Here is a 139,167-nt window from a genome sequence, read left to right as displayed (position 1 = left end):
GACATCTTGACATTTGTTTAAAAAATTCAAAGCTGGTAAAAAAATTACTACTACTACTAATGCTCATAATAAAGTGTTGCTTCCCATTGTGTTAATATTGAATTTGATTAATTAATTGAATCAGCAGGAGACATCATAACCTTTACATGAGCTTTTTTGTTTTAGAAATATTCCCGTGTGAACAAGGACGAACTCAGACATTGGCTCAGTCTGCTCACTTCTTTTATTGAAAATAATGCTGTAACAACCTCAGCTAATAAAAGCTTCTGTTGCCTGCAACAGGCACTGTCTGCTAACACCTGACACCCGCCCTCTAACTTGTCCTTTTGCAATAATTATTGTAAGTATACAGTCGAAAAATTCAGATCTGTGCATCAAAACTCGGATTATGTGGCTGCCAGATCAATCTTTCTTGATTGGTGTCAAATTTAAAATGTAAAAAATGTAATCTTTATGTTAACATTTAACGGATGCACCAATACCTTTGGCCTTTATTGTTGGGGGGAAAAAGTATTTTTCTTATTTGGGGGAATGTGGTAGGTTAGCTGCTGGAAATGTAGATCTCGAGGGGGAAAGGGAGTTTGGGCACCTCATGTCCTTGTATGGTACATGTTTAAACTTTCTTTGATTGACGGAATCGAATGGGTTGCAAACATTTATCAGTGCCCAGAACATTCACGTCAGTTCCAAGATTAGATTCGATGAGTTGACGCTCTGTCATTGAAAGCATTGATTGCATTCACATTCAAATTCCATTTATTTCACCTGTGTTTAAATCTGAACATTGTTTCTTTCATTTTTCTTTACATAGTCAATACAGCTTGAGCCAAATGTTGTTGCTACATTAAGATACAGTATATCCATTCATCCATCCATTTACTATAGCCGCTTATCTTCACAAGGGTCGCAGGCTTGCTGGTGCCTATCCCAGCTGGTTGCGGGCAGTAGGCAGGGGACACCCTGAACTGGTTGCCAGCCAATTGCAGGGCACACAGAGACGAACAATCATTCACGCACCCGATTACACCTTCCAATCCAATTGAATATGTCCAATACGGTTGCCATGCATGTTCTTGGAGTGTGGGAGGAACCCGGTTGCCCGGAGAGAGCCCACGCGGGCTTGGGGAGAACATGCAAACTCCACACAGGAAGGCCGAAGCGATAGCGTCAGAAAGTAACAGATCTCAGTATGACACGATATATCACAATAATAAACATATGGTTAGTGTAATGCTTGTCTTACTGTGGTAATAACAACTGAGCATTATTGTATTATATAATAATTGTAAATGCCGAATATGTGTTACAGCTTCTGTATTGTATATTTCAAGGAATTATAATGTTATGGCTTGTCGGTGTATAACACTCCCAAGTCATTCCAAGTGCCGCATATATTAACCGAGCAAGTAAGACATCTGTATGCAAATATCATTGGCTGTTTGGGGGAGGGGTGGGGGCTGAAAGTGGGTGACTGATGTTATGATAGTGAAGGCAATCTGAAAGAGGTCAGGCTGAAGGAGTGCATGTGTCAAGAGCTAGTGCATATATGTAACGTAGCCATAGCAACTAAGTAACCCAACTCAGTGATTCTGTCACCTTGTGTCTTTTTCTCCAGCGTTTTGCTTGTTTTATCCAATCACAAAGATGGTGACAAATTCAAGAAAAACACACCGAAGCCTTCAAAAACGAACAAATGGTTTCCGTGGACTCCATTCATTAAGGTTCGAGTATACCTTCTTGTTGATTGGGAACTAAGATTCGGAAATATACTGCTGCTATATCCCTATTGATAATTCTCCTATTGAGTGATTGAAAGCTTCAATGTACAGTGGTAAATTTCAATGACATATTTGGCTTGCAGTGCTCTGCCATTATACAAATGCTGCCTCTATGTCTACAAATACATTTCAAGGGCCTATATCAAACTTCTCTCCCTCGCACGCTCTCTCGTTCTACACACACATGCACACACATACTGTACATACACAGATGTGGGGGCACCCCCCCCCCCAAAAAAAAAAAAAAAAAACAACCCATAAACCTCAGTCATTCACTTAAAAAATATACTATTATACTATACTATTAAACAATAATCTCTACATCTTGGCCTTAAACAAAAAGCAAAAGCGAATCTTTAGTCTCCACTTTAACACTCAAATTTGACAATGATTTGGGTGTGGTCTTTAGGCACTAGACTGCAATAAGCAATCATGTCCACTAAGAAACATACCCATCAAACAGTATGTATGATCAATGTGTGCCATCAAGACCAGAACTGCGATAAGCAAGTCAAGTCGGCGAGAGAGTTGTTGTGCTTCAAATAGTTTTGGACCTCTGCAGTGCGTCCAGCCAACCACCCATTTTAACCACTTCAAAAATATTTTCTGTGAAGGTCACATGAAACAAAATCCACATTTGATGACATGTCACCTGTCACAGTCACTATGAGTATAAAGCAAGTGTTTGCTGACCTTAATTTACTAGATAATGCCTTTTGGGGGATTTTAAAAACTTCCAAAGTATCTTACATTTTCTGGCTAAGAGGCAATCAGAGTGAGATTGTCACTTTGTGATGTGCCCATTGGTTAAATGAATGAAAAGACATCTCAGACATCCCACCAAAAAAATATTTTTTTTTTTGACATAGCTAAAGATTATAAAGGTCATCATCGTTATCTGACGTGCCATATAGCTTCTCCCATTTCTCTCAACTCAGGGACATGATTTGTTCAAAAATCCTCGTTACTATTTTATGGGTAGTCATCTTCTGACTCGTCCAGAGATCTAGGGAAATTATTTGCTGGTCATCTTACATGGGATATTATCCCAAGCTTTATTCATTCAAGTGGCGACTGTTGTGAGATCAGAGCGTTATTGATACGTTGTCCTTTGCTGTTTCTCCCCACCCCTTATTGGCGCAAACGTCCAAGGGCTGACGAGGACAAGTCAAGCCGTATTTTCCTTTGTATCATGCGTCAAAGTCCGCAGAAAAAATTATCCAAGCAGCCTCCTTGTTGACAACAAAAAGGCAATAATTTTTGTGATGTTCTGTGCAAACACACTCAAACGGATGCATACTATATCGAATTAGAGGTGTACATAATCATTTTAAATGTACATGTAAATGACATGATATTCATTATTTTGCGTTCAAATGATGTCATTCAAACAAAGATATGTGTAAAAATTGGTCTGTTTTCACTTATGCAGTTATAAGTTGACTCCCGTAATATGGAGTTGAAAATGAGGGGAAAAAACCTCGAACTGTACTCGTAGAAAAACGGTAATCATTTTCCATTCACAGTTTACTGCATGCCCAAACATGTCACTTGTTTACACGCGCCCTCTCTTTTAATCAGATTGTTCCGAATTTTGCGCCTATCTTTTTAGTCCCCGAGCTTAACTGATTTTTACACCTCATCTTTCTTCCTACACCCTTCTTCCACTCATCTTGTTTGTCCTCCAACTCAAATTCAGCAGCTTCAAATCTCATGCGGCACTACTTTGCTCCTACCCGTTTCCATTTTCTTTATGCCCCCCGTTCCTCACTTTTCGGGCCTAAAGCAAATGGGCTTTACTCGGGCGCAAAGCAGGAGTCTTTTCAGCTCCCGCGCGCCCCAGCTTTCCTGGCTATCTTCCCATTGAAACAGAAGGTTGTACTGGGGATGAGAGCGGGCCACATGGAGAGGCCAGTTACTTGCGTGAGTCCTGAAGGATTCATGTTGCCCTGTAATAAAGCCTGTTTACTTTTTTAACGGATTGATGTGTAATGGAGTTTCAGAGTCAGACCTGTCATTTTCTCCTAATAGTGCTTTTTGTTTTTTTTTTAAATGCCATGACCCTGCTCTCCAAACCCCCCACCGCATGTAACCCTACTGTGGTAACTGCGCATTACCAGGCAGGCACAATACATACAAGCAGTGATTACCGGCAGCTGCAAGAGTTTCTGAACAGCAAAAGTGGCCAATTTTCCCTGCCTTCCATTTAAACAACAAGCGGGGCATCATGTTAAAATTGGCCGAAGGGAAAGAAAAGGGAAATCAGGATGATAAGCCTTATTGTGAGTCAGGAAGAGTTAGAGAAGTAGCAGACTGCTGGAAGCAGTGTTTTTGATTGTTTCTGGAGGAATACTTTGAGTGATAGCACTAACATTAAAAGAACAAACAAAAATAATAATGATCCGCAGACTTTTTCCCCTCTAACTTCGCAAATGAACGCTATTGAATGTGTGCATTCATTTTGTGCTTTTAACCCTAATTAAAACTTTATGATTCATGTAATGATGGATGTGACCATGTGTGTGTGTGTGTGTGTGTAGGTGTGCGTGTGTGTGTGTGTCAGTGTGTGTGTGTGTGAAGGGACAGTTTTTACTGGAGCAGATTGTAGAGTGTGTGTACAGACCAGACCTGAGATTACTGAACAGATTGCACAGCTGGCAGGCAGCCCTCTCTTCACACATAAACAGATGCACACACAGTGGCACATGTACACACATTCATAAACACAAATGCAAGGAGGAAAAACAAATATTGACAAAGTATTGATCTTTGATGTATTAGTCCATTTTGACAAGGTACTAATGCCAATAATATCATTCTGGTCCATGTGCTAAATGACAAGTGGGGATTTTTTTTTTTTTTTCTGTAATTAGCCAAGGAGTAGCAACTAAACATGATGACAAGAGTTTAAACCCTATTACAGAGACAAGGGTACCTTTTGTCTGTGTTGGAGGCATGATATTGCCTTACCCAGGCAATTGGGAAATAAAAAAATTCATGGGTTTAATAACAACAAAAATGTACTAAACGTCCATGTACCAATTTTCTGCAAAAATATCTGGCATTACAATTTGCGGCTTACAGTTCGGTGTGTAAATAAATACATAAATAAAATAAAAAATTAAAAAAAAAGGTTTTCTGTGAAATATTTGTCAGTGCATTTTATAATCTGGTAAAGCTTATAGTTCAAAACATAGGGTATACACATGTACTTTATATACACAGTATGCACCTTTTAAATGTGTCTAAATGGGCTATAATATCCAAATGTTGTCTGTTTTTTTACACGCTGAAATGTGAAATGAAAAGATTTACACAAAATATGTGTCCAGAGTTGCACGCATTTTTACTGAACATAAGACACAATGATTTATTTGCAAACCACTAAATGGATTATCACACACATGTTGATTGTAAGGTAACTTTGCTCTCATTACAAAGCACTGGCTTGCCAACAGCCACAAAAATGAAAGTTCGGAAGCACATCTGTGCTTGACTGAAAATACCGCTCTCAGGTAGGTGCTTTTATATTCTGATTTTGATTGATAAGTTAATGTAAGTTAATGTAAATAAGTAATAAAAATATTTAGCAAAATTGTAGCAGCTGCTATTTCCATAAATAGAGGTTTTTCCAATCTTTAGCATCAGGCCTGAAACCTCATCAATCAGATTGGTGAATTTCATTTTTTTTCAACATTCTATACTTTTGGTCATTCCATATGCGTGGTTATTTTTTTTACAATTTTTTTGACCAATCGAAACTGTTGAGGATGGCTTCCTCTCTTTTACGGTAAGAGTTAAACACACTTTGAAGTGTGATCATTTTGGAACTACAAGGATTTTGCCAGTGATATTTGTTAAGCATTGTCAAAGTAGTGTGTAGCTGATCATGATCATTATGTTCATTTGAAGACTGTTTCAGAGAGATGAAAACACAACATGGGACATAACAAAATTTTGCAGTGTTATCAAGTTCTGCCACAGGAAATAAAGTTACTTCAGTATTCACGGTACACACCCACACGTGCACTATGGGGCATAGTCTGTGGGGGCTCCAGAACAAGTCATTATTTGGAAAAACAATCTGGTCGGATGTATACGTAACTGGACAGACAGTTTGAAAAAGCATGGTGATGAACTTATCACACACACGCACACACACGGCTGGGGCGCCCCCGAGCAAAGCCGTGCTCAACTTCAGCTCAAATTTTCTGTCTGTCTACTTCAATGGAGAGGAAAAGTTGGCTTTATGTTATACCATCCATGGAACACCTGCCCTTTCTATGCCAGATTGCAGTGGCGGCACAGTTTTTGTGCATTATGCTCTTTGTTTCCCGCTGGGGGCCGAAAGAAAGGACACATTGCCATGTATGGAACAAATAAACAGCACATAGTGGGGAAGACAAAGACAGGGAGAGAGCACCTGCTAAAGACTTTGGGTCACTTTGTAAGGCATCCTACAACCCCAGATACACTTCTACTGTTTGTGCATGTGTGTGTTCATGTCTAAAAGTTTGGCAACTAAAAGGTCTCAATGTGTCCTTGTCCTCGACAAGCGTCGTATACATTTTTATTCATAATTTTGTAAGTATCTTCACTAAAGGCTCAGTTTTCCTAGACACTGCGCACGTGCTTCCATTTAAAAACTGGTATATTTTGATGTTAAAGTAAAAGTAGATGGTGGCTCAGGTTGTCACGTGATTTGGGCAAATTTGAACAAGGTCCAGGCAAAAGACTTTTGAACTTTACTAATCCCGACTGTTGATCGGTTACTGCTTTCTCTGTGTTTACTGTACCTCTCCTCTGCTGAATTTAAATGGTAAGTGCAGAGAACTTGTTCTACGCTTTCTACACCGTATGGTGCTTAAAGCGCTTCACAAAAGCACACTCTCACCCATCAATGGAGACTGCTACCGGGTCCACTGGGAGCATGCTTGGGTTCAGTGTCTTGCTCAAGGACGCCTCAGCATGGTTGCCAGGGTGGGACCCACGGCCTTACGGTTAGGAGGAGACCACTCTACAGATGACCCATGCAACTTCATTGGCCTTGTATAAAAGAATACAATGAAAAAAAATGGTTGAGGACAGTTTTTTTTTTTTTTGTTACTGTTAAAGACAGAGTGTTCTCTTTGTGAAGATCTAACATATATATATATATATATATATATATATATATATATATATATATATATATATATATATATATATATATATATATATATATATACACACACACACACACACACACACACACACACACACACACTGGAAGGAAGAAACCTTAATATCTCACTCTTTACACATATGAGGGTAGTTTTATGGTTAAACAGGACTGACAGTCATAAAAGTGTGACAGCACTCACGTGAGGCACATAACTCGAGACATTTCTGTGACACCTTCTTTATAGAGGCCCCTGAGTGGCTAGGCTGCACGCAAATGGCTTTCTTTATATAATTCATTCAAACGTCAGAAAAAGAATTTGAAGGAAGGAATTAAATGTTGAAAGACACGCACGCACACACACAGAATGACACACACACACACACAAAAGCCCGAAACAACAGAGCACAGTGCAGTTTTTGTTGAGGACCAATTACAGATGAGAGGGAAGAAAGGATGTTTCAGGCTTTATGCACCTGCGATGCAATTTCAGAGGAAACTTTTGCAATCTTGCCTATTTTACACAGTAAGGTATCTCTCACAAAGTGCAATGACTCAAATCAGAGGTTTTGCCAATACTCAGTTTGATGTAACAAATCGTCATTCAATGTCTTTGTGACAATTCAAATATGTATCGTGATCGTTACATTGATTCAATTCAATGTCTTTCATAATACATTTAAAAAATCCCTAATTATCAATGTTGACTGGTAAGAAATAATTACAGTTGCCCATGTTGCCCAGCCTTGTCATTCTTTTGTTTTTGTTTTTTTGAGTGATATAATTGTCATCACAAAAAAAAACCACCAGCTGCATTTCTATTTTCCTGCACAACAGCCCTTTCTCCTCATATCTTCACATGATTTGCACCTCACGGCAACATGCACTTGTAGAAAGTGAGAGTAAACATCATTTTAAGAGAAAAGACACATCAACACTTTGTCACAATGTTATTATTACAGTGCTACAAAAAAAAAAAAAAAAAAACACGTATCAAGTAACACCGGTGCTGCAAGGTGGGATAAAAAAAAAAAAAACAGTCTACTATTTGCATCTGGTTACCTTGATGGGATTCTTCATCTCTAAAAAAATGTTTTTGTTGTGGGTCAAGGTCAAACAAAGAACCATTAAGCCAATCAAACCAAAATATGGTATTAGGCCCATCATAACTGTCTGCAAGAAAGTAGACCTTCTTTCACCTGCAACATTTCCGGGGTGGTAGCTCTGGTTTATTTTTTATTTATTTTTATTTTTTTCACTGTGCCCAACATGGTTAGTTTCCTACTTCAAAGTTCTTCTCTAAGGTCGTACCTTGATAGAAAAAAAAATGTCACGAGTGATGTTGTGATCCTCTCGTCATATCGAGGGCCACACATTTTCCATTTTTTTTTTTTTTTCTCAGAAACCGCACTTGCAGATTTGCCTGTGCAAATCTGAAGATTCCATGCATGGCTCGTTTTTGCATCACAAGATACCCAGATTTAATGCCACATTTAGCTGGCTTACTGGGCATGGACTGCCTGAAGGAGCATTTTCCACGAAAGGGAAGAAAACGTTCATCTACAGTTACCTCTGGCCCTGGGTTGAACATGAGTGGATGCTTCTCATCTCTCCCAGAGATCCCGGATAGGAGCAAGCTTGTAATATTTTGCTCTGCTATCTCTGTTATCGAATCTAAGTACTGTTGGTATTTGAAATTCCTGAAGGGACATTGTTGCCCGGAAAATATTCCTGCCCGTCGATGCATCCCAAAGACTATCAGTGCCCTCATTGTTTTATCTGTGCAGTCCTGAAAGAAGAAGAAGACCAATGTAGACATCCAGGCATTCCTCATCATTGTTAGTCCGTATGTTTACGTGGACTTTTTTTTTTCCCCCTCAAGGTTTGTCATAGCAATGGTGACCTTTTTTAGTGACAATTGGAAAAGCAAATCAAAAGATGTCTTGATGTCACGGAAAACCTTGTTATCCCAGTTTTTTGTTTTTTAAATTACATTTGCAGCATCAGGAGGTGTTACCATTTTTTTTTTTTAATCTAAAGCATAGGTCTCAAACTCCAGTCCTAAAGAGCCCCAATCCTGCATGTTTTCGATTCCTCTTTCTCAAGCGCACCCGATTCAAATGATTTCCTCCTTAGCAAGCTCTACAGGATCTTGAAAATCATCTTAATCATTTGAATTAGGTGTGTTTGACATGTAGGATTGTGACCCTCGAGGGCTAGAGTTTGAGACCTATGATCTAAAGGTTTCAGGAGAACCAGGATCAACACCAGCGCAGGTGACCTCATCAGATTCAGATGTGTCTGTGTCTGGATGATACTCCATATCATCTTCCTCAGAAATGTTCTCATCCATGTCACTGCTGCTGTGTGTCCTCAGCTTCATTTTCTACAAAGATACCCTGATCCAGAGCTCGACTTCGAAAGATTTAGGAGACTTAGATAATAGAATACAACAAAGAGTCTCATGCTATTACCACCAACCAGGTCAAAACTGACCCGAACAACACAAACGTTATCAGTTTCATAAGACCATTTGATTTCAAGCATTACTCCTGGTATTGCCTGTAAAAAGCTTCCTTTTTCTTTGCAATTGAAGTGAACCCGAACCCTCGCTCCATGCTGGACCTTTTCCCTTTCCCAAAGAAAATGTCCAAGGACGTCTTATTCATTTTGCTATACTCTTTAGGTGACATTTTGGCTGTCAAGTGACTGAAACAAATTGAAGAAAACATGGTCAGTTTTCAAAATAAAAGTTCATTCAAAATAAAGTATCTTTCAGACTCAGATAATACAAACGGAAATCATTAATTCGGTTGCAGGCCATTGACCGGTGGTTGGGACCCGTGCCGTACAGTTCATCACTTCCTATTTTTGCTCCGTGCATTGATACAGCCGATCAGAAGGATCCAAAGTCGACGCTGATTCAACATGCTAACTCCACCCAAAATGTTTCATGACGCTCCGCCAACAGCTAGGACATAACGACATTGTTTTTTTAGCTAATCAGACGCCGAATACCAAATGCACGGACTCTTCCCGTGGATGATCCCAGGGAAAAGGCTGTGTTTTTGTGTTTTTGTCATGTGATGTGTAATTGCAATAAGTACGTTTTCATCTTTTTTTTTTTTAAGTTTCAGGCAGTTTTATGTACGTTATTTTTTTTCTGTTTTAGACTAAGCTGTAACCTGTATGTAACCTGTAAAAATATAATTAACCGTAGTTGAATGTTGATTTATATTCCTTGTTTCTTTTGTTAATGTTACAAAGCATAAAGGTTTGGATATACTTATACAATTAGTAAAGATAATAATCTCATTTATTGTCAGCGCATCGATGGGGGCGTCGCTAAATGTTTTCTCTTTTCTAGGGATAGTTTGGCAAAATATAATTGAGAAGCACTATGTTAGTGTGTTTGCGTCCACCTGTCCTCGTTAATCTGCTTTCCATGTGTGCGTCATCAACTCCTTGCACCAATCGCCACTGTAACCAGCCCTATGTTTATGACTAAAATGCTGCTACTGCTACCACAAGTACCAGTAGCGCTAATAGTACCACTACTACTACTACGGCCAACACTATTAGTACTACTATGATTCGTTGCAGTGATAAAATTATCGTTTCGTGAATCTTTACACACACATGTGCGTGTGCACACATACATACACACACTCGCACACACACGATGCATGAAGTCTCAGATAAATAATGTAATTTTCTATCTAAATTCTTATTTATGTGAAGCAAAAAGTTCCCCTGAGATTGTTATATTATTCATATGCATCAGTAAGGAGGAGGAAGTAAATCATTTAGCAAAATGCATGTCTGTTGGCATGCGTTTGTTTGAACACCCGATACAAAAACATGCGAAAGGCACAGTGTGAGTCCGAGATTAGCACAAATATGTGCATTTCTATGTATCTATAGGATTTGTTCTTCTTTTTTCATGTTTAAATAGGTAATGTTTATGATATCTATATGCCTTTGTGAGATTGAAGGGGGAATTTGCATCTATTTATATGTGAAAGCATGTATGTTTGTGCATTCAAGTGATTATCTGAGAGGGGAGCTCAGTGTGAGCATGAATGATAATGTGTGTTTGTGAGTGACAACTGTTTGGGTAATGAATGTATGTGTGGAGAAGTGTGTGATTGGGCGTAAGTGGTGAGAGCTTGTAGATGATTTGCGTTTGTGTGTCTGTATGGGCATGTGTGCGCATGCACGTGTCTATACATTGGCTATACAATGCGTGCTAATATGAACATGCGTACCTACTTGGTATTCCACGCAGCTTGTCTCTTGTCTGTCAAGTATGAGCATGGGGATCGCAACTGGAGAGATTGAAAGTTTAAGGGGCTGAGAAGCCTGCATACTAATGACAAAAAAGCACGGGACCTAATCTTCTCTCTTTCTGCGCGAACCATAGTTTTCACGTGATCTTATATTTTGAATCACTTATGTTTAACAGCTTTTAAAATTGAACCAGTAAAATTGACAAAAATAAATAAATAAATAACCTCCAATCCCACCTTTGTCTGTGGTCTTTGCTGTGCGATATCTTAAGCCCTGACAAAAATATTGTTTTGCAAAATATTAGAATTTTGAATAGTTGTTTTGCTCTTCTTCACTTGCACGCATGAGGAAAAACACTGAAAAAGCACAATTAAGGTCTTTTATTTATTTATGATTTCTTAATTGTTTATTTTCATTTATTGAACAGTCCAATATTACATGCACTGTGTTCACCCCACTGGAAAAGTTTCCATTATATGAAATGGAATGAAAACCTTGAAACTGCAAAATTACACAAATATTTGCTAAGCTCAAAAGGAAATTTTACATAAAGCCTTGGTCAAACGAAGCGCAAGCAGATTTATATTTTGTACAAACATGCGTGAATAATATGGGGTGGGGGGGCGGTTATTGGGAAACCTAATAACTGTATTGCACAGTACAGTACATGCATGCAAAATTGACACTATTGCTTCACAATCTCGTATGCTTACATACTGAGAGTAAACATACCGTGGATGCCATTTCACACTAACAGGCAAGAAATGGCAGCAAAAAATTACTTTAAAATAGCACACTTGGTTTGTGAGCAAAAGGGACAAATGGATTGGGTTAATTTGGCAATTACGACAGTTGTTTTGGTTCATGTTGAGAGTCCTCAACTTTTGTTAAACTTCTGAAGATATTTTTTGTTTGGTTGTGAGTTTGATAGCTGCCGTTTACTGGTGTTACGTGAATGCAACACACGCACTACGGTGTCTGAGAAGTCAAGTCTATGCCAATCAAGCGCGGCAGTGAACGAATATGAATAGATTTACGCCATTGATATCAGTGCACAATAGTGCAGAAACTACAAAACCTGGGCATATATATGTCAACATCATTTAGTGGCCCCGCGTTTCCACGGACATAAGGATGTCACAGGAAGCCACAACCGCTCCTCTTTCCAGGCTGGTTTGTCCAAGGTAAATTCTTGTATCAAGTTGGTATTTTTTTTTTTTTTTGCGTTTGGTGGGGGAATTCAAAGTGCAGTAATCCAAACCCCCAAGCCGATCTGGATATTTTCTTGCTTGCTGCATAGAATGTAACACTCTGCGCCCGCCTTCCTCCTCTTCCCTTTTCTATTAGTTACGATTGGCATACAAAACTTCTTTCTCCTCTTTTTTCCTTTTTTATTTGTGATTGGCATCCAAACAAAGAAACTCGCTTGGCTCCAACAAGACACAAAGTGACACCCAAAAGGTTATTTGAATTATGTTTGCAAAAGTTATCCTTCTTTGCTTAACGTAGCTAAAAGCAACATGTCGGCCACCATTTGCGCGGCGCTCCCCATGTAATATAATTAGCAATTACTAAACCAACGATTATATTTAAAGAAAAATGTCGATGTGATAGAACACATTTATTTTTGTCTTATTGAAATTAATAGTGGGATTTTCAAATGAAAAAATGAAATCAAAGGAATATTACACACTTTAAATAAAAAGCTAGTAGCTTCCCATCAAAAGAATGCAAGTACTGGACTGGTCTGGTCTGCCAGGAAACAACCTGCAGTACGGATGGTGTATGATTGGTTTGGAGAAAGCTAAAGGAGGTTGAAGGATTAGTCAAAGTGGCATCAGACCGATGATGGCTGCATGATCTCTTTGTGCAATGTTCATCTTCAAGAATCTCTTTTCATGCATAATTCATACATGCAACAACATCAAGGTTGGAGCCGTCGAAACATACTCAACACAAATGTGCGTGCCGTATGAGCTCCCTGTACACTAGCAGTACGCTCATTGGAATTTATTCACTGTTGCCTCCTCCCCTCCAGGTTTAGCATTTGTTGCTCAAGAGATCACAAGAAAATTCTAGCAATTTTGCATCGAGCGAAATGTCAGTCACGCTGAGGCTTATATCTCTTTACTCTGAAGTCAGGAAAAACTGACTGAGTAAAGACTGAGAGGATAAAAGAGAACAAGTGCACAATCTGTTACATTTTGAACTAAAGTTTACAACCCAATGATTGAGGCAACCACTTTTGTTCCAGCCAGAATCAAAACTACCAAATCAGGCCTGCCTGTATTTTGTTGTGAGTCCCAGTCTGCACTGTACAACACTGTATGCTCCAGTTGTGCCATAGAACATATGGGGAAAAAAAAATATGCCCACCTGAGGACAGAGAGCTAATGAGAGCGTATGGACCCCATTTTTAGACAAATGGACATCAAAATGAAACATGTTTTGGTAATACTGTGTGTTTGCACTATATTACTGATTAATCCAATGTTACACATTAAATTGTGAATATGGGTACCTATGTCTTTTTAGAGGTGTGCCCAAAAAATGAATTCACAAAACAATCAGCGTTCTTATTCAATCCAATTCAGAACCCGTATAAGGAAGGGACAACAACATCACGTCATATGCCAATGGCGTGCTGTGAAGGCCGACTTATTATAAACACACCAAACAATGTATAGAAGTCAAAGCAATGGCTGTAGTTTACTTTAACGTTGAAGAATGCTTATTAAAAAAAAAGACATTGCGACATAACCATCTACTTAGCATCCCGGGCTGATTTTAGGGTTCTTCTCCAAACTTTGTGTTCCATGTTACAAAGTGTTACATGGTCTGGCACCAGCATATCTGTCTGATGTCTAAAAAGAGCCTCTACTAAATTAATCAAGAATTTAAGTAATACATTGCTTTATTACTAAACTAATCAATACATTTAGGTAATTGACTACTTTATGTATGTAGTACTTACTGTAATTGAATAAACCCAAATAATAAATCCAAATATTTGAATCTTTCCTTCTTCTATTCTGTATTTTTAAGTAAAATAACACACACACACACACACACACACCAATTGGATCAAATTGAATCCCTCAAAAATTTTGACTGAGTAAAGGTGACTATCGAGCTTTTTCAGGCTTTGCACTGCAGCGAATTAAACAGCAGATGCAACATTGTGGCAGCAAAGCATGGCGCTGTGACATGACATCACACCCCTGCTAAGCGTGTGGCAGAAGAACAACCAGTCAACTGCCAACCCGCGAAAGCAACATGGCACTAACACACAATCTAAGTCAGAAGTGTGCCAGAAGGTGGGTGGATCCAAGATTTTCATCGTTTCAACAGAGACTTGACTTCGAACCCTTTCGATGCAATTGTCTTAAAATGAAAAGAGTTGAAAGTGCTGGCAGGCTGTTGAGATACACCTGCACAAGTAAGACATTTGCAAATACTTGTATATATTGACAACTTGTTTGATTACAATACTTTTGGTCGTTGACATTTGAATGATTATGGTTGTGTAGGAACAGTTTGGGGAAGTTTTGTTTTCTAATGAAGACATGACAAAGCCAGGTTTATGAAGGCATGCTTGGATGGGTTTTATGTGGACTAGCATACACCAGGCCCTGATCTAAACCCCATCAAACACCTTTTGAATGAACTTATGAGGGTTTCTTAAGTTAATCACCCTACAAACGTTTCGCTTCCTGTAGATTTGTCCGCAATATTCTGACTGATTCAGCTCTGCCCAGAAACGCACAGGATGTTCTTTTCGCCTTCCATGGATGAAATTGTCAGGTCTCGTTACCCGAGAAGAGTGAGGAACATTGTCAGGGACACAACCCATCCCCGTCATCAATCTTTCAAACTGTTGCCGTCTGTTCAGAACTAAATGGCTCAAAAAAGTTGTGGGAGGAAACCAGAGCACCTGGAGAAAACCCACGCAGCCACGGGGGAGAACATGCAAACTTCAGGCCAGAGCTGGAATCCAACCCCGGATCTTTGAATCGTGAGGCGGATGTGCTAACCAGTCTTCCTCCTTGCCACCCTTTATTCAACAGAATATGCTCTATGTATTGCTGATATTTATTTAATGTGCAATAATCGGAGTAGCGCTCCCAATTTCATTGTATAGCAGCATAGAATGACAACAAAGGTATTCTATTCTAGTCTTTTCTGTTCTATTTTTTAAATACCTAGGTGAGTTTAAGAGAGTTCAAATTAGTTCCTTGTGTCCTGATCAGAACAGAATGACCCACTAGTATATCACAGCATCTTAGAGTCTTTTGTCCCCGTTGCTTCCCTCACTCATCCCCCACACAGGCTCATTATGTGGGGCAGCTGGTTTGGGGGCCAGCTGGCTCAAAAGGACGCTAAAGTGGAGTTTAATTCACTTATTGATCCCTGTACTGTGTTGCAGGAAACTTCACATCTTTAATCAGTGGGGGGATTAGGGCTGCATGCAGGGTTGAAAACAAGGGTACTGGGTCACTAGATGCATGTTGCAGGTGGTCCACATCAGTGGTCCCCAACCTTTTGATCACCGCGGCCCGGTCAACGCCTTAAACTTAGACTGCGGACCGGGGGGCCTGGCTGCTTTAAAAACCACATCACAAATGTATGGACAGGGTATGGTATGGACTTTCTGTCCACTTTCTTTTTAATCACGAGAGGGGAGGGGAGGGGAGGGGGGCGAGCTTGCTGTGCACTTCACGGTAGATCCGGAAAAAAAGAGCATTGCTGAGAACTTTCACTTTTCTGGGATGTGACAGAGCCAATATTTTCACGGACAGCACCTTTATTCTTTGCGGCAATTCTCGCCTGCCAAAAAATAAAAGTTTCAATGTCGCAATGGAGTGGCCGAGACCGTGCTAAATATTGTGCTGACAATGCTGCGCTATCGTTAGCTTAGCACAGTAACTACGGTTCAACAGTTGTTAAGTGAAGCAAACGCTGCACATACCAATTGTCCCAAGTTCTCGCTTTGGCCTTTCGACAAGCCAGGTGAGGGCTCTTGCTTGGTTTTTTTTCGTATTGAAAGCTCAGCTGGCTGTGTTGGATCGCTCCCGGTGACCGCAAAGCGGCCGCCATGATTCATTCCTGCCCCCTGCGTGAGCAATTGAATGTTCCCGAAGTTGATTGGCTGTGGCGACTCAAAACGCGGAAAAAGTAAATAAAAAATAACTTCACTCAAAAGGCGCTTCTTGTGACCGCGCGCGGCCTTTTGCGTCGCTCCATTCGCGTCGCCCGACGTGCATTTGCGCCCAGTCACGCGAACTCCATAGACTACAATACAAAACGCTCCGCTTATTCGCCTCGTTCGCGTTCGGTGCACGCGCACCATTAAACTAAATCATCTCCAAAACATTATTTCGTGTGCAGCCCACGCGGCCCGGTACCAGTTGATCCACGGACCGGTACCGGTCCGCGGACCGGGGGTTGGGGACCACTGGTCCACATGATTCATGTGAATGTCTCAACAGCACCTGCCTAATCTATCCAATATGCTATTTGGTATGAGATAACTGACAAAGGCAAGGCAAACAATAAAAACATAACAGCAAATTAGCAGGGTTGCTATTTTTAAATCTTTCTTATTTATCTTCAGTAGTTCATTCCAATCAAATAGAGTGATCCAGAAAGAGCAGCATTGCCACCCTGCAGGTTGGTAATCCATGTTAAAAATTACACGTTAACATTAATGCAACATAAATTACTAGGGATGGGACAAGATTGACAAATACGTATGTAACAACGGCTTTCCGGATGACTGCCAGAGGTCTTAGTGCACGGAATAAACCTCTGTGCAAGCGCAGAACGAGAATGCATACTAACAAAATGTCAACAATGACACTGGATGACCATATAAAAGGGAGTGTCATTTAGAAGTCTTGTCTCTCAGAACATACTCGCACGAATGAGAAGATACTCCGACGGTCATCTGGGGCTCATACAACCGCAGTTACATTAAGTATGTGACTGTCATTGTATTTTGTCCCTCCAGACTAGGAGCCCAGGACCATCGCTAAAGGATGGGAGGCAGCAACATCAACACGATAGAAGCTGGCAAAAGTTCCAGGAGACCACCAGGAAGCAGCGGCACAAATATGATCCCCTTGCACAGCCCAAGTTTTCACAACACTCCTGGTAGGGTGGCAGCAAACTCCAAGGCAAGGGGCTGCAAGAAGTCCCGAAAGCATGTCTAATGACATCAACAATCCAGTGAGACATCCCCTCCAATTGAGAACGCAAAAGACCAACCACAGCCTATAGCTTTGAGGCCCACTGCTGGCTGGTAGGGCAACCCCTTTTGGAGGAGGAAGCAGGAGAACCCACAAGGGTCAAAGAGCGGTTAGCTACCCAGTGGCAAAAGGGGGGCAGAGGTGACTGCCACATCACCACGAGGGGGCATGGACGGATTCGGAACAGAGTCCAGAGAGCCCTTCCTATCATCCGCAGCAACTCCGACATGCTGGAAAGAGGCTGTGTCCGTGCACACCAAGTCACAACAATATATCATATAACTTTATTTGATTTTATTTATTTATTTATTTTTAATTTTAACTTATAAATTATGGTAAAAATCTATCCATCAAGCAAGCAAGCACATCGTCTACATACGTTGTTGAGAATAAGTTGGGGATATTGTGAGTGACTCAGTGAATCATGGTTATTGTTCATTTGAGACTTTAGGGATAGGGAGGCAATTGTTGTGGGGTTATAGGCACATTTTATTTTGAGTTTTCCACAAAGTGGTCTCACTGCATACAGTTTGCCAACACTTACGCAAATAACAATATCCCTACTTATTTTATATGGTGTAATGTGATTGATTAAAAACATGTGCAATGTCAACTTTTTCTGTTAAAGGTGATCAGGCAAATTAGGATTTTTTTTCACAATTCTCTGCCTATCATCAAACTTTTTTAAATATTTATTCCCATGCCAAAATACATTTTTTTTATATGCTGCAGGCTGTTAAATTGTGGATGGTGGGCCGCAAATGTCTACCGGGCACCAGTGAGTTAAAGTATGCACCAAGTTCAGCTGCATATAACTGATTTGGTAATATGGATCTGAATACATTGAGATTTTATCCTGCCACTATTTTTATCCCTTTTTTTTTTTTTTTATGGTGAAATAAGGGCTCTTTTAAACTTAGAAAATTTCGTTTGGCCAAGGGATGGGCAATGGTTTTAACATACTGTAGTGTTACAGCTTTTTCTTTTATTTGAAAATGACTTGGAGTGTTGTGCAGTGTTAGGTAGCCGATTCAAAAGTGTACCTTGCACAATTTCAACCGAATTGATTTGTGTAATAAAACTTCCATTTTCTAGAGCAGCTTATCCTCACAAGGGTTGCAGGCTCGCTGGTGCCTATCTCAGCTGACTTTGGGGAGTAGGCGGGGGAAACGTTGAAGTGGTTGCCAGCCAATTTCGGGGCACACAGAGACGAATAACCATTCATGCACCCAATCACACCTAAGGACAATTTAGTATGTCCAATACACCTGCCATGTGGTTTTTGGAGTGTGGGAGGAAGCCCAGTTCAGAGAGAACCCATGCGGGCTCAGGGAGAACTTGCAAACTCCACACGGGAAGGCCACTCAGGTCCCTCTCACTGTGAGGCGGACGAGCGAACCACTGCTCCACCGAGCCAATAAAGGACTGAAACATATTCCCAGCCTCAGTCAGTTTAGTCCAGTGCTTCTCACTTATATTTTGGAACCCACTCCCCCATGAAAGATAAAGCATTTCACGCCCCCCCACTTGCCACACCGACTATTAATAAGATTATATCCATGAAAATTGTATAAGCATACCAAAAACGGTTTCCTTCTTAACATTGTCATAAGGAGAAAGCAATGTAAACCAACTTTCAACAACTATTAACTACTTTTTTTGTGCATCAAAGTGCCTGTAAAAACCGACGCCAATCCTTCTTTTATCACAACACACTTCACAAGAACAAATCCTTTTGCCTGGGGGCCCACCCTACTATTTGAGACGAACTGGTTTATTCTGACACCTGCATCCACCTATGGTAGGCAAAACATACTACACAACTTTATTTAAAAAAAAAAAAAAAATGCAATTAATAATATCACAATTAGCAACAAACAAAGGATTAAGAAAAGTCTAAGGAACAAAGAGGAACTCTGGCTGAGAAATAAAGAAGCAGAGGCACATTTTATACTTCCCCAGCTACGACCATAATCTCATCCAACGAGGAGCTGTGTGATTTTGCATCATATGCAGAGCAGGTGAGCAGTACAGCCACAGATGTTGAGGTATGTGTGTAAGTGATGTAAAGGGCGATGACATAAAACCCCATTTATGACTTATGCCAATGTGGATCTGGAGAATTTGGAAAAAGCTTCAATTTGGCACCTAATTTTTCATGAAAAAAAAAAATCACATACAGGTAATTTTACCGTTTTAACCTTTGTTTTTTGTTTTTGCAGTGGTATATATTTAAATCGATAAAAATTGGATTGGATAAAATTCCGATCATAATTCTAGTGTCGTCAGGTTCCCCAAAATCTGCCAGAGCTTTCAGAATCAAAAGAGTGAATGGACACAGCCCATTCTTTTACAGTGCTCGGACCAACCATGTGACTTCCAGGGTAGCTAGCTGGCCCAATACACAAATCAACATGTAGTCCTGTGATTGGTTAAGCTCTCACGACAGTCAATGACATTTTTCCGTAAAATGCTGTGAATTCGAACCGGGAGATTTGTTTGCAACAGACACATTGTTTCTATTTTTTTTTTTTTTTTTTTTTTAAACCCCAGATGGCAGGAGGAGAAGAGGTGGATCTGGTTGCATTTATACTTGGCACAACATTTTCACGACAGACCTTCCAGGACAAACTGGATATTGTGAGCAGAGGTCGGCCAACTTTCTTGCTAGCTTGTTGTCTGTTCTTGCAAGGAAAAGGTTTTGTGTGTCATTTTCACAAAGGCAACTGTGAATGTCATCCGCATTTACCAGCTTCTGAAAAAGAGTGCAAATTATATTGCTGGGAATGCCGGTTGTTTGCATTTGATCAGTTTGGTGTTTGAAGCCAAATCGGGTTTGTCAACTTGAATTGTTTCACAAAAGCAGCAATGAACTGCGGTACTTTCAAAAAATGTTTGCGGACACATGTTGGATGCTCATTCTCGGCATAGAAGTATCTTTAAATCTTATTCAAGAAGCAAAGCGGACAGATGCGGCTTTAAACATTTGCACCCATGTCCATATAAAAAGATTTGCTGTTAAACGCACAAATAAATTGCTCAACATACCCACTGAAATCTTCTTGAGGAATGAAACTAAGAAGGATGAATTTTATTTTCAAATAACAAGGCGCTGTGCCTCACTTTGGTGAGGACAAAAGTATTTGTGTTTTTCATGTTTATTCGTTATCAAATCAATGGTAGCAAAATTAAATGACAAAAATACCCCAAATATTTGATTTTAAGTGCTTTGGAAATTAAGTGTTGCTTGATTAGCTTATGTGGTAATGTAATTTAATGTATGTGTGGATTTTCAAAACCTGGTGTCATATTGAAGTTATTATGAGACATGTTTGGATGTGGTAATGTACTTCAATGTATGTGTGGATTTTCAAAACCTGGTGTCATATTGAAGTTATTATGAGACATGTTAGGAAAGAATAAATATGTCCCAGGGTTGAAACGCACGGCTTGCCAATGTCGTGCATTGACTCCTGTTGAAATAATCATTTGCAACTTATGAAACATTATAATCATGAATAAGAATTTGTGAATATTAACTAATGACCAACTAATGCTTGATATAAACTAATCTTTGTGATTTATTATTAAAGGTGAAGTTATGATGAACAGTTATGAATAAATTTCAAAGAATTTCACTATTGAAGGATGAAGATTTCATCATTTGGGAGAAGTGTGTGACCATGCGACATGATCAGGTTCAAAATACTATTAAAAACATAATTTGTAGATACGTTCTTTCTGCATAAACTCATGAGGATCAAACGAGCGGTGGGCTTCTTGTACTTCAGCCTGAATTCGGATGAGGGTGAAAGTATTTTACCGTTATTCATAGTAAAAAAATAATTGATGATGCCCGAACGGCCACACGCATACATCATTTGGAGAGAGCCTGGAGAAGCTTCAAAGAAACTACTGTATATAGAGGCTCTGGGGCAACATTCCCCCGTGGTACACGTTCCATTGAGCAAGAGGCAGGAGTAGTTAGTCAAACAACATCATAACGGGATCCTTGGTTGTCTTATTCACACCATTGGGAGAACATACTTTTGACGCAATAGCGAGCCGCCCGGAAGAAGCATGGACGAAGGAAGAACGTGCGCGCGTGGCACGTAGCTTCTCTCACTGCCGAATCTGCGGCACGGTTGCGCGGCAGCTATACCACCCTCTAGCCACGTCTCTTGGTTGGCTCTGCCTAAGATATGTGAACAAGGACATAAGTTGCAATTGATATTAACAGTTCTTAAATGTTGGCAAAATCACCCTTATTGAACTTTGGAGTGGATACACAAAAAAATTCCTATTAAACACCACAGATGATAATGCCCCAACAATCATTCTTTAAAATGATTAACTCCTGATCTTTCAATAGTCAACAAATAATACAACATGAAATCAATTGCTCATCATGACTTCATTTTGAATTAATGCATTACAAATGATAAGCTAATAATTGTTATTAAAAAGTGTCAGCTTTAGCAGTTCAGCAAAACTGAACTGAATGAAGCTTTGGGTTTAACTTACGTTCTAACGAAGAACTTCTATTTTCTTTACTGAGCAGGTTGGGAAGAAAATGACAGCTACGACAACATGACAACACAAATGCTTGAAGCCTTTGCACTCACACGGTTATTGTAAATTGATCGTGAGAGCTAAAGAACTGGACACTCCGTGCCAAGATTACACCTCAATTCATCCTCTTTTCAGGGAGAAATGAATTGCACCCTAACAAGGAGAGAACAAGCAGAAACAGAAATGAACATGCTGTGCAGTTCCTGGAGGCACAGCTGGAAAAATCACCTGGGAATGTCATCACAACATAATGCCGCCATCTGATTTTTCATGTCGCACTCCACATTCAAAGACTATGCATGCCGATTGCAGCCCTGATATCGGGAAGCAAGTCAAAACAGAACCTGTGAAATTGTTGATATTTGATATTTTCACTGAAAAAATACTCCCTGTTGACTATTCTGACAGTTTAGTCTGGTTCCATCTGGTATCCAGATGGTATTATTTTATCTGTTTTCAAATATCTTTGAAAAACATTTCTGTGTGCACACAACATGCATCTAAATTCAGGTCACTGAACAAAACAGGACTGGACATATGTATTATTCATACGTACTCTGACATTTTCCACAAGAACCCTTCCTACTTTTTAAAACAATTCCAGATTAGGTGTCCCTTCACAGTCTACATTATCGCAACAAAAGAGAATTAGAAGTTAAAAGTACATACATTTTGCTCCTATACACAACAATTCATCTACCCCAAAAAGTAATGAAAGTATTTCAGAGTGATTGCGATTTTATGGGCTGCTCAGTGGCCACACCAATAGCTCTCTTTGATTCCCATGCATTCACACAGGGTGGCTGGGTCAATGAAAGGATAGTGCCAGGGTGAAAGATTTGTTGGAGGAAAGAATGCGTCCTATGACCAAATTCAGTACATTTCAATGTTCTTCACAAATTTATACTAGTGGTCAGTCATCAGATTGTTACTTTAAAAAATTGTGACTAATTAAAATTAAACATTTAAATTATATATATTTATAAAGTGTGTGTGTGCATGTGTGTGTGTGTGTGTGTGTGTGTGTGTGCACGTGTACGCACGCATGTTTGTGTGTGTGAGACGTTTTTTCAAGAAAACAGGAGTATGTCGGGATAGTAGTTTTGCTATGTATACTTGTTGTAGACATTTCTTAACCAGAACAGCCCTAAAATATCCAGAACCTTTAGAAACTCCTGGCGGATCTCATCCACACCTAGGGCTTTGCCAACAGGGAATTTTTTGACAACCTTCATAACTCCAGCCCCAGAGATAGAAGATCCCTCCTTCAAATGTCCAGATTCTACTTTCGCAGAAGAAGACGTGTAGGATTAATGAGGTCTTCGAAGTTTTCTCCCCACTGGCTCACGATGTCACGAGGCATGGTCTGCTACTCCCCTTCTCCACTGTACTCAGTGTTAATGGTACACTGCTTCCCCCTCCCATGATGCCGTATGGTGGACCACAATTTCCTTGAAAACGTCCATGAAAGTTGTTTTCCTTGGCCACACCGAACTCCCACACTTGAATTTTTGCCTTGGTGACCGCCGAAGCCGCACTCCGTTTGCCCAGTTTGAACCTGTCAGCTACCTCCGGAGTCCCACAGACCAAAAAGGCCTGATAGGACACCTTCTTAAGCTTGACAGCATCCCTTACCACTGGTGATCACCAGCGGGTCCTTACGGCCACAACTCCAATCAGCCACCCCCACAATGGAGATGCGAAACATTCTCCATTCTGACTCAAGGCTGGCCTCCCCTGGGACGTGGGAGGAATTCTGCCAGAGATGGTGATTAAAACTACTTCTGAGAGGGGATTCTAGCTAGACCACAAAAGTCAAACTCAAGGCCCCGGGCCAGATCCGGGCCGCCACATCATTTAATGTGGCTGGCGAGATGCTGATTTGACTCCAGGTTTCTGGCTAAAATACCGAACTTGCAAGTTGTCCTCAATTTTTAAATGTATTCTCAGGAAAAAAACAAACAAAACAAAAAAATATTGTTTTGTTCCCAATCTCTCTTTTGAACAGTTTTTACCCGCCTCTGACTTTAAAACTAGCAGAAGTGTGTGATGAACTTGAAATGTTATTTGACTTAGCAACTACAATGTGGCCCATGATAGAAACGAATTTGAAACCCCCGTACTAGATGTTCTCACGATCTTTTGCAAAAGAGGGAGAGCACCAGGGACTTCCGGAGTTCTCGGGATCTCCTCCTCGTTTCATTACAAAGATTACAAAGAAGTCGTTTCAAAATAATACCATATAAGGAATTATTTATGTCTGTAGTGTGAGTGTGTGTATGTGTATAGGAGTGTGAGTGTGTATGTGTGTATATGAGAGTGAGTGGGTTAAGAGTTGTGCAAGCAATGTGTTTTTATATGATAACATATATACATATATACAATTATTCCATCACCCGTCATACTGGATCCATGCAATGTGTCACTACAATGCTGGTCTGCAATTAGTCAGCGTCTTCTTTAACATCACTAGCAATATTGGGACCCATGGCTAACCCAGTCAAGTTTGAAGCAGTAAAATGCACTTTCAATTCGGATTTGTAGCCACCCACGATAGAACAAAGTTTTATTGTTCCGCCATTTTGAAACAAGTGAGGCCGACCAACAGCAGACCAGCACCTCTGTGAGGAGACGTCGACCAATAGCAGACCAGCATTGTAGTGCGGAGACGCTGATCAGTTGACGCATTGCAGGAACACAATTTGACGACAACAGAAAATAAGTGCAATTACCGAAAAATGCCTGCAGATCAAGACAAAACAACACAAATGCAGCCAACCCTCTAGGGTCATGACAGTTGTTTTTGTCACAAAGCGGGGAAAATACCTTAAAGAGGGGACGAAAAAACTCAGTATTCCACATTGTAACATGAAAAAAACGTAAAAAACGTAAGCCAGGGATGCTGTAACATTATATATATATATATATATATATATATATATATATATATATATATATATATATATATATATATATATATATATATATATATATATATATATATACAGTGATCCCTCCCACTTTGCGGTTAATAGGGGGTGTCAGTTCCTGGATTTCTATGTACGCCCCAATATAGCCGCAGTAACCATAAACAATCCTTTTTTTTTTTGTATTTTATTTCCTTTCTTCTATTATTTAACATTGCATTATCCTTATTAACATTATTGTATATTCATTAAATAACTAATAATACTTGTTGAGAATTTGTTCTCAGGATTGGTTATCTGCACCAAGACTCCGGTGAAAGAGTACGCAAGTCATCACGTTGAACTTCACATTTATTTTGGCTCATGTATGGTGTATCATCATGGTGTAGTATCTGTTGAATAATAAATCAACAACAATGTTAAAGTCAGTAAACTAACATATAAACACTTAATCTATGAAGTTACTGTATTTTTAGCCGACATTAGCGGGTTAGCAACAACTAACAACAACTACTAACCATAAAGTGCAACCTCTACACAAACGAACACATAAACAGAATAAACACTCATCGCTTACTAAACATAGGCAGTAGCGTGCGTTATCAACATAAATGATAATAAACTACAAATATGAGCTTACGCTGTCATTCACTACGTCACCGCAACGAGCCGAATGACTTAAAGAGAACGTAAAACAGAAAACGGAAATGCAACGCAACCGGACAAATTAAAAGCACAAATTTCAAAATAAGATAGCAAATGTCATGAACTCTAACGCTTGACGAATTCTTAACATAGTTATTAACTAATTACTTAGTTATTTGATGAATACTGTACTGTATAATGTACTTTTTTGCTTTTTCCAATTTTTTTCCGTCTTTGCGCATTTTTAAAAAATTAAAAATATTTCAAAATAAAAAGTATTTATTTTGAAATATTTTTAATTTTTCCTGGAAAAATGTATGTATGTATGTATGTATGTATGTATGTATGTATGTATGTCTTAGCTCTTCACAAAGAGAACACTCAGTATTTAACAGTAACAAACAAAAAAAAACTGTCCTCTACCATTTTTCTGAAGGCAACTCCTGCCCACCGTGTTGCTCGACTACAGCCAAGCAATGGAACTGGGAAGGAATAAGAATACAGTTACCGTATAAGGTTTGATAATTAAGATTTAGGGTAAATATGTGTACTGCAGTAGGTTGACGTCCAAAGAGTGCCAGAGGCATGTGCATTTACAGTTAACTTGTCTGTTTGGCATTCAGGGAACCTTCGCAGCGTGTATCTCCATCCCTCTAGCTTTTTTTTTTTTTTAACTGATTAACAAAAATAAAGCAAAGCACTGAGGGTGCAAAACATGAAATAGCGAGGGAACACTGTATATATGTATACTTAAAAGTCTGTCACACTTGTAAACATTTAAGATACATCAGGTATTGAACTGAGGTTATACCTTGCCTTGTGTGTTGTTTTATCATCTCCTTTCATCATCTCCCTCCCATTCTGCTCAGTGACAGGGGGGTATGGGAACCCTCTGTTGCCATGGATACTACAAACACCCCGCATAGAAAATTCCAGGCAGAATAATAAGTGGCCAATTGTGTCTGTTTACTATCCAACAACCCTTAGGATTAGAGACATTTTCTTGTCAGCGGCATAAACTATTTTTATGTTTGCGAGAGAAGGGAAAACGGAGAAAGAGATGGGGAAGGAAGAAAGTGGGGGAACGCCACAAGAGGCACAGATATGAAAAGAGCATACTAATGTTGTATGGTGACAGGTTTCTCCTGACTTACTGAGATGAGAGACGAAGAGCGGGAAGAAACAAAACACTGGAAAAAAAAAAAAAACTCAGGTGCTCAGGGCTACTATACCACTGCAAATGAAGGAGAGCATGATAGAAAGAAGACCATTTCAAGTCCAGCTACCGGGGAGCAGTGACATTTGTTAAGAGGCAGCTTGGCGTTTAGTAAGTCACTCTGGAGCTAAATGTTTTAAAAAAGCTCTCTGGGTTCTCAGAATGTGCATGCGTGTGTGTTGTGTAGATTAATTGACAAACACTCGTGTAATGCCTCTTCCTCATTTCTTTTTCCTGCTACGAGCCTTAGAGAACATAACCCCAGTGTGCAATGATGTCATTATGATACCATCTGTTTGCGGCGATAGCAGACGCAGTACACACTTCAACAGAGGAGTGTGCATCTGATAGTGGGATCAGATAACATATAGAGGGAGGCAACCTATGCCATTTCTACACGATGGTTCCAGCATACACTTGGCCATGCAATCCCTGCCCATGTGAAATGTAGATTAAAGGTGACTATTACGCCGTAGGCGTCTTTGCCTCTCTGAATCAAAAGCAGGCTCTGAATGAGTCTTTACTGTTCAAAAACTACACTACTGCACCTTAGTTTGATGAGTAATATGACTGTCAAGGTCAAAAGAGAAGATGCTTGATGCAGATGTCTGCCAATCCCTGTAGCTCCCTCCCCCAACAAGACAAGGACAGAGCATGATGCTAACACTATTTTTACACCTTTGTCATCTCCTCTTGTGGCCTGTACTTGAGTCATCAATGACATGACAAACATAGGATGAAGGTCTGCATCCAAGCTGCACTTAAGAGCCACACAAAGTAAACAATCATACATACTCTGAGATTACGTTTGTGGCCTGCTGGACAGAAAACTACTCGACTACTCACTAGTAGGTGGAACAGATCTATATAGAGTTTTGGTGTGGAAACCCAAGTTTTTGTCCTCTGAATAAAGAAGTGTCACTCTTTTGGGATGCAAAACGACAGATGTTTAAATATACCGGAGAGATGCGTCTGTCAGTCAACGACAATTATTTGGGTGGGACCGTCCTTGTTTAAATTTCATTCTGTCGTACAATTGTCGTGCTGCCACCTGAATCCTAAAATTGTTTTGTTGTTTTCTTTTTCTAACTCAAACTATAATTTTTCATGTCAAGTTTATTTGTAGGATCACACATACCATCAGAAATACATGGCAACCCCTTAACAAAGCTCCCTGAAGTGGAAGAAAAAAAACTCAAAAACCGCTACTTGGAAAAATAAACCTTCGAAAGGGAGCGCCTTCCGAAGTGTCTGCCTTAACGAGCAACTCCAGTGTGCAGTGGGACCCTCCTCTCATTGTGGATCATACGTAAGTCCTCTTTGTCCAAACAAACAAAGTCGTCTGTGTGGGATGATTTAAAAAAGCAGGCGAATGCTGCGAGTAACCAACGAGCTAGCAGCGAGTGAGTATGAGAGCGAGAGAGCGAGCACATTTGTGCGTGCGTGTGTGCGTGTGTAGGTGCGTGTGTGTGTGTGTGTGTATGTGTGTGTGTGTGTGTGTGTGTGTGTGTGTGTGGGAGGTGGGGTGCATAAACTACAGGTGAAATCGCAAAACCTGACAACAGTCCATTGCACGGATGTCTGTTTAACCAAGTTATTATGACTATTATTATAACAAAATTATTTGTATTATTTTAACAGTTATTTTATTGATCGAGAGATCAGTAAAAATGTAAATTTTTAAGCTGAATTGTTTTCTTCAATGTTAAATTTAGATGTTTAAGTGTTTATGTTTGTATTATTAAAAAAATAAAATTCCTTTTTACTGCAGTAAATAATGTATTCCTTATTTCTTTGAAATGAATATCAGCTTTATCTGTTATCGACCTGTGATATAATCGGTACCAATATCGACCCTATTGGTGAATCTCTATCAGATACTGTACAAAAGGGAAGTAACCAAACTTATTTTCCTTACTTACATGTACTTTTTTGCTTGCTTTTAAAGTTCACACACTTTTTACAGATTGTGAACTTTAAAATGAGTTACTAAATGGCCTATTTTTACCTAGTGTTCAAACATAAGAGCTGGAAATTTTCACAAGAGCTTTGTATTTCATAACTTCAAATGCAACAGTACTTAAAGCATGCCATTGAGTATTAATTGATGGGCCAACAGTATTGTTTCTCTCGAAGTAAAAAAAAAAAAAAAAAAATACAATTACAGTGACCCCTCACTACTTCGCGCCTCAAATTGCAAGCAAAGACAAAGCGGATCTTCTCCTGCATGTTGCCGAATAAACGACCCTTTCACAAGTAAGAGCTTTCCACCAAAGGCAAACCTCTGGTCGCTAAAAATGCAAATTGCTAATGTAAAACGTAGGGTTGGGAATGTCAGAAGATGTACGTTGAGATTATTTGACTGAAGCTTGATTTGAATCCGGACAATCGATAAAAAGCATTTTTCAATTAACTCGATTTATTCATAATGAAAGTAGTTGAAGACAAATAATTTTGTCGCTCTGGAAGCTTACAAACATACGCAGTATAGCTCCAAATGATTAATTTCACAGATCAATAACAATTTAGAGGTGATTAACTGTGTGTAGTTCTGGCTGTACGCAAATCTGATGAAGCGTTTTGTCTTTTGTTATTAGATGTAGACAAACAGCAGGTACAAGGGAAAACGCATGGGCAGGCAGTGTGCAGTGCATGCATGAGCAGGGGGGAACCAATGTCGCAAATGAATTTGGAGGGCCATAATGAGAGATGGCACCGGGCTCCAACCTGATTTCACAGCCACATCATTAGGGCGAGGCGGTCCCGGGCCCAACAAATGGGCACACGCGCATGCAAGCACACACACAGCAAAGCACAGCAGCCCTCGCAAAGACGAACAAGGTCAGTGGCAATGCCGCAGTCTAATGAGAGTTGACATGTTGAGAAGATGATGTTCCAGACTTAAAACTTGAATTTGTGAGGAGCGCGGGTGTGTCCGAATCAATTCAGAATCATACGTAAATCCTGACATGACAAATATTGTATATGTTCACACTGGCGCACATCACCTTCAATGTGACCTTCACGTACTTCCGAGCAGGCAGGTGTTGAAGCTGTGGGGGCTGTGTTGACGAGAGTGTTATGGAGTTATTAACAGCATGTCCAGCCGTCATAAATGAGTCTGAGTCCTGCAGGCTGACTGTGTTGCAGCTTTGTTGTCTATGTGTGTAGTACAGACACTGTCGGAGTAGTTGTTGTCACAATGTCCTCATTGACTTGAAGGGAACATATGTCCTGAGACAGGGCTAGTTCAGAAGGAGTTCAGTACGAATACAGTCAAAAAAACTCATTCGACCACCAACAAAAGCATGACTCCTGTTACTCATGACAAATGGTAGATGATAGGGATTGGGTGAGACACAAATCCTACCAGACGAGATGTCACGAGATTGAGTTCACAAGAACAGCAACGAGACAAAAAATATATATATTTTGTCATATAAAATAATGTATTCTAACTATATACATTTCCGAGTTTTCAAAAGGTTTTCTTCAACTTGAGTATACTGCAAGAAAATTAACAATCAACAACAATCAACAAGGACACAAGCTGTTTTTGCCTTATCTTCCAATATGGGTGATTTCAAAGTCATCGGCGCATCCAGTACTTCTCCTATACGGCTGCAGCCATTAAGTATTTTGGGGGAATTTTTTTTTTTTGCTTGGCGAAAAACAAATACAAACCAAGAAGACCAAATAATCATGGACTCATTTTTATACTTTTTTGACAGCCAACACTGTTTTTACTCTCTCACAATAAAGTTTGGTCAATGAGACGACGTGGCATCACAACCACCGAACACACGTTTGAGTCAGCCTGGTCTGTTCCAAAAAGTGATCAGTAGGAAAAGCAACTGTCTTGGTGTCAGCAGCAAAGTATGCCTATAGAATTCTGACAAAAGCTACGGCTTTTTGAATTCCGATCTGATATTTGTCACGAGATAATGGTGAAGGCTAGGCCTAATGTACTTTTCTCCACTCAGTCCGTCTCTATCTATGTATGTCGCGCTCTCATATACACATTTGTACAAAGGCAGGGAAGGACTTGGTATGGGTCCAGATGGCTAACCTTAAAGACAGCACTCTACATCTGTGCCCTCTCCCACAACTCATCTGATGACTAGTAACATGGGATACGTCTGACATTTGCAGTGACAGCCTGAAGCTTGGCAAAGAAGCAAGCATGGTTGGTAATCACTACGGTGACACTATTAAGGCGACGTTTAGAGACCTCCCTCAGACATCTAAAGATGAAAGAGATGAGTAAAACCCCGCATCATCGTTTCTTCTCGGCAGATAACTGTCACTGGAAAGCTGCTTCCATCATAGTTACTGACAGTCTGCTGGTTACAGTGGCATCACATTTTCCCTGAGCAACACCGTGACTAAAACTGAAAGGATTCAGTCTCTTGTTTGTTTATATCGCGCCACACATTTTGCTCCTCATCTGAAAAGGATATTTGTCAATGCAAACAACAAATATTGTTTTGTATCATATTCTTACTTTAGTTCAAATCATTCAAATACTGTATCGAAAGGATACGACAGCACATGTCCTTTAAGTTCAATTGGATGTGTTCATTCTTGAGTTGAAATCTTCTTTCAGTGGAAAAACATACAAAAAGCCAACTGAGGTACTGTACATTTGAGTGAGTTTTCTATCCTGTTAGTCACTGCTTTTTCACTATGTTTCCTTCAGGAATTCAAATCAAAGTATTCAAAACATGTTCAGGAGTTACTATTTTATGACGTCGACTTTTCTGTTTCAAGTTGGCACCCGAACTACATTCACAAATTGTTCAATTGTATGTTACAAGTTCAATGAAAAAAAAGGAGAAAAATGATGGCGCAGTCCAACCGATTGCAATGTATTGTTGTTTAATTCTTCTGCAATCGTTGCAGACCGTGAAAAAGGACAATAGAATGAGAATGCAAAAATAAACCTAATTACTCACAAGAATACTAAAAAAAAAGTAATTACAACAGAAAAAGGTAGCATTTTACTTACTTCCAATTCTTAAATTCACAGACAACTACTCACCAGGCTGTGCATGTAATTTCAAAATGAATTTTAGAATGCCCTTAGATACCCCCTAGATCCTCCCTCTGAGCAAACCATTGAAGTGATATTTTAATTATATTTAATTTTTCCAATAATAGTACACCAAATGAAAGTTATCATACATTGATCATATGCCTGGGCCACTTCAAATGGATTCTCTCAACACGGGTGGGCAGCGGCTCAACTCAGAGCCTCCCTGAATGACCAAGCTCTTCACCCTATCTCTAAGGGAGAGCCCGAGGAAATCCATTCTGGCCCGTTGATATTGTTCACGACCTACAGCTCATGACCATAGGTGAGGGTAGGAACATATATTGACCGGGAAATCAAGAGCTTCACTTTCAGGCTCAGCTCTTTCTTCTACACGACAGACCAGTGCAGAGTCCCCATCACAGCAGACGTTGCACACATCCAGCTGTCGATCTCCCGCTCCATCCCGCCCTCGCTCATGTACGAGGCCCAGAGATATTTGAAGTGCAGTACTCTATTTGTGGAAGGACATCATCTTCACACTCTGCTGCAAACCACTCCGGTAAGAATTGGACGTCATCAAACCCATTAACTAGTGTGCTTGTCTACAATTCCAAAACCATACATTCTTTAACCCATATGTGGTATATAAAGGCAATCTCAACGATGGATAAATCAAGACCTTAAAAAAATATACAGATTATCGATATTTTTTTCCAAAACATAAAATGATAATCGACACTTACTTTGAGATTGGATTGAAGTCCATCGAAAAGTACCGGTAGTATAAATCAACTTTCCAAAAATGTTAACTTGACTTTTCACAGGGTTTACATAGGTTACAGGTTAGTCTGAAACTGAAAAAAAAAAAAAACAACTTAAATTCCGACAAAGTGGATGAAATTTAAAAATTGGTCACGTATATAATCTAGAAACATTTTGCTTAAAAAATATGAAACCAATAAAAAATGATAAACAAATTGATCTGAAACATATATTAACATAGTAGCACCAATATCTTGAAGATTTTAAACTGAAGAAAAAGGTCTAAATCATTGTGCTGATTTTTTTTTGAAAAAAAGTTGTTGACAGCAATTTAAAACGTTTTTAACTACCACATAAACTTGACAATGAGAGTGCCACTGTACCATTGTGTCATAGATGTGCAATTTCACTATACTCAGCAAAAGTCTGTTCCCTGGGCTCATATGCTCCAATATTTGAGAAAGACTTTATATGTGCTAAAATACTTAAAACCCACAGATATACTTACACTATTTAGAAATCTTTCCCCACTGTAATGACACAGGCCTGAATGGGATCAGTGTGCCAAAGTGGTTTCAGTCGCCTACCCTCTCCAAAGACAATTTCGGCTACTGGTATAACAGTAGTGGCTGTAGGTAACAGTAACTTTTCAATTCATCAAAATGAAATGTGGGTAATAAGAGCTGTACGTTGAAGTATTTTGGATAGATAACTGGTCCCCGAGAATGAAATGACAGTAATAAGTAACAGTAGTGGTAATAATCATCAGCATTAGCTTCAGAGTAATGAATTTCACCGCCACATGATCTCCAGTTACAATTTGATAGAAAAGCTGAAATGAGATTTTAACACAAGGAAAGTGGCCGCATGGCGAAAAGGGTTGTGTTTTTAGTTTGCATGCGAGGAGAGGCCCTTGCCATCCTACTTTTTCTTCGGGATGACACTTTGGGCAGAAGTAGCTTTGTCTTTATTGTAAATTCACACTGACATCACTCTGACATTCCATTTGACATTCAGGCAGCATAGCAACGTGACAACATGCCCCTACAGCCTGGTGTGAGAATATAGATATGTTTTGAAAAGGTTGACGAGAGAAAGATATCCGAGAAGAATAGATATGGAGGTGAGGGAGAGGTATGAAGACCTCCACAGATTTGTGGCTTCTCCTTTTCAACCCCACGATAGAATCTCATTTAAAGGCTGACGCAGCTGTCTGAAAAATAATTTTGTTGTAAAATCCGACACGGAGAAAGAGAAAAGCACACTAAAAAAGATCACGGTCAAAGGGATTGTGTAAATTAAGTTTCTGCCCCCCACACCCACCCAAAAGCAAGACTTTAATTCATAATTCATAAGGATTAAAGATGAATTTCATATGAAGCTGCGTCCTCCTCAATTGACCATTGGAAATGCTATAGCCAAGAGAGAGCTTCATCGATAATAATGAAAAGACTGGATCCTGTCCTCCTGACCAAATCAATACATCTCTTGATTTGATCAACCTTCAGTTACTCGAAAGGAAATCCTATCAGTATAAAAATATCACAATTTCAAATGCAACTCATTGGCTCACAAAGCATGTTAAGGCTCTGCAGAAGTTGTACCTTCTTACTTATCTGTGAAGGCAGTCTTATATTTTTCATGGTTAGAGAACAGTTCTTTTTTTTGCAGTATTTAAAAATGCACACGGACATAGTAAGTGAAGAAGTATAGTAATGCCAGGGGCGGCATGGATGACCCCATGTTTACCATGTGAAGTGTAATTGTGATAAAATAAGGATTGCCATCTTTTTTTTTTTCAGGCACTTTGATGCACTTGGGTTTTATTCTATTTGCGGGCCTTGTGGATGAAAATCTATTATTATTACCGTCCAAAATACTAAAACAGTAAAACAGTTTTAGGTATACTTACACCATTTTATACATAAAAATGTTACGGGGTGGGGGGGGGGGGGGGGGGGATGTTTTCTCTTTCCTGGGGGGGGCTTTGTGAAATATAATTGAGAAGCACTGGCCTAATACAATGGGATATTAAGCAATCTGCAAAAGAATGATTTGAATCAGCTAAAAAGCCATACAGAAAACGAGTGTGTTCTTCCCCCAAAATACAACAACATTAGTCTCAAGTGGTTCTGAAATAAACTGCGAGTCCTTAGGGAAACTGTGACCAGGGTTATTTGTAATAGTGTATGAATTTTCATTCTATTTCATTATGACTTCCATTCATCTTCTTTGCCGCTAATCCTCACGAGGGTCCGGGGCTTGCTGGTGCCAATCCTAGCTGTCTTTGGGCAGTCGGTGGGGGACACCCTGATCTGGCCACACATGGATGAACGACTATTCACACGTACAAACACACCTGGGTGGCACCTGCGAGTGTCCAATACAGCTACCATGTCTATTTTGGGGAATGAGAGATAAAAACCCTCACGGGCACTGGGAGAACATGTAAACACCACATAGAAGTGCCGAAGCTGGAATCAAACTCGCAACCTTTAAACGGCGAGAAGTATGTGCTAATCACATGGCCACCAAGCAAGATGGTATTTCTTTGTTTGTTTTTGTGAAAATGCTTTATTTTACTTTTATTTTAGTGTACATTTTAATTTTTACATATATGGATGGCATGTGTGGTGTATTAGATTTCAAAACAAGGTCACAAAATATTGGGTAGTAAAGTAACTTAAGTACCGTATATGACCAGTAAGTCGCACCCAATAAACACATTCAAAAAGAAACAAAATAAGATCATCTTTGAAATTGATTGACAACAATTGTTTTTTCCTATCAGAGCTAGTTTAGTTTGCTTCATAAAAAGACACATTTGTTTATTTTTTTCAAGGATACAATAGGACAATATTGTCTAGGACAATAATACCTGCAAGTTTGCATCAGATCAGTTTATAACCACACTCGGCAGAGTGCTGACATGCGCTATCCAGTCTGACCCTTGAACAACTGTTCACATAAATACGTTAGTGATTGAATTTTGCTTTTTAAATTAAGCTAAATTGGATAAAAGTGAAAATTTGAAAAGCCTATATAAACAATAAAATCACAAGTTCAATGTATGCATTTCAGATGTACAAATAAATGTACAATATATGTACATCTGACTTGAATATGTTATAATCCTATTACTAAGGATGACAGAAACCGATCGTTTCTGGAGAAAGAACTTTGATTTCCCTGAACCCAATTGCCCGGAAAAGACTCAAAGGAAACTATAAATCCATTAAAGGCTTTCCCGCGTCAACTTTAAGATACACACACGCACCCATGCATACGCATATACAAGGAGGCGCACACACACAGACACACTCGATGGAGTGAGAGAGAGAGAGCAGGAGAGAGAGAGAGAGAGTGAGCGAGAGAGAGAGAGAGAGAGAGAGAGAGAGAGAGAGAGAGAGAGAGAGAGAGAAGCTAAAAAGCCATAACAAGCAGCCTCCCAGAAAGCAACAGCAGGTCACTCCAGACTTTATCACTGACTCCATGATGCAATTAAGTATGGTGGTAGTGCAGCTGTGGTTCGGCTGATTGTATTAGAGAATCAGTGATGTCTTTCTGGACAATACCCCAGAGATTAGGAGAGAGGGACACTTATATAGCCTGAAAGTACAACAAAGACAAGTGTCAAAGCCTACAACTTGCAATGCCTTAATTCGTGTTCAGTCAAACTCTGAAATGTGTTTTTCTTGTGTGTGTGCGTGTGTGTGTGTGAGTGAGTGTCTGTGTATTTGTGAGTGGACAGTTTTACAGCCCAAATGTTGTTATCTTTCAGACACAGAGAGTAGTAAAATGTTTGCTTCAAACAATACACAAGCGCCTGCACCAAAGCACACCCAAAATTGGCAGAAGGGCACAAAGGATTGCTGTGAGGAAACCCCCTCTGGGGTGAAGTGACTTTTGGCATGGGCCACAATATACAATAATCCTCAAAACACACACACACACACACACAACTTCAGAATCACTTTAAGTCCTGGTGGGGAGAGAAAGAGATGCAGATGGAGGAGATAAACTGTGCAAAGTTAAAGCAAATTGTTAAGCAATAGATACAGTATGTGCAATTTGGTCAAACTTTAGCAGTGGCACACAATCACATACACACACCCACATGCATGCAGTCACACACACACAAACACACGCACACAACCCAAGCACATGATCATTTAGCCTTCACTTGTCGGCCGCAGCTGGTTGCTAAGTAGAAGGTTCACGCCACAGAATGGTACAGTTGGACATCTAGAGAAGAAATGATGGTAGAACGACTGATAAAGAGAGGGTCAGAAGAGTAGTTCAAGATGAAGGGAGTAAAGCAATGAGAAGAGCCCCCTGAGTGTAGCAGAAATAACCCCATTTGTTCACTGTGCAGGTTGTAAAGCTGGAGGAACAATCAAGGTGAAGACACAATGAAAAGATGGCTAGACGCCAGGGAGAGATCACTTTTAGGCCTCAATAGGTTGAATGTGAAGAAATGTTTAAAGGGGCCCTATCATGAAAAGTAGACTTTTTGAAGCTTTAACACGTGCTACAATGTTGATTTGTCACCCTAAAACCCCCACAGTGTTATTTTCCTTCATTTCTATGCATTTTTTACTTATTTTGCACTGTCACAAAAGTCCCACCTGATCACATAAATATGAGTTGAAGAAAACTCAGGACGACAGAAACATTTTGTACCTCTCCTACATTGCCCCGTGAAAGCATAACTACATGACGACCTTATAGATATATTTTTGTTTCATTTTGGTTGAGGAGGAGGGCTTTTGCACCAAGTAAACTTAGTAAACAGCTATGTTTCATTTATTAGTTACAACAATGCACTGTAGAAAAAGCTGAAGGGGCGAAAATGCGTGTTTGGTAGCACACAGCCAGACAATGAATGTTAGTAGTAAATAGTTCACCCGCAGGTGGAACTATTATTATAAATACTTCCCACGAGGACGCCTGTTTTTGGCCCCCCTTTTCACTATAGCCTCCATCACTCGCAAGCTGCATGAGGATGAGCGGTCAAGAGGATGGATGGATGGATGGATGGATGGATGGATGGATGGATGGATGGATGGATGGATGGATGGATGGATGGAGGGATGAATGGATGGATGGATGGATGGATGTTAGTGGCCAGTAGCATTGAACAACATCATAAAGGGGGTGTGGTTACACACACAGTGAGAAGCACGGCCTGCACGGCCCAGACGTTTTACTTCCTGGTTAGCAATGTTAGTACTATAAAACTCCCATATAATAGGAAATGAAATATTTTGAAATTAAATCATTGTGTCCCGAAATGGGAGCAGAAGCAACAGCATGTGCTGAGATCCAATTACAGACGCCAATCACTGTGATATCAGGAGAATGAGGCTCAGATTCGGATTTGACCATATGGCATGTTGGGACAACTGTGGTTAGCATGGTGGCAAGTTGACCATGGAGGCAAACAAACACACATATGCACACACACACACACACACACACACACACACACACACACACACACACTTTTGCAGACTTACAGGAACTCTGGCTTACTCAGACCACATGAAGAGAATGGTATTACCCCATACCATCAGTCCAATATGTCCATGCTATGATGCCATTAGGAGGCATTTAGCTGCCAAGCTAGTCCAAGTCCATTTTATTGGTCTGAATTTAAAATGAATGCCGCTGTATCATTTTTACTTGTTGACTGTAAGTATACTATGCACAATCTACTTCTAGTCACACATCTTGTAATTTACTGGGACTGTATAAGACACTGTTTATTTATGGTTATTACAGTATCAGCTCATTAGTCTGTCGACATGATCTGAATGAGCGTCCTATTCATTCAACACGCTAAAACTACTTCCATCCATTTTGGACATGGGTGAACTCATTATGTCCATGTCACAGTACTGAAATTGACCATTTTTCAAGAATTAAATCTACTGCTTGAGAATGTTCTCGCCATGCTTAGCATTTTTAGACAGCTGCTTCAAATCAAACAGAGCTAGAGGGGCTCATTAATGGATTTCAGATGTGTTTTCATTTTGAAAGATATCTGACTAAAAGTGAACTCAATCAAATTGAACTAAGGTGGATTCAAGTCAACTGAAAATGGAAGGAAGGCAAACTGATATGTGGCATTCCTCTATTAAACTGCCCAAAGATTTCTACTATTTCATCCACTTTCTCAGAACAACGAACAAGCCCTCTGATGTACAGTACTTGCTGTGATCAAGGTCAACACGGAGCTTCTTCTTTGTCTACTGGATGCTAATTTGCATTTTTTTCTCAGTCATAATCAGTTATTGCTTTGTGGGGCTACACATAAACTATGGGTCATCACACATAACATCATGTTTTAATGACATTCCATGGAGCTTTCCAACTTTATATGGTGTGTATATTCCCTGTACAAACAATAATAAAATTCCTAATTCTCTTTTTGATTATTATCCCTTATAGTTTATTTTACACACTTTCAAAACGTGACTTAATGTTACATGAAAAGCCATTTTGAGAAATGTTGCGGGATTGATCAATAACTCATTCCATTACATAATTTATTATTAACTCAATGTTATGCCTTTGCACCAAGCACCAATCATCACATGAGCTACATTGCATTAACAGCTAGAAAAAAAAGTCGGCATCAAAAAACATCACTGGGCTCTAATGTTGTAAACAGGTGCGTGTGTGCTTGATGTAAACATTGGCACATCTTTGTCTTGTCGGTGTAAGTTGAGTTTTTATTTATCTGAAAACTATTATGCAACCTGTTCCAACACAATTACAGCAAATACACAACTGCTCGCTAAACCCCTGAAAGGAACTGCCGTCAAGCCACTTCTAAAAAGGAAAAACATTGACTACTTCCTTGTTGGCAAATTATAGATGTTAAATAGCTTTTTTAAGTGTCTTTGGATGCCTTGAAAAGCACCACATACAGTAAGCATTAATACCAATCAGTATTACTATGGTGAAAGCGTTTGGAGGAATGCAATATATTGTGCTACTTCATCTCTTAACATGAAAACTTTAAAACAGGTCAGAGTAGGTGTACTGCCACTGAATCTTTTGTTTAATACTTGTGAAAATTGATTGAATCCAAGGTTTTCTCTTTGCGCTATCTCTCTATGAGCCCTCTGTCCTCCACCACATCCATTTAAAAAAAAAAAAAAAAGGCCCTGCATATAAATTACACAAGGCAGTTTACTGTAAGAGTCCACCGGGGAAATCGAAGAAGAGAATGGGGGTGGGGAGCATGGAGGCTGGGTGTAAAACAGAGTTATGGGAAACAGCAAAGGATGCAAGGCAAAGTGCATAGAAAGATAGAGAAGATAGAGATGATGGTAAGCATTGGGGTGGCAGTGAGTGAGACAATAATTGTTCAGAAGAGGAGAATAAGAACGTAAACGTGAGCAGGAAGGGGGGAATGGGAGCTGTGAATCTGAGTGAGGAACATTGATTAAGTCAAGAAAAAAAAAATTGTAAGAAAATGGGCGATTGGATCACTGGAGGATGGTTACTTTCAGGCTTCCAAAAAATGCAAAATATATTCGTATATACTTATATAATATATTTATGTCCATTCAACCAGAGTGAGGTCATGGTAAAAACACACACACACACGCACACACACGCACGCATACGCACACACACACACACACACACACACACACACACTGTTATAATAAAAAGTTCTAAAACAACAGAAATTTACCGTATGTTTTCCACTTTTTTCTGTCTTTTTAAAATATCAGTTAATTTACAAGAAAAAAATAAATAAAAATTGAAATTTCAGTATGAATATGCTGTTAAATGACTAATATTTTGATTGAAAATAGCTACCACATCTTTAAATACAGATTTACTTTCATATTTTTAACATTTATTTTGAAAGGTTGTTTTTGCCTGGAATTTTCAAAGGGGTGTACAAGGCCTGGTACAACTGCTCTCTAACCCAGATTCTACATCCGGGGAGCAGGCGGAAGTTTTGGCCATATACAAATATCAGGGGTCACCTGCATCTTGTTTTAAATGCCTTTAGAAAGAATGATGACATTTGACAAACACAGCTTTGATACACTTTCGGCTGGTAAACTGAAATTTTATATTCTGCATCTGCGAAACCGACAAAACGTTTGTGGTGATTTTTAGACACATCGGCCATCCGTTAGTGTCAAAGGTCACCTGCATCTCTTATTAAAGGCCTGTAGCAAAAATCAGGAGATTTCACCAACACATCATCACTTAAGAAAATGGCTTAATGTAGTAGAACTGATGTACTTTCCCAAATGATTTAAAAAGATCTTGTGGTGCAAATTTAAGGTTTAAATTTGGCCAGGGCTTGCGGGCACTTTCCAATACTGGGTTTGTAAAAGCAGTTTTAATTTTGTAAAGCATGTTAAATAGTCATTCTAAAAGTTCGTAAGGCTGAACAGGGACAGGGGAAAACATAATAAAATTAATACCCTGTACATTCCCATAATCCCATGATCCTGTTTTCTCTAATTTCAGTTTGTTTCAGTTATTTTGGTCAAAAAATGTTTGGGAGTACAATCCTGAGTCAAAAGTGTGTGTATTCAAAACGAAATGACAACAACGCAACCTGCCTTTGCAGTACGAGTTGAATGTGAAAAGCTCGGTTTTTGAGAAGAATAAGACGACATCTTATTGGTTGCTTTGACTTGACACTTAACAAGATCAACAACTACCGCTGCCGCTACAACTTTGACCGGCAGACACTTCAAGGCGACAGCAGCTAATGTTGAGGCTGGAGGAAGAACAACGGTAGCTTTATTTTCCTCCGCTAAAATGACTCATTCGGCAATAAGCATTTAATCAGCTGAATCGGAATGATAGCATGATGACAAAAACATGACTGGCGTCAGTGTTTGCCCGCTGCAATACGTTTTTAGCCAGACCAGCTCTAATGTTTGCTTGCCACTTAACAATGTAGCTAAGGTTCAAATCTGGGTTACTAAAGACAAAATCTACATTTAAACCAAAAAATACAAACAAATAAAGTACTGTAATTATTTTAGTTTCTTATATAAAACACACTTTCCCAAGTGCATGTGAAGGCATCGCTTCACCCGGCAAATCAACAGCATTGTAGGCCTGTGGCCATAGAAGTTGATTTGGAAGCGGGCTTTTGCCGTTTAGCCTAGCTTTTAGCTAAGTAACCCTGGTCCGAGACAGCAACGTATCTGCATGTTTTTTTCCACACCTTGTTCAAATAATCAGCTCATCAGCAAGCTCTGCAGAAGCCTGATAATGATCCTGATCATTGGAATCAGGCGGATCCTGATCATTGGAATCAGGCGTGTTATAGACGGAAGACATAGAATACATGCAGGATAGCAGCTCTCTAGTGCAGGAGTTGCCTACCCCTGGCCTAGCCAAATGATGCAATTATGAGGAAGCAAAGGAACGGTAGGTACATGCAACCTTTTATGGGTCGCTTTTACTGTGAAATATTGTTGAGACAGTCTTATTGTTACTCCATGTTGACAGATGTTGGTCGAGCAGCTGTTTGTCTAAACTCTGGCGCTATGTACATTGAACATATTTGATTAGTTGAGCATTTTGATGTACAGTATTTCCTGCAAATATATAATTGTAATTGCACAGCTGTGTTTGTGTATAGGTGCAATTATTGTTTAATCGACAACTATTCAATCAAAATTCAAAGTTCAGTCGTAATAGCGTTCAAATCTTCAGAATTTCAGCCTCTCAAGAGTAATTATTTTCTTTATTTCTTTATTGATTTATTATTGATTCTTTCTTGATTTATTTCTCCATGAATGTCGACTTATCATTCTGTTAAATGTAATTTTGACATTTACAAATGTCAGTTTTTACTTTGGAAAGCAATGTTCATTATTTTAGCGATTTTTGTGATGCATAGAGGACCAGGCGACTAAACGAACAATAAAAGAAATCACGCTAAAGCAATTTCTACCCTGTAATTTTTTGATTTTTTTTTTTTTGCGACTAAACGAACAATAAAAGAAATCACGCTAAAGCAATTTCTACCCTGTAATTTTTTGATTTTTTTTTTTTTTTGGGGGGGGGGGTACGTTTTTGTACAATGGTTGGATATTTAATCATATCTGATTGACTGATTAATCAAAAAAACAACAACAACAACGGTGCGAGTATTGATTTAAACGTAAAAGCAGCAAAATTGCACCAAACAACATTTACTCAGCATGCCTCTATGTGTAGCCATTATCAAACTATAACCTTTAAAATAGTGATGTAAAAATATACTGGAAAAAAACAAACTCTTTTGCCTAAAGTGTTGAAATAATCATCCCTTTATTTGTGTAAATGCATGTATTTGTGTGTGTGAATATCTGTCTTTTCGTCATTTTTGTTGTATCAAACATTGAATAACCGTTGCATAAAAGTGCCTTTGTCAGCAAACGCAACAAGCAACTTTGCAGATATGAAATGAAAGATTAAAAGGGTTTCTTTTTTTTCTTTTTTTTTCTAGCTGTGCATGAAAGTTTGGTCGCTTCCGTCTTTCCTGTCTCGGGTACTCCTTCTCACAATTAAACCCGTGCAAAGACACAAACAGACCATTATGCCAGACAGGCAGACATAGTTTCCCTTCTCTTTCTCATCCTGCCACTTCCTGTGCCTCTGAATGAAAGAACGTGCAGAAGAGACTGAAGTGTAAAGAGTCCTCTGTCCCCGCCACCTCGCTCTGACAGAAGTGACACCACAGCACCACAAGTACAACAGCAATGAAAAGCGCCACAGCGAAATTATTCATGAAGGCTGAAGAGCACAACAGCAAAAGAGCTCAATTTGTCTGTTAAAGTCACTCCCTCTGTGCTTTTGAAGCCATCCCGTTCATGAGTTAGGGCACAGGATTTTGTCCACCTGTTCAGATCTAGTAAGACCACAAATTACAGCTATGAAAGTGCCTATTGCAGGCAGCTCGGTGGCGCAGTGGTTAGCAAGTTCGCCTCACAGTTCAGGGACTTGAATTCAAATCTACTTCGCTGGGGCCTTCCTGTATGGAGTTCGCATGTTCTTTCCAAGCCCGTGTGGGTTCACTCACAAATTTAGCTACAGGCCTTTAATTAGAGATGCAAATGACCTTCAAGAGATGCAAATGACCTTCAAATCACCACAAACATTTGGTCAGAATATAAAATGTCAATTTCCTAGCTTAACGTGTCTCAAAGATGTTTGGGTGAAATGTCATCATTCTTTCTAGAAGCCTTTAATAGAAGATGCAGGTGACCGTTGACATTTGTGTATGGTTTAAATGTCTAAAAATCACTACAAAATTTCTGGCTACGAGCATTTGTAGCAAACTTTAAAATTTCCAGGCAAAAACAACTTTGAAAATAAATGTTAAAACGATGTTAGTAAATCTGAATTTAAAGATTTGGTAGCTATCGTCAATAAAAATATTAGTCATTTAACAGCATATTTATACAGAAATTCCTGTAACTTCTGAGTAACTTTGAAAGAATTTTATTTCTTACTTCTGAGTAACTTCTGAGTAACTTTGAAAGAATTTTATTTTTTTGTTTTAAAGTTTAATATTACAGTTTTATTCTTAATTGACCGTAACATATGTAAACGTAGTTGAACAACCTTCATTCTGTCTATAGTTTGAAATCAACTGTTGTTTTCCTCTTTATCAGGCAGTTGAAAAACGTAAACGTTTTAAATTAAAAAAAATAAAAATGTTCAAATCTTAAAATTTCTAAGGGGTTTTACCTGTCATGTTTTGGCGTTATCTTTCGCCTTCTTCAGTGTCCATTTTTAAGTCCTTCACTGTCTCATACAGGGGAAAACAACAGTTGATATGTAAACGTATTTTAAAAATAAATTAGTGTAATCTGTAAAAATCTGTAATCTGTAAAATAACAGAAATTTATTGTTGTATTGTTACAGTTGCAGTGATTTCACATTTTTTACATTTGAAATGTAACATTTCAGTCTTTTCTTGTAAATTAAAAAAAAGTGGAAAATATACAGTCTATTTCTGCTATTTTAGAACTTTACAGTGTGGATCAGATGAGCGATTGGCAGACTACACCATGGCCTAGACACCAGTCAATCAAAAAGCAATTGTAAATGGGGCATTGAATGTGAACTGATCGCTTGCCAGCTGCATAAAATTCAGCTCCAACATCACACTACAAATATCCCTAAACCTATTACTATCCTACAAAATATCTGAACAGCCTACATAACAATACGATATGCTGATGAGACAACAGGTCAACCATTGTTGTTACCAGCGGAATAAATGTTTATATTTATTTAATTAAATACATAGAAGCAAATTCCTGTACATCCCTTATTAATCTCACCATCTCAGCAGCAGTAAGATCCAACCAAAATGGCAAACAAAATTTGAACCTAGCAGTAGTGATCCAACCAATCCTCTTCAGGATGGAAAGTTCAGTTCAGGGGTTGCAGAACTTCGACTCTAGCAACAGCCGTGGTGTGTCCTGATGGGGACACCCCACCCGTGAAACTCCCCGGAGGCCCTGCGGTGCTAGTTCTAATAATGTAGGCCACGCTAAGCTTTGTGTGTTTGCGCGTAAGACGCATATGCAAGTGTACATGGAGACCCATGGACACCATGTGCTCAAGACAGTCAACTCTTAGACGGCATTCAGATAATGACAAAAAAGGATTTATTTCTCAAAGGCTGTCGAGCATGAAAATAACCCCCTCACCCATCAACTCCAACACACAAATGACAGCAGAACAATAACACAAATGCACATCATGTAACAAAAGCCCAGCCGACACATACACACGGGGAAAAAAATAATTAAATAAAGCCAAAGGATTTGAAGGAATAAGTAGAACATTGCAAAAATTCAGTAAGCATTGCTTGACACTCCAACTGTCCCACTGAGCTGCTTGCAGTGCACTTCTACTTCTACAGACTGCGTAGCGGTTTCTAATATCCTGCTTTACAGATCCCGGTAACTGGACCATGAATACTTCATGGATTTCCTGAAAACACAAAGCCCTGTGGAACTAGCAGGCAAAGTGTGTGGGTTCTTCTGCAGGTCACTGTGCCAATGTGTGTCTGCTCCATATTAACTCCAAACCAACGTTGTGCGGTGTGTGTATGTATTTATGTGCATGTCTTTGCGGTGGGATCAAAGTCCATTTGCATGTAGAAAAAACACAATATGTTTGTATACTTCCGTCTGTATATGTGCATATATTTACACTTACATGAAAATGTGTGTGAATCTAAATGCACATGGGGCATGAGATATTTCGGTATGTAGGTGTGCATACATAGGTATTATTATGGTTGTTTTATGAGCCTGGTGATTCATGTGTGTGTGTGTATGTGAAATAACAATCTTTTCATATTGTCACATGTTCACCAGCATGGACCAATGCTCAGCCTGCATGAAAAATATATTCAGTGTACCAGAAGGATCATGATGTCTCACACTGGGGAGGGATGGGGGAAGGGTGTGTGTGCCTGTACATGTGAGGGAGACAAAGATGACCAAAGGGAGCCTGACAATATGTGCACCACATTTCCAATTTCCTTGTATTGGGGGTAGGAGTAGGGACACGGCAATAATAATAATAATAATAACAATAACAATAACAACAATAATAATAATAATAATAATAATAATAATAATAATAATAGGAGGGGTTGAAGACAATTACAAAGGTTATTTAATACCAAGCACTAAACACTTTATTCTGAAACTGTGCCAACACACTCACAATATAGGCACACAGTTACAGTCACTCTTTTGTAGAACTTGACATATGGTGCACACATTTTCTCCCTCAATTTCAGATCCAACTCCTCACGCCGGCAAATTGCCACACCTCCTCTCATCCTCACGCTCATCAACACCCCCCCCCCCCCCCTTCAGTTTCCTCGTCTCTCCATCTCTTCCAATTCTCTCCTCTTTCTGAAAGTCATCTGCTCGCTAAGCAGTAAGCAACATTGCGGACCGCTTGCAGAAATGAGGGTATACAAATGATTTGTGGCACCGGCGTCCCACTGGCGCCAGCCTCTGTGGCTGTGAGGAGGTGCTTGTTGGGGGACAATAATGTCACTTTCACTTTGTTTTTCTCTCGCAGGCCCAAGATGATCATTTTTCCCCGATTTCATCGCAAATGTGTTTCAGGCAAGGGCCACCAAGGGAAGAGAAAGCATGAGAGAGAAATGATGTTTGGGAGCCATGTAGTGTGCAAGTGGAAGAAGGGGGTGGGGGTAAACAAGGGAGCTAGGGGAGGAGGGTGTATACAAGGGGAATGGAGCAAAAAGGAGAGAAGGCACATCTGCACAGTGACCTTTCTCTGATTCAATCTTGCTGATGAATCCTAATGAAGGATTTAATAAAATCACAGTTTACAATCTATCTCAGCATCAAAGCGTGCAATCCAATTCAAAACACATACCCTTCTACATTTCCAATATTCCCGCATACAAATCAAACCGTTAGCCGTAAAATAAGAGAGCAACGAATCAATGTGTGAGTGGAAAGCAGGTGAGAAAAATTAGCTATGCTGGCGAGTGAGCGGCTGGCACATTCGTTCCAGCTGTGCTCTAATGTCACAACTTGTCATATTCATTTGGCCTTCTAATGAGGCTAAAGTCAACAAGGTGCAGCAAACATGAGTGGAACGGCTGCTGCGGTTAATAACTAGAAATGAGCAAAGAGGAGTGGACTATGACCGAGAGGAGGTAATGGGAATCGTTTCAAACTTAATCGTGTGCAAGCTGGAAATAAGTTTGTTGTCCCGATAAAATAGATCACGTTTTTTTTTACAGGATCTCCACCCCCAACCATTTTCTTTTTCGACGGGGGCCTGAAGGTGCGCACCTTCTTGCAAAGTACTGTATTATAAAATGCAAGTGCATTAATTGCGAGTGCAGAAGGTAAAACTGAATCTGAATTATTGGAAACAGTGACATCTGCTGATAATACATAGGACTGCTGCTACATTATGGTTTGATGTCCTCCTGGCTGGCAGGCGGGCTGGCTTGGCAGACGGAAACCGAGACGGAGGGAGGGATGGAGGGAGGGAGAGAGGGAGAGAGAGGGGGGAGCGAGAGAGAGAGATTCATTTCATACTTACACTATCCATTCATCATCCTGACCGCTTCTCCTCACAAGGGTTGCAGGAATGCTGGAGCCTATCCCAGCTGTCTTTGGGGATTCGGCAGACTATCCTCTGAGCTGGTTGCCAGTTAATCACAGGGCACAAACAAACATTCACTCTCACCAACACAACCATCCATTTTCTTAACTGCTTAACCTCACAAGGGTCGCAGGCTTGCTGATGCCTACCCAAGCTGTCTTTGGGGATTCTACGTATCAGGCTCTGAGCGGCAAATCGCAGGTCACACACAAACATTTTCTTTACTGCTTGTCCTCACAAGGGTCCCAGGCTTGCTGATACCTATCCCAGCTGCAGGTGGGGTACACACTGAACTTGCCAGCCAATCATAGGGCACAGAGACGAATGACTATTTGCAATTACTAACACACCTAAGGACAATTTGGAGTGTCCAATATACCAACCATCAACCAACCATACTGTACATGTTTTGGGGAATGTGAGAGGAAACCGGAGTATGTCAAAATTTGAGTCAAGCTAATCACGAGTCAGCGGCAGACCTTAAAGCAAGCATGAAGTTTCTCAAATACTGCCAAGCTTCCATGGCAAAGCTCGAGCTGGAGTCCGTCCTCGGCCTGCCCACTTTTCCAGAAGCCGTGGGATCCCCACTCCGGCTGGACTCTCGTTTGGCGAGCTCATGCTTGTCAACGCTTGTGCGAAAACCATTTGTGACCATCGGCGGGCAACTGCTTCTCTCTTTAGTGATTTCATGTGTTTAGATGCGGCGGAAAGTCTAAAATTAATTTTGTAGACAGCGAATCATGTAGTTTTTATCATTTCATTTTTATGTTTTCAATGGCCTAAAAAATGATGAATAAAAAGCAAAGACTTCATACTGGCCAGCTCAGGAAAAGGTCAGTTGCGGTTACAATCGAACTTGACAGAAAAAAATACGAGGTGAATCTGAAAAGCATATGTAGTTGGAATAATCTGAACCCGATGAGTCAGACAAAGGTGGAAATTGCAAGTTAAATTTGGGCCGGGATAATGATTGATAGAATCATTGGACCCTTTTTCATTGATGGAAACTTTAATACCCAAAAATATCTTTACATGTTGCAAAACGAGATTTTTCAATTAAAGCTAAACAAGGATGGTAATTTCCCAGTTGATTTTCAACACAAGAGAGATCTAACTTACTGTAGTATTTATGCATCACTGACTAGATCAGCAATTTCCAGATGCTTTGAATTGGTTAAAGTTGTCCTCTGGAGTAGCCTCCCAGTTCCCCAAATCTCAACTCACTTGTTTATTTTGTTTTCTTATTTTAATCCTCCTTTTGTTTCTATCTTAAGGGGATGTTGAAGGCCAAGGTGTATGCGGAAAAGATACCAAACATAAATCATTTCAAGCAACACATCACCAACGCCATTACAAGCGTGTATCCAGCTGTGCTAATATGCGTTTTCTACAGTGCAAATCTCACTTTGAATTGCAGTTTCAGAACAATGATAGTCAAAGAAGAGCATGTTGCATGAATAAAAATGTATTTCCTAAAAAAAAAAATCCTATGTATGGAAAATAGTAGGACACCCAGTATATGCATGCATCCAGACAGAATATTGCATATTAACCCTGTGTGTTTCGCACAGACGCATCCCAAGCAATATTTACACACAGTGTGACACTGCTGGTATGCATCAAATATACATGTTTACCTCTGTGACATTACCATTATTATCATCCGTATGCCCATTCTAGTTTGCATGCTCAGTTTAACTTTGTGAGCGATTGTGTGCACTGGAAATGGGATCGGTGAGCGTGTGTGCCCAGTAGACTGAGTTATGAGTGCGAATGGAGTGAGTGGTATTTGACCATGTGCATTGTGTTTTATGAGATGAGCAGGCTTTAATGACTCTGTCACCATTAAATGGGCTCTGATTTGTAGCGCAGCTGTCGCCCTGCAATGTGATCAACTCAGCCTTCTGGAGAAACAAGCCCAGATTTTCATTCTAAACAGTGAACAGTGCACGTCGATAGGGATCCTGGCAAAAATGGTCTCATTAACGTGTGCTATTGATACAGAAAATAATTGCAATTTGAAATCTAATCAGGGAGAAATCACAGCTGTTTAGATGCAGGTGCCAGTCAGACCGCACATTATACATCCAATCAATGCACCTATTCCTCGGAGATGCCACTTTTTCCATTATTTTTCATTGGTCGTGTGGCTTGGGTCCCATTCATGTGGATACTATGCAGATGGAGCTGTGTTATTCATTAACTAACTGTACAGATGTATCACGGAGTTCAAAGATAGAATCTTTCCGTGGGAATAATTTTGAATTGATGCTAGTGCATTGATTTCAAGGTCTGTCTATGATGGGGAACTAAATGTTGTTTGTGTGAGGTGTTAATTATAGGATATATAGTATATGTATATTTATTCAACATTTTTATTTTTCAATTAATTACAGTACACAAGGTAGAAAAGTGCTATACAACTTGAAGTCCATTTACCATATACACTGATAACAAAGAGTGACTGTAATGCTGATATTGTGATCAGTTTTCGTTCATAAAGACAGCTTCAACAAGATATTCCGGATACAACAGTCGTTGTGGGAGTTTGGACTGTCTTGCATCTAAAAACAATTTTCCAACCATTCATTTTTACAAAGCCTCGTATCCTCTCTAGGGCCGCTGGCTCGCTGGTGCCTATGCCAGTTGTCTATGGGCAGTTCAGGACACTCTGAACTGGTTGCCAGCCAATTGCAGGGCACACCAAGACAAACAACCATTCACCCTCATAAGAGGAGTACCTGGAGGGAATCCACGTAGGCCCGAGGAGAAAATGCAAACTCCGCACAGGAAGGCGTGAGCGAGCTGGAATTGAACTCGGGACTCTGATCTGAGAGGCGAGTGTGCTTAACTGCTCTTACACGAGCTGCCCATGCCAATTTTTCTTTATTGTAAAACTTAAGCCTGCTGATGATCGTGGTAATCTGATAATGCTCTATGTAATTATTTTTTTTATCCATACCAGAGTCCACTGGACACTTTGTTACAGAGCGCAGTACAGTATGTAGCATGCATGTGCACTGCAGGTGAATCTGTGTTCTTCTGTATGAAAAAAGGTTTAATTCATTCATTTATTTATTCTTTGTTCATTCATTCATTCGTTCATCTATTCTTTATGCAATTTATTTTCTATCACTTATAATATTCTGGTTTGTGAATTTACTGGATCTTACTCCATCCTAACAGGCATGTTTTTAGAATGTGGGAAGAAAAGAGTCCCAGGATAGAAGCATAGGGACAATATGCAAGCTCATTGACCTGAATCTCCAGCCTTATCTGAGTGCCTTTGCCTGAGCAAAGTGTTCTCCACTAAAACTAAAGGTTTAAAAGAAAAATCAGTTTCCACATCTAGTAGCATCAGCTTCTTACCTTTCTCAGAAAATACAAGAATCTCCATGGCCTGTTCACAACGAAAAGATGTGAAAACAGTTATTAGTGAACTGCTGATTTCAAACATCACCATGAGCCTGGAAAAAAAAAAAAAAAAAAAACTTTCTTGAGAAACTGAATATTGAATTATAATTTATTTACACCAAAGTTAAACAAACAAAGCTAAAACACATTTTAAAAGTGTAAAATTTTTCTAATATAATTATTGTGTAACATGTATTTGCATAACATGAAGACAGAAACTTACCCTCACGATGTAAACACTTCACTTTAAGGGTCACTTCAAAGTAAATGTCGATTTCTGCTCTTAAAGCTCTCCAATATCTTTCTTCATTTTATTTTGGAAGTACACCACCACCAGATGAAACGGGCCACAGTTCAAAGAGGTTGATCTTTTCTTTAAAGAAAAAAAAAACGCTGTCAAGTGTTATTTTAGTGTCACTTAAAAAGCTGTAATGCGGTCTTCAGCATAAAGGGAGAGCAAAACAAAACATTGCTAAGGGTGTATACTCTACTGAACATGCACCATGGAAAAACATTATTCACTTAATATGCAAACATTAAACAAGATACTCACCTGTAACTTGTTAGTTAGTGCTGGCTATTGTAATATATGAAGACGGGCATCTGCAGGGATTTTCCTAAACAAACACACGGTAGTGAGCACCTGTAATTCGAATACTATTAAAAAATAAAGAGATGTAAAAAGTCAAGATTGAAATAATATATTATCCAGCATTTGAATCAGACACAGTACCCTTAAAGTTCCGGTGTCTTGAACTGAAATTCACTTCAAGTCAGTGATGGTTTTGAATACTTTAAACTGGAAACAAAGTTGGTCGGTTGGTTGGTCGTAGTTTATTGCTTTTAAATAGACCAGAAGACACGTTATAAGCAGTTAAAATGATATTTACAGTAAACTTTGTGTGGCTCAATTGTTTTCGTGACAACAAAGAAAGTTAGCCCTCGTGTGGCCGAAAGCTTCACAACGCAGCATTTGCCTGAGGGGGAAAAAACGAGAAGTAAGAAAGTTAAACTGAGTTCAAAATGCAGAAGAAGAATTTGATTTATATATAGCGATTTATTTGACTAATAATTGTATTTCTGTTTTCCCTTTAATATATATTCTACCTTATCTTGGGCTTTTATCACTGCTTAAGATATATCCGATTTTGCTCATCAAACATCTTCAGCGGATGGATTTCCTTAACCTTATAATTAACAACGTTATTGTTGTCAACGACTTTTGTTCACCAAAGAATGTGATCCCTACCTGATTGTAAAAGCCACACATATGCAACAGGGCGGACCGTTGAAGATTCTTAGACCAAAGTAGTTTAACAACAACAAAGTTTTTATAACGTTTCTTCGGGTTTCTGCGTGTTTATAACGCCATCTATGACCCTCCCTCGCGCTCTCCTATTGGCTGCCTGTGTTGCACCTGTTCACCCCGCCCACCGCAAGCCGAAGTTCAGTCAGAGCACGCCAAGATGGCGGCGTCCATCCCCTTGCATATTCCATATCGTCCCGTTTGGACCTGAGCTGCGCTCCCACCGTCCGTCTGAGCTCACGCAAAGACACAGTGGGAACCGCGGCGTTGTCGTCAATGGCTGGCGGAAGCGGTTTCCTCATGGTCGCTTGGTGCCGAGAACCAGTGTCAATGTCGGCCTAAGAGAGGGTAGCAGAGTATGGCCACCGAGAACAGAATCAATTTTTGGAGGAAAAATGCAAAGGTACCAGGAAGGTAGGACTATTCCCACTCGCGCTTCTGTTTATTCAGATGTCTTGGAAGTCGTCTGCTGGAGTACCTTTAAGGAATACCCTATCTTATATCACTCCATGGCACTAGCATAAAATGTAGCGTACATTGGCTGCCTTTCATGCTCTTAACTGATTGTGGAAATGCGTCGGTAATGAGCTCTCGTGGCTGTAGACTTAAATTCATTAACCTTGAGGTTCCTCTGCCACCCTTTCATGTTGAGGTCATTTGTATATATATATATATATATATATATATATATATATATATATCAACAAAATTAGCTTCTGCCAAGTGTTGACAGAATCCAGCCACTCTCATCTCTTCGGGTTCTGCCCCCAGCCATTTGGACATCATATGCTTCTGCTGACCGGGTGGCTGCTAGCGCTAGCTAAGTAGCATTGACTGAGTACTTTTGGCCAAATAAGAGTTAGCCATCTACCACTGTCAACAATACAGTTAATTTTCTGACCTGGAAAAACATCCACTCAAGGTTTTTGATGCTTGTTCATTTGTTTGTTCTAAATCCAGACTGTTCTACCTATAAAAATTAGACATTGTTTTAGGTCACGTGTCACCTTCCACCAAGGCAGGCTGAGAGGATCTGCACTAAAAAGTGCTGCTGCCTTTGTCTAGGACACACACACAAAAGCACGTAGATAGAACCCAAACATTCAGTGTGTTTGAACAGTGACACTCAGCAGCTCCTGCTCTTTGCTTTTACTTGATAAAACAATTCTGACAGACACCACACCACCATTGTCACATCGTGAGTCGGCCCACCTCTCAGCCACTGGATATAACTTTTCATTGATTTAAGTAAACCACACCATGAGAGCTTGACCGGGAAAATCATTAAAAGTTATGTTCTGCAAGAAACGCATAAAAGGATTAGAGCAGTGTTTTATTTGCTGTTGTCCCATATCATACTTTGTCATCATACTGGCTTTAAATTGTCCTGAACGGCATTCATTCATTTGAAGCAGTACCGGCTAAACAATTCATCCCTGAGTTTGAATAATAACTGATGAGATGTTTCCTTGGTGACTAGACATGAACACGTACAAAAAGTATCTACAGTATTAGTTTGTGTGACCCTGTGTGCAGTTCACATCTGGTCTCCAGTGGGCAGCCTGTTTATGGAGCACAGCATCCTCCTCTCGACCCATGTCTGCGACGCTCGTAAGTGCCTACTGCAAGTGGAGTGCATGTGGTTATATCGTCTGCGTTCATGCATTTAATCTTAAGATCATATCTCTGTTTTATTCGGTCTGCTGTCAGTCATGCCCACGTTCCGTTTCTAATGTTTATATACTGGTATTTTTTCGATTTCATTCTATTGACACCACCATTTAGATCGATTCATTTTTTTCCCTTGCATACAGATATCCCAAAGACGCAAAGCTGAAGTTAAATAATCTCAAGTCAAAAAAGACATCAAGCTTCCATGAGTTTGCACGAAGCACAAATGATGCTTGGGAGATTGACGACAATGAGGAGGATGACGATTTTCTTGGTAGCCCTGCCTTGTGTACCGCCCTGCCATCCGGGCTTCACTCTGCATTCATCCAAAAGCAGGTAATTTCTCGGTGGCATGCCAAGGCACTTACTTTTTTCATTTGCGGCAAATAATGTAAATGTTTCCCCGCAGTTTGCATCAGGTCAAAGGAAAAGTTCCCCAAGAAGGGCCAGTGTGTGTTTCCTTTTGTGATTTCAGTCTTAATTGGCCCAAAGTTAAACTTGGGGGGAGTAATTTATTTAGTGTGTTTGTTTTATTGGCGAGCGGCTTGGTGGAGCAGTGGTTAGGACGTCCGCCTCACAGTTCAGGAACCAAGTTCAAATCCACCTCGCGCCGACCTGCCTGTGTGAAGTTTGCATGTTCCCCCGAGCCCGCGTGAGTTCTCTCAAGCACTCTGGCTTCCTCCCACACTTCAAAAACATGCATGAGAGGTGCATTGGACATACTGTACAAAGTTGCCTTTAGGCGTGTGGGTGCGTGAATGGATGTTCGTCTCTGTGTGCCCTGTAATTGGATGGCAACCACTTCAGGGTGTCCCCCGCCTGCGACCCTTGTGAGGATAAGCGGCTATAGAAAATGGAAGAATGGTGGATGTTTTATTGGCATGCCTGTCCCCATGTGAAGTTATGTTTTGTTTTTTGTTGGGTTTTTTTTAAACAATGATTCAACATCATAATTGGACATTTTTGAGGTCCCACAAATTTTAGCTGATGGACCCCGATTGGTCCGCAGACACAATTTTTAGAATACCTACACAGTACATCACATGCTCATTTACCTTATAATCATTTTTTATTTTCTTAAAAACAAGCAACAATAGCCATCATTTCAAATATTAGTACATTCTTTCTTGAAAATGTGTAATTTACCTAGCTTTAACCCTTTAACTCCCATTGGGACGACGTCCGACGTCTTTTCAAAAAAATCGCAGTGGGTATAGGAATCGTAGCAATAACATGAAATGGCATCCCAGCGGTTCATTACACACCCTATCTACAGATTCTAGTGGCATTTAGCAACTTTTCCATATACAACAAGCCAGTGTTGGGTCGGCTGTCAACAAGGTAGGTTGCTTGCAATTTTTTTAAATTAACGGAGTACTGTGGAAATATATTGAGAATGTGTGCTACATATATGTGTTACTATAGATTACATGGATTACCATGTATTGTAGGTGTTTGGTGATAATTGTCACCTTTCTGGCACGTTTTTTTTTGTACAAGTATTGTGGTCTATGGGATATACTGTCCCAGTAGTATTCTTTGGTGGAAATAGAAGTGGGATTTTTAAAACTAATTTTCCAATTATCTTAGACTTATAAACACGTGACATATGCCATATTTTTTTTCAACCAAAAAAAAAATGAAGTGAAAGGGTTAAACAAAATTCTGGTTTTTGTCCTTGAAGACAGCTATATCCCACGAGAATTTGAAAAGTAAAGCTTCATGTAAGGTGCCCCTCTTTTAGTACCCTGTTGCCTCTGTATATAATCTGTAAATAATCAATCAATCAATGTGGCCCATAGAACAAGCAAGCAGCAAGGTTATTTGCAGATTCTACTTGACAAACTGTATTTTTGCTACGAGGAAGATAATACGTAGCGACTAGTAATTCTTGCACTACATATCAGTGATTAAAAATATAAAATGGTTAGTGACTCCTATCTAATGCTGGCCTGCTTCTATTTGTCCATTTAGAAGCAAGATGCGGCTGGTGTCACACAAAGTGGGATTTCATACACAACTGAAGAGGACACCGAGCACAAAGTTGGAAACACCAAGGTGGTCAAATCGAACAGCGAGATCCACCTCAGTACATCCTCAGGTAGATTATGATGGTTACATTAATTCGGATAAGCATTAGGTTAGCAAGTGATACAGTATATAATCACAGTCTTGTGGGCTGTTACAATTACATCTACTTCGACAACTACCGTAGATGTAGAAGAGGAATATAAAGTATTTGGCCTTATAAAAGATAAACCACTAAGGGTCATCTGCTTGTTTGTCATTGAGAAGCACATTAATGTATTATTTAGCTGTAAAATTCCACTGCAGTAACTTACCCGTAAAGATATGTTTTCACTGTAACTTGTGTCTGTAGTCAAGTTTTAAGTCTAGGTCTTTCGCGTTGTCTGATGTGGCCTGTGGGGGGTGACAGGGTTCCTAGATATCGGAGGCTCAAAGGCCCACCACAATTCCACCCGCAGTTTAGCAGATGCCAGTATGTTCCCTCCCGGGCCATCACATTTTGATGGGTCCCTCACATTGTCAACCATCTGACAAAGCTTTCTACAGATAAAATTTTGACGACAGGAAACTTTCTAATTTGTTTGTGACCCCCGAAAAGTTACGTAAATGCTCCCCTATTCTGACGCATATTCCTGCAATATTTTATTTCTCAATAATGCAGTGCTGTACTGTACAGTACTTGGCGTTCTTCCAGCAGCAAAGTCACTAATCCATCTCATCAATCAAACGTGATTCGATGATAGATTGATTGCTCATCCTGTTAGATGAATGTGATTGTTTCAACAGGGATATTTATTTACAATTACACCAAAGTAGCAAAAAAAAATGAATATAAGCAAGCAAGGAATCTAAACAGTAAAAAAAATGCACCAAAAAATTACACCAAAGTAGCAAAAAAAATGAATATAAGCAAGAAAGGAATCTAAACAGTAAAAAAAACTAAAATGAGGCCATTGATTAAAAATGGTAACCCAAATATAAAATACGAGTAAAAAGTAATAAATTGAGTCCAATTATGGCACAGCACTAGTCTAAAAGAAAAGTATCATACTAAAAGTTAATTAAAATGCCATGTTGCAATACACTTAGTATGTAGCTTGCATGAAATTGAAATGAAATTTTAATATGCATTGTTTGTAATCATGATATTTCACATTGAAGACCTGTTTGAACACTTGAGTACATATAAGGAGTCATGAATATAGATGCTGTCAACAAAACAGTTTTGATATGCATGGTGTTGATTGGGTAAGTGAAATTAAATGTTTGGGAGTATTTTCCTTCCACTCATAAATAAGTAGTAAACAGCATAAAAAAAAAATGATCCACACTGGAAGCTGAATAAATCCATTTGCAAGAGGAGCCCTTTTACTGCAGCAGAGTGTCTTGGGGAGGATGTGATTGATTGTCCAAGATGGAGAGAGGTTCGCTTTGAAATCTCTGGTCCTTCACTGAGTCAGACACTCACTTTTTGATGACCCCCCCCCCCCCCCCCCCCACACACACACACACACACACACACACACACACTCTGGGGGTACTGCTTTTTACTTTTCAAAGAAAAAAGGGAGGCAGCGACTGATTGTTGTTTAGTACAGACTTAATTGCTGACTGAAAGTTTACATGCCACCATTTGCCCAATGCGCAAGTGTGACGTGCTGTTCCCCAATGTTGTATTGTGCACAGTGGCATGAAATGTGCCGATGCAGTTGTTGGGAACGGTTTTAATATAGCTTAAGGAAATGGGCTTTGGCGCTAGACATAATATGAAAATGACAACTAGTTGTTGGAGGCCTAGTGCGAATATAGCTTGAGGAAATGGGCTTTGGAGCTAGACATAATATGAAAATGACAACTAGTTGTTGGAGGCATGTTTGCCTGCTTCTTGGCTACTGTCAAGGTGTCCTTGAACAATTGTACCCCGTACCCCCTGTCACTGGGGAGATTAGGTGTGTTCACTTAAAATGTCTATCATTTCATAGCTAAATAATCTTCATGGACAATTGCTTGTTTTACCTTCCACAGTTCGCTCCACACTGCAGAAGCAGCAGTCTCTCCCAGTTCGGCCCTTCATCCCTTTGGTGGCTCGCATTTCAGACCAGAATGCGTCAGGAGCCCCTCCCATGACAGTGCGGGAAAAGAGCCGGCTGGACAAATTCAAGCAACTGCTGGCTAGTGCCAACACTGACCTTGGTAGGGCACCAGCTCCATACCTGTGCTAATGAGTCGTCGTGGCTGTTGAAGTACTTGTGATGGTACTAGTTGTAAAAATTCTGATTCTGGTTTCAGAGGAGCTGAGGAAGCACAGCTGGTCAGGCATACCAAAAGAAGTCCGCCCAATCACATGGAGGCTACTCTCTGTAAGACGCATCAAAGTAGTTTAGTGGTATTACCAATATATATAGTTCATCTTATTTTGCCCCCTCCCCAAGGGTTACCTTCCAGCCAACAAGGAGCGCAGGGAGCTTGTGCTCAGAAGGAAGAGAGAGGAATACTTTGGCTTCATTGTGCAATATTATCACTCCAGGACAGATGAACACCACAAGGACACATACCGACAGGTACTGTTGACCGAGGCAACTTTAGAATGTTTGTGGCCCACGGCAAAATTCATTTCACAATACAACTATTATACAGTACATACTGAAGATATTTGAGAGTGCATTTGGAGTTCTTGGCCGAAATGTTTGCCACTGAAACAAAATGAACAAAACAGGATGTTGCCAAAGGCCTGCTGAACTGAGCAAAATTCATGCAGTCGCATTAGCGACATGTTGGATTTATCCCCGCGTACAAAAGAGGCCTGGGTTTGATTTGGAAATAAAAATGGAATTGTAGTGTTCCAAAAAATCTGACGTATGACACATTAATAAAAATAAGCAAACTTGACCCGCATTATGAGAATAGTATGAAATTTGGCAGATTACAAAAATTAATCCAATGGGTTTTTTTTTTTTTTTTTCATGAGGCACAGACTTTTTTTTTTTTCCCAGTTTCAGTTTTTAGTCTTGGGTTCCATATTTTTGGTTATGACCAAAAATTTTCTTTTTGGTGCATCCCAAATACTTGCTGCACGAAGGAAGCCTGCATATTTATTATTTTCTCTTGCCAGATTCACATCGACATTCCGAGGACCAACCCTCTGATTCCATTGTTCCAGCAGCCTGTAGTGCAAGAGGTAATTAAAGAGCTAAATAAGGAAAATAACACTTTGCGTTTCATCCTGTCAATGTATATTGAGGAGGGTTGAGCAAATATTGTATGTTATAGAAAGCATCCACCACTTTTTAAATGGAATACAGTACCTGGTACATTCATAGCACTTTTGAACAACTGGGCCCAAAATGTTTAATTGATCCCTTTCTAATTGAATGTTCAAAAATCTACATTATAATGAATGGACAAAATCTAACTTGTAATACAACCTGATTTGGGATTTCTCTCTCTTTTCCATCAGGTGTTTGAGCGTATCCTCTTCATCTGGGCTATTCGACACCCGGCCAGCGGTTACGTCCAGGGGATCAATGATCTAGTCACGCCCTTTTTTGTGGTCTTTCTGTCTGAGTTTGTTAGTAAGTTACCAACGACAAAATCTAAACTATCCACTTTGCATTGATACAGACCCAGTCGGTCAATATTTGAAGTGTTTTCTGCATAACATCCTCAACCTAAAGGTTTTACTTTGGTTTTTGCTTATCTGTACTGAAGTTTGAAAGTGCTCTAATAGTATTATCATTAATATGATTAAAATGGCATCACATTCGCATGCATCCTTCATGTTGACACTTTCGGTCAATGTTGACAGTCTGAAACAGGTCAGTATAGAGTCAATCTGTGTCATTTGCTTTTCTAGTGGAGGACATGGAAAACTTCGAAGTGGCTGCTCTCTCGCTGGACATTCAGAGAAACATTGAGGCTGACAGCTTCTGGTGTATGAGCAAACTACTGGACGGAATACAGGTCTGCATGCATACCCTCGCCTCCACCAATTTTCATTGATTTTCAAATTTACTGTTTTTTAGGACAATTACACCTTTGCTCAGCCGGGGATCCAGAACAAAGTCAAAGCTTTAGAAGAGCTTGTCAGTCGGATCGATGGTTAGTTGCTTCATCAGCAGCCTATCTTAAAAACAAGCCTCCAACAGATGCAACTGAAATTGAACTTGATTACTACAATGCTTAGCTACTTCATATTGAAAGATAAGAAGTTAAGAACGCATAAGTTAACTAAACTGTGTTTTTGCCTTCAGAGGACATTCACAACCATTTCAAAAAGTATGAGGTTGAATATCTACAGTTTGCTTTTCGGTGGATGAACAATCTGTTGATGAGGGAGCTACCACTGCGTTGCACGATCCGCCTCTGGGATACATACCAGGTGACAAATTCAAATAGATGGCGCTAGGAGGCTACCCTCTTGCCTTTGGGAAAAAAAATAAACACATTTTTGAAATAAATTTACATTTTTGCATTCCTTTTTTTTCCCCCGCAGGCTGAAGCAGAAGGGTTCTCCCACTTTCACTTGTATGTCTGTGCCGCTTTCCTCATTGAATGGCGCAAAGAAATTCTCTCCATGGTTGACTTTCAGGTATGCATGTCTTTTAGCCACTTTTTTTTTTAAGAGCGCTTTAAAATGTTTCAGAGTGCATACTGTGCTGTGAAAAAGTATTTGCCTCATTTGTGATTTCTTTTTTCTTTTTTTCTATTTAACATTTGAAAAGCTTTCATTTCATCAAACCAATATTAATACCACTCTGAGGCAACAAGCATAAATAAAATGTCATTTCTGAAAGATGAATTTACCAAGGGGGTGAAAATAAATAAATAATAAAATAAAAATATGAATGCATATCTGACTCAAGTAATTGCCCTTTGAACCTTATAGAAACCAATAATTGAAATACAGTGTTTGCCATAAATGGTGACAAGTCTTTCACGCTCTGTGGAGGAATTGTTCCAGCTCTGCCATATTGGAGTTCTCCCGTTTAAGATCATACCACAGCATTAAATCCGGACTTTGACTCGGCGACACCAAAGCTTTAATTTTGTTCTTTTTGAGCCATTCTGAGGTGGACTGCTGGTATGTTTTGGATTGTTGTTCAGCTGCATGATCCAATAGCGCTTGAGGTTGAGGGCACAAATGACAACTGACCTTAACTGCAGTTCTATGGGTGTTTTTCTCGGTTCTTTTGTGACCTCCTGGATGAGTCATCATCACTCTCCCGGAGTGAACTCCGTTGATGGACAGCTCCTGGGAAGGTTTGCCTCACTTCCCGGTTTTCTCCTTTGGTGGATATAGCTTTGACACTGGTTTGCTGGAGCCCCAAAGCCTTGGAAATGGCTTTGAGGAGACTTATTTTTCTTCTGAAATTTCAATGGATCGTAGCATGATGCCTTTGTTCTTTGGAATTTGTTTAACCTACTCAATTTTGGCTAACAGATTGTATTGAATTTTAAATAAACAAAGGTGGTGGCAGTCAGGTTTAGCCTAGTCCCGTGAAGTAGAACTCTGGGGGGTTACTTTTTCACATAGGCTCAAATAGGTTTCTTCCCCGTCCTGTAAATAAATTCATCATTTAGAGACTGCATTTTGTACGAAATCATTATTTTAAAATGGCATTTTATAAAACGTTTTTCCTCAGTGATATTAAATTGGTTTGAAGAAATGAAACCATAGCAAATGATTTATAGTACATGCAACAAACAGAAATTAGGAAGGGGGAAATACTTTTTTTTTTTTTTCCACACAGCACTCTATACTACAGTAAATCAGTGCTCTTGTTTGAATGTATAATTTCTGACCGGGACGCATACTTTCAAATCGTTGTGTAATTGTTTTCTGTACCATTTTGCATTGTGACAACGAGTGACAAATTTCCAGCCTATGAATGTTTCACTTATACTATTCATCCAATCAAACGTAAGGACAGAAACGTTCTTGCATATACACTCCGTGCTGGTTAGCTAGCGAACAACAGTGCGGAGTTAAGAGACGTCAAATGCTAACCCCTTTTCCTCGCGAAACGAACGAACGAGCAGCGAGCGACAGACACATCTGCTCAACACGCCAAAGTAAAAAAGAAATGCGCTTCCTATAAAATAGAATGGCTGTCGGAGCATATGCAAATAGAAGACCAAGCGGTGAAAGTGAGTAAGATTTTTTTCTTTTTCTTTTTAACAACTTGTGGGCCGTTTATTGCCATAGTGACAAGTGCAATATGCATCACACTGTCATCTCTAAAACATGTATTGCTCGTTTTCCCGTATTGGTCCCGGACGACGCTTTTCACCTCTGCTATGCCTTCATAAATGACTGGCTACGTGCCCAGAAGCACAGTACTGGTCTTTACATATGTTTAAAAGTTGTTGGACATCATGATGCATCATCATTCCAGGGCCGCAGCTAGGCCCCTGGATATGCTCAGAGGCCCCCCTTCTTCCTTGCTCATTAATGACAGAATGTGAGTCATGTGATATAGGTTACATTAGGGGCGACATCAGATATGCACACGGTGACTCACTGTGTGCATGTCTGAAGTTGCTCACCTTGGTCCAATGCCTCCTCAGGGAATTTGTGAGAATGCTAAGGCACATTCAAAATTAGAGGGAACATTGGTTGTTGTTTTTTGCTCATGTCTTGTAAATACAGTTTGAACCTTGGACTTACGTTGTCCTTTTATCCTTTTTTTTTTCTGGTTTCAGGGACTTCTCATACTATTGCAGAACCTCCCCACAATCCACTGGGGCAATGAAGAAGTTGGCCTTCTGCTGGCTGAAGCTTACAGACTGAAATACATGTTTGCAGATGCACCTAACCACTACAAGAAATAGGCTTTCTCTTACAGCACACGCTTGCACACGGGTAATGTCTGTAAGAAGGACCACACATTTAGTAACCCGCCCAAAAAAATGTTCTGTGAAAATTAATTTTTGCAATGAAGGCCACACTGGACTTGATGGTGAATAGGGAACTATATTGCCAGCCTCTGTTGCAATTCAACACTGGACTGTTACACTTTATAAGCACACACACACACACACACACACGCAGTCACATAGCTCCATTGATGCAGCTCTTGATTGTTTTTAAATTCTAATATTTTCAGAACAGTTGTTTTATTTAAAAGGATGGGTGAATGTCTTATTTAACATCCTTTTAATTAGAGTACATTTTGTATTTTTGCAGATTTTTAATTTATTGTTTTAATAAGTGCTAAATATGAGTGAAATACAACCTAATAAATTGGGATTGAAAAAATGACATGAAACTAGTTCAACACTGTTAAGAGCTTAAAATAGTAGTAAACTTAAGTCACTCCCAACTCTTCCTGAAGATAATTTGAAGTGAGGATAAGTGATGTAGAAAATGATTGAATAGATGGACAAAATTAAATGCAATGCACTATCAAATAATCAAAGAGGAGAGGTCCACCTAAGCTCAAAAGAAAAAACAGAGGCCATCTCTGTTTTAGTTGGTCTTATGCAATTATTGAAGTAACAAATTGGTGTAATGTAGTACATTTTAACATGTCAGTTAGGATAGTTAGCGACAAGTCATTGGTTCCAAAAACTCACGTAGACCCACAGTATTATGCTTAAATCTCTGATCTTTTTTATTGGTCATGTCTAGATTATTTTTGGTCCTGCAGTAAATATTTCGCCAAACAACTCTGTAGTAACAGCATTCATCTGTATGATGGACACAAATGCTGACTGTTTTCTACTGTATTGATTACATAACTTATATATACAACCCCTGGCAAAAAGCATGCAATTAAGTGCTCCTGAAGGATTGTTTTTGAAGTGTTTTAAGAGGAAAAAAGGCCAATCGCTGATAATTCTGTAAAATAATTTTATTCAAACTAAAACATATATATATATATATATATATATATATATATATATATATATATATATATATATATATATATATATATACACACACACACACATACACATAGATGGCATATCCAAGGAATTTAGTCAACTAGTTGGGTATTTAAACTTAAGTCAAAGTACAGTACTATTATACTTGAGCCAGTCCTTTAGAAGCAGTGTTGGACTAAAAAAAATGTGACTATATCTTTGTATTGTACTGCACTCCTCTCATTTATGGTGTTAAAGTATTGTTTTGTCATTGGTCTTGCTTCTTGTGTGTTTTCCTTTGGGCCAGGTTCCAATTTCCACATTGAAATACCTAATTTTGAAAGATTTCTGTGGGGGTTCTCCTTATCTTTTTTTCTTTTTCTTTTTTTTACAGAAAATGTTCATTATGTTTGACAGTCTTGGGTCTTTGGTACATTATTCTCTATTGAGTGCGGATTTAATTTTTCTACAAATGTCGAGCAAGTAAATATAGTTGTGGTGTTGCTAGTGGCGAATTCGTTGTGAAAATGCCTGTATTTTTCTGGCAGCTGTTCAATCAAATGTTTTTATTTGTGTTAAGGAATCATTTGGCTTTTCTAATGTCAGTTGACGGCAGAGCTTTATTTGAACGAGGATCTTGTACAGCCTCTGTACGGACATGAAATTGTAGTAGTACATTTAATGCATTCATTTCTGCCAGGGTTTTTTTTTTTTGTGCTAAAAAAAATATTCCCTTCCTCTGTGTGTTATTCATTAAGATACATTTCCCCCCATACCTGCTATCAAGGTATTGTTTCAGGTTTATTTTTCCTATCATCCCATGATTATTTTCCCATTTTGTCTTCTTTTAGTGTAATATACTTGTTCACCAAATCAAAATGTTCATGAATGCATAGTTCTGTTCAACCAATGCCAAACCCTTTATTTGGGTCATGACACGCTGACAGCAGACATTTACTAAAGCCTTAAAGAATTTAATGATTACAGTATTCGCTGTAGTGTTACTTGTTTATATTAAACGATTTTTCGGCCAATCGTGTTGTCTGTGTGGTCATTTTGGATTTGGTTGTGACGGTAGAGATTGTTATAATTGAAAAGTAATAAAACGTTTCATGAATACAAAAACCAAATGAGGTCCTGCTGATATGCTGGTTGAACGAGGGCATGTGACGTCACTTCTGGTCAACGTAGGAACACCCCTTCAAACTTCTTTGCATCTATGCCGTAACCATAGCGTGGCTTTTGGTAGACGAAGACGTGTTTATTTTCTAATTTCCTTCAGTGTCACACCTAATGTTCTGTTGGACAACTTTGCTGTGCTACTACACTGTTTTTGCGTACTAAGGTATGTTACTTTTTGTAGAAAACGACGTTTATTCTCGAGTGTGCGCTTCGTTAGCGTTAGCCACACGCTCGTTGTAGCAAAGCGATTAGACTGGTCTTTACCTCGTTTGGTTCAACTAGTGCTTTCATACTTCCGGTGCTGCTGTATTTTGTCAATTTAGATAAATATTGCCATATGGCGAAGACGGAGAGCGCGTGAAGCTAGCAAGTATAGTCAACACCGTACACTAATGAACCTTTAATTCATCCATCATTTAGTACCCAGGCGACTGTTGTTGTTTATATCTGAGTTTCTAGCAAAACGTCTATGTCAAGCTTCTGTGTCTGATGCTGTTTTGACAGCAAGCATGTGGATGGAGTCCGGTGAACTCGAACACGGGGCCAGAAGTCGTTGAGCAGCAGCAGCAGCAGCAGCAGCAGCAAAACGAAGTCCACAGTTGTTCGCGCAGGGTGACGAAGTATAGTTCAAGAGCCTTCTGCACAGAGGCAAGTCTAATCATGTTTAAAATCCACTAATTCCGTATTAAATAGCAGAATATGAGTGGTGCTTCTGGGAGCATGATCTTCAGGCACAATTCTAAGACATGCATGCACAGGAAAGAGAAACGCAGCATAAAATCGCATGGAAGGAGAACATCTGGAAGTGAGACACAGCCGACAGCGGGCAAGCGCAGGCAGAAAACTGCGTTTCCATGCAAGATATGTGGCAGGCTGTTCCTCCATCATCTCTCTCTGAATGCACACTACACTGCAACTTCATGTCTCAGTTCGATCAAAAAAGGTCCGACTGCAGGAAACGACTCTAAAAACACCAAGTTGGGAGAGGACAGACCGGACAATAAATTTCAAGGCAGCCTTGCACAGGGAAGGACTCTACGGACTGGTCCAGGAAGGCCTTGGCTGAAGAAAGAAGAGGATGGTGTGGAAGTAGAAGGAGAGTTTCCGTGCCCCTCCTGCACTGAGATTTTTCCCCTGCAGTCACAGCTGAGGCAGCACGTGGAGCTCCATGACGCAGCCATGGTGAGGCGAGAGTGCAGTGTGTGCACAGAGGAAATGGACACCTTCGAGCAGCCGGCGTCCAAGAAGCAGCGCTTCTACCACTGTGTGCCGTGTCAGGAGGGCTTCTCAGCGCTGGATTCCTTTCTTGAGCACTGTCAGGAGCACTTGCAAACCAGAGATGAAGAGGAGGACTGGGCCATGGAGAGCTCCAAACATTAGGACAACAAAAGCTAAGGGAATTGCCATGAGTCGGCGCAAGGACAGTGTTCACCAACAGCTCTTGGTAGCTATGTTTAACTAATCTGACACGCCAGAAAAGAAGCCAGTATCACTATGGTGCCTTAAAAGCGTTTGAAACAAGTTGACATTTTCATTTATTTTTTTGTTCACTGTCTTTAGGAGATATGCCGTATTTGTCAAACTCCCATGCTTTTTTTAATGAATTGAAAAAGTCAAGTCAAAAAGTTTAGTTACAGTAATGTTTTGTGTGAACATGGTATTCTGATTCAAGTGCATTTTTGGAATATGAATTAGGCAGCAAAATCAACCCATTTTTTCCACCTCTGGGAGTAGCCATTTTGCCACTTGCAGTCAACTCAAAATGATATCACTGTTGCTCAGGGCTAATGTGACGATGTGAAATTGCCAGCTCAATCGTGATTGGTCATTTCCTGGGCCACAAAAGGCACTTCTGTAGTAATATTGACTTATTGGGTTTATGGTCATTGTTTTGAACGAAAAGTTATTTAATGTGCTGACGGCACAGTACTGGTTACCTTTCCGTGTAACCTACAGTAGTTGTTTTGCTCAAAATTTGGTGCTGGATTACCTGGAAATCCCAGGTTAAAAGGCACCTGAATTGTTTGCAGTGTTCAATCATATGATCATTTTGAATGTTTCAACCAAAGAAATGCCTCATAGTTCACACTAGTGTACTTCTATCAGGCTATGCAAAAAGGCAGTCCCACCATTTTCCTGATTTTGTATTTTTGAATGATTTTTTTCTATATGTTATGTTTCAAATGGGTGCTGTGTTGTCTTTTCTACACTTTTGAAACTTCGACCTATACGTTAGTTTGGGATTCTTCACTGCAGTCATCATTAAACTGTTCTCAGAAAATGTTACTTGTCTTGTAAAAATGTTATTGTTCGTGTAACGTTTTCTCCTTCCTGTGAATTTTATTTCGGCACCATTACATTGGACTCGTTAAGTATTGAAATCAATTTATGACTAAAGCACTCAATGTACAAAAAAAAAAAGATCCTCCAGAATCCCGTCTACGCAATTTAGTGAGGACCTTGAGAAGAAACGTTAAACCACCGCTGGTTTACGGCGTAAGTGTGTAATGGGTAAAAAAAATCGAAAGGGGGCAGTAATAAAACTTTTGACATTATGCACTTCAGTTAAACTCTGACGAGGAAATTGCTGGCTAACTTCCGGTTTTCCACCGCACGTTTCCTCTGCTGGCTGAGACAAGCGGACAACTATTACCACGCGCGTGAAGTATTAAAGACAGAATGAGCAAAGCACATCCCCCCGAGCTGAAAAAGTAGGTTTTAAGCATTGTTTAAATTAGTCTGTCTTGTAAATAGGCGTTTTATTTGGATAACGTGACCACGGCATCATGTAAAATATACCACGACAAAGCTAACAATTTTAGCCTATACGTTTGCCTAGCGTTCGTCCTGGCTTCTGAAACGTAAACTACTGTTTTCTTTGTTCCTCCAGGTTCATGGACAAGAAACTTTCCCGTGAGTATTCTGTGGTTCGAGTAAAATGTCTTAATGCATGTTGACTGCATCGAAGACATGCTGAAATTGACGTTTAGACGACCTAAAATTGCCGCGCACAAGTAATCGCTACTGGATCTGCCTTACACGAAGAATTTGGAACTTTCAAGTGTCAATCAAAATAATATATCTGTAAAGAGAACAAGAACTTAGGGTTAAAGTCCATCATTGGACAGCCACCCAAAAATGAGCGAAATGTTACTATATATGAATTAGGGGTTTTGTTTTGTTTTGTTGGTGAGCTATAGCTCAATCGCCTTGAATACACTTGAGTTGCTGTAGGCTGGCCTTGAGAGCTATTTATTGTGTATCTATGTGCTTAAGTGAAGTTAAATGGAGGCAGACATGTGCAAGGCATCCTGCGGGGTTTCGACCCTTTTATGAATCTGGTGGTGGATGACTGTCTGGAAATGGGACCAGGAGGACAACAGCATACCATCGGCATGGTGGTCAGTATACCTTCAGTGATCCTTCTCTTTTGACATTGGTCATACGCTTGCTCAAAGACAGGGCCCGAGGGAAGATTCATGAATAGGATAATAGGAATAAGATCATTTTTGTGTTAACTTGAATTCGGGCCTTTGCTGACTTGGATTTGTATCAAGCTCAAATCAAAACTGTTGCAACTAAATGTTGTTTTCTGTCTTAGGTCATCCGCGGTAACAGCATCATCATGTTGGAGGCCTTGGAGAGAGTATGAGACTAACTGTATGAGGCATGTCTGTCTACACGTTTTTTTTTCTACATGGTTAAACTGAAGCAACATGACTGTCTTTGAATTGTGCAAAATGTCTAACGTTTCATGGATTTGTGAATAAATCATTTTCTTTGTACTCTGTCTTTGTACTTTCTACTCTTGAATTTTTGTCTCACATGTACCAGGTGACTGTCACTTCACCATCTTATGAATTGTAGCCCAAAATGCATTATTTATGCTGCGTGTATGCCTTAGATCAGGATTTTCCCCGTACTAGAATGGGCCGTGCTATTGACACATCTTGGCAACACAGATGCGTCATTGCGTACACCAATGCGTCGTTGCGTACGCCGAGCTCAGAGAACAATCCCCACGTCGGTGCAGATACTGCTTTAAAACAATCACATAACCAATCCATGAACTGAGTCGACGGCAAAACGCGCCGAACTCTGTTAATAAGGAAGTGCTTCTGTCAACAAGACGCAATCGCAGAAACGATCCGAATCACACGGTTGCTTGTGAGCAGCTGCCGAGGAAACTAAAGTTGTCTGCCGGGTGGGACCAATATGGGAAATTTTTGTAGTTGATCTGAGGCAGCACTTGGATGTTGATGTGGGGAGACTTGGGAGATGTGCAACTTGCAGATGCATTTTTTGACCTGCGGCGATACTTAGTAGAGGAAAATAATGGACTCAAGATCCTCTTTTGGAGGAGCCAACAGACTGCCTATCCTTATGTTTTTCTGCTAGCCAGAGAGATCCTGTGTGCGCGCCAGCATTTTCACTGTGTTGTGGGCGTGTTCTCCATGACAGGAGAAATCGCAACCGAGTTCATTTGAAAACATTGGAAAAACTAATATTTTAAATAAAAAATGTGTAAAGAAAAATAGTTGAAGCGTTCCCCGTCACACAATTTCCTTTTAGAATCTCAAATTGATACATGTCGCATTTCACGATATGGAATAATACGTAATGAATTGAACTCAGAATTTCGCAGCGATATATGTTTACATTTAAAAATATGGAATATTACCTTATGAATGCAATGATATTATTGTATAGGTCATCGATCATCGGTGGCAGTTAAGTTCGTCAAGTGCAGCGATTTTTAACGTCCAGCAGGTATCAGTATAACGCAATATCAACATAATGTATCAGTGTGCCGACACGCTTTTGAGCGCCTAGTCAATGAATTGCTTCAAATCACCAAGTCATATGCCACCTCTCGTTACCCGTCTGGTTTTTGTGAACATATCTCTACTATGATCCCAGAAACTCAGAATTATAGTAAACAATTGCGTTGGAAAAGAATCAAACGCACCACCATATAGCTTGAACTTCGGTGGTTGGTAAAAATGATTGAGGACTGTAGCCCTGATCCGGAATTGATCATTAAAAACACTGCATTTTGAAAAAAGCCATTTCTCTTCTTCTTTTAACATTTCGACGTAGAAAGAGCTGCGTGTGCGGTTAAAAGACGCTAATAATGTAAGTGGTTTGATTAAATCACATCAGTCGAATTCTCGAGGCTTTGTCCAATTCCACACCTGCATTCATAAATTTTCCTCAGGGAACATTTTTCAACACGGACTATTTTTGCGAACGCACACGTTAATCAGGCGTGTTGCGTTAATGTGTTTCAATGGCGGAATCTCAGCAAGAAACAGCCCATAAAAGACAGAGAATGTCAAAAGTTTGGGATCATTTCAAACTTAAAAAAGAAGAGAGAAAAGTGCAATGTGTGCACTGCAACGCAGAACTGGCCTTTCACAATAGCACGTCTGTCATGATACAACATTTGATTCGAAAGCATCCTGTTCAAGTCAGTTCAAGCATCACCGATACAAGGTACAGTAACACGAACGTCATGTTTGCTAATTGAAGGTAGCTTGCTGTCGCTCGTTAGAACTGTCGCTGTAGCCTAATTTAATCAACATTGATCAAGGTCTTTGCATGTCACGGATAAAATAGGCGTGGGCATTCCCTGTAATCGTCATTTTAAAAATAACAATAGGAAATGAGCGAAATCGTTAAATTGTGGTTTTGCATTCGGCAGAACATTGGGTGGGTGATTTTCAAAACATTCTTACAATGTTACTCAGTGCTCATTTCACCTCTGGACACTGTTGGGTCCCCGGACTCGCAATACCAAAAAAAAAAAAAAAAAAAAAAAAAACTACGGGTCCTAATAGACATGTTCGGGGTCCCAAAAATTCCGCAATAAAATGACATAATAAGTCTAAATTTCAAACTGCAATTACAAGACATGAGCATAAACCCAACAACATATTAACAAATGTCACAGCAAAATGTGTTTAAATTGTAGAAAGAACTTACATGTAGTCATCTTCATGAACTGCAATTGGGAAGGCTATTATGGACAAAAATAAACATCACAGGGGACAGGCAGTGATTGCCCAGTGTACTATTTCCACTCACTGAGCTGTGCAGAGTCCAATAGAAAGTCCTGTCCTGTGACCATCGTCATCTTCATATCACAACCACTGATATAACAATCCATTTAGGTAGAAAAAATACGCATTTTAATTCGACTGGTTGTTTGTTTAGCTTCAACATGTCTGTTTTGTGCCTTTTTTTTGATCTTCCAAAGTGTTTTATTTTCGCTTTTTACTTTCTGGCTCATTTGTAACATGATTGTGTATTACTTGTCACTGATCCAAAAAAAATAAAATAAATGTAGAGTTGATGTTGTTTCGGGCCTAAATATAGCACTCCTGGGAGGCTTTTTATCCATAACAGGTCCTGCAGACGGAATCTCACAACAACGAGATCTCTAGTAAAAATGAGACAACACGACCTATAAGATCAAAACAAAAATGGCGGACGAAGTTGTCAGAAATGTTTGTAAGTGGTTAGGCTTTGCTGAATAAAAAAGTAAATGGATGATGATTAATAGTTTGATGTCCAAAATTTAGTGGGGGGTCTTTGACCGTCTCACAATTTTGGGGTCATCAATTCAATTCATAATCGATTTTTGATTCAAAATGATTCAACTTGATTCAATAGAAAATTGTTTCTGCTTCAAGTTATAGATTGCAAAGAATCATCATACAACCTCAGTCTATTTTGTAAGACAGAATATCAAAGGAAAACTTACTTTTTTCGCATTTACTGAGTTTTGATTTATAAGGAACATGCCTTTGTCCTCAAAAAATAACATGTGGACAACTGCTACTCTTTGAAGCTTGCTATAAATTTGTATAGCTTTTATACTGTAAAATAAGATGAAACAAAAAATTACGAAGGTAGAACGAGATTCGTTGTCATTTGAAAGGAAATTGCAGGACCAAAAAATGATGTGGAAAAACTGTTGCCCAACTGAAAAATATTAATATTCCTCAATACACATATGACAAATGAGATATGAAAATAAACTTTTTCAACTGACCACCCTAAATTGTATGTGGAAAACATGAAACGTGAGCCAGTTTGTTCATTTCTGAGCATATTCCTAACCCTAAATTGTAACAGTATACAGTATATTCATTATTCATTCACTGCCAGCTCGTAGCTTTTTCGCAATGCCCTCGACTCGTTTTCGATAGCCGAAAACCTCCCAGACAGTTGACTTTTGTTTGTTTGGACGGGGGGAAAAGTTTGATTGGTTTGCCTTCTTGACACACGCTTTAGCTCAATAGAATAGACTGCTCGTGTCCTGCCTTAAAGCGATATCACATAAGACGCTTAGTGAAAGTAGTATAAACATGTTAGCCACGATACCCACGAAAGTTAGCGGCAGTAACGTACAGTGGTACTGTTACTTCAGTACTTCATTACTACTGAAGCCGACAAACCAGGAAGTGGACCGTGATTGGCTGCTGCAGCCAAAGAGTATGAGTCACAACAAGAGGAGGCTCTAGCTGCAGGCTGCAAATGCCGTATTTGAAGCAATTTTTTAGCACGCCACTGCAAAAAAAAAAAAAAAAAAAAAAAAAGCTGCATCCGGTGGAGGCACGTCTAAAGTATGCATCCCTGGCAAAAAATATGCATCAGGGATTACTGGTTACTGTTTAATTGTGGCAAACAGGCAAGTTATGCACAAGCTATCTATTTTTTTGCACTAACTATGACTATTAAGGAAACATTTAAACTGTGTAAATGAATGTTCTCTGAACAATTTGCCCAGGAATTCTTTTTGAATGAATTACATGTTTAAATAAATGTTGTTGGGTTTACTTAGATTAAAATCAGAATTGTCCAGAATGACTGGAACGAGATTTTATATTTTTGTGGGGACCATTTTGCCCTAGTTCGAAACAAAAGCATTATCATCTTTATTTTATGGCACATTATCGATTTGAGGTAATTTCCTATTTTTGAATAAAGGAATGGAATTTAACCCTTTTTTTTTTCTCAGATTAGATGATTCAATCGACAAAACGACTACTGAAACATTTGTTAGTTGCAGTCCTAATTATTTACTTTATCGTGAATATGAAGGTAATTGACATCACTTTCAACCTCCTTTCTTCATCCAGCTAGGATTGTAAATGTCATGCGTTATGCATCTTAATATTTTTCCATTTTCCAGCACATCACTGCGGCCCACCGACTGCTTCGTTCGCCAAACCCTGTCATGCACCGTCGAAGAAGCCGCAGTGCTAACAGACAGCATTTTGAAAATGCTGGTCACTGATATGCGCCCGCTCTCCATGGTGGAAGACGAGGGCTTTAAAAAGATGATTGCAGCTTTCAATCCGAAGTACAGCATGCCGTCAAGACCTCATTTCACAAGTCTGATGGAGATGAAGCACCAACAAATAACAGAGAAATTGAAAACTGTCCTTCAGGATACAGAATGCGTTACTTTGACTGCAGACATCTTGACTGGTATGGGAACAGAGAGCTATCTGAGGGTGGCCTGTCATTTCTTAGGGGAAGACTGGGAGATGAAATCCTTCTCTCTAACAACAGTGCCTCTCAAAGAGCGTCACACAGCTGCCAGTATTGCAGAATGGCTCGAGGAGACCACTGACAAATTTCATCTTCCTTTCCCAAAAGTGAAGGCAGTGGTCCATGACTGCGGGCCAAATGTGGCGGCGGCAGCTGCCATTTTGCAGGAGAGGCATGGCTGGGCGTCTGTGAGATGCTCGGGGCACATTCTGAACTTAGTAGTACAGGGCACACTCAAAGACAGTAAAACTATTACTAATTGTGTGGCTTCTGCAAGAAACCTGGTCGAACACTTCAGGAAGAGCGAACTGGCTTGTGCTAAACTTCAAGAAATGCAGCACCAAATGGGTATGCCCTCACTAATGTTGATTCGGGATGTCAGTACCAGGTGGAACGGCACATATCACATGCTCTCCAGGCTCCTTGCGCAAAGATGGCCAGTGGCAGCTGCTCTTTCTGATCCTGCAGTCAATTTAAGTGACAAACACCAGTACCTGGATTTAAAGCCGGAGCAGTGGAACCTCAGTGAGGAGCTGGCTCGGGTCCTTGGGCCGTTTGTAAGCGTGGCAGAGTTTCTGCGCGGGGAACAATATGTCACGCTGTCTTCTCTTCCACAACTGGTGCATAACCTCAAGAAGGCCACGCTGAGTTCGGCGTTTGAAACCGCACCGGTGAGTGAATTCCAGGCTCGCGTCACACAACAGATCACAGAGAAATGGGAGGAACTCTTTTTATTTCAGCCCGAATCTCCCAACACTGCGCTCCTGGCTGCCGCCGTGGACCCAAGGTTTCGAAAACTGAAGTTCTTGGCGGCCCAAGATGTGTTTAAGGTCCAAAGTACGATCCAATCCATGGCCCTAGCTATCAAAAAAGAAGAAAGACAGCCAACTGACAGCGGAAAAGAAGCCGCCGAAACATTAGAAGGCCGTTTAGTTACAAAGAGTGGATTATTCGCCAACACTATCCTGGGATCATCCTCAGACTCTGACACCAGTGAGGAGGACGATGGGGGTGAGCAGCTAAGTCAAGCGGTGCAGAAGGAAGTCTTGCAGTATTTTGGAGAACTCCCTCTCTCCAAAAAGGACAACCCACTGCTCTGGTGGAGAACAAATGCAACGCGTTATCCGAGCCTGGCGAAACTGGCCAAGTCTTTTTTGGGAATCCCAGCAACGTTGACGCCATCGGAGCGTTTGTTCTCCGCTACAGGAAACGTCGCCTCAAGACGGAGAGCGAGTCTTAATTCTGAGCATGTCGATATGTTGACTTTTCTACATTGTAATCATCAGCTTTTGTAAATGTGTCAACTAAAAGTCTCACATACAAGGGAGATTCAAAGTTTGCGCAACCCAGGTAGAAAAAAAAAACATATATATATACACATAATATATTTATGAGCATAAAGAAGCCGAATAAAGATGGAAAAATCTCCAAAAGGCATCAAATTGCAGGCAAGCTATTTTTATACATTCAAAAAAGTTTGGTTTAAACCCCATCATTTACTCTTTCCAAATGACAGAAAACTAAATTATGGCGTCTCTTAATGCAAGTATCACAGCTTGTGAAGGCTTTTTGTAACCAGCCAAGAGTTTGAATATTTTTTTGAGGTACCGTTCCCCATTCCTCCTTACAAGTCGTAAAATTCTTTAATTTTGGGCTGTCTGTTACACACTGTTTTTGTGCGTGTGTGTGTGTGGTTATTATTTATTTTTCTGAAAGGCCTATTATGTTGAGGTCGGGAGATTGTCCATATGTGGAAGACGCCTTCTCTTGAACCTCAGCTTTTTCGCTGATGCTGTCACGTTGTTGTCCTACATTTGCTGAATGTTTATTGAATCCATTTTGTGAAACGTTTCTTGTGCTACTGGCTGCAACGCAACTCTAAAAAACGTGATTGATCTACCCCCATTGATCTACTGCCTTATCTTAATTACATTCTGAACAGAGGATATTTGCATATGTAAAAGCTTTTGCAGATGCCGCATGTTATTTTCCTTGTTTTTTTGAACGCGTAAATGATTCAAATCTAACATATTTGTACATATTATAAGAAGAATGTCGCATCTACCTTTTTGGAGATTTATTGCATCCGTCCTTGGCTTTTTAAGCGGAAATACAAATGTTTTTCTGGCGTGCCAAATTTTTTGATCCCCCACTGTTCATACTCCCAGCCCTACTTACCTCATCTAGGTACCTTTTGATTTTTTTTCTTTTTTTGGAGGGGGGGGGGGTTACATCTACCAACAGCTCCAAATGGCCTGGATTTGATTTTTATACACTGTGCATTTTTATAAACAGGTAAAGGTAGTAGTATTTTTTTAAGTTCTTTCACAAAATGATCATTCCATTAAAAAGGCTTAATTTTACAGTCAAGAGCAGGAAAAAAAAACTGTTGCTGTTATGAGGAATAAAAGCAAATTGGTGAAAGACAGAAAGGTGGAAACACTCTGTTGAGCAGTCCTCCTCCTATTTCTGTCACGTGTTATTTGGTATTTTATAATGCAACATTTTTGTACGTTTTTTTTTTTTTTTTATCACAGGTGTGGTTAGTCTGGGTGTAATTTAGCAAAACAATGGCTAGCCTGCTAGTTAACATCAACTTGAACACACTAGCCATTTCAATATCAAAGCAGCATGCAGTTATGTTTGGCAAAGTTAGTAAATTGAGTCTTTGAATGATCACCACCTGTCTCAGAGTGTTACTTTTTTTTTTAAATCAATTTACCTGGTTATGTGTGTGACGTGATTCTAATGTCTTATTGCATAAATTTGGCATAGAATCAACTACAACTTTCAGCCGTTGTACTTGTTACCATAAGTTATATTATCCAAAAGCATTTATTCATGTAGGTCAAAGAGAAATTGAGAGCAAAAAATACACAAAGCGATTTCACTCATGCCATGTTGGGGCCTGACACTTCACAATCCTGACATGTTCCATAATGCGAGAATTTATCAGCTTAAATTTCATATCTATATTTGTCTGATTATGTGAAAAGTTCACAGAGTCTATGATTAGCGTTACTAAATAAGATGGTGCAAGAAAGCAGGCTGTATATTGCCGACGTGTGAGATCATTCCTAATTCACCTTTGGCAAACTTGTGATTGATTTTAGTACCTTTCTTTCAAAGTCATTCTCTGGCACTAAACACAACACTCATCTTTACCTAACCTCTTTCCAAATTTAATCTGTGATCCTTAATGTGAACAAGAAATGTATGTACAGTATTAGCAAAAAGATGGTTTTTAGCATAAAAACATTGGCTAATGATATGATTATTGATTGTTTGCTCCGCTTTGCGCCCTAACAAGTTTGTAGTACGGATTCACTCCTTTTAGTTCTGCTTCCTCCCACACTCCAAAAAACATGCACGAAAGGTGTATACGACATACTAAATTGTCCTTAGGTGTGATTGGACGAGTGAATGCTTTTTCGTCTCTGTGTACCCTGCAATTTGTCTGGCAACCAGTTCAGGGTGTCCCTTGCCTATTGCCCGAAGTCAGCTGGGATAGAGAGCAGCAAGCCTGCAAGCCTTGTGAGAATAAGCCTCTCTAGAAATTGGATGGAATTAAGGTGCAGATCAGTGACCTTTTGTTTACATCTTTTGATATTTCTTCATGCCGACTCTAGAAGTTGAAATTTCGAGATCCCTGGTATGTGCAGGTATGCATACAAAAAATAGTGTTAAAGGGACAACATGTACGATTTAGACCATTTTTCATTACAGACAGCAGGAGGTGCTGCATTTACCATTTTCCATATCTACAATAGACATGGCAGCCTCCGGAGACGTTTCATTCCCCATGTAATATAATTTAATGATAACTAGACCTACAGTTATATTTAAAACATACTGTTGGTCATTAAGAACACATTTACAGTTTATGCACGTTATGCAAATGTATAATCATTTAATTTATTCCTTTGTAATGAGAATCGGTCTAAATCTAGAAACGTCTCCCTTTAAGAGAAATAACAGGATAATTGTACACTTGAACCAACAGAGGGCGCTACTTGCGTCGCCGTGCTTCCTGTTCCGAAAGACTTTTATTTTGAAAGGCAATTGTCGTCACTGTAGACGTCGCGCGACGCAGCCTCTCGGCGTAATGTGGAAAATAGCTATGTCGGAGGAGGTTGGCAAGGCTCTACAGTCGGTGGTGCAGCGGGTCAATCAAGCTGCGTCGCGTAGACCCAAGGTACGTTACGGCCCGGATGTTTCAAGAGGGTGCATCGCACTTGCGTGGTTTGTACGAACTGGCGCTGCGTGGCCACGATTGGTTATGTAAGGTTGACAACCTTTGGATAAGAGACAGCAGTGGGTCTCTAACACCACGCGTGGTCTTGAGGGAGCGTAGCAAGTGCGCCTGCATGCATGCTGATGCATCGTGACGGTCTTTCCGATTTCGAATCCGTGCGCTGTCATAAGTGGCCCACTTACCACTGTACAGTTCTGCGAACACAACATCCACTGTCCCCATACGCGATTTGTTGTCATTAGTTCCCCCCTTGTCAGTTGTATTATTAGTATTATTAATGACTGAATCGTAGAAAACAAAACAAACATTTATATTAGTATGGAAATCATGGACATGTTATTAGCGATCAAAGTTGTATTCCCACCAGCAGGAGCCACCACGGATGAGTCCAGTTGTATTGAATAGAAGAGGTTAACGAATTTGGGCGTAATTTACACAATGCTGCTTTTTATTTTGCTTGCAGCTTGCAATGATGTAGGCCAGTGAGGTCTTTCTGGGTTTTCAGCAGTTGTCAGCAAATTGAAAAAAAAAAAAAATATTAATAATATCTGGACCCATGGATAATTTCTCGTCAAATTAAGAGCTAACTAATTGAAACGTGAATCGACTAATTGCTAAATTGTGTTATAATGGCTTCTTTGCATGCCTTTATTGTATTCCGTTTTATACAGATGTACATGTCATAAGTGACACAATTTTCTTGGGTGGGTACTTGCTTGGAAAAACATATGGGGTTAATAATCGAAAAAGGCGAAGAACCGTTGGCGTAGAATATACTAAAGCCATCCATCCATCTTCTAGAGTAGATCCTCACCATTCTAGTTTTTTGGGTGAGCAGCACTGAGGCGGGATACACCCTGGACAGGACGCCAGGCAATGGCAGGGCAAATAAAAGAAACCACCGTTCAGTTTTGCACCCTTTTCTTCATTAAGGTATGTTTTTCCAAAAGTCATCTACTGCACTTGACTTCATTATAGAACACATTTTTTCCTCAGTCGCTACCAACTGTGTCGCCTCGACTTGTTGCCGTCAGTAAAACCAAACCTCCTGAAATGGTGTTGGAGGCTTACAATCAAGGCCAGCGTAACTTTGGAGAAAATTATGTGAGTATGCGGCGTGCACCATCTCTGCATCTATCTGCGCATCCATCCGCACAAGTACGGTTTCCAAATAAGCCGCACGCTTGTATCTCACTGCCAGGTTAATGAACTCGTGGACAAAGCTTCGGATCCTATAGTAAGTTGACATGTTTTATGAGGTAAATTGTTTGTCTCATTGTTTTATCTTTTCAAATAATTATCCTCTATTTCAGATTTTAGAATCATGCCCAGAAATCAAATGGCATTTCATCGGCCATCTACAGAAGAATAATGTCAACAAACTTTTGAGTGAGTCAAAGCTGACTGTCCTACTTACAGACACGCGTTTAACTATGAGTGTGATTTCACCTTCTTTCCTAGGCGTACCGAATTTGTTCTTGGTGGAGACCATCGACTCTGCAAAACTGGCTGACAAGGTCAACAGCTCATGGCTACGTATCAGAGGAGCGAGCACACAAAGGTTAAAGGTCATGGTGCAGATCAACACCAGTGGCGAACAGAGTGAGTGTTTGCTTCAATAGCTGTATCTTGTACGAATTTTCACAGTTTGATCGTGTGAATGTGTGTAATTACATGCGTGGCTTCAATGTGCAAACACAGGTAAATACGGTCTTGCTCCGGAGGAAACCGTCAATACCGTGAAGCACATCGTGTCTGAATGCTCTGCTCTGCAGTTCTCAGGACTAATGACCATTGGGCGCTATGGCTACAACCTCGCCCTGGGCCCAAATCCAGACTTCCAGGTTAGGAAAACGAAAAGATCTATACAAAATGCTGTGGAGGGTTTCTTTTATATTCTTGCATTTGGTTTCAATAAACATCCGTGCATTTGTCCATCCATGCATTTTCTGTAGCGCTTGTTCTTTGGACTTTGCACATGTATCTGTGTTTAAATAAATAAATACAAAATGTATGTATGTTTTGTTAAGGCTGTTAACAAGATAGCTTGTTTTTGACTTCCTTTTTGACTTTTATGTTAAAGAGTGAAGCCACACCAGAGTAAACAGAGGGAAATAAAAAACAAATTAAAAAATGAAACATGGATGGAAACCAACTCAGCAGTAGGGAGGCTTTACCCGTAACGACAATAGAGCAAAGTTCACATTGATGATACATATAAAGTGATGTATATTCTCCTCAATATGCTTTTTTCTGTCCAAGATTTGTTCTCGTTAAACAATGTTTGCTTGCTCACAGATGCTTTTAAGTCGGCGGCAAGAGGTTTGTGACAGTCTGAAGCTACCTCTGGATGAGGTGGAGCTCAGTATGGGTATGTCTACAGATTTTGAACATGCGGTGAGTAATCGTGGTTAACCTCTTTTTTTTTTTTCTTTATTATTATAGTGTTTAGTGGAACGTCCTAAAGCACAGGTGTCAAACTCTGGTCCTGAAGGGCTGGTCTCCTGCATGTTTGCCAGGTTTCTCTCCCCAAAACACCCGATTCTAATGATTAGCTCATCAGCATGCTCTGCAGGTATGGAATCATATTTCATTTATAATCATTTGAATCAGGTGCGTTTAGGAGTCAAGTATTGAAAACATGCAGAATACCGGCCCCGGAGGACTGGATTTTGACACCTATGTCTTAAAAGTTGGAAAATTAAAAAAAGAAAAAGGAAGTATCCTATAAAAATACCGACTTCATTTCATCAAACTCATCAAAGAATGCCCTGTATTTCGTATACAAGAAGGTTTTTGTTGTACAAGAAAATGTTATGGATTAAATTTGCTGAACCGTCTCAAAGTTCAACTCCACAAGTGTCTTAATTATCTCTACTGAAATAAAAAAAAAAGGAGAAACATGCTGATGACCACATAACTTGACATGAATGTGTCCTGGCTTTTGAAATGAAAACAAGCTGGAGAAGTGTCATTAATCTGCTTCCAATGGAATGTCATGAGAATGTCATAAGTCTCAGCCTACAAGAGCATTCTCAGCGTTTGAATGAACTAGGTCAAGGAAATCTCTTGTCCGTAATCTGACAAATCATATCATAAAGCGGTTTATGGCTTTTTTTTTTTTTTAGTCTGACTTCCAAAACTTGCCACATAATGGCATGTTTCACCTGTTTTTCCCCATTTTGATGTCTCATGTTTTTTGCGGTTATAAAGAAAAACCGCTAACTGCTATTGTGTTGCAGATCGAGGTTGGGTCAACAAACATACGTGTGGGAAGCATCATATTTGGCAATAGGGAGTATCCCAACAGCGCAGCCAACACTCCTGTTCCCAGTCCTGGCCCTAGTCCGGCCCCCAGCCCAGAGAAAACCTCCAAGCAGGTATCAGAAGAGGCCGCCAAGAAAATGCAGCACCTAACGGTCTGAAACTGATGACAAGTTGACAAGTTGTAAGAGAAACAATTCAACTCTAGAATGGGCAAATAAGAGCGCTACAAACCTCCTCACACACAGGATTGCCAAATTAGCGCATAATTAAAAAAATAATGTTTTGTTTTTTTTAAATTCTATTGCCACTAAAAGGTACGACTCTAATCTAATCGTTGTGACTAACTTACAGTACTTCAAGCTTTGAATTTTTTGTCCCATAAGCTGAATCGAAACCGAATTTGTGTTGACATTTTTATATCTACTAATTTAACTATGTACCTCCGTTGTGCAAGTGAAACAAATACTTGATGTATTAAATCTGTCATCCCTTTATAATGACTTCTGTATTCAGTGTATTTTTTTGTACTTTTTATTCACTTGATAGGATCAAATTTACAAATGAATCAGAAGCAAGACTGTGTTTTCAGTAGCTGTGAATTGCGGTATAAAGGGACCAATGCAATGTGATTCTGTTTTCATCGCAGCAGTCTGGAAGGATTTTAGCAGTTGAAATACAGTATCTCAATTTAAGAGGTTGTCATTGTTAAAGATTTTAAATATTGGGGAAAATGTCTTCAAAGGAGTCCTGTGGGATACCAAAGCAGAGCAATAAACTTCACTTTGAGAAATATCACTTTAGCGTTTAGCGTGTGTCTTGAACCTATGCTTGTCAAGTTGTGCTCTGAAACATGGAGGAAAAAAAAGGTTTTAGACCATATGTCTTTATTAATGAAAGGGAGATTCCACATGACTTCAAGGCTGGAACATTTTATGGTTGACTTAGCACGTCTCAAAAACTGGACATTTTAAATGAAACGTCAGTAAACAAAAATCTCATTTAAACCTCAAACTGAAGAATTCACACTTGTGACTTAATCAAGCCTTCCCCATTGAATAACAGCCAAGCGAAGATAGTTTGAATGTATGTCATTTTTGTGGCATTGCCATACATACAGTAATAAATAATTGACAGAACGACCCCCACAAACCAACAAGCTACTTGCGCAGACAAATTAATTTTTAAGAAATGTTACAAGAACACCACAGAACTGACCTATATCTACAAAACAATCAAGTCTCAGAACAAAGTACAATTGGAACCCTTTGGGGCATCTCTATTATGTGGATAGGGAAAAAAAAATGAATGTAATTGTGTCGTCAGACAAACAAGGATTTACACCCCAATCGTAAATATGTACCAGGAGTTGTGTAACAACGTTTGTGTGGCTTATTTGTCTTTCATTGCTAAACGCACTTACACAACTTTCATGTATACAGCACGTCTATACAGAAATTAAATGTTTGAAAATAGGACTATTTCTAATTAAGTTAATGAATATGTATTTGAAACCCCCAAGAAAGCTATTTACAACATTCAAAAACACGCACACACAAAGCGTAAAATCTGTTTTTTGTTTTTTGCATTACCAATAGATCTCCAGTGCTGTCAAGCAAACAAAACAAAAAGAAAGGCAACTCAATGCTTTGCTGTTATAAAAGATTGAGAACTGAATTTACACATTCCTTCATCATCTGTGGCTGATACTCAACAAAAAACATCTCTGCCCGAAATCTTGTATGGCAAGTCTTCGTTCCAGTCATTCAAGTCTGTCACCAAAGTTGTCTTGTCTAATACTCCCCATCACCGCTCTTCTTCACACTCCAGTTAAACCAGTTTCTTAGCTTCGAAGAAGCTCTTGAGGTGCTTCATCTGCCATATGCCTGTGACGATGAGGATGAGCGTCTGGGCAATGGACCACCAGAGGACGCGTTGGTTGGTACTCTCGCTGGTCATACGGAAGCGCTCCTCTCGATACTGCACAAAAACACATACTTGAGGCACTGGAGAGTGAAATGAAAATCGGGCTAGCGGTAAAATGTCACTCACCCTTTGGTAATTTTGCTCCTTCTGGATCTGTTCTACCTGATCTAGAAGCTGTCTCGCGCGCAACTGCAGCTCGGTCAGTTTGTCCTTGGCTGCAATTTCAGGGTAATTATTGGTATGCTCTCCGACCTGAATATCCAGATGCACTCTCTGCAACGTTGGAAAGCTCGCGCTTAGCAATGCATAGGCATAAAGATGAGACTTCACACTGTGACATACTTATCGTTGGCTAAGACCATTTTTCACATTGTAAGTTGCCTGCGAGTCTGACGCCGGCTCTAGGAACGTCATTTGTTTTGTCACTCAGTCCTACCAGTTTCCCTCCAGCAAACAGGGACATCTTGGTGGAGTTGGAGTGCAGACATATCTGGTGCTCTCCTGGAGTATGAGACGTGAAGGTGAACCGACCGTCTGACCCGTACTGACGAGACAGGATGACCTGAAAAGGTCAGGCGAGAACATTCACATTTTCTCTATCCAGTTGAACACCTCAACATGCTCATCATTATTGTCTTAGCAATTATTGCAATAATCTGCTTATCCCATCAGCAGTTGTCACTTACCAAACCTTTCTGTTCCCTGCTCTGGTATGTCTGTCTTCCATCTTTAAAAGGTGAGTTCTTTTACTTTGGTCTGTAAATCGCCTTCCGCCTATATAGTGCTTTTTTTTACCTTAGGCGCTTAAAGCGCTTTACAGTTGACTACTCCCTTAGCTACTTAGTGATGACACAGCATCAGGAGCAACTGAAAGTTCAGTGTCTTGCTAAAGGACACTTCTGCATAGTCACGATGGTCAGGGGGTGAAACCGCATCTTCTTCTCTCACGACCCGCACTACCGCTGAGGCACGTTGCCCAAATTGTATGATGCTACCTTGTTGAGAACGTTAAACTGGTACTCAAAACATGTCCTGTGTTCAGTTTATAAAGTTTTTTTATAATGATGAGTGGTGACAATTTTGACTTACTCCTTAAAACAACATATTTCCAATGAAAAATGGTTTTGAAATTTATCACTCTTCATATTATTTGCAAAGGCAATTTGTTTTCAAACTACAACAAATTCAAAGTTTGTTTGGACATTGAAGACGCCACTAGACTCATTGCAGTTGTGCTTTTTGAGCCCATCTCCTCCTATACTGCCTTCTATTCATACCTTTGCATCAGGATCCTTGATTTCAACATGCATTCCAAGACCTGGTGTGGACGGGAGGAAGGAATTAGTCTGTTTGTCCCAAAGCTGAGTTCGGTATTTTCCTGTAAAGAGAGAAGGTCACCTCATTAGATCGTGACATGATTATCAAAGTTGATATAGCAAGAACAGTCTTGGGACTGCTGCATTGTATTAAATTATATTGCTGCAAAGCCTCATGTTTTCTGTTGAGTAAACGTTCTTCCTAACAAAAAATGTGGCAAAGTTCAACCACTAATGATTTTACCATTCGACTTCAGTTTCATCAACCATTATTAATAAGGCTGACACATTAGCATAAACAGTCAATAGTCAGTGAGTGGATCATTTAAAGATTCATCGAGCAGGAAAACAATCCACGTGTCAAACGCTATGTCACAAAACCGGTAGTCAATTAAAGTGCTCCATCTGATTTGAATCACTCGTACTATCAAGAGCTGGAGTTGAGAATGTGCAAATTATTTAACACCGCCCGCCCACCTCCACCCAGCGAAAAGAGCCTTAATGGACCACGATTTTGAAATATTTGCGACTTTGGTCCTTTTAAAACGTTCACTGTCTCGATCAAGCCAGCTGGTCGCTTACAACGCTAAGCTAACTTTTCCAAGCTAAAATGACTACGTCTTACCCATAACCATGGTTTCGTCTGGAATTTCTTCGATAAAGCATTTTTTCTCCGTCTCTCCTATGTGGAAATAGAGTGCATAGATCGGATGAACCCAGAATGATATTAAAAGAAGTCCAACTGTGGTGGCGGCGAGCATCCTGAACGGAGAAGCCTCTTCAGACTGCAGAGTCGTTGTGTGAGAGTGACGTCGTCATCGAATGCGGAAGAAGGAAGGGGATTTCCTGGTGTGCAAGTTTATTTTGCCCCGAGTTATTTCTTAACCCGCATCAATGTGCAGGGAGCTACAGAGAAAGCGAAACAGATACCTTTCTAGCTATATTAATACACACAACACACGGGTAAATTACTGTCATTTCACAAATTTGTAATATCGTTAATTGTGATAGTGTGCTTATGCTACTGGCGCTCGAAAATGTTCTGCCTGAAAGTCTACACTCGGGGTTATTAATATTTGAAATAGCATTGACTTCGTCATGTGTTTTGTGTTTTACAGTTAACGTCAACCCACGCAGAACGTTTAATGTGGGCAACAAATTGTAAGAGCAGATGATCGATTGGAGGTCTCCCCTATGTTAATGTCCGGTTCTTCTGTTATCAGCAAGCGCTTCTGATAACCGAAGCCGTCATTCCCAGCTAGCCGTGTAAGCTAAGTCGCTAGCTGTGCAGCATTAGCCTGCCTGAGTTGACTAGCTCGCTGGGTTTCTTTCGGGTCTGTAGCAAGCGACTCCCCTAGTGCCTACCTACCTACCAACCTACCTACCCGCTTTTCTGGATCACAACACTGGAAAAGAATAAAAGGTAACACACGGCAGATTTGTAAACATGTTTTACTATCTTCTTCCTAGTTTTTGTGTTGTAGGAAACATACTTGAAGCCGCACACGACACGACTATCCAGAAATTAATCAATATCACTAAATCAACGATTTATTTGTATTTATTTTACCTTACATTTTACACGTATAAAGGAAGAATCTGTCAAGGCGTGTTCCCAGTCCCGGGGTCTACTCCGTCGTTTTTGAGGGATGACGTAATGTTTTATGCGGTCACTGACGGCGTTCATTTGTATCCATGTCGACACGGTACTGATGGTAAAGTTACAACGGCATGGTTCAGAGAACCACTCAGGTGTGGTGGAGGATTTTAACTGTAAATAAGTTAAGGTGACTGTCGTATTAACCGCCGTTGTTTGGAGGGATAATGCATTGATGTGTGTGTTTACATCTGCGTGCAGGGATGGTGCAGCCCCAACCTGATGGCCCACTGCAGTGGAACATGTCAGGAGACGATGGTGGGGGGGCCCTCAGGGTCCCACCTGAGCTGGCAGCCAATGAAGTGGTCACCAGGTTGCTTGGAGACAACCATCAGCTCAGAGGTAGGTGCACCAATAAACTATGTGGTTACCAAACAAGGTTGTCCTGGCAGATGGTGCACAACTCCTCATTTTCTATTCACTTAGATCTACTTTAATCCCACAGCTCTATGGCATCTTAGTTTTGATATGATATAGCCTATTATCAGTTTGTATTTAATGAGTAAGACCTTAACAGAAAGAAACAAGGTAACAAAAGGTCAAAAGAAAAGTTATTGTGGACTGTGAATGCTTAGATAATAGTCCTATCCATTGCAATCTGCAGTTTCGGATTTGCAATGGGCAAGGCGAGGATCCAGAAACGTTTGTTTGGTGTCTTTCCAGTGAGATTCAGGAAGATGACTGCCTAAAGAAAATATGCACATTTCCAGTCATTAATGACATGAGCTGCATGTCAGGCAGAGGCACTGGGGAAATGATGGTCATTTAAGTTAAAAAAAATAAAAAAAGCACAAGCTTATGGTCACATTTTGTGGACTTATCCCAACAAATTAAAAAGACATTTGGGGATGATGAAGTTATAGCGCAAAAAATGTGAAAATATTTCTTGGCAATACCCCACAAGTAGTCCCAAATAGTCCAAATCACAATCCAATTGAAAATCTTTGAGGGAAATTGAAGAAATTGGTGACATGACAAAGCTCCAACCTGCAAAGCTCATATGGCAAAAGCATTAAGAGAAAGTTGGAGCCAGATTGATATAGAGTCCTGTTTATCACTCATTAAGTTCATGTTTCTGAGACTGAGCTGTTCTAAAAGCCAGAGGTAGTACAACAAAGTACTAGTGCTGGGTTGAATTGCTTATTTGTTGTTTGTTTCTTTTTTTTTGTTTTTCATGGTTTCAAATTTGTTTCATCCTTTGCTTGCTCTGTTCAATGAACTGTTAATGACTACCACATTTTTTTGCTTTTTTTTTTTTAATTTACACAACTAAACAACTGTAAGAACATTCTCACAGACTGGTGTTTTCATAATTTTTTGCTAAGGGTTGTAGGTTTTTTGGGGGTCTTTTTTTTTTTTTTACTGACTGTCTAATAATTAGGCAATACACACTTTTTCATGTGTCTTAATTGAGCTAATACTTTAAAGATCTTGATATTTTGATCAATTATATCTCCTGAATGAATTCATTATGTGCATCCATATGACAACTTTGGCTCTTTACCATCACTCTGGCTTTCAGAGGCCCTTCGGCGGAGCAACCTATCCTTGCGTCAGCGTTGTGAAGAGATGGAGGGTTGGCAGAGAAAGACGAGGGAGGATAGGGAATTTCTCAGTTGTCGTTTCCAAGAGGCCAGAGCCCTGGTGGAAAGGCTGGCACAGGAGAACCATTCTTTGCAGGGTCTGGTGACTGGATCAGGCTCCTCATCCAACCATTGCTGTAGCTCTAGTCAGACTGAAAGCTCTTTTCCAGCAAAGAATGGCCCTCTTGATGCACCACAGGTTGGTTTATAAATAAACTTCTTTTTCTCCATGAATAGGAATTTAATCACTCGATGCCCCATATGCACAGCAGTACATTAAGCATTTACGATGGTTACATGCGTTCGGTCTTCACTTGTTTTTAGCTACTGAGACGTCCTCTGAAGGATATATTAACATCATTCATTAAAATTTGATATTGCGTTCTTGTGTGATACGTGGAAATACTACCAAGCTTTGGAACGTTTAACAATGAAAGGATAGCACCTTCAGCTAACTCGCTGGTGAGCCAGCTGTTGTATTGATCAACTCAGCTCAACTTTTTATGTAAACATGTTTACCTGTGAGCCAGTACTACAAGGATTTGGGCAGGTTTTACTTTCGCTGACAGGTTGACGTCAACATCCTCATTCTAACAGTTAGTGTGTGCTTGCCCACCTTGTCCTTATTTGATCATGAATAGACACAGAGACAAGTAAAACCTTAAAAGGGAATGCTACCATAAAACTCATAATATCAAATAAACAACTTTATAACAATCTGTTTTTTCCTTCAGATCCTGGATCAGCAAGAAAAGAACACAGTGAAGGAAGCTGATCAGCGCACACAGACAACTTCCCCTCATAGCTTGGTAAAATTTGAGTGGACACCTGCAGCATGAGCTGTGGGTTCTATATATATATATTTTCCATCTAATGAGCATGTCTGTTTTAGGGTGAAGCAAGTTTAGGTAGTTCCATGGGTAGTGCTCTCAATAGCCCCCTTCCCTCCCTAACTAACGGACAGGTGAGACTGCTCATCAAACCCTATTTTACAATCCATTCTTCCTTGTTGCCCTGCCTCTAGGTGATGTTTTCCTACTACTTTATCGTGACCAAAAGGCCTGTCAAGTGCAAAACAAAATGGAGCCCTCCACTGCTAGCTCTTTTGATACTAATTGTTCTTATCAACAAATTACCAGTATCATCTTCTGCGAGAGAAACAATGTGATAGCAAAAGACCATTTTGGCATTGTGGGGACTTCTGGTGTCGCTAGAAGCCATTGTCTCATGATTGGGCTCATGGGCACTAATTCTCCTTATTTATTTACTCCTGGAAACCTCTGTGTTGGACGATGAATTAGAGCAGCAATTCTATTGCATCCTCTGTCTATTAGTGCTTCATGAGCATATGCTTGGTCTGTAAGCAACTTTCCCACTTCATTTATGGCTCTCTGCATCTGCTTATTCATGATTCTGTCACATTGCATGCCTTTCTCTGCAGCCCATTGAGAGTGCCAACGACTTCCTGCAAATGAAGAACCATAAAGAAAGGCTGGAGGAAGCCATGCGAGATCTGAAAAAGAAAAATGAAGAACTAGAAAGGCAGAGGGACGAGAGCGAAAAGGAGAGAGAGCGAATGCGTCGCTGCATTGATCAGCTGGCGGTTAAACTGGCCCAAGCACAGGTAACAGTGATCCAGTGAGGCCCAAAATGCTGACTGTCATCAGGGGCTAGATGATGAGTTTATTCTATTCATTAATTCCACTTCAAGGATGCTGGAAGGTTTTTATTCCCCCCTTATTAAGCTTTTTTTTAATATTTTTTTAAAGGTAACAACAGTACGCTGAATACTGCCCAACACATGGTGCAAAAGCAGAGTGTTTCCAATCACAAAAATAATTTCCAAACGTTTCCTTGCATCACATGTACAACTGTTTGAGAGAAAAAAAAGAGTGAGCTGGAGGAAATGAGGCCTTCCCGTTATATAGAGACCAGTTTAGCCATGCAATTCGATTAATTTGGCCCATTTCATAATGTTAGATAAGTGGAAATTTAGAATGTGAATTAAGAGTCGAATTAAGAGAATGTGAGTGAAGAGTTTTTATACATATGACAATTGAAAAAACACATTTTGTTTTTAAGGGCATATTGATCAGCGCCAGTGTTCCCTCTAAGCTGTGCGCATGCACAATTGGGCACTGCTCGCATGCACAATTGCGCACTGCTCGCACATTCTCAGCGCACAAAAAAATCTATGCTGCGCATAAAACAAAATGCAATATAAACATATTAAATAATATCTAATATTAGACCTCATCTGACTAATTAGACCAATATCGTTTACTGTACAGGGCCGCAGCTAGGCACCTGGATATGCTCACAGCCCGCCCTCCTTCCTTGCTCATTTATGACAAAATGTGAGTTATCTGATATAGGTCACTTTGGGAGCGACATCAGGTATGCACAGTTCACAGTTAATACAGTATGAAGGCTTACATGAATGTCTTTGATAGGCAAGTGGCGCGACTGATGAAGCCGGTCAACACCGCACCGAAGCGCAACACTCCTCTGACTGGTACAGCATTTTATGACAATCTTTGTTTTAAAGAGTTTCATTTTTAACAACTAAATTTTCCAATGTGTCAATAGCACAGTTCATTTAACCTTGACTACTTTACGTACAGTTGTATTCAAAACAATAGCATTCTGTTTAAAAAAACGAGTCAAGCCCCAAATCCTTATAATAGCTTTTATTTCCATGCATTGGGAACACTGCCCATTATATTCTAAATATAAAATGACAAAACATGAAGAAAAAAAGCATACATTCTTGAATCACTTACCAGAAAATGGAAAAAAAAATGAACATTGGGCTGTTAAAAAAATAGCAGTGTCTGCATTTTACTGTATATACTCATATCTACTGAATAAACTGAACATTATTCAGGATTCAGCATTCCTATGAATCACTAAACTAATATTTAGTTGTATAGCCACTGTTTCTGAAAACCGCTTCACATCTATGTTGCATGGAGTCGACCAACTTCTGGCATCTGTGCCCAGGATGATTTGACACCATATTTAATGTCACCCCACAAATTTTCTATCAGATTAAGGTCGCTTACTGGTGTGTTTGGTGTCGTTGTTTTGTTGTCTTGTCCTCTTCAGCATAAGGCAACATGACCCCTTCAAGTACTTTTATGTATCCAAACTGATCCATGATCCCTGGTAAGCGATAAATAGGCCTAACACCATATTAAGAGAAACATCCCCATATCATGACGCTTGCACCACCATGCTTCACTGTCTTCAGAGTGTACTGTGGCTTGAATTCAGTGTTTGGGGGTCGTTTGACAAACTGTCTGCGGCCCTTAGACCTAAAGAGAACAATCTTACTCTCATCAGTCCCCAAAATGTTTCTCCATTTCTCTTTTGGCCCGCCACTGTGTTCTTTGGTAAATTGTATCCTCTTCAGCACATGTCTTTTTTTGTAACAGTGGGACTTTGCGGGGCCTTCTTGCCCATAGATTAGCTTCACACAGGTCTTCTAATTGTCAAAGTACTCACAGGTAACTTCAGATAGTCTTTGATCATCCTGGGCTAAGTTTTCATCATTCTGGCTATTTTTCGATCCATTCGAATGGTAGTCTTCCGTTTTCTTCCACGTCTATCTGGTTTTGCTTTCCATTTTATAGCTGTCACGGTTATCTTTAAAAGAAGACTAAGACGAGCCCAGCTGTTAGGCAGCAAAATAATAACTCAGACCAACCAAGATTGACTTTTCTCTTCTGGCAAAGGTTCAGTTCTTTTTGCCTTTCTTGGATGCCTCCATGTAACGTGAAGATGGTTTTGAGGCAATGATAAAAATCATCCACTGTTTCATCACTCTTTTGAGTACATCTAGTTATCTATTTTGGATTTTGAATGCGTTTGTATGCAGTCACACATCTTACCATAATTTGCACCAGAGGGGGTAATGGTACTGCTATCTCTTCATACAGCATAATTGTCCCGGCACCATTCTTTCCTGTGAAAGGGCCGGCTATCGTTCCATACTTGGAGCCCGTGGTCAATGCTAGCAATTTAAGAAATTCCCTCGCATTTTTGATTTCCTGTCTGGCTGTGTTAGTTGCCGACAGGGTAGTAGTGGCTGTAGTCAAATCACTGTCTACTTTTTTTTTTTTTTTTTTTTGCCAGCCACTTTCCTCTCTCTTTTCTGTCTGGCTATATCAACTAAAGCCTTGCATTTATACCACTCTTTACCATGTTCACTGGTTTTCCTCTTTTCTCTGTCCTTCAATGACAACTTTCTCAACACTTTCTCCAATTATTGAAAAATCATATCGAAAAATCATATCTTTTTAGGTCAGACCGTTCGTTTAAGGTCCGATGGACCGTTCAGACTCGTCAGACTGAACCCTTCAGACGCTCGTTTAAGGTCCGATGGACCGTTCCGACTGAACCCGTCAGACTTGTCAGACTGACCTTTACCGTTCATTTAAGGTCCGATGGACCGTTCGTTTAAGGTCCGATGGCCCGTTCAGGCTCATCAAACTGACCTTTTGTTCTTGCAATCTCTCCGCTGGTCGAGTCACTCTGGTTCGTTGGATGGTGTTTGCGTTCCTCTGGTGAGCGGTGTCCGACGTCTGGCCTCGTGGAAAGGAGGGCTTCCAGAATCAGACGGATTCCAACGGTGCACCGATTGGTTCAGCCGTCGTCGATCGTCCACCAAAGAGAAGGCTTCTTAACCACCCGGCTCGAAAGACCAAGTTATGTCACGATTATCTTTAAAAGAAGCCTAAGACAAGCCCAGCTGCTAAGCAGCAAAATAGTAACTCAGATCAACCTAGATTGACTCTTCTCTACCGCCAAAGGGAAGGCTTGGCGTACATTTTCATGCGTTGCCAACAGCTTTTGACGCTCAAGCGTCCCCGCCTGCTTTTTATTCATTCAGCAAAGCATTGCGCATTACAAGACATAACAAAAAGAGCCAGCCGGGTGCCATCAGCAGCTGGCTCACACTTTCCTGCGTCAACAGCTTTATTTAAGGACTGAGGCGAGATGAACTAGGACTGCATAAATGGATAGCAATGCACACTATTCTAGACAGGAAATAAATGCATAACAACCTAATATATGGTTTCTTTCACAAAAGCACTGGAGTTCATTTTAGCAGAGCAGCCCATCATTCTCTGCATTTCTTTATATGTTTTCCCTTCATTAATCAACATTTTAATCAAAGTACATTTTTCTTCTAAACGATGTCTAGACCGACCAGTTTTTCTCAGGTTTTCAGAGAGAAATGCATGAGCAACATGTGCTGGCTTCATCATTAAATAAGGGCTGCCTGATTGACACCTGTTTTTTCACAGAATGAACGACTTCACTAATTGAACTCCACACTGCTATTTTTTTGAACACGCCCTTTCATTATTCAGATACACAGACTCAGTAGCATTCATATCATGAATGTTGGGTCTGTTGGTGTTGTATGACCCTATTACAGCAACTGGTAAATTATTTGCCACGCAGTTGTATAATTTCTACCAAAACACATTATTCTTGTTGGACTATTATTATTTTGAACACAACTGTATGCGCATACAATATTTGGGTTAAACATCCAAGAGTGGTTGTCTTCTTGGTTTTATGTCCTTGTAATCAAACCCTTATTTCTCTTATATCTACTTCCCTTCATTCCTGTTCCTTGTAACAGCTCTAGCCTGGCTAAACTCACAGAGCAGCTTCAGGCCACGCAGGGCAGGTGAGCCCACAGCTCTGTGTGGCTTTTTTTCCTGGTTAAATGCATGTGGACACTCTACTTTCTTCTTCTTTGTTCTACACCGTGACTGTTGTGACCGCTTTTGTTTTTGTGACTTTTTCTATTTTCTTGTCTTTTTGCAAACATTGTTAACAGTTAGACCAGATCTGAAAACAAGCTTTTTTATTTTGTCACATTGAATCTTTTGTTTTAGACATGACAAGTGTCAAGAGGTACTATTACAACACAGCATTACAGTTTTCTTTTATACAGCTTGATAAAAACGTCCATGACCAAAGTTATTAATGTCCTTTCAAAAACATAGTGTTTAAAAAAAAAAGTCACATTTAGGATCAATTTTGAAAATATAACAATTCGACAAATTGGGACTCATCGTCACACATATGCATAATTTGATTCAATTAGATGTTTTAGATTTGTTAGTGCAGTATTCCTGAAGATTTTTTAGTGGTTACTTTTCTTCTAGTTTAAATGGATGATCATTTTCAGACATAACAATTCAATAAAAAATAGGTATCGGGAGCTCGAGAAGAAGCTTGAAAACCTGCAGAAGAGTTCTGCACAGCGTGACAGGACCGAGGCTTTGCTCAAGCAAAAGGACAAAGACTGCGAGGCTCTCAAAGCTCAGGCAACATCGCTCTTAGCAGAACTGAATGAGAGGCAGAGCTGCCTGGACAAAAGCGAACAAGGACGCAAAATGCTGGAGGAAAAGTATGCTATCTCTTCAATGTGTACTTGAGATGGACATTCAGCACGTGTGAGCTCACATTATGCACTTTGCTGTATTTATGTGCAGGTTGTGCAGTAAAGTGAAAGCCCTGCAGGTGGCAGAGCAAGAAATGGAGCAGCAAAGGAATCAGCATCATGTGAACATGGACAAGCTTATGTTGCAGATTCAGAGCTTGGAGCAAGCCCTCAAGACAGAGAGACAAGTTGTCACTGTTGAAAAGTGGGGACACACACATGCACACACTTCAGAAAGCATTATTAGCAAATGTAGTACACTCAGCTCATTTTTGTAACAAGTGTTTTTACCAAACTATATAATGTACCGAGTTGTTAGTTTTCATCTATTATAGTTGTGCTTAAAATACAGTGGCCATGTTAGCACTTCTTTTTCAAATCTGTGTTAGAATTTGATTATGTAGATAAACTGTTGTACCTGGTTTGAAAAATGTACAGTCCTGGCACCTGTAAAAATAACAACTATAGTAATGAATAAGTTGATCCTACATGCCCTTTTGGAACCGCATGCCAATGGTGGTGCAAAGGCAACATTCACGCGTTTCATGTCATTTGAAGGGACGCCCCTTCTATCACGGCTGCCACTTATGTCCATACATCGCTTTTGATGGGAAAGTCGCCTCTGCAATCATGACTTCCAAATTGGTGTGTGTTATAAGTCTGTTCTGGTCCACAGTAAGCCTTTTTTATGGGGAGAGCAGAGCAACCCCATTAGAGCTTGCTTCTGTAGCTGGGGATCAGAGCACTCAAGTCCCTGCCTTTGGCCGGCACCCAGCTCACACTGCACCCGACCCCTATGGCCCCTCCCACAACTGGTGAGCCCATGGGAAGGGGGACCCATGTTGCTGCTTCGGGTGGAGCCCAGCTGAGCCCCATGGGTGTAGGCCCAGTCACCAGGCTCTCGCCAGCGAGCCCCTCCTCCAGACCTGGCTCTAGAGGGGGGCCCCGGTTACCCGCGTCCGGGAAAGGGAAACCTGTCTCCATTAATTCATCATAGAGGAATGGGAGATCGACAGGCGGGTCGGTGCACAGCGGACGCTGCACCAGTCTGTCATGGTGAAGAGAGAGTTGAACTACATTCTTGCCCTCACCTATGGTCACGAGCTGTGGGCTGTGACAGAAAGAACGAGATCCTGGATACAAGCGGCTGAAATGAGTTTCCGCCATAGGTTTTCTGTGCTCTTTGTTCGAAATAGGTTGAGAAGCTTGGCCATCTGGGAGGGACCGCGTTGAGAGGAGCCAGTTGAGGTGGCTCAGGCATCTGGTTAAGGATGCCTCCTGAACGCATCCCTCCCGAGGTGTTCCGGGCAATTCTCACTGGGAGTAGGCTCTGGGGTCGGCCCGGGATACACTGGAAAGATTAGTTTCTCGTCTGGCCTGGGAATGCCTGGGGATCCTGCCAGAGGAGCTGGATGAACTGGTAGGGGGAGGGAAGTCTGGGCTTCCTTGCTCTAGCTGCTACCCCCCCGGCCCAACCCCGGATAAAACTGTAGCTAATGGATGGATGGATGGATGGAAGGCAGCGCAAGTCAGAAACACGAGATCAGTCTCTGTTAACACTACTTTGGAAAATGAATTTTTTTTAGACAATTCTGGAACTAACACATTAAACAGTTACTTCAGAAGGGAGATTTTGAGTGGACTGGACACTATTATGTGTCCATTTAATTGATTTTCCACTATGCAATATTTATTTTTTTTGACTTTGACTCAAATACTTAGTTATCTAAAGCCTGGTTTTCACCACAGTTATTTACCCTACTCTATTCGTCATGAGCCCAGTTTCCACTGAGAAATCTCTCAGAATCAACTCTATTCGCTTTTTCTGGTACCTACTGCTTTGTGATTCCAAAAAAAATAGCCTGGTTACAAAACGTGACATAAGTACTTTGGAGGCCGTCAGTCGAAACATGGCTTTGATATAAAGTTCACATTTCTTAAGTCAATGTTAATTGGTATTATGAGAGAGTTTCCAATATTAAACCGCTGGCAAGCTTTGTCTGTAAGATCATTTCACTAATCCCTCCACCATTTACTAAAGTGCATTAGACAAACATCGTACATACATTTTACACTTACATTGTACATAACATGCACTGTAAATAAGCAAACATTAATCACGGCTGCTATGTTGGTAGCATTGCTTATTTTTAATAGCATTACTAGAACACTAAATGTGACCAAATATTTGCTTCTGTCTGGTTGTTTTTACTTGGTTGCAGTCGACGGTTTAAAAATGTACTTAGTGGCACAAAATGGGCTGAAATAGTGCTCATTTGTTATTGATCACTGCCAACTCATAGTGACACTTAACAAAAGGGATTTGGGGGGGGGGGGGGGGGGGGGGCAAACTCCTCTTTACCCAAATGCAGTTATTCATTGCCCTCTTGTTTTTTCTTTTGTTTTTTTTGTTTGTATTTTTTAGGAAAAAATTGACACAGCTTCAGCATGCTTACACATGTCTCTTCAGAGATTACGATTCCATACTCAAGAGTGAGGTAAGGTACACTGAATGAACGATAAACTCCTGCTCATACAATCTCTTCTACTCATATCGAGTTAATTTTTTCACATCCATCTACCATGTACCACCTATTTTTTCCAGGGTGGAGATCTATGCAGCCGACTGGAAGAGGCTGAGAGAGCACTTGCCCTGAAGCAGGACCTGATTGACAAACTCAAGGAGGAGGTAGAGCAACAAAAAGGCTCACTAGAGACGGTTCCTGTCCTCACTGCACAGGTAAAAGTTCTTAATTTTAGGCAAGTACCTACGTGTTAGACCAGGGGTCATCAACTCCGGTCCTGGAGGGCATCTATCTAGTATTTTTTTCAGTGTAGCCCTCCTCCCGTGCACTTGATTCAAATTATCGTGATCGTTATCGTTCTCCTGCAGAGATTCCTGATGAGCTCATCATATGAATTAGGTGCGGCGGAGGAGGGTTGCACAGAAAAAATGCTGGATAGGTGCCCTCGAGGACTGGAGTTAGTGACCCCTATGTTAGACATTTTGTATATTGTTCTTTACATTTGAAATGCCTCTAGCTGCTTCAAATCCTTCAGTGTGTCAGAACTTGCCATTTTCCCTCCAGCAAAGGAGGAAATCTCTGAACACAGAAATCTACTGAAAAATGTTGTTACCATTCATAAACCATTAGTTTTACATTCTTGAAAAAAAATGACATGTGACTGTAGAGTGCACTGTAAAACTCGTTTAAATGTCTAATGGTCTGTAGCCTTAACTAATTGCACATTTTGCACATCATTGTCTTTTAGGGTTGCCAAACCTCTGATCTCTGGCTGGGTTACGTTTTCATTTCTTATAATCAAGACATTGTTTTGGATGTACTTTACATTATGAACTAGTTGCTGTGCTTTATTTTTCATCTTTTGCAAAAAAAAAAAAAAAAAAAAGTATGCTATTATTAGGACTATAATTGCACAAGAGCAGCAGAAGAAACAAGTAGGCAATGTGTATTTAATAGCTTTTGTTTTTCTACAGATTAAGCATAGTAGTATTGGTATGTTTAGTAGGTTGAATATTTTGCAGGCTTACATGGCTTTCAAACCCTGCACCAATTGTTGTTTGTGTTCCCTAGGCAAATATATAGTAAGTAGCACCTGCATGTGAGCAAGTTTATTCTGTGCATGCACTTTGCATTGAAACTACATAAAGCAGTGTATCAGAATGTGGTCCTAAAACCTCGCTTCTCCTCCATTGTAATTTGTTTTTAGGCTGAGATCTACAAGGCAGACTTCCTTGCAGAACGAGAAGCAAGGGAAAAACTAAATCAGAAGAAAGAAGAGCTGCAGGATCAGCTGACTCATGCTTTGGCTGAGATTGATAGGCACAAACAAGAAGCCGCATCCCGGTAAATATCACTGTCAAAAAATGGAACCTGCCGGATTGGTGAATCCGGTCACAGGTAGTTTGTTGATAGCTTTGACAGTTTACCCACGTACTTAGAGGAAGTCACAAGTAATTGCTTTAAATTTTCTGATCCAGGCATCCATTTGACTGATTCAAAAGGAAGCTATGCCAGTATCAAGTTTTACTTCAGCTTTCAAGGATCGCTCTTGGCACAGTCACGATTAAATCAGAAATCTGCATCTTATATTATGCTGGGAAAGTAGTCTTTGATTGACGTCAAGCAGGTTCATGAAAGTTTCAATATCTTTTTCTATTCAAGGGCACGTGTGGAGCAAATGAAGCTGAGGCATCAAGAGGACTTTCCATCACGGGTTCCACACGTTCCGCCTCCGCAAGGTATATTGCTATTGAGTAAGGAAAGAGGCTGTCTAGAATGTTAAAAATAAATACTTTAAAAAAAAGACATTGCAATACTATGCTGATTTAAATGGTCTGTTTTCATGTCATATATATATAAACCTTCACTCCGACGCATATTTCTGCACTTTGAAGTGGGGAAGTACTGTATATGATACAGCAAGTTTACTTGGCACAATGAAGTAACAGCAAAAATATTTTTTTTAAATTGTGCCCCTGAGAGAAACTGCATGTGCTCTATCAGGTGGATTTTCTGCCGGAGCTTTCAACACAGCGCCCCCTCCATCCTCATACCGCAATCCAGGATTGGTGCAGGTTGTTGATCCAGGAGCAGCAGGAGTTGAGGATCTACCAGATTTATGTTGTCCCAAGTGCCAGTACCAGGCTCCAGATATGGACACGCTGCAAATCCACGTTATGGACTGTATACAGTAATCGATTCAGAGTTCTGCTTCCTTTCAGTAATCTAACATCGACCAGCCATACTATTATAATCACTGATAGGTGAATTGAATAACATTACTCTGTCACATAGCACCTGTAATATAGGTGAATTGAATAACATTACTCTGTCACATAGCACCTGTAAAATTGATCGAGATTGTAGACTTTCGTATGTCGCCATTTTGCCCTCAAAGTGTATTTCACTGAATCAGAATCTCTGGAGATGTGGTGAATTACTATTATAAGGGATCAGAGGAAGTGACCTAAGAACAGGGTCATGGGTGCTAGTCATTGATATAATATTTGTAGAGAACAGAGTCTACATTTGTTGTTCATCAGAAAGGTACTAAAGCACAACCTTTTATTTTTGTTTTCTTTTATTCTTTATCCTTTTTTTTTAAATAACTGCTGTTTAGATGCTGAGCCATGCAGCTAGGTAGCTCAGTATGTTTTTACATGCCAGAGCATTTACTCCCTCAACTGTAATATTTGTATAACAAGACAGGGGCTTACACTTCAGTCCATTTGAGTTTTTTCAGATGGACTGGACAGGAGGCACACACCTAATCAGTTTGATGTTAATCGTTTGGTGTCACAACACTGCGTGGACTCCATACGAGCTCTGATGTCAGAAGCTCCAATACAGTATTAATCTGAAGGTTATAGTGATATGGCTGGTCGGTGCTTCCAGCTCGGTTTGTAGCAGGGGTAAACAATTTTGTAGTCGCACCTTATTTGCACTTAAATGGAACACACATGAATTCAAGATAACCTAATTCGATATGGATGTGAAAAATGGCTACGATGGAATAAAGATGTGCCAAACAAAGGAAATGAAAAAAATCCTTCTTGATCTGGACCACAAATTCACTTTCTGCTTTTCCACTTTTGTTGCTGCCTGTTGCTTTTCCCAGGGTCCACCTCCTTTTCACAGTTATTTTTTTGACTGTGGACTGGCAAACAAGGACATTTAACAGGGTTTGTACACAGTCCCTGATTTCTTATTTTCCCTGTCCCTCTTTATTCTGCAGAAATAGTGGTTTACATATTAAGGATGGAACAGCTGATGCGTGTGGGAATAAATGTGTCCTTTAATTGTCAGCCACGGTTGATTAACAATAGGTAGTCTGTGGACCTTAGATGATACAGCCTAAGAAATAAAAGCTATATCTCCCTGAAGGGTAAACGTGAGAGAAAGACCTAGTGAAGCTTGAAGTTAAGGTGTATATTCAAATATGGCATGTTTTGCTCATAATGTTACAGGTCTGCATTACCTCAAAACATATCTTTACTAGAGATGGTTAAACTCATTGAACAAAGTAGCCACTTTGTACTGTGTCTGTGTATACTGTTGACTGCATCACTGCTAGATCACTGATGACCATTATTCTGTACTCTGCCGTGTAGCTTTCAATTATGTAAGAATGTAAGAGCAATGTTTTTGTGAGTATTGTCTGTAATGATGGATGCTCTCTGTTGGTGTAATGAAACCTGTTTCCATCAGTTACAAGTTCCAAAATAAATCCAATTGTTTTGGCTCACTGATGCCGTTAATTGCTGAGAAAACATCTACGAGGTGGCTCCATTCATAACAGTTCGAGTACAGTAAACACTCTTGGTCTTTCTTGTTCCCCCCTGTGATAATGGAAATAAAGTTGCCGGAATTTGAAATTGTTGGGGCTGTACTGGGCCAACAGTTTTATTATTATTATTTTTGAGTAAGTACCTTTCTGAAGATAACAGCTTTGCACATCCCACAAAGCTACGAGTCGCTGGTGGAGCGAGCACTTTCCCGGTTCCAGAGAGTGCACAGCTTTGCACATCCCACAAAGCTACGAGTCGCTGGTGGAGCGAGCACTTTCCCGGTTCCAGAGAGTGCAGTGTGACGGGAAGACTGCTAATTGCACACGGTGAAAAGGACTATCTGCACCGATAACAATCGCCGGCCGGCTGTAGGGGCCGCTGCAGCGCGTGCTCGGTCTGTGTTCTTCTCATGGCCTTGCATCGTGAAGAGCTTGGGGGAGAACACGAAACCGCTCGTTTCATTTTATTTTGGAGTTTGTAAAGTCATTTGATCGTTTCCTGTCAGGGCTCAATGACGCTGAGAGTCAACCTACTCTAGTCAATCGGGACTCGAGCCTTCTTCCGGTAGTCAGTCACCCGCCAGCGTCGTGACTTGTCCAGGCGGAGATGTCAATTTCGACTCCCCCGCCTGCCCAAACAGAAGCGATGGGATCCGAGGGAGCTTTCCCCCCGGGATACAAGCCATTCAACCCCGAGGAACACGGATTGGAGCGTGGTTTTCGTCTCACAGCCTTCTCAGACTTAAAAGGATGAGGCTGCAAAGTCCCGCAGGAGGCTCTGCTCAAACTCCTGGCGGGACTCGAGCCGAACCGGGTCGACGACCCAGGGAAGGACGGAGACAACGCATCTGAGTTCGCTCAACAGTCGCCCGCCGGCCCTCGGCTTGGTAGGAAAATTATTATTTTATGCATGCTCGCTCGGCTATGCATGACTTTGTTAGCTAGCGTAGCTAAAAAAAAAAAAAAAAAAGAAGCTAACTCAAGTGTACTCGTACGCCGCTGTCACAAACTAGCTAAAGAACGATGAAGCTTTTTGGCTGCCTATCAAGCGCCGAAATGATATAATCGAAAAACAATACAGTAAACACGTAGCCCTGCAAGACAACCAAACGATTGACAAGGTAGTATGAGTCAGCATAATTTGAATTGAGAAAGCAACGGTCATGCTTTCGCTCTACGTCATGTTTTTGTTTTATCCTTCAAGAAATACTAGGGATTGGACTTAATGCAAACGTTGTCGTCACAAACTATTGTGACTCACATGTTTGTAACTGTACATAAGACATATTGTCTTGTTTCTCTCCCACGGCTGATTTTAGGAGTGGGAATGGACTGCTGTGTGATCCCTCTCAGGCATGGCGGACTCTCTTTAGTTCAGACAACAGACTTTTTCTACCCACTTGTGGAAGATCCCTACATGATGGTGAGGATTTTCTTCCATTATACTTAACAGTGAAACAGAATGGCCCTTGGTGTATTTTGCCTGCAAAAATCCTGCCTTGTCTTTGTACTACAGGGCAAGATTGCATGTGCCAATGTCCTCAGTGATCTCTATGCCATGGGCATCACTGAGTGTGATAACATGCTGATGCTGCTCAGTGTTAGCCAGAAGATGGTTGACAAGGTCCTAATTATTTACTTATTTTTCTTTAAATGCTTCATGATGGTTGAGATGATCTAACGGTACTTCATGTGATCACATGACCCAGGACCGAGAGCGTGTCATGCCGCTAATGATTAGAGGATTTCGTGATGCAGCAGAAGAGGGAGGGACTTCAGTCACAGGCGGCCAAACAGTGATCAATCCATGGATCATTATAGGGGGAGTGGCTTCTGTCGTTTGCCAGCCTAATGACTTCATCATGTAAGTCTGGGTCAAGGGTTACTCTTGACAACACTGTGTTTTGTGCTATTCATAAAGGTACAGTGTGGGAGATTGGTGGTGAACTAAGTTAATGCAGCGAATTTTTTTTTCAGCACGCGCACTACGTAGTGTCAGACAGACCATACTTTGCAAGCCTTGTAAATGACATTTCTTATTTCGCATTCGAATTAATGTTATTCAAACACATATGTGGAAAATCTGGTCTGGTTTGAGTCATGCGGTTATAAGTCGACCCCTCTAATATGGGGATTGAAAATGAGGAAGAAAAACTCCACTTGTACTCGGGAGAAACACAATATGGTACCTCACACCACGTTCTTCTATTTACGATTGGCATAGAAACAAACCTTCTTTTTCCTCTTCTGTTCTTATGTGCGATTGGTAGACGGACCAGACACTCGCTAAGCTGCACACAAGAGGCATACCGCCCTCCGAAACGCGATTTGAATTAAGTTTCGTGACGTTTTCCTGCTTCGGCTTCCCGTAGCTAAAAGAAACATCTATCTGAGCAGTGCTGCCCATGTAGTCTTATTGGTGTTTACTAGACCTATGATTACATTTTCAAAAAGTTGTTGATGTGATAAAATACATGAATTTGAATGTTAGTGAAATTGATGGTGGGGGTTTTAAAATGACTAACTCACTAAATTCTACCCACAATACCTTTAAATCATAGTTAAACCAGCAAACGCGATTTCTTTTTTCTTTTAAAGTTACAGTTCTATTTGATCGCATCTTTTAAAAGTGCCTTTTTCCCCCATAATGTGCTTCAAAAAGCTTTAAAGGGTTTTTGTTTGAATTGGAGTGCAATACTGATTGACAGGTCACTTTTTCAAAGTCTCTCTCTCTTCTCTCTTCTCTAGGCCAGACGGTGCTGTCCCAGGTGATGTCTTGGTCCTCACAAAGCCTTTGGGGACACAGGTGGCTGTTAATGCTCACCAGTGGCTGGAACAGGTCGGCACTATTCAATGTAGTCAAAAAGGATAAGGCGTGCTCTACTATTATTCGAATGTAATCCCTCCTCCAATGTGTGCGCTTGAATGGTTTTGTCTAACCAGCCTGATCGGTGGAACAAGATCAAGCTAGTCATCACCAAGCAGGAAGTTAAGGAGGCCTATCAGGAAGCTATGTTCTCAATGGCAACACTTAACCGTACAGGTATGCATCTGTCTTCTGGCAGTTTATTTAATTTCAGACCCATTTTTCAAATCATATTTACATTTCCGCTCTTTACCCAGAACATTGTTTCTTGCTTTTGACTCAATAAAAGGATTAAGAGCAGACTTTAAAAAAAAAATCACAAAATCTAGATGATGTCAAAGCTAGCTACAATTCCTATCAAGGAGGCAGGAACGACAAACATTTCAATTAAGAGGTTGACAAGCGTTGTCTTTTTTTTGGTGTTTTGCACACGCAACATGTGTAGAAAAATCACAAGACCGACTTGTCACCGTGTTTTCATTTTCCCTCCAGCGGCAGGTCTCATGCACAAGTTCCAGGCCCATGCCGCAACAGACGTGACAGGCTTTGGTTTGTTGGGGCATGCCAACAATCTGGCAGCACAGCAACGCAACGACGTGGCCTTTGTCATCCACAACCTCCCCATCATAGCCAAAATGGCTGCCGTCAGCAAAGCATGTGGAAACATATTCAATTTGGTTCAGGGCACATCGTCTGAGACATCTGGTAGGAACGCAGACAAAAGCAGTAACTATAATTGCTAGGAAACATCTAGGAAGGTTGAAATTATGATATAGCTTGACCCGTCAAATGTAATGTTAAAAATGAGCAAAAGCTAACTGTTTGCCGGTTCGTACCATTGACTTTGATACTTTGATTGTTGGGCCCTGTGTCCTTTTAAGCTAGTATTTCGAGTGCCTATGTGACACTATCTCTCGCTCGCTTTCGTTCATCTTCCCCCTCCTCCCCTTTTCTCCCTTTTGTAGGTGGCCTGTTGGTTTGTCTACCCAGAGAGCAGGCCGCCAAGTTTTGTTCGGAGATGAAGAGCCAGAGCTCAGGGGCTGGAGGTCAGGGTGCCTGGATCATTGGAATTGTGGAAAAAGGAGACCGTCGCGCTCGCATCATCGACAAGCCCCGTATCATTGAGGTTCCACCGCGAGGAAGCCAAGTGGCTAATCAGGACAACAACTCTGCCAGCCCTTTAACCGGATCCAATTTGTCCTAGACTGTGTGGTTCGTTTTGTGTGCGAGTTGAGGATGTTGTCAATCTCTTGTAGAAAGCATAGCTCTCCGCTAAAAATGTTTCCCTGTCGTAGTTGGATATGGACCTACAGGTGACCTTGCCTCAAATAATGCTGTACTATTATCCTGGAGACCGGCTCGTTTTAGGAACGGTCATCTTCAGTGATTGGAAAGACGACAAAATGACCACGCCAGAAAGATAGCATTCCAAATCGTCCTTGCCAAATTCAAGGATGAAAATTCTTATCATGTGAGAGTGGATGTTTGTGTATGGATGCTTTTCGTGTAACGTGGGGCGCTGTGATTTATTCGCTGGGTTTGAAAAGGGGGCTGATATTAATGTGTCGAAAATCCAATCGTGCCACAAATGGAATTGCGCATCTGTCTCGTCTCTGGCATACGCCTTACGGTCCAGAGGAAGGCTTGAGCAGCTTCCTCAGGACAAGGGGCACCAGATGCAGATGGCCCCTTTCGGCTAGTTGGTCATCCAACACCAAGTCGCTCATGTTTTTTCAGTTTATGAAACTCTGCCTTATAAACTCCAGCCAAGGGGAGAGGTGGAGTGGATGCCTATCAATGGAAGAGCATGGCAGACTTGGCTTGCTGGGGGGCTTAAGCTGTTTGTAGATTTTCTGCTTTTCATAATCAATACAAACAAATAAATAAAAACCTTGTGCACCTTTTTTTTGGGCATTCAAGTAAAAAAATAAATAAATAAACAAGAACTTGTTTTTTTCCTGTTGTTGCAGCGAATGTTGTGGTTGTACATTAACAGACTTAACTATTGTATGTCGTTACAAAGAGCGAAAAATAATGATCTACGTGATAGGCGGGAGAGTACGGAAAATTCACCTAAACGGAAGATCTCTATGAACGCAAGTACGAGAATAAATTGCGGCATCTAATGCACTTCCTCAAAATACTGCAAGTTGGCTTGCATATCTAATATACAAACTCAAATACATATCAAAAGTAACCTACAACGAAGTTTCACTCATATTTTTGTTATTAGATTTTAAAGCTATATCAGAAAGGAAGCAGGGTTTCGTATGGTATGCCGTAATATTTACTTTCGAACCTTCCCAACGCCAGGGGGCAGCAGATATATGAACTGAAAACGCAGAATAAGAAAATAGAGAAGCGCTATGTCAATGACAAAACAAACATTTTGCCTGGTCCGAAGACAGGTTAAGCGGTGAGAGTTTGCGAGGTAAATACTTCAAGCACGTTTAAATTGTTGTGCTGCGTATTGATACACACACACTTGTATGTGACTTAGGGATGTTTGAAACCTAGGCGGCATAATTTAACAACATCATTTGTGACCGCGAAATGTGATAGGTTTTCTGCGTCCACCATGCCATATCTGGGCAATGAGGACACGGTGAGGGACCTGAGGAGAGCTCTGGCCAACCCTCACCTCCAGTCTGATCAGCTGCGTTACAGGAACGCCATTCTCAGAGTCATCAGGTTGATTGGAGAACACGCACATTATACACTCACTCGTTCTAATTTTCAGGTGGGGAGTTTGACTCTCCAAAGGGTATTTCTCGATCCGAGAGATTTTTTTGAATAATGGCAAAAAGGGGGACCATATTTTGATTTCGAAAAAGAGCACATTGTTTCGTAATATTGATATTATTGTAATATTTAACATGGAACCAAAGACATTTTATTATTAGCTACTGAAATATTTTATTTTCACGCAGAAAAAAAGGCTCAAAGAATACTCTTATGTAATTATGTTAGTGTTACAATGCTGCTCGATACAGTTTTCTTAGTGGATGGGAATGCGCATTTAGGATTGCGTCTGATTGATCAAATAAATAGAACAGAATAATTAATAATAGCTCTCTTTTGAAGTCTTACTTGACAAATAATTAATTAGACAACGTTCCAAATAAACCAATGTTCCAAATATTTTTTTTATATTGCATTAGTGCAAATAATAAAACAGTAGTCTGTTGCAGATCACGATCCAATCTTTACAATAAATCAGCTCATTAGTTAGGTACTGTATGTATATTAGAGATGGGGTGATGAAGATCTCGTGATCACAGAGATTTCAGCCAGGCGTTTGAAGCACGTTTCGAGTAGTCTTTCTCACTCGGCCGACACAGGCTCCAGCATCTCTGTGTCAAACCTCCCTCTCTACCATACATTACCTTCCATTCTCACATCATCTCCGTGTCTCACTCCCATGCCTTCCCTTTTGTGTCTCAGGCTGATGTCACAGGGTGTGGATGTATCCAGCCTGTTCAGTGAGATGGTCAAAGCATGCGCCACAGTAGACATTGTCCAGAAAAAACTGGTCTATGTCTTCCTGTGCTCCTATGCTTCTTTGAACCCAGAGCTCTCTCTGCTGGTCATCAACACACTGAGGAAGGACTGTCAGGATCCTAACCCGATGGTCCGCAGCTTGGCTCTAAGAAACATGACCAACCTGAGGTGACTCACATACTCTTGAGTCCATCGTCCAAGTCATCCTTTTGGATCTGGTGATTAAATTCTTAAATTGTAATTTGGCTTTGTGTGATTCAGATTACCCAGTTTGACGGAGTATGTGGAACAGCCTCTAACTACAGGACTGAGGGACAGAGCGGCTTGCGTGCGACGGGTCGCTGTGCTTGGTTGGGCCAAACTGCACAATCTCCAAACCAATTCTGACATAGGTGTGGTGTTTTGCATCGGAAGGCTGAAATGGACATATATTGTGAACATTTCGGATTTTTTTGATCAGATATGACTAAGATGAAGCTTGAAGGAAATCGTTACACGTCAGAAGTGCTGGAATATAATTATGGTTATAATTTGGACAGATCCTTCAGTGGTGAATGAGTTGTACAGCCTTCTCAGAGACACAGATCCTGTAGTGATGGTCAACTCCCTTCGAGCTTTGGAGGAGATCCTCAAGGAGGAAGGAGGGATTGCGATCAACAAACCAATCGCTCATCACCTTCTAAACAGGTTGCAAAAATTTTAAATAACCTGTGTTACAACAAACGCATGTAATAAAACGTGGAACGTTTGGCTCCGGTTCATAGAATTGTTTTTTTAACCTGAAGGAAATTTTCACAGCTGTGTATTTTGTGTTGCGCGTTTTATATGCCATTGAGTAGCAGACTATACACAGGGAACAGGAAGTATGATGATGTGCTGAATGCTACAGTATTTCCCAGTACTAAACAGTATATCCGTCATGACATACAATAATACCATTGCAGAGTATTTTTTGTAGGAACTACTTTGCCCTTTGAAAAACAGTGTCATGTTTATGAAATAAACAATAATCACTTTTAACTTACTCCACAGTACACGACAATCATTTGAAATGATCGTTGAGACATCCAACCAGAACTCTATAGTGCAAATAACATGATTGCATCAATGATTTGTTTTTCCAGCCCGTGCGATTAAAAATGTCATGTGGAGAGTTTGCAAATACGTATAGTTTAGTCCCTGTTTATCTTTACTACATATGGAAGCATGATACATAAATTAGGACAACTATTCATCAGCATTCATGGTTTTTCAGGGGAAAAATGGTGGTTAATGTAAATGTAAATAAATAGCTGACATGAAGAACTTCTTTTGTGTCCCAACCCTAGGCTGAAGGATTGTGACGTCTGGGGTCAGAGCGATGTGCTTAAGATCCTCCAGCGCTACCAGCCTCAGTCTGAAGATGAGCTTTTCGACATCCTCTCTATGCTGGACTCCTCCTTGGTCAGCCCTCACCCGATGGTCATGGCATCCACGTTGAGACTCTTCCTCAGCCTATGCTCAGCTTTGCCTGCAGTCACCCTGGCGGCTCTGGAACGAGTACAACCCCCCCTGCTGGCTGCTTGTGGGAGTGCGTCCAGAGAAATCAGGTTTACTGTGCTCTGCCACATTCAGGCAAGTGCGTTGTAAATACAGTAATGATGGTTGATGATGATGGTTTTTCCTTTGTCTAGTATGACTGAAACTTGTGCTGGTTTAATTTTCATGCAGCATTATGTTGGTATATCATATATGTTCGTAATATTGACTGTTTGCTCCAGTGGAATTATTGCCTGGATTTATTCACAATGTCAAAAGGACAGACTATATTTTATGATAGGCACACTTTACAGCATAAGGAAAAAAATACAGCTGTAAGCAAGTGCATATGATGTGTAGTCAGGCAATGGTTTGATTATGCTAATGGTAGGGCTATAGAGCAATAACTTACGGTGAAGCTCATTGTATTTCCTGTATGAGCATCTCAATAACCATCTACTGTAGGTTCGAGATTTGATCATGTTTCAGTACATGCAGCCAGTGCTTGGTAAACAATGCTGCAAATATCGATAAGTGGAAGTGCTTGGTATTGTTGCTGTTAATGCAATATAAAGATGTGACGCACATTTGGGAAGAACAGTCGTTTGATCTTCACTGATGCATGTTGTGATCCCGTACAGTTGCTGCTACGGTCTGTCCCTAGCCTGATGGGAGCACACTACAAACGTTTTTTCTGTGGCTATGCTGAGCCAGCATATATCAAGCAAAGAAAGATGCAGGTAGGTGTGCCTGTTTGTCCTTGTTGAATGTCTCTATTTCTGAATGAGTATTAGTACTACTCTAATGAGTATAAGCAAATTGCCGTTGGATGTCCTAGATGAGTAGACACAGAGCTGAGTCACTGCTGGAAGTGCTCATAGCTGCACGCCTTCCGCGAGCGCTTCGGTGGCTCCCGGCACGCCCCCCACGAAGCAAACCGCGAAAAAGAACACACAGAGGATGCCCTGCAGTGGGTCCTCTTCCAACTGAAGTAGATCTACGTCATGTCGATTGAGATCAGAAACCTGCCACAGCTGTCGCCCAGTCCGTGGCGTGCACTCCCCGAAAAGCTCGCATCTCAAAGAACATGCCAGGGGACGCGGAAGTCCCCGTGCACCAACTGCAGTTGTGTGAGACCACGCCCGTCGTTTTTTTGTCAGTGCAGATGGTCCTTTGTACAATCTACTTTTAGCACATGCAAAATGGACTTGGCATGATCTTGCTGACATAAACAAGGACGTCCCTGGAAAAGGCAATGCTTGCTCCAAAACTATGATGTACCTTTTGGTTTGATGGTGCCCTCAGCGATGTGTGAGTTGCCAATGTCATAGGCACTAACACACCCCATACCATCACAAAAGTTGGCTTTTGAACTGCTAACAATCTGGATGGTTTTTTTCCTCTTTTGCCCTGAGTACGCAACGCTCATGACTCTCAAAAACAATTTGAAATGTGGACTCATATGCTCATAGCACACTTTTCCCCTTTGCATCTGTCCATTTCAAATGAGTTTGGGCCCAGAGAAGGGAACAGCATTTTTATATGTTGTTGTTGTAAGGGTTTTGCCTTGCATGGCAGTTGTAACTTACACTTATAGACGGAGCGACCAATTGTGTTAACTGACAACGCTTTTCTGAAGTGTTCATAAGCCCACGCCGCAATATATGGTGCTGTACACAGTGATGTCAGTTTGCACTGCAGTGCCGCCTGAGAGATCGAAGATCACAAGAATTCAGTGTTGGCTTTTGGCCTTGCATAAAAGAAAGTTCTTCACATTCTCGAAATCTTTTTATGATATGATGGACTTTACGTGAAGGAATCGCTAAGTTCCTTGCAATTAAATGTTGAGAAACATTGTTCTTTAACTGTTGGACAACTTTTTTTCACGCAGTTTCACACAAAGTGGTGAGCCTCGCCCCATCTTTACTTGTGAAGGAATGATGGATGGGGGATTCTCCTTATATACTGTCATGGCATTCACCCGTTTACAATTAACCTGTCCGCTCAGTTGAATGTTCCAAAAAGGTGTTCTTTGAGCATTCAACTACTTTGATTTTTGTTGCTCATCCCAGCTTTTTTGAAACAGCCATTCATATTCAAATGACCAACTATTTGCACAAAAACAATGAAGTTATCATCTTAAACATAAAATATCTTGCCTTTTGTAGTATATTCAGTTGGCTATAGGTTGAAGATAATTTGCAAATCAATGTACTCTATCTTGATTTGTTTTCCACAAAGTCCCAACTTCATTGGAATTAGGATTATCAATTTCTACACAGGATGGAGAATATAGAGACACAATGACCTTTTAGCAGGTTTGGAGTGTGCCTTAGGTACAATTATATCATAGTATCAACAGGACCAGGCAAGTCCTCTCACGATAGTAATATGAGTACTGTTGTGTTTGCAGGTGCTGGTAGAGCTGGTAAATGATGACAATGTCATAATGATACTGGATGAACTGAAAGAATACTGTACCGATGTCAACACGGATACTGCACAGGCTGCAATATCAGCCGTCGGTAAACAACCACTCACTTTGCATAATGTTACGGTGTGGACTTTAGTTGTTTACATGGTCTTTGTTGCTTAAAGGAGTTTTAACCGACATTGAAGCACTCATCCCTCCAAGTGAACCAGCGTGTTAGATAGTCATCAATTTTGTTATGACATATAACAGCTCAACGCAGTCTAATATCAATGAAAAAAATGTCTGGGGCTGCCCTAATTGAAAACAGATTAATTTTGTTTAACGGCTGTTATCGTATATATGCAAAGTATCATGAGCAAAATTGTAGGATACCTGATGGGATGCGCAGTGATTGTCCTTGACTGTTCATTTCTAGTTCTCATACGGAGTAACTTGCAGGTCGTATTGGGCGGAGCTACAGTGACAGATGTCTAGTACTTCTCACTGGACTGCTCGGGCTCAAGCAAGAGAATATTACGTCTGGTAATCAGAATGTCTACATGTGCTGAGCACAATTTGGTTAAAATGATTTTGGGGGAGACCTATTTGAATGAGTGTTACTGAAAACCGCCTCTGGTTCCTTTCTCTACAGCTGTGGTGCAGACAATGCGGGACTTAGTTTGGGTTTGTCCTCAGTGCAGTGAAACGGTGTGTTCTGCTCTAGAAGGGTGCGAGGAGATGCTGCAGGACAGCCAGGTAAGGCTGACCTGAGACTATTGCTTCATACCCACCAGCCAAACAACAAAATGAAGTCATGCAACTTTGTGCAAAGATGTCACAGTAACACTTTGGCAATTATAACTTTAACAATTATAAAAACATGTATTTAAACCGTGCTCGAGTTTTAATTTTCAATTAACAGCATGAGCAGACCAGGAGTTGCTTCATGTTCTAATGAGGTTATACCCCGCCAACTGACCGAGGACAGCTGGGATAGCCTCCAGGATGTCTGCAACCCTCGTGAGGATTATTGGTCAATATGATGGATGGTTTAGAACAACGGTTCTCAACCTTTTTTCAGTGATGTGCCACCTGTGAAATATCTTTTCAGCCAAGTACCCCTTAACCAGTGCAAAGCATTTTGGGGTAAAAATAAAATAAACATGATTTATTAAACCTCAGACCCTTTCAAACTTCATTTGTATTGGTCTACAACAAAATAATTAACGCCGTATCCTCTTTTGGATCATAGAAGAATTATGTTGTCAAAAAGAAATAACTGAATGAATAAATGAATATGAATTAATATTTTTCCACCAAAAAAAAAAAAAAAAAATCTATGCAAAGTGTCAAACCTGTTCTATCTATCTGTCTAGATAGATTGATTCAATAATTATTTTAAGGGGCTTTTTGCAAGTTTGTTTCATTAAAAATCTAGAGTACCCCCTAAAGTTCCATCAAGTATCCCTAGGGGTACAATTACTCGCATTTTAGAACCATTTGTTTAAAACATTAAAATTTGTGATTTAAGTTAATGGGCATCAATTTTATGCAGATTTTCTGTATTCATGGGCCTGTCAGTCTTCCCCATGAATAGCAGGTGTCCACCGTACCGCCTGTTAGGTTCATCCTGAAATTTAACCCAAAGGTCACATTTTTAGATGAGGGTATTGCATCTATTTTACATGAAAATGTGAGTCAAATGAGACATATTCTTTTGCATATTCTCTTCTCCCGCCAGGGCAAGCAGGCCTTGCTCTGGTTGCTTGGAACATATGGTGACAGAGTCTCCAGTGCCCCCTACATGCTGGAGGTGTTCATTGACAGAATAAGGTGTGAGACCTCACCGGCAGTCAAGATGGAACTACTGACTGCAACCTTGAGGCTGTTTTTGTGCCGTCCCGCTGAGACTCAGGACATGCTTGGAAGGTTGCTGCATTATGGCATAGGTTTGTTGTTCGCCGGTGGGAAACTGAAGAAAAAAGGAGTCTGTCACTTTCAAAATTCAAAATTTTGGTTTACAGATGAAGAGATTGACATGTGCGTACGTGATCAAGCCCTCCTCTATTATCGCCTTTTGCAATGTGGCGTTGAAGAGACGCGCAAAGTGCTCCAGGGTAGGAGGTCGGACCCTTCCCTTGGTGTTCTTATCGGCCGTCCTGCAGAGCCTGTCGGTCATTGGGCTCACATCTTCAACACACTGAAGCCTCTCTGCCGGAGCATCTCAGAAACGGAATCAGTAAACAGCACAAGCTGTCAGCACACAGCAATTGATCCCAGCGCTGACCTCTCAGACACCCTTAACTCGTGTCATCTTGAGAGCGTTCAGTCAGGTGAGTTTAACATGAAATAAGTGTGACAATATTTTTTGTGTCCTTAACACCAAGGTGAGACTTTGAAACTTACCGGTAAGTCCTTTCATTTTTTTGGGCCTGAGATAAAATCTCTCTCTCGCTCTCGCTCGCTCTCTCTCTCTCTCTCTCTCTCTCTCTATTTATATATCATGAGAGAGAGTATATAATACATACAGTACTTGTTTTGTATTTCATTGTTTTTTTATTTATTTTTTTAAAATCAATCCAATCAGTGTTCCTAAGAAGCACAATAATATCTGAGCAGCCATATTAACGAGCAGTAGACTCTCATGTTGCGTTGAATACAAATGGAAATTTTAGGATTTCAAATTTTGTTTTGTTTCTTTTATATGCTAAGTCATTTTCTTGATGGCCACGTATTATTTGGTGTGTTTGTTTTGAAGTTGGCCTTTTCTGCACAGCATTACATCATCAGTGTGTGATGTGATGATGTGTCTCTTCCATGGCCGTGCACATCCAGCATAGCTCCGCATTTGTATATATTTGTTTTCCCCCAAATCTTTGCAATGATTTCTATCTTATTTTTCCTACTGCATTTAAATGGCTGTTAATTGTTTCATGATTTTTGATATTCCGGGCCCGGCTGGGTCCCGACCCACTGTATAGTTGAAGCGACTTTAAGTCAACGTCCATGGCATTTGCTCGAAATGTGAAGAGACACTCACCCGGTTATCCATAAACCATATCCACATCATGAGTTAGAGCGGTAAATCTGGTATTTCCAAATGGCGTAACTGTTATGATAGGTCATATGAATGTCAACAAGTGTTATTGTTCAAGGTGACTCTCTAGTCTCTGCTCTTTAGAAATTTTCTGTAATTTTCTTATTGGTATGCGTGCACAACATTTAATCATTCTATCATGTGTTTTTACAGTATGATGGCGGCAGTTGTAATGTTTCAGTTACTTCTTTCTTCTCCAGAGATGGATGCCGAGCAGCCAACGTCCCCTGCAGACGCGTTGTCGACTAGCCCCATCGTCCCCCTCAGCTTGCTTCCGGCTTTAACTCCAGGAGATTTTGAGCGTCTGTGGCTGCAAGGTAGCACGCTGTCGACGAAAGGCCATGTTCTCACAAGCGGAGTTAATTATCATCTAGAGGCTTTTAGTTTCAGATGAGCCAGCCTTTTGTGCGGCACCTTGATTCCTCTATCAATCTTTAATGAAAGGTGCGCCTTGTGTTTCAAGACTAAACAAACATGTTGCCGTGCTTTGCAAGGGGATGCCTGCTGGAAAAGATTAGATCTGAGTGCGGACAGAATATACAATATGAGCTTATCTATTCACCATACATCGTTGTTCTATTTTGACCTCTGAATTTTATCCAATACATACCGTTTGTTCTGTTATTGTTCTGACTTTGTATATGTCAGCCTGAAAAACACAATTAGTGACAGTCTACAAGGTGCTATCATAAAACATCGGAACTTAAAATTGTGTGGAGTTGTGGACTGTAATCCTGTGATTTCATCACAGCATATAAGACTCCAAATGAGGAAGTACCCAACATGAGAGTAGCCTGATTTAGCGGTACAGTATTCAGCAAAATTCATGACACATTCGTATTTTGTCATCCCCCTCATCCTAGGTGTCGAGAACGCTGAAGACGGTATGACGGAACATGTGAAGTGTTGCAATGTCACTCGCTGTTCACCGCAAAGCTTTCAGGCCGCCATGCAACTGGTCAACATCCAGACACTTGCCTTCACGCCGCCAGAAGTACTCCCCTGGAGGGTCTACCTGTACACGCACACTCAATCCCCTCCCCACAGCACACTCATACTGGGAGAGTTGCTTTATACAGGTCCGGCAAACGAAGGGGGTGGTGCACAGGAAGGCACCAAAGATAACGAGAATGCAAATAAAAGAGGGGTGGGGGAACAAACACAGAGACAAGTAAATAATGACGATGGAGACGTGTCAGGAAGCGGGAACAGCTGCGAGTTGTTCAGTGACAATGGACAAATAACAGAAGTAAAACTGACTCTAAAGCAGCAACCGAAAGAGGAGAACGCCCTGATGGGGTTCCTCTCTATACTCACCTCTGTACTTCATACGTTGTCTTCTGAGAGGGAATGAATGTGCTTCACTCAGACAAATTAGCATGCTTTTTTTTTTCCTTATTAATTTTGACGGTGAACCACTGTATATTGCGGTATCTTAATATTTCGTGCTTAACGCTTGTATAACATGTTGTTTAGTATGCGTGCATGTTATTTAGTATGCTTGGTGTTTTCATTTTGTCTGCATTTGTTTTCTGTTTCGAATGGATGTGTTCTCAGTTACAGCATTTGAATGACGTGTTCGAGAGAGAGGTGCGGCAGAGCGAGAGTGACGCGGATTGAATTGGCGAATGCAAGAATAAATGAGTGACGTGGATTGAATTGGGAAACAAAAATAATCAAGACAAGACTTGACTACGCACTGGCCCATTCGCATTGTGCCATTTAGTAGGAAGACTGCAGAGTTAGGACTCATGGCTTTACCCTTCGAAGAGTCTAAAATTGTGATGAAGTTCATTATTTTCCATAATGTAATGATAAAAATTAAAACTTTCATATGTTTTACATTCATCGCACACCAACTGAAATGTTTTAGGTTTTTGTTTTAATAGTGATAATTTTGGCATACAGCTCATGAAAACTGAAAAAATTGGCCCTGGGGTGCCATGTCAGCTGCTGGTGTTGGCCCTCTGTGTTTTAATCTTGGACAGGGTCAATGCAGCTAGCTATCAGGAGATGAGAACTTCATGGTGATGAAGATTTCCTTTTTCCGAACAACCTGGCTTCTGCTCAGAACCTCTGCTAAAACCACTGGTAAATGGTGTACAGTGCACAGTTGGCCTACCAACTCTCCTGACCCGAACCCCATAGAGAATCTGGCATATTGTGAAGGTGAAATTGAGAGACACCAGACCCAACGCTTTGGATGAGCTTAAGATTGCTATCGAAGCATCCTGGGCCTCCAAAACACCTTAGCTGCTGTCAATTCTGCAAAAGGATTCCCGACCGAGTATTGAGTGCATAACCGAACATAATTCTTTGAAAAGGTTGACTTTTTTTGTATTAAAAAAAAAACAAAAACGCTTTTATGGGTCGGGTGAAACATGCTAATTTTTTGAGGATGGTTTTTTTTTTTTTTTTTTACCAAAGTCATAATTATTAAAACTATAAAAGGCTTGAACCACTTCTGTTGTGTGTAATCAATCTAATATGCTTGAGAAGGACTAGGATAATACAGTACATCAGTCTACGTGTCATGGTGGGCCGTCCCACCGCGGTGCTGCGGAGTGAGTGTCAGTAGTTGGTGGTGTCTCGTGTCTCGAGCGACCGTGAGGATGTCTTCCTTTATTTGCAACTAACCGACTCGAGCGGGAAAGACTCAAAGTGCAAAACGTAAGTAGATAACAGTTGACTACACTTTTGGACGTCACTTTTTTTTGCGTCGCTTTTTTTTTTTTTATTTGGTTGTATTCATGGTCGTTGGTGGCTTCCCATCGAAGGAAGAACCTGTAGCTATAATCGAACGGTAATGGGAATTAAAGTGTGTCGACATGCTGGCGTTTCCGTGTTGAAATAGATACACGTAGTTTATTACACACTTAATTTACTTCTCATTAACTGTGAAGCGCGTTGCGACTCGAGCTAAAACCTACGCCAAACATAAATAATGAACTAAATAGACTGTACCATAACGGTATGTAAGTTTAGAAATAAACGTGGTCATACCTTGTCTAGCTCTCAAGAGGCTTCTAAAAGAAGTAGGCAAAATACGCACGCTGAGTAATAAAAATCTAAGTAAACATGCATATATTTTGATGTGTGACAATTCCATTCATTGTATTGCTATTTTGTAATTTGTGCTTACTTTGGGTGCCCAAAACAAGTCAGCATGCCCGTGGGCTGCTTGTGTTGTCAACTTGGACAAATGTAGGTGTGTGGACTGTGGCGCTATCTGGAGTGCATTTTAGCAATCCTGTTTTATTTATACACACACACACACACACACACACACACACATTATATATAAATATATATATATATATATATATATATATATATATATATATATATATATATATATATATATATATATATATATATATATATATATATATATATATATATATATATATATATATATATATATATATATATATATATATTGTGGCGGACACTAGGACCATGTCTCTCACCCAGTAGGCATGTCGCTATGATCCTTTGATGCTTTGAACCTGTTGGCTTTGTTTTGCTGTTTTGGACTTTGTTGTATCAGTTTTGTGATGGCATGCGAAGAGTAAAGATCTCCACTAGCACAGCAACGTGTGGTTTCTTCGCCTCGCCACAATATAAGTGTGACTTACATTGTATAGGGGCAGTCTAATTGAACAATGTATTGTTCTACCCATCACAATTCGCAGTTTGCATTGATAAATAGATATATTTTCAAATAATTTGAGAATAGGTTAATGGAACCTGACTGATATTCCATCCGGTTGCTAATCTTTTTTTGCAAGCCAGTGTTCCCTAGCACCTGTTGGGAATGACTTCTATGAAACTGTTGAGTGAGTGTCAACAGCAAATGGGAGGTCACTCACCCAGGCCGTAGTTGAAGATAAAACTGCCATGTTGTCTTCCATGCTATAAATACATTTACAATGGGCTGGCAACATCAATTCCAGTTAAGGCATCTAATCCATATTTTTTCCTGATTATCTTGCGTTTGGCATGACTCAGTGATTTTCTTTCCATGATCACAGTGCACCTCCTTAAGAATCGGTGGTGTACACAGTCGGGCTCAGTGGTGGACTGTGCATTTGATACCTTGGTCTTACCTTGGGAATTACTCGACTTAGTCCACTTCTTAATGCCGTCATGGTGATGTTACAATTATAGAAACTCAATACTACACAAATATGCAACAGTCTCTCTCAATCGTGACTGATAATCAAGTAGTTCAGAATCAAAGTTTGGAGCCACCACTGACGAAATGAGTCAAAAAATGAAAATGGAGGTACTCATCCATCTTAATTCTCCACCGACAAAAAAAAAAAAATTATATATATATATCAACACATAGAAGTACCTCAAAAAGTAAGAAAATTACAGAAATTTTGTCAGGTTTGTCTATCACACATTTGTAGAAAAACACCACTCAATGAAGGAAGAAAAGACACCAAGATAGTTTTACTTGCATGGAGAATGGAATAAGACTAGTAGATAGTCTCACCCAATGTTCTGCCGGCCTTCCCGTTCAACTCTGCTTTTTCTTGAACACAGCCACGTGTTATGCAAGGCGAAAGATTTTTGCGTAGTCATTTATTCTGTCCATTATCAACTATCTTCATACATCCGTGGGTCTTGGTAAGGATGGACTGGCCCCCCAGTCGGTATCATGCGCCTAACGAGTCACCACTGCGATTGCTGAGCAAAGGATACATTACTGTCAATTTTGAATTTGTTGGGGCTATAGCAGTTGAGATAAGCCGGTTGAGCAATGCACAAATGCAGGGAATGCAACAGCATGCACAGTATTCAAAAACAGCTGCAAACACAGCTCCATGAACCAGGATGGAAAAAAAAAAAAAAGTTTTTATACTTTCCAAAAGTTTTGTCCCACCACTCAGACCAGGCAGAGGTATTTACCCCCTGTGATTCGGAATGCAATAACCCTCGACGACCTTCGTGAATGACCCATCTGGAGCATTCTATACATGTGACAATAAAATCTATTTGAATCTTTGAAATGCATGTACAGCGCTGGTAACCTAACATTTCAGGTCCTATAAAGCTGTTCCCGCGATTCGTCAGACTTTGCTCACCTTTCCTTTTTGGATAACTCGATTGAGATGACCTTTTTACAATGTGTGAGATGTAGCTACGATTTCCTTTCTGCAATTTTTACTGTTATTGATGTGGTTGATGAAGGCCTTCGCCAGAAAATGCCAATGCTTGTTTTTGATGTTTCGAATCAGAACCCAGGTTTCCCTGAGCAACCAGTTTGTCCTGTTGAAAAGGAGTGTAATCGCTTTCTGGTACAGATCATGCAGCTTCTGCAGAAATTTTTTTAAATATAAATTTAAACCATAGGCATTAAAACGAATGTTTGAATGTTGCTAGGTTGAAATCCCTACTTTTAAGAAAAAGTTAATGACTTATCTCCTCAATTCCACCGACACGTGGAACCTCTGAGTAAGTAGAGTCTGGATCCTATCCCTGGGACTGAAGTTACTGTAGTGGACCATAGTGGTCAAGAAACTCCTCGGTGGCAAACCCCGGATGTAAATGCGATCCTCTGGATGTTGTAGGGCTGTCCTGGTTGACATGTCTCTGCAACATCATGGAGACATTGGGGACAGTGCCTCTGGATGGGCAGACTGGGGTGACGGTTCCCCTTTTTAAGAAGAGGGGCCGGTGGGAACGGTGGCTTCCTCTTATAGAGGGAACAGGAAAGGCGGCCGAAGAGTTGAGGGGTCCGGTTTGGAGGTCTCTGCATTTCATCTCTGCCTTTTGCAGATGATGTGGTGCTGTTGGCTTCTTCAAGCCGTGACCTCCAACTCTCACTGGAGCGGTTCGCAGCCAAGTGTGAAGTGGCTGGGATAAAAATCATCACCTCCAAATCGGAGACCACGGTCCTCAGCGGGAAAAGGGTGGAGTGCCCTCTATGGGTGAGGGATGAGGTCCTGCCCCAAGTGGAGGAGTTATAAGTATCTTGGGGTCTTGTTCACAAGTGAAGGTAAAATAGAACGGGAGATCGACAGGCGGATCGGTGCAACGTCCGCTGAGCTGATACCCGTCTGTCGTGCTGAAGAGGGAGCTGAGCCGAAAAGCGAAGCTCTAATTATGTTCCTTCCCTCACCTATGGTCACGAGCTGTGTGTCGTGACCGTAAGCAGATCCCTGTTAGATGCGGCCGAAAGGAGTTTCCTCAGGTCAGGTTAATGAAATCATTTCTGATGGTTAAGGTTAGGGGTAGGGGCAAGAAAATGCATGACGTCAATGTATGTCCTCACAAGTACAGCAATACAAACAGGCGTGTGTGTGTGTGTGTGTGTGTGTGTGTGTGTGTGTGTGTGCATGTGTATGTTTGTAGGTACACAACAGGAAATGCGACGTCATTCAAAGAAGAAACATGCAGTGTTACTGTTGCTGCTACTTGCAGGGGGTGTCTATTTCATTTACTCTTCACACTCGATCAACACTGTGAGTACACTCAAACAGGAGATGAACCACTCTGCTGATAAAGTAACAATGAAATTTGATGTTCAATGAGTAGTTTTTCTTTTGCAGTATCTCAGAAAGTCAGAGCAGCCAGTGGTCATGAACTTAACATGGAAGGCAGAAAGGATGGTCAGTATGGAATCGTGGGTGGAACAGGGAGACTATCTGCCTCTCAATGTGACCTATCAACTGCTTGCAGGATTACCATCTACTCAATCTAGTAAGTTTGTGCTAAATTCTTAACCGGTAGATTATGACGTATTACAACAAGTACTCTTCTAGATGTGACTTTTCAGGATTTTTACGCTCCAATCCTGCTTTGTTTTTTGTTAAAGATAAATTAACTACATGCCGGAAGTTGCTTCTGGATCCTACGACACCGCCATTGCGAGAGTTCCATCATTTTAATGAATCAGACAAGTCTGATACAGCAATAGTTTAAGTCTTTTTTTCATCCAAAGATTATTTGCCGTAGCAAGAGGTATTTCCTGAAATAAAATTTCACAGGGGGTACATCATTGGAAAAAAAGGTGGAGAACCACTGTACTAGACTGTCCGAGCTCTTTTGGAATGTGTTACACGCATCAGTAAATGGAGTGCAAATTTAAAAACTGAAGGTTTCTTTCATTTACATTTCATACAAATGTAAAAAAAAAAAATAAGTGTGCCTGCTCCATGTTTTGCATCAGAGGTCCCCAATTGCTGGTCCGTGGCCCGTAATTCATTGATTTAATTTGTTTTTGTGGTTTAAATTTTTGTAAGCTATATAATTCTTGCATATAGGACTTACCTGAGTAGCTGAGTTATAGTGATGTTTGATATTGAAGAGACAGACACTGACAACCTTTGTTTCCTGCATTTTCTTGTCTTTACAGTTTTACAATATAAATGAGTGAGATTTACCACTGACTCAACTTAAAAGAACTTCCTCATTTGCTGTTTGCTGTCTGCCTATCCGGATCGAATCCATTCTAACATCTCGAAAGGACACACTAAATAAACTATTTCCATTTTATACATTATCCAAGTCTAAAAGCTATTTTAAAAAAAAACATGTATTTTGAAAACTGTATTCTTTTGGATCTGTTTCGGTCACTTGAGCGCCAAAATTGTACTCACAAGATGTTAAATGAGTAAGAAACAGACATCCTGCCAAGAGACAGGTGACGAGCCTATAACTTTGAAGAAGAAAAAGAAAGCCTTTAACAGGCAATACCAGAAGTCCTACTTAATGTAAAGTAATGACTTCTTTGCGGTAAGGACTTAGACCCACAAAGTGACAAGGAATGGATTCTCTATATTTTGGTTACCGAACCAGATGAGCTAGCAAATGGCGGCAGCCTCAAAAATGTTTTCGAGACTCCCGACGTGGCATCTGTGCAGAGAAACAAGCTGAGGGCTCCCATTAGATTGCCATTAATAGTGAGCTCATATTTCATAACCCTAACCCTAAAACTCGGATTTTTTTTTTTAGTAATAAGCTTCACTATGGTGTGCTCTTTTCTCCAACAGGGTATCTATGTATTGGCCTATCATCCGTGAAGAGGAAGAAAGGTAGTTATTTGACCTCTACGTTAGTGTCCCTCTTTTCCCAATCGTCTCCTGAAGAGCACTCTTCAATGGTGGTTGTGGTGCTGCTTGCCGATTTCGATGTGGACTGGCGGATGAGCACAGTGACCAAGATAAAATCTGAATTCTCCTCAGCGCTGGAGCAAGGTCGCCTGTTGGTTATTCACGTTCCTGAGGAATTCTACCCACCTACAGCAGGTGAAGCGCAAATATTTGGTGGTGTTAGCATCATGCGTTGGGGTGTCTTTGAACGTGATTGTTTTATTTCGCACACAGCCACATCCTCCGCTATAAGTGATTGCACACACAGTAGTGCAGCAACATTATCGTAATTGGTTTTGTTTTCCTCTCAAAGATTCGGTAGTTGGATGTCATTTTCCTTATCTATCCCCAAATAGTGTCTTTCTAACCCCCCTGCAGGTCTAAAGAGGAACTACAATGATCCTCCGGAGAGAGTATCATTCCGATCCAAGCAGAACCTGGATTACGCTTTCCTTGTGCACTACAGCTCGGGCCTCGGCAGATACTACCTTCAGCTGGAGGATGATGTCTCCTCCGCAAAAAACTTTCCCACAACCATAAAAAAGTACGTTGAGGAGCAAGAGGCCAAGAAGACAACCTGGGCGATGCTGGAGTTCTCTAGCCTCGGCTACATCGGGAAACTCTACAAGTCGGTTCACCTCCCTCTGCTGGCACGTTTTCTCTTCCTTTTCTATCAAGAAATGCCTTGCGACTGGTTGATGTCTCACTTTCGACTGCTGCTGACTCAGGAGAAGCCCATTCTTTTCAAGCCTTCCCTATTCCAGCACATGGGGACTTTCTCCTCATTCCAAGGGACTTATAACAAACTAAAAGACAAGGATTTTGAAGAGAGCATCTACGCCAACCCTCCAGCTGAGGTTTTCTCCGACATGTCTACCTATAAGAACCACTTTCCCACACTGGCCTGGGAGGCTGGGGAAGGATTCTTCTGGGGCCGCTCCCCAGAGAAAGGCAACTATTTGACAGTGGTGTTGGCAGATCCAAGAGTGGTGACGGGAATAACTGTCGAGACTGGGTCAGAGGGAAAAGATCTCCTAGGCTCAGCACAGGTGCAACTAGGACACAGTGTGATCACCCCTGCAAAGGAGAAAACCTGCAAAGATTTTCATGTATTGGGATTTCTCGAGAACGGTGCGTTTGCGATGTCGGAGGTAGACAAAAACTACGGCTTGGCTTCTTCGTGTTTGAGGATACAAGTCACCGATGGCCAGAAGGACTGGGTGGTCATTAAGAAAATCAGAATCTCAACAAAGCCTCCGCAGAAAGCACAGATGTGAATTGCAGGTCATGGTTTTCACCCCTGGGGGGAGGGATCATTGCAGGGTTTCAAAGGGAGGTGCAGCAGCTCAGGAAACAAACATTGTATTTTTAAAATAAGCACTACTCCAACGGAACACAGGGTTGTTTACACAAATCGTCATGGTGCGAGACTCATGGGGCCCCCGCTTGTGCCCCCCCCCCCCCCTTTTTTTTTGAGCTGCCCGTCCCTGATTCTGAGTATAATATCAAAAGGCCTTGCAAAGGAGGCCCCCTTGTTTTTAATATTCACTTGGGTGACATTCGCTGGTACACACTTTGGTAACCCCTGATGGATGAATTTATTCACTTGATATGAGAATCCAAAAGATGTGCGTACATTTACCAATGATAAATCACAAGTTAGAAGCTCATATTGCCAACATATTCAAGTGATTTTGTAGAAGTGAATATCTGGAGTAATAGTGTGTGTGTTTGATTCCGAATCACTTAGAATTCCTAAACTTGTATATTTGAAGGAGATGAGGGTGTGAAGGCTCCTGGGCTTCATGAGTTTTTATGTTTTTAACGTATTCACAAGTCGTACGAGTCATGGGGGTTCAATCTGCGTTTGGGATTGTTCCGTGTTTTTCTTTTCCTTAAAATAATTCAGTTGGATTCAGATCATGTAAAACAACACTCGAGTATGTCAATGCTGAGGGCTCTGCAGCATGAGCTTCTTTTGGCTTTAGCTGCAGATATATTTAACCTGAGCAACACTATTCTGGTCACACGTACGGGCCTGCTCATCTAAATATTGTTGTCAGTAAATAGAAACAATTTTGTCTTTACTTTTTATAGTTTGATTTTGAAAATACTAACACTGGAAATAAAGATTTTAAAAATGAGCTCCAGTAAGCTCCTTCTTCTTCTTAATACCTTTACACACTGATATTCAAAACATTTGAAGCCAAATTCTCAAGGTGGACAGCTGCTAAGTCAAGGGGCTAAAGAGCTATCATGTATACATTTTTTTTTACAGCAGTTTTATCTGGCGCATCAGTACAAATGTCCCAGTTTAGAATAGGGGGTACTATGCGTGTACTATTTTTATTCATTTGGGGCTAAGGGCTGACGCTGGACCAGTAACTGGACTTGCGGGGTCGGTTTCTCCTGTCTTGGGCCGCGAAGCTGACATTGGTCTCTGGCCCTGCGGTCTTTGGCCAGCATTTTCTCTGTCCGCGGATGATACCTCGTCCGCCCGTGCGTCCTGTCCCCGGTTGCCAGTTCTGTGGTCTGCAGAAATAGGACGGCTCTGAGACGTTTGCTGGGCTTCAGCAGCAGATGGGGGCAAGGAGGGTGAGGCGGTGCTGTTCTTCTGTACACACCCCGTGTTCTGAAATATATTATTCGAGTACATACTTGATTATGTAAGGAAATAAGTGCAGATCAAGCAGGTAATTCAAAGATTGGGATTGTAGATGATCACAATGCATCCCGCTTGACACTGCTAGCTTATCTGAGTGGTTCTCAAATGAGCGTGCGAGTACCCCTGGGAGTATGTGGGATTTTAACAGGGTTTATGCACGTATCAGCAGATCTAAGAGTTTTTAATGCCATGACAGGAATTGGTTATTTTTCTTTCAAATTAAGAGGAAATTTATTGCAAGGAGACAAAACTTGTAGCTAACTTGTGCGATAGTGACTCTTTTGGAAAGCATTCTATGCTTTCCAATTTTTTAAGTTTTATAAGGATTCGCATTATTGGAATAATTCTCCGGTAGACAAGCAATAAAGCAGATGTAACAATGTTGCAAGAGCTAAGAGTATCTTCTGGAGTTGCTGAATAAGATATGCCTTGAGACCACAGTAAAATAAGTACCATGTTTTAAGAAGTTAGATACGGATGGTAGAACACTGTTTTAATGTTTGACGTTTTTTTCACAATATTTTTTGAGCTGCTTAGGAGGAACCTGATTAAGAAAAAAAATACAGGAAATAAATCATTAAATAAAAAAAAAGGTTGGCAACCACAGCTCTAAGGGTTATTGACACCGGAGCCTAAGCTGAACAAATGTTTTTGTTGCGCCCCCCCCCCCCCCCCCCTCCCCCCCTGAAAAGTGGCTCCAAGATGTGCCGTGGTATGACGCACTCTTAAATGGGGTCCTCAGCTTGCAGACAATACAGGTGCGTTTGATATGGGGGTGAAAAAAACAGGTGCGTTTGATATGGGAGGCAAAAAAAAAAATCAGTTATTTACTACAGAAGTATGAAAAGCGCATGTTCACCTAACGCAACTTAGACAAATTGAAGGAACAATGCAATCTCTAATAGTTTACCTGTGTACCTTCATGCGCCTGAGAGCGCCTTCCATGTCATCCTATTTGTTTACTGAGGCGGCTTGGAATGGCTGTCATGCTGCATAGGATTCCTGTGAGTGCGTGAAGGGGATTGTTTACATTGTTGCTTTACAGTGAGTATGGGAGTGACAAAGAGGTGGACATTGAGTCAGACTGTTTTAATTTAAAAGAGGAAAAAAAAGATGCAGACCAAACAGTAAGTCCTGGTAACTCATGTGAGCAACCAACAAAAAAATTGACATTGGACAAGTATGACCTAAATTATGGTCCAAAACTCGACAAATTTGTTCATTTCTGCACACAAAATGACAAATTTTGCCAAAGCATTTATAGTTTGTATCATTTGTAACAAGTCCTAAAGGCGCAGGATCTCGACACGTCTCTACATCACGCGGACTTCGGGTACAGTGCCTTTGGGTCGGCAAACTGTGGTGGTGGTGGTCCCCCTTCTTAAAGGGGGGACCGGAGGATGTATTCCAACTATAGAAGGATCCTACTCCTCAGCCCCTGAATTTGCTGTCTTAAAGGCCCACTGATTAAATTATTCACATGGCAGTTACAATAATGTACAGAAACAACATTAAACAGTAGGAGGGAAAGAACTATTACATGTACTACGCTCGACTGTTCTAAAGAGTTGAAACATTTCACTATTACAGCATTCCGCTCAGTATAATTTGATGTCTGTCTCTTTTCCCTTTTCAGCTCACCCGAGGAATGTTCCTCAGGATCAGCTCATATTTGCTCACGCAATAATGCAAATCATTCGGCACACTATCTTGGGAAAGGCAATTTCAAAGGACCTTTGGTTTTTGCTGCTTCAAACTAAGATTGACATCAAGCACAAAGGTCGTCTCCATTGCTGTCAAACGCAATTTTATCATATCCTTTGTGGACAGTAAAGAAGCAGAAACCGTGCGTGCATAAGACTTCTGCTGTCAACAACATACTGCAGCGCTAACCTGCTTGCTCGCGTCCTGCAAAGCATCAGTGTTGTTGCTGCCTTTCAGTTGTCCAGCTTGGCCTGTGTGTTGAGGGTCCAAGCCCCAGGCCTTGAGTCTTTCCAGCCCCTCCACTGAACGGCTAGTGGGATTGAGTCTCTGCACTGGTATACGAGCAGGAAGATCCCAAGTCCCTTTAAAGTCAGGCCAAGCGCTGCCTCTCTGGTGTGTTACAAAACAGGCCCCAGGAAGTCATGATGATGCAGAACCACGTTTCTTCATTTGAAGGAAGAAGAATGTATAACAAAGGTTTTACCTTTGCCTTTCCAGGGAGCAAATACCCTCTGTTGTCTGCGATAAACTTGGTGCTGCCTCTCAGTGCTGTGGATGCCTAAAAACATGCAGGCCTTATATCAGAGGGATGGGCAAAGGGGCATTGCAAGCTTTAGCGGGCTTTTAAAATTTTGTATTTTTTTTTACTTTCTATATCTAAGGAGACATGTGTTTTCAACCCTTTTAAAAAGAGGGTGAGTCGAAGCCGGTCTACCTTTTTTAAAAAAGGCATTATATCAGAGGGATAGGCAAAGGGGCACTGCAAGCTTTAGCGGGCTTTTAAAATTAACAATTGAAGCATCTTGTATTTTTTTTTTTTACTTTCTATATCTAAGGAGACATGTGTTTTCAACCCTTTTAAAAAGAGGGTGAGTCGAAGCCGGTCTACCTTTGTTAAAAAATTATAAGTACATTCTGCAACATCTCAGTGCGTACTAGGGCTAATAAAACTCTTGAAAAATCTTTAGGTCTTGTTTAATCACCTAGCTACCCCCACCCAAATATATAACTCAATCTTGTATATGGAATGAAAACTAAACATTGAATTACATATTTTTACCTACACCGAGGGAATGCGACTTAAAAGTGAGTCTCAACGTGGCCCTTGCATTCTTCAATTTAGATGCGGCACCTAGTTGAAAAAGTTTGGTCCCTCTTGCATTAGGTGGTTACGTATATTTGACAAGAAAAGAAAACTGGATTACTGTACAGTATAACATTGGTTACCTTTTTGGGTTCCTTCGCTTGACACCAGTTCTGCAGCCTCTTAGGCTTGAAAGCATCGTCATACTGCGGAAATCAAAGTTGCCTTATTCAAATGGGAAACACATGTTTGCGGTTTTAGTGCGTGATTTACCTGGTTTGCTGAGAAATTGGAAGACATTTCTGCGACCGTTTACAAACGAGCCGGTTGAACGGAGTCGTTGCATAGCAACCTAAACACGTGACCTCGTTCATCGAAAGTCTGGAATTTTGGCGTTTGATGAACTACCACTGGAACTTGTTTTGGTGGCGTTGATCGTACACGAACTTATACTTTAGATATGTGACAAATGCGCCATTTTCGTGACCCCTTATTTGTGTGGATACGTCACGTCGGTTACGTTTGATCTCCTGTGAGAAAAGTGCGCTGTTGATTAAAAAACGCATTTCCGCACCCATTTTGAAATCGGGGTGTAGCGCAATCCCCTCTGATGCCTGTTTTGGATTTGGTTATTTTTCTACAGTGTTTTATTTTTTTGTCGCAGACACGACGATATCACTAAATTTTGACCGTCCAAAAAGTTTTGCAAGCCAGCTTGTTTTCACATCTAATTTTGAAGTATATTTAAGGCCATTCTATTTGTTTGAGCTTAAAACTAGGGGTGATTTTAGTAATCTTTAAAATGTCATAACTTCCGCAAATATTAACATATTGCTTACATTTGAACAGCGTTGGTCTCAAAATCAAATGTTTTATTTTATTTTATGCCACGAAACCAACTACAGTATTCATATTTGCCTCACTCGTTGTAAGCACTCGAAAAACTTGCCGTAATGTCGATTCGTATTTTAAGCGTTGAGCGTCAACTTCACCGCCATATTGGATGTGGAAAATAGTTAGCTGGGCAAAGATGCCTTATTCAAGTGCTGCCTGGAGATGTGTTAAACGCTCTACTTGTGCGTTGAGCACTCAAATGTAACTATTTCCTTGTACGTAGTACAGCCTCCAGCTTCCAGAGAGTGTTTTTTTTTCATCCTGTTTTACTTCTGTTGTGGACGGCACTGTGATATTTATTGCTTAGCCAACTTTTCACATACTATGGATTTCACTCAAATAGCGATACTGAAAAAGCACAGTGAATCGACTGACAGAAGGTGATTTTAATTTTTAGTTTGTCTCCACAAATTGCCATTATATGTGTTTAATTGATGTGTGATTGCATAGCATATTAAAACAGCAAGATAGATACTTTTATGGATGTTTATAGATAATTAGATAAATCAGATAGATCAGTAAATGGATATTTATAGATAGATAAATCGATTTACAGAGACGGATGAATATATAGATAGATATTTGTTTATTACCAACAGATAATAAGGTGTCTTTACACTAACCTCATGTGAAATGACATCAGTCTGTATTTCGGAAGACATCTCATGAATGTGCCAGCAACATTTACATGTCCCATACCGTAACAAGTGAAGATCTACTTTGGTTTACATACAGAAATTACATAAGGATCATGTCCTCAGTCATTTTTAATATCGCTAGTTATATTATTTTGTTGACTACAAATCATGCAATTATCTGGTGTAGTCAAACAGGAATGTGCATTGAAAAACGGATCCCAACAATCCATTAACGCTTATAATTTGTATTGTGCATTTAAATGACTGCTGCAGAAAAAAATTCATTTGACTCTTCAATACGATTTTGTTATGCTTCATTTAATGACCACTAGATGTCCCCCTTAAACCGTATCATTAAGGCTCCGAGCAATGAATCAATGCTCGTTAAACGATTCGGAGCTCCAACATGGCCTCACTCGACCATCACAAATTATCCATAATTCGACGGTAAAATAACCACACGAATAATAATAATAATAATAATAATAATAATAATAATAATAATAATAATAATAATAATAATAATAATAGACCTAACAGAGCGTAATAAATACAAGTACAAGATCACGGTGTACCAGATCCCTATTTATATCATGATTAGGGAGAATGGCAGTGAGCCTGTGAATACTACGTATTTTCGTTCCGCACTTGTCATTTGGCCGGAAATTGTATTATTTACTTCCTAAAACACGCATTTCTGTTCCACGCTTGTCATTTTACCGGATATTGTATTATTTACTTCCTGTAGCGCCCCGTAGTTAGCTATAACCTAGCAAAGTGCATGCTGGTTCGAGCATTTGAACATTGTTACATTCGCGCTAAGTGTTCTGTGTTCCCTATTTTGACATTAACAATTGTTGTACCCTGAGTACCCTCAATCGCTGCGTGCTTTGTCACATAGTCTTGTAGAATGTTTTGCGATAACTAAGTTACTTCAATGGTAATGTTCCAAAAGTCATGGAACCGGGTCCGTCCTCGCGCCTTCCTCCCGCCCGGGATGACCGTGTGGTTCAGGCTGCCGGTAGAGCTTCTGGCGCCGGCGGAGATGTGGACGTTAGTCGAGAAATGAAAACACACTTTCGCGTGTGTCGTTTCATCATGGAAGCGGGTAATCGACAACTCATCTCTTCTATCAATCCGCATGCACAACTAGTGAGGTCCAATGCGCAATCGGGCGCTTAAACTTGCGGTCGTCTGACGTTAACTGATTTCTATCTGGGATTGTAGTGTGCAATGATGAAAAAAATAGTCTGTTTAAAGTTTTAATAGAATGAATATTTATATCTTGCATAGGAGTGAAGCTGGGCATGCGCTCTGTGCCTGTTGCTACAGCGTGTGTGTTGTATCACAACTTCTTCCAACATGTCAGCCTTAGTGTGTATGAACCCTACTTGGTGGCCATGAGCTGCTTGTACCTGGCAGGTAAAGTGGAGGAGCAGCACATAAGGACACGTGACATCATCAACGTAAGCCACAGGTAAGAATCTTTGTTTATAGGGGCACGCTATACTGTACAGTAAAATGAAAGAATCCCGTCAAAGGTAAACATGAACAGTGAGGAGAACGAAAGACATTGCCTGATGGTAATAAAGTATGTAGGTGGTAACATTTTTTTTTTAATTATATAGGTCAGTGCACTGAAGGTCTGCAGGAAATGTTGAGTATAAATATGTCTACAATTCTTGATACTTTTGTAATTTTAAATAGAGTGGGAGGGTAACCCACGCCACAGTATGTCAATACCTCTTTGGCCTGCAGTTCAGTGCATTTTTTGTATGATTTTCGGTGCATAAAGGAGAGCAATGGATATCCTCGCTTTCAAATTATTCATTCGGTTTGCTTGTCAGCAAAAACTGCATTTTGTTGTACTGTAAACCAATTTTACATGACTTACTCTTAACTAGGGTTTGTGATCAACTGCTTCATTTTGATATTGTTTATTAAATTCATAATGTTTCTGAATTGTAAGTGAAGGAATAATATGCACTCAGTATGTGATGCACTCAAATGCAGTTGGACGTTTCAAACTGAGAAAAAAGAGCTCTATGTATGCATTAAGCATTAATAAAGCTAGCTAGCATATTCCACAAAGAAGGAATGCAGGTGAAATTACTTTGATATTTTCCTTAATTACAACTGATGACGCCTCTAGTTACTTAAGTTTACATCAAATCAAATAGCAAAGCTTTCGGCTACAACTAGTGGTTGGTGATTCAATGAATCAAAATTTAGAACAGAGTTGCAATTGTGGTCCACGTGCTGTGGAAAAAGGCACTATCTTTACAATTCAAAACATGATCAATGTAAAAAGGAAAAAAAGTGGCACATTAAAGTCTGCATTTGTCATTTTGTCTTGCAAAGCAGAAGGGACTAGATCATAACGATTCTTTGTACATGTATAGATCGAAGCAGAAATCATGCGAATCAAAAATCAATTCTGAATTGAATCATAAGACGAGTCAAAGATTCCCACCCCTGCTCCGCACCGGTGATGACCACTTGTTGTCGGATTTTTGCGTGTGCACCTCTCTTCTTCCAGGAGAGACTGAGGACCCGTTGAAGGCAGCCAATATGAGAGGCCTGCAACTTCTTGATATGTTAGTCATGTAGTATCCAGCGTTCTTGTGGAATTCTAGAATTATTTGGGCCAAGACGACATCCTATCAACATCCTATTGTGGCTAATTCTTGCTCTGAGTGATGGGTTATGTCACAATTGTCCACCCACCCACCTTGTAGGTACTTCAACAGTGGCTGCGCCCCTTTAGAATGTGACAAGGAGTTCTGGGACCTCAGGGACAGTGTGGTGCAGTGTGAGCTCCTCATTCTCCGACAGCTCAACTTCCAAGTCTCCTTTGAACACCCACACAAGGTGTGTGTGTGTGTGTGTGTGTGTGTGTGTGTGTCTGTGTGTCTGTGCTGGAGAGGCTAATTCATCACCTTGTCAATGTCCGTCCTCCTTGCATGACAAAGTGTGATATTGTGCGATCCCGGCGTCCTTTTGCGCACCTTTACAGTCGGGATCTGTCTTTGGTTTCCGGTACACTTTGTTTTTGATTTGAAGAGCGAGTGGGTCTTCTGTCTCACCCTCTCTCTAGTATCTGCTCCATTATTTGATGTCTGTGAAATCGCTGGTGAACCGCCACGCTTGGTCCCGATGCCCTGTTGCTGAGACTTCCTGGGCATTGCTTCGGGACTGCTACCATGGCTCCATGTGTATCCGTCACATGCCCCAGCACGTCGCCATAGCAACACTGTATTTGGCTCTCAACAGCTATGGAGTAGAGCTGCCGGTTGGGGAAAAATGCTGGTGGCAGGTGTGTATTTGCTTTTGATTGTTATGTAGCACATGCAAGTTTGATTTGAAAATGGGTATTCTGATTGATATTGCTTTTGTGGAATTTGAATCAAGTCGTGAAATCTCCCCAATCTTAATCAGTTTCGAGGAACGTTATTTTAAACCTTAATTCAAAGGCAGTGTCTGGGCTTTTCTTTTGTGTACAGAGGAGTACAAACGACGTTGTCTATGTGTATGTGTTGGATTGATGAAGAAATTGTGAGTGATATCTATATGAAGGAAGATTGATTGATTGATTTATTTCCAATCTTGATTAAGAATTTGTTATCAGATTGTGCAAGTGCTCATACATTTGTGACTGGTGCATTGCTAGTGTGTGTATTTATGAATTCTCTTACTCCTCCATTAATATTACGATTACAGAATGCCAAAAAATGTATTGTATGGATCAACTACTTTTGCTGCTCTTGACAAATTTTCCTGATAGAATTGCTAAAAAAAATAGTCACATTTGAAGTTGCCATTAAGATGATTTACCACCGATTATTCCAGATCATGTCAGTCTTCAAAGTCTTCATCCTGTTATTTTAATTGAACGGTGGCATACTTAAAAACGTTCCTTTGTCAAGCAGTTTTACTCATTAGGTCTCATTAGTCGAAGCTCTGGTTTGCAAGGCAATCAATCTATTTACATTTTTAAATTTTTAATTTTTATTTTTTAAGTCCACACATCGAGCCCTGTGTGCATGTGTTCAGGTGCTCTGTGACCGTGTGACCAAAGCAGACGTGGATGCTGTGATCGCCGACCTTCTCCAGCTGTACGACATGGAGGCCAAGTGTATCTGAGAACACTGTCGGCAGACCGACACATGCAAGACGCCACTTGTTGATTCAGCCGCGCGTGTATAATCACCAGGGCTCGTTTCTGTGGGTAACTGTCTGTGCATGCACGAGGAAACGGGCATTCGAGACGCATACTGCATTACCAAGGCTTAACACCGTGGGGAGACAATTCTTCACTTGCCTCTCTTGTTGTCTGGGTTATGCAACAGATGCTATGCTTCTTTTTTTTTTTTTTTTTTACCTGGTAATTGTTGACCCCCGCATTTAATTGCCAAGGTTTATGATACTTTTGTGCATTCTTCGCTCCCTGAAAATTTTGATCAAAAATATTTTTCCAAAACTACTGGTTACGATGGACATTGTGCCAAAATTGTAAATGTGTTTTCTCTCAAAACTAGGGGTTTCAACTTTGCAATTTTCAAATATTTAGCAATGTTTAGCAATTGTTCAATGTTATTTCTATGCGCTCCTCTATTCCTCTCAAATGCCTCCATCTCCGCCCTGCCCCATCTGTGCAATGTAACGTGGCATGTTCTTCATCTGACAAATCAGTTTTGTCATTTTCATTGCCAGATTCTGGATCAGAGGCCTTTCCCTGCTCAGATGACTCAATTTTAGCAGTGACAGCAACAATCCTGGCATATCACTCAGTGGGGCAAGCAAGGGATGGCGCTGTCAACGACTTGACGTCACATCCGTTCTCAAAATGGAGGCGTCCTTTATAACTAACTAGGGTGATTTTGGTTGACTTGTTTTGACAAATTAAGGAGAAGACAGAAAAAGTGGCACACCATGTATTTTTCAAACTTACAATATTCTACAACATACTACAATATTCCCTCCTTTACCCAACAAGACCTCAATTTGGGATCTCTGAAGGTACACTCGACAGTAATGCACAGTTGAATCATTCTCTCTGTAATGGCTGCTACCGAGGCATAGCTTCATCCTTTCACCCATGTGAGTCATTAAACTTGTTCCATTCACGGTCATTGTCATCCTCGTCTTTCTCTGTTCACGAGATGAAGGAAAAGATCTGTGATGTTTAGGAGCCTTTTCTTGGGTGTCGCAAGCGAACAAATCTAAAATGAGAGTTCACGAAACCGGTGCGTTTGGCGGCTCCTTCGCTGAGAATACAAAGTACATGACAGGCATGTAGGCAGCATATACTGTACAGTACACGTGTCTTGGCCAATCAGCTTACTTGATTGATGGACTGAGCCAATCAGACGACAGCAAACTGAGGAAGCCATATTACAGTGATTTGTTTTTTCCATTTTTTTTTAAGCCGCACTGGGTATATATCATGATTCTGAAAATGGCAAACGTACATACACACTCTCCTACCACGGCTTTGCTTTCAAGTGCACGTTTGTGAAGGGAATCATGTATTAGGTTGTTATCAATATGTGCTTATTTCTTGTAGTAGTAGTGTGTAATAGTGTGCATTGCTATCCATGTGTGCAGTCCTAGTTCATCTGGCCCCAGTCCTTAGATAAAGCTGTAGACGCAGGAAAGTGGGAGCTGGGACCTCGGCCCAGCTGTTGGTGGCGCCCGGCTGGCTCTTTTTGTTATGTCTTGTAAAGTGCAATGCTTTGCTGAATGAACAAAAAGCAGGCAGGGACGCTTGAGCGATGAATTAGTGCTATCGGCAGCGCATTCGTTCTTTCGCCAAGCTTTTTCCCGTTGCCATGGCAAAGAAAAGTCAATCTTGGCTGGTCTGAGTTACTGTTTTTGCTGCTCAGCAGCTAGGCTTGTCCTAGTCTTCTTTTAGAAGATGGGCCCTTCACTTACCTTCAGCACCTGATTCTAATGCAATTGGTGCACTTTCACCTTTCACTTTACAATGGAAGCTGTTGATCAGCTCCAGTGTTTTTTTTTGTTTTTTTCTCTGACTCTCGGGACATGGTGATATGAGTCAAGGATTACGCAATTCCCACACGTCCACACCTAGGAATCCTTAATTAGCACAATAACATTAGTGCATATTAAGGAGAACACATGGCCACTATTTCCGGCCTGTGCCTTTTGTCTCCCAGTTACAGTATTTGGTTGCGTATCTTTCAGCTGGATATACAGGAGTTCTGGTACTGAATATGAAGGCCACTTTGGTGCTATCAGGATCCAAGTACCGTTATGGTAATAGCAAAGGTGATGCCATGAGGGCTTAACATTTCATGGCTAGTCATGATCTTAAGGGCTTGTTTAAAAACCATGGGTGTAGTTCTTCTACCTAGAAGAGGGTTGTCATCAAGGAGTCAGGGCCAAATTGTTCTAATCTCCTAAAACCTCTTACTCTCTCCTGTCACAATCTTCAACTGGTACTTGTAAACTGCCATCAAGGAGGACTTGCTGCATCTCGTGACACTTGCTGTGTCTTGAGATGCAAGGAGTTGGTTGCACCCCAAGCCATTGCGCTTTTGGTTCCGATAACAATTTTGGAGAAAAAATAAAACTGCGAAAAATCCTTTTAGGTCGCGGTACTTGATCTGACGTTCCGGTCCTGAGGTGATCTACCCACTCATCAAGTGACGTGTAACCTCACAGAATCCTACCTATGGCCACGCACGCTTTAACGATCTTGAAAGCGATTTGCCCACTTGCTGGTGCCTTATTGTACTGTATGGGCAGCCAGTTGCAGGTACCACAGAGACGAGCGACCGTTCACACATATGGAGTATCATAAAGTCCCTTGTAAAGATTACTCAAAACGTTGAGAGGTTCAAGGTTGTAGCCTGGAGAAATATGCACACTCGCTCACACTTACCGTCAGAGTAGTGTGAGAAATAAGTCAGTGTGCAGGTTATTTCAGAACAGCCTGCTCACACTTTGAGCGGAATTCACAGAGGCTCAAGTGTGCGAATGTCAAAATCTGGCAAGGTTGTGAGCGTGGTTGCATCTAGTTGTTTGACTTCTCTTCTAAAGAGGACAATGTTAAGACCACTCTGCCTTTTTGTATATCTCTTTGAAAAAAATACATCCCTTTTTGAAGTGTGTTTATGTGTCCATGTGAAAAGAATGAGCTCATCTTAAGTGCCTGATCCCGCTCCCCTCCAGTTTCCTCCTCATACTTTGTGCCTCTCTTGGTGGGAGAGGAGACATTGCGTGCATCGCAACATCACGTGCCACGAGTTTCCCCTCTCCTGACACGTTTCCTCCATTCTCAGCTGTCGCTCTCACGCTGGTGTGGCTGTTGTAGGCTAGGAGTCATTGTTTCTCCTCCTGCTGTCCCTCACCCCATTCCAGATGCCTTCTCTTAATTTCTGTCTATTCTCATTCTCCGTATTTCTGGTAGTCCCTTCCACCCCTCATTTCCGGCCTCTTCTTCCTCTCCCTCTTGTCTCCCTAATGTTGTATTAATAATGGAGAGGAAGCATGTTCAGCCAGACTCTATGAATTAACCATCAGATGGGAAGGAGAACTGGGGGAAAGAATCGAGAGCATGGAAAGTAGGAGTGATACGAATGGGTGGGATGTTGAGGGAATAGAGAAGAGAATGGTTGAAAGGAGGAAAGATTAGCTAAAGGGTCCCTGGGATCTCCCTGACCTCAAATTTGTTTCCCACCAATTATCTGTGGTGGTCTGCTTACAACAAAAGGTAAATGGACATTCCTTTAAACTGTGCTTTTTTGTTTTTGTTTTCTGTACCCAAGGTAGGCTACTCAAAGCACTTTGCGTTGATGACATTACCCGCTGATGACGCAGCATCAAGATCAATCGGGGGTTGAGTGGCTTGCTCAAGGACACTTTGTTCGGCGATGCAACCCACAATCTCTTGATTAGAAGACGACCACTCTTAACACAGAGCCATGCCGTCGGTACTAGAAGCCTTTTTCTCTCTGGTCTTATTGTACTTTAGGCTTGAGGGAAAGTCCTAAGGTTAGTTGAAGGATCTCTGGCCGCACGAAATGAAAAATAGACAGGGAAACGATGGGAGGAGAAAGGCACAAGATTCGAAGAACAGCACAACACGTGTGCTGGTGAAATAATTCTTGTAGCACACATGGTCAGCAGATTTGTCCGGTTCTAGAAGACTCCCCACTGACGCAATTTCTGCCAGTCTGTTACGTCAGGTATGGCTGTAGCATTATTCAGCGGCCAGTTCAAAAACAGGAGAAATGCTTTCTTGAGAAAAGTCAAAAAAAGAAACAAACTGATAAGCAAGCATCTTGGGTCTAGCTGTTGCGTGGAGGGTTCAGAGCAACAGGAACCCAGAAGATGTCCAGCCAGGAGTGAACGCCTACAAGATTAAAAAAAAAAACAAAAACAAAAACCCACGCCAGAGTAGAACGTAAAAGGGAGGCAAAACCCCATGAAGTACATGTCAGTGTTGGACTCTTATCTGTCACGGATGTCTAGCTACACAGACAGTTCCCATGTATGTTAGGTGAAAGGGTCTTTGTTAAAATCAAAGCCAGGTGGTCAATGAACAATACAACGTTTTACTAATACTATTTTTTTATTACAGGAATTTGTTGTGTAAATAATTTGGAAGATAGCATTGAAGTCACCTACCAGTCCCACATTTTGAGCTATCTTAAACTTGTACTTTGCGTTAATAACCCTTGAAATGCAAATATTTAATCAATCCAACCACAACTTCTTATGAAAGAACACTAACATGTTCTAATTCAAAGTTGTTGCTCTTCCAGTTGAGATTAGGAACAGCATTCATTTTGTGTCCGGGAAACTACAGATATTCCCTTCAAGGTTTGCAGGTAGAGCAAAGAAATGTATGTTAGTGAAATTGAATTCAAATTGAAAAGAAAAACAAAAAAAAGGAGAACACCCATCCATTTTCTATCAAGTGGGTAAGTGCATGGTACCAGTCAGGACTACATTCAAATTCAAATGATCTCAACCACTTTAAGAGGTCAAGAGACATTCAAGCTATTCTTAACTCTTGCTAATGAACAGCTGTGAAATGAAGGCCATTTCAGGTCGTTAAGCACCATCCACATCATGAAGCCGACAGAAAAGTAACATTTTATGTGCAAAGCTATTATCAGTATAAAAGTGGCCTATTAGGCGTGCGCATCCCACCACAGAAGACGATTCGATCCTGTCTTCGAAACAAATCAAGGACTATTCAATATGAAAGGGTGATGATTGGATTCAGTTCAACTCAGGAGTGTTATGGTTCAAAATGATACGGGCCGATTCCAGAGAGTATGATGCACCGACTTTTTGTTGTCATCTTACATGCGCTTTGATGACCTTGCCAGGACTTTAAATCTGTCATTTCCTCCTCAACTATATTTCCAATAAATGACGATTCAATACATAGCTTGATATACGTTTTAGGAACGCTTCAGTGCAACATACCCGCATCTTTACAAACAAAACAAATAAACGCCCGTTTGTGCCTATACTTTGAAGAATGTAAATGAGAAAACCGTAATATCTTTTGCATAACATTGTTTCAGTAATTAATAACTTAAGTATTAATCCTCCATTCGGGATTTTTAAAATAGCTCAACGAAGAAAAGAAACAAAACAAAACACGGAATTAGCTCGTGTTTCCAAACTCTTGATTGATACTGTATTGTATTGGTGATTTAGCACTATCAACGAAACAAAGAATATTCATTCAAAACGATCATTGTAATTGTTTTTAAACTGAACATCAGTAGCCATTCTTGTAACACGATTGAGTGTGACTGAAGACCAATCGCTGAAAGCCATTCTGACTGCCTTTTGCCCCCTGCAGACTATCCGTGCCGTTACGTTAGAATTTTTGGCATAGGTACAGTACTTTACGTGAGATGCGTCAGTTACCGCTCTACATGCTGATTAGTTAGAAAAGTTTGACGAGTTTGTACGAAATAAAATCAATATATAAGAACTCCCGCCCGCAACGCGTGCACGCGACCTTAAAAGTGAAACATCCTTGTGCTTCAACTCAATCAATAGTTGATTCCAAGGGCATTTC

General features: G+C 40.5%; 12 protein-coding genes and 1 long non-coding RNA gene across 23 annotated transcripts; 10 read left to right on the top strand and 3 right to left on the bottom strand.

The window, feature by feature from the left end:
* Positions 1 to 50,174: 50,174 nt before the first annotated feature.
* Positions 50,175 to 52,592, bottom strand: LOC148427696 (uncharacterized). The gene is made up of 5 exons (XR_015868246.1): positions 52,466 to 52,592; positions 51,950 to 52,193; positions 51,770 to 51,833; positions 51,440 to 51,589; positions 50,175 to 51,269 (listed from the first exon to the last, which is right to left on the bottom strand). It is a non-coding gene; the product is annotated as an uncharacterized LOC148427696 (long non-coding RNA).
* A 69-nt stretch (positions 52,593 to 52,661) lies between these two features.
* Positions 52,662 to 65,121, top strand: tbc1d22b (TBC1 domain family, member 22B). The gene is made up of 14 exons (XM_088437777.1): positions 52,662 to 52,936; positions 54,059 to 54,133; positions 54,337 to 54,529; positions 56,168 to 56,294; positions 58,247 to 58,414; positions 58,511 to 58,581; positions 58,654 to 58,782; positions 59,334 to 59,399; positions 59,679 to 59,793; positions 60,075 to 60,181; positions 60,244 to 60,319; positions 60,472 to 60,599; positions 60,714 to 60,809; positions 62,924 to 65,121. The coding sequence occupies exons 1-14, from the start codon at positions 52,881 to 52,883 to the stop codon at positions 63,050 to 63,052; spliced, it is 1,536 nt and encodes a 511-aa protein (XP_088293903.1). The 5' UTR covers positions 52,662 to 52,880; the 3' UTR covers positions 63,053 to 65,121.
* A 159-nt stretch (positions 65,122 to 65,280) lies between these two features.
* Positions 65,281 to 67,794, top strand: LOC148427694 (uncharacterized). Its single transcript, XM_088437790.1, has 2 exons — positions 65,281 to 65,432; positions 65,774 to 67,794. The coding sequence occupies exon 2, from the start codon at positions 65,969 to 65,971 to the stop codon at positions 66,647 to 66,649; it is 681 nt and encodes a 226-aa protein (XP_088293916.1). The 5' UTR covers positions 65,281 to 65,432; positions 65,774 to 65,968; the 3' UTR covers positions 66,650 to 67,794.
* A 45-nt stretch (positions 67,795 to 67,839) lies between these two features.
* Positions 67,840 to 69,054, top strand: snrpg (small nuclear ribonucleoprotein polypeptide G). Its single transcript, XM_088437802.1, has 4 exons — positions 67,840 to 67,980; positions 68,160 to 68,182; positions 68,546 to 68,670; positions 68,871 to 69,054. The coding sequence occupies exons 1-4, from the start codon at positions 67,949 to 67,951 to the stop codon at positions 68,919 to 68,921; spliced, it is 231 nt and encodes a 76-aa protein (XP_088293928.1). The 5' UTR covers positions 67,840 to 67,948; the 3' UTR covers positions 68,922 to 69,054.
* A 1,495-nt stretch (positions 69,055 to 70,549) lies between these two features.
* On the top strand, positions 70,550 to 76,510 carry LOC148427692 (E3 SUMO-protein ligase ZBED1-like). Of its 2 annotated transcripts, XM_088407844.1 has the most exons (3): positions 70,550 to 70,765; positions 73,470 to 74,502; positions 74,572 to 76,510. In XM_088407844.1, the coding sequence occupies exons 1-3, from the start codon at positions 70,560 to 70,562 to the stop codon at positions 75,124 to 75,126; spliced, it is 1,794 nt and encodes a 597-aa protein (XP_088263970.1). In that variant the 5' UTR covers positions 70,550 to 70,559; the 3' UTR covers positions 75,127 to 76,510. The 2 variants fall into 2 exon arrangements, with proteins under 2 accessions (XP_088263970.1, XP_088263969.1); XM_088407843.1 differs by having other exon boundaries at positions 73,470 to 76,510.
* A 1,367-nt stretch (positions 76,511 to 77,877) lies between these two features.
* On the top strand, positions 77,878 to 81,853 carry plpbp (pyridoxal phosphate binding protein). 3 transcript variants are annotated; one of them, XM_088439782.1, is made up of 9 exons: positions 77,878 to 78,026; positions 78,888 to 79,019; positions 79,083 to 79,190; positions 79,288 to 79,323; positions 79,400 to 79,475; positions 79,548 to 79,688; positions 79,788 to 79,930; positions 80,385 to 80,483; positions 81,329 to 81,853. In XM_088439782.1, the coding sequence occupies exons 2-9, from the start codon at positions 78,963 to 78,965 to the stop codon at positions 81,509 to 81,511; spliced, it is 843 nt and encodes a 280-aa protein (XP_088295908.1). In that variant the 5' UTR covers positions 77,878 to 78,026; positions 78,888 to 78,962; the 3' UTR covers positions 81,512 to 81,853. The 3 variants fall into 3 exon arrangements, with proteins under 3 accessions (XP_088295908.1, XP_088295916.1, XP_088295927.1); XM_088439790.1 differs by having other exon boundaries at positions 77,904 to 78,026; positions 78,893 to 79,019; XM_088439801.1 differs by lacking the exon at positions 78,888 to 79,019 and having other exon boundaries at positions 77,922 to 78,026.
* Positions 81,854 to 82,220: 367 nt separating this feature from the next.
* On the bottom strand, positions 82,221 to 85,412 carry tmed4 (transmembrane p24 trafficking protein 4). The gene is made up of 5 exons (XM_088439808.1): positions 85,218 to 85,412; positions 84,554 to 84,654; positions 83,713 to 83,838; positions 83,403 to 83,549; positions 82,221 to 83,330 (listed from the first exon to the last, which is right to left on the bottom strand). The coding sequence occupies exons 1-5, from the start codon at positions 85,351 to 85,353 to the stop codon at positions 83,181 to 83,183; spliced, it is 660 nt and encodes a 219-aa protein (XP_088295934.1). The 5' UTR covers positions 85,354 to 85,412; the 3' UTR covers positions 82,221 to 83,180.
* A 38-nt stretch (positions 85,413 to 85,450) lies between these two features.
* On the top strand, positions 85,451 to 100,568 carry ikbkg (inhibitor of nuclear factor kappa B kinase regulatory subunit gamma). Of its 5 annotated transcripts, XM_088439734.1 has the most exons (17): positions 85,451 to 85,555; positions 85,711 to 85,858; positions 85,935 to 86,015; positions 86,451 to 86,591; positions 87,772 to 88,031; positions 88,567 to 88,641; positions 88,725 to 88,796; positions 89,274 to 89,456; positions 90,286 to 90,347; positions 93,489 to 93,536; positions 94,068 to 94,265; positions 94,351 to 94,503; positions 96,724 to 96,796; positions 96,904 to 97,038; positions 98,031 to 98,167; positions 98,486 to 98,562; positions 98,828 to 100,568. In XM_088439734.1, the coding sequence occupies exons 4-17, from the start codon at positions 86,453 to 86,455 to the stop codon at positions 99,016 to 99,018; spliced, it is 1,803 nt and encodes a 600-aa protein (XP_088295860.1). In that variant the 5' UTR covers positions 85,451 to 85,555; positions 85,711 to 85,858; positions 85,935 to 86,015; positions 86,451 to 86,452; the 3' UTR covers positions 99,019 to 100,568. The 5 variants fall into 5 exon arrangements, with proteins under 5 accessions (XP_088295860.1, XP_088295887.1, XP_088295878.1 ...); XM_088439761.1 differs by lacking the exon at positions 88,725 to 88,796 and having other exon boundaries at positions 85,711 to 86,015; XM_088439752.1 differs by lacking the exon at positions 93,489 to 93,536 and having other exon boundaries at positions 85,711 to 86,015.
* A 473-nt stretch (positions 100,569 to 101,041) lies between these two features.
* Positions 101,042 to 105,433, top strand: sephs3 (selenophosphate synthetase 3). Its single transcript, XM_088409015.1, has 8 exons — positions 101,042 to 101,497; positions 101,930 to 102,033; positions 102,127 to 102,234; positions 102,320 to 102,474; positions 103,359 to 103,449; positions 103,554 to 103,653; positions 103,969 to 104,181; positions 104,442 to 105,433. The coding sequence occupies exons 1-8, from the start codon at positions 101,218 to 101,220 to the stop codon at positions 104,678 to 104,680; spliced, it is 1,290 nt and encodes a 429-aa protein (XP_088265141.1). The 5' UTR covers positions 101,042 to 101,217; the 3' UTR covers positions 104,681 to 105,433.
* Positions 105,434 to 105,810: 377 nt separating this feature from the next.
* Positions 105,811 to 115,864, top strand: ap4b1 (adaptor related protein complex 4 subunit beta 1). 2 transcript variants are annotated; one of them, XM_088407839.1, is made up of 14 exons: positions 105,811 to 105,907; positions 106,039 to 106,167; positions 106,921 to 107,145; positions 107,239 to 107,369; positions 107,517 to 107,664; positions 108,306 to 108,591; positions 109,137 to 109,235; positions 110,909 to 111,020; positions 111,368 to 111,451; positions 111,561 to 111,664; positions 112,650 to 112,857; positions 112,933 to 113,241; positions 114,206 to 114,322; positions 114,869 to 115,864. In XM_088407839.1, exons 2-14 carry the CDS (start codon positions 106,055 to 106,057, stop codon positions 115,357 to 115,359), a joined length of 2,427 nt encoding a protein of 808 aa, XP_088263965.1. In that variant the 5' UTR covers positions 105,811 to 105,907; positions 106,039 to 106,054; the 3' UTR covers positions 115,360 to 115,864. The 2 variants fall into 2 exon arrangements, with proteins under 2 accessions (XP_088263965.1, XP_088263966.1); XM_088407840.1 differs by lacking the exon at positions 106,039 to 106,167 and having other exon boundaries at positions 105,846 to 105,907.
* A 705-nt stretch (positions 115,865 to 116,569) lies between these two features.
* Positions 116,570 to 124,260, top strand: LOC148427686 (alpha-1,3-mannosyl-glycoprotein 4-beta-N-acetylglucosaminyltransferase C-like). The gene is made up of 5 exons (XM_088407841.1): positions 116,570 to 116,675; positions 120,372 to 120,481; positions 120,569 to 120,719; positions 122,012 to 122,266; positions 122,489 to 124,260. Exons 2-5 carry the CDS (start codon positions 120,386 to 120,388, stop codon positions 123,385 to 123,387), a joined length of 1,401 nt encoding a protein of 466 aa, XP_088263967.1. The 5' UTR covers positions 116,570 to 116,675; positions 120,372 to 120,385; the 3' UTR covers positions 123,388 to 124,260.
* cfap126 (cilia and flagella associated protein 126) lies at positions 124,187 to 128,073 on the bottom strand. The gene is made up of 5 exons (XM_088407842.1): positions 127,837 to 128,073; positions 127,707 to 127,769; positions 126,964 to 127,038; positions 126,669 to 126,869; positions 124,187 to 124,742 (listed from the first exon to the last, which is right to left on the bottom strand). Exons 1-5 carry the CDS (start codon positions 127,861 to 127,863, stop codon positions 124,461 to 124,463), a joined length of 648 nt encoding a protein of 215 aa, XP_088263968.1. The 5' UTR covers positions 127,864 to 128,073; the 3' UTR covers positions 124,187 to 124,460.
* Positions 128,074 to 129,848: 1,775 nt separating this feature from the next.
* Positions 129,849 to 134,227, top strand: ccnq (cyclin Q). 3 transcript variants are annotated; one of them, XR_015868170.1, is made up of 6 exons: positions 129,849 to 130,203; positions 130,389 to 130,572; positions 131,834 to 131,966; positions 132,193 to 132,411; positions 133,149 to 133,319; positions 133,809 to 134,227. XR_015868170.1 is itself a non-coding variant. In XM_088436869.1 (5 exons), the coding sequence occupies exons 1-5, from the start codon at positions 130,053 to 130,055 to the stop codon at positions 133,236 to 133,238; spliced, it is 648 nt and encodes a 215-aa protein (XP_088292995.1). In that variant the 5' UTR covers positions 129,849 to 130,052; the 3' UTR covers positions 133,239 to 134,227. The 3 variants fall into 3 exon arrangements, 2 of the variants coding, with proteins under 2 accessions (XP_088292995.1, XP_088292985.1); XM_088436869.1 differs by having other exon boundaries at positions 130,518 to 130,572; positions 133,149 to 134,227; XM_088436859.1 differs by having other exon boundaries at positions 133,149 to 134,227.
* Positions 134,228 to 139,167: the final 4,940 nt, after the last annotated feature.

The sequence above is a fragment of the Hippichthys cyanospilos genome, chromosome 2 (assembly GCF_059441005.1).
Source record: "Hippichthys cyanospilos isolate Australia breed blue-spotted pipefish chromosome 2, RoL_Hcya_1.0, whole genome shotgun sequence".
NCBI classification, from domain to species: domain Eukaryota; kingdom Metazoa; phylum Chordata; class Actinopteri; order Syngnathiformes; family Syngnathidae; genus Hippichthys; species Hippichthys cyanospilos.
Note: the sequence above shows the minus strand (reverse complement) of the source record. Positions and strands in the feature narration are given on the sequence as shown.

Excerpts from the sequence above, each read along its gene's own strand:
- cfap126 (XM_088407842.1), bottom strand. The coding sequence starts at position 127,863 with ATGTCTTCCAATTTCTCAGCAAACCAG. Across the intron at positions 127,770-127,836 it reads CCAATTTCTCAGCAAACCAG|TATGACGATGCTTTCAAGCC; the intron begins GTAAATCACGCA and ends TGATTTCCGCAG. Across the intron at positions 124,743-126,668 it reads TGCAGGACGCGAGCAAGCAG|AACACGGGGTGTGTACAGAA; the intron begins GTTAGCGCTGCA and ends AATATATTTCAG.
- tbc1d22b (XM_088437777.1), top strand. The coding sequence starts at position 52,881 with ATGGCCACCGAGAACAGAATCAATTTTTGGAGGAAAAATGCAAAGGTA. Across the intron at positions 58,582-58,653 it reads TCACATGGAGGCTACTCTCT|GGTTACCTTCCAGCCAACAA; the intron begins GTAAGACGCATC and ends CCCCTCCCCAAG. Across the intron at positions 59,400-59,678 it reads AGCAGCCTGTAGTGCAAGAG|GTGTTTGAGCGTATCCTCTT; the intron begins GTAATTAAAGAG and ends CTTTTCCATCAG.
- ikbkg (XM_088439734.1), top strand. The coding sequence starts at position 86,453 with ATGGTGCAGCCCCAACCTGATGGCCCACTGCAGTGGAACATGTCAGGA. Across the intron at positions 88,642-88,724 it reads CAACTTCCCCTCATAGCTTG|GGTGAAGCAAGTTTAGGTAG; the intron begins GTAAAATTTGAG and ends TGTCTGTTTTAG. Across the intron at positions 88,797-89,273 it reads CCTCCCTAACTAACGGACAG|CCCATTGAGAGTGCCAACGA; the intron begins GTGAGACTGCTC and ends CTTTCTCTGCAG.
- LOC148427686 (XM_088407841.1), top strand. The coding sequence starts at position 120,386 with ATGCGACGTCATTCAAAGAAGAAACATGCAGTGTTACTGTTGCTGCTA. Across the intron at positions 120,720-122,011 it reads ATTACCATCTACTCAATCTA|GGTATCTATGTATTGGCCTA; the intron begins GTAAGTTTGTGC and ends TTTCTCCAACAG. Across the intron at positions 122,267-122,488 it reads ATTCTACCCACCTACAGCAG|GTCTAAAGAGGAACTACAAT; the intron begins GTGAAGCGCAAA and ends ACCCCCCTGCAG.
- plpbp (XM_088439801.1), top strand. The coding sequence starts at position 77,937 with ATGTGGAAAATAGCTATGTCGGAGGAGGTTGGCAAGGCTCTACAGTCG. Across the intron at positions 79,324-79,399 it reads ACAAAGCTTCGGATCCTATA|ATTTTAGAATCATGCCCAGA; the intron begins GTAAGTTGACAT and ends CCTCTATTTCAG. Across the intron at positions 79,476-79,547 it reads TAATGTCAACAAACTTTTGA|GCGTACCGAATTTGTTCTTG; the intron begins GTGAGTCAAAGC and ends CTTCTTTCCTAG.
- ccnq (XM_088436859.1), top strand. The coding sequence starts at position 130,053 with ATGGAACCGGGTCCGTCCTCGCGCCTTCCTCCCGCCCGGGATGACCGT. Across the intron at positions 131,967-132,192 it reads CCTTTGAACACCCACACAAG|TATCTGCTCCATTATTTGAT; the intron begins GTGTGTGTGTGT and ends CCCTCTCTCTAG. Across the intron at positions 132,412-133,148 it reads GGGAAAAATGCTGGTGGCAG|GTGCTCTGTGACCGTGTGAC; the intron begins GTGTGTATTTGC and ends GCATGTGTTCAG.
- LOC148427692 (XM_088407843.1), top strand. The coding sequence starts at position 70,560 with ATGGCGGAATCTCAGCAAGAAACAGCCCATAAAAGACAGAGAATGTCA. Across the intron at positions 70,766-73,469 it reads TCAAGCATCACCGATACAAG|CACATCACTGCGGCCCACCG; the intron begins GTACAGTAACAC and ends TCCATTTTCCAG.
- LOC148427694 (XM_088437790.1), top strand. The coding sequence starts at position 65,969 with ATGAGTGGTGCTTCTGGGAGCATGATCTTCAGGCACAATTCTAAGACA.
- tmed4 (XM_088439808.1), bottom strand. The coding sequence starts at position 85,353 with ATGCTCGCCGCCACCACAGTTGGACTTCTTTTAATATCATTCTGGGTT. Across the intron at positions 83,839-84,553 it reads TCAAGGATCCTGATGCAAAG|GTCATCCTGTCTCGTCAGTA; the intron begins GTATGAATAGAA and ends TGACCTTTTCAG. Across the intron at positions 83,331-83,402 it reads AGGAGCAAAATTACCAAAGG|TATCGAGAGGAGCGCTTCCG; the intron begins GTGAGTGACATT and ends GTTTTTGTGCAG.
- snrpg (XM_088437802.1), top strand. The coding sequence starts at position 67,949 with ATGAGCAAAGCACATCCCCCCGAGCTGAAAAA. Across the intron at positions 68,183-68,545 it reads CATGGACAAGAAACTTTCCC|TGAAGTTAAATGGAGGCAGA; the intron begins GTGAGTATTCTG and ends TATGTGCTTAAG. Across the intron at positions 68,671-68,870 it reads AGCATACCATCGGCATGGTG|GTCATCCGCGGTAACAGCAT; the intron begins GTCAGTATACCT and ends TTTCTGTCTTAG.
- ap4b1 (XM_088407839.1), top strand. The coding sequence starts at position 106,055 with ATGCCATATCTGGGCAATGAGGACACGGTGAGGGACCTGAGGAGAGCT. Across the intron at positions 107,146-107,238 it reads AGAAACATGACCAACCTGAG|ATTACCCAGTTTGACGGAGT; the intron begins GTGACTCACATA and ends TGTGTGATTCAG. Across the intron at positions 108,592-109,136 it reads CTGTGCTCTGCCACATTCAG|TTGCTGCTACGGTCTGTCCC; the intron begins GCAAGTGCGTTG and ends GATCCCGTACAG.